This window comes from Manis pentadactyla, chromosome 14 (genome assembly GCF_030020395.1).
Source record: "Manis pentadactyla isolate mManPen7 chromosome 14, mManPen7.hap1, whole genome shotgun sequence".
NCBI lineage: Eukaryota > Metazoa > Chordata > Mammalia > Pholidota > Manidae > Manis > Manis pentadactyla.
Window position 1 is genome coordinate 32,767,847 of NC_080032.1, and position 121,474 is coordinate 32,889,320.

General features: G+C 46.8%; 1 protein-coding gene across 4 annotated transcripts; it reads left to right on the forward strand.

Annotated features, from left to right (window-relative positions):
- Positions 1-1,475: 1,475 nt before the first annotated feature.
- TRANK1 (tetratricopeptide repeat and ankyrin repeat containing 1) lies at positions 1,476-96,281 on the forward strand. Of its 4 annotated transcripts, XM_036921568.2 has the most exons (24): positions 1,476-2,342; positions 22,602-22,733; positions 26,539-26,665; positions 29,645-29,795; positions 31,916-32,034; positions 34,138-34,221; positions 35,172-35,310; positions 37,456-37,590; positions 42,082-42,252; positions 49,801-49,962; positions 52,802-53,056; positions 54,507-54,683; positions 55,310-58,177; positions 61,011-61,210; positions 61,510-61,647; positions 71,467-71,613; positions 73,059-73,215; positions 75,775-75,863; positions 79,337-79,440; positions 79,538-79,670; positions 86,913-87,058; positions 89,780-92,829; positions 93,659-93,757; positions 94,798-96,281. In XM_036921568.2, the coding sequence occupies exons 1-24, from the start codon at positions 2,320-2,322 to the stop codon at positions 94,896-94,898; spliced, it is 8,907 nt and encodes a 2,968-aa protein (XP_036777463.2). In that variant the 5' UTR covers positions 1,476-2,319; the 3' UTR covers positions 94,899-96,281. The 4 variants fall into 4 exon arrangements, with proteins under 4 accessions (XP_036777463.2, XP_036777462.2, XP_036777465.2 ...); XM_036921567.2 differs by lacking the exon at positions 1,476-2,342 and having other exon boundaries at positions 22,462-22,733; XM_036921570.2 differs by lacking the exons at positions 1,476-2,342; positions 26,539-26,665 and having other exon boundaries at positions 22,606-22,733.
- The last annotated feature ends 25,193 nt before the right edge of the window (positions 96,282-121,474 follow it).

Consider the following 121,474-nt stretch of genomic DNA (forward strand, 5'->3'; position numbering starts at 1 on the left):
CAAAAAGAAAGAATAGGGAAACTGGAGAAGGAATAATCAACAAAATTATCCCAAATTATTTCTCAGAACTGAAGAGCTGAGTTTTAAGACTGCAAGAAACCATCTAGTATATAGTGGAATGGATGAATGGACCTGCATCAAACCATATAATTGTGTAATTTGAAAATACTGAGGAGAAAAAGATTTTCAGGCTTTCAGAAATTAAAAAAAAAAAGAGGCCACATGAGGTAGGTAATTGTATGTTTTCGGAAGTCTGCCAGCAATACTGGAAGCTACTGGTCACTGGAGTAATAGCTTCAAAAATCCTGAAGAAAAATGATCTCCAACCTAGAATTTTATACCCAACCAAACTATATGCAGGGTGCTAGTTTCCAGATAAGCACAATCTAAAAAGAAAAAAAAAAGAAAGAAAATAATTACCTGATGCTCCATAAAACTGGAAAAAGAAAACAACACACATCAACAGGGAGTAGCAGCATTATTTAGAGGCAGAAGCAAAGCCATCAAAATGATCAGCTAACAGAGGTAAAGTGGTTGCCCTGGGAATAAGGAGAGAGGACTGCTCTTTTAACTGAGAATGAACAATTTTGACAAAAATATAAAAATAGTAGAAAGAGAAGAAATAGTTTTAAAAAGAAAGACTTGACTGTTTTGAGGACTATGATGAAAAAGATACAGAGGAAGGAGACAAAAGGATTCTGAAATGCTTATGAAAACTGGTCAAAGGATGGTCAAACTTTAGAGGCAACATTTTAGTCTGCACCCTCACCAATCTCTTGACTTGCTTGCCTAAATATAAGAACCTGGCTGGACCTTCTGGAAGCAGAGACTACTTGCAGTTGGCTCAAAAGAAGAGGCATGCTAGAAAAGGTGACATGGACCATTCCTAAATACAGAACAGGGAAATGTTGGGAAAACATTGGAAAAGGGATGTGTAAAGTTTTCTGAAAGTGAAAGGACCAATGATGTCTGGGAAATGTATCTCCAACTATCTGGAGCCTAGTGGTGTTTCCCAAACTTTGCTTCATGTTATAGTCTGCTATAAAAATCCTGATGCCCATATCAGCCCCGATACCAGTTAAATCAGGCTATCTCGGAGTAGGAGCCAGACATCAGTGTTTTTTAAAAAGTCCAATGTGCAGCCCCTGAGGTATAATGTTTGTGTGAGGAGGCTAAGACTGGAAGGGTAGGGTAAAACTGTGGAGTCTACAATGCCCAGGAGTCCAGTGTGCTGCCTTGTAGGTGATGGGGGGGTGCCACTGGAAATGACAAATGTGATCTTGGGGGAAGATTAGTGGGCAGAAGCAAAGGAGGTAAGACCGCAGACGCAAGGATCACTAGTCAGGCTGAAGGCTAGTCCTTGACTCAGAGTAAACAGCACAGAGAAGCCCACAGGCTGTGCATTGGGTGTGCCCCATGTCACCAAGGCCTTCCTGTCTCCTGAAACAGCGCTGTTCTCGCTGGGGCTCTGCAGCATCCTTCCCTCTGTGGGACGCCTGGTGTGGCAGTCCCGGAGGGGCGCGGGGGACACCAGGAGGTGGTGCAGGCTTCAGCCTTGCATCAGGAGGGTGGCACTGCTCCTGATTGGGCCTCGTCCCTGGCGTGTCATTAAGAAGCCCCCGTAGCAAGAAGTTGCAAACCAGACCCAGGCGAAGGGGCATGCAGCCAGAGAGGTGGAGATGGCAGAGTCACTACGAGGTCGGGGGCCGCGGCCGCCTTGAGCCCGAGTGCCCCGCGTCCGGAGATGAGACGTCCGGAAACAGAATAGTACCCGTCCCCGGAGTGCCCCGCGGCCCGCGCGGCCGGCAGCGCTCATTGACGGCCGCCCCCGGTTCCTGTAGGAGGGGACAGGAGAGGGGAGGGAGGCCAGTAGGCCGGCGGCCCACCATCTCCCGGGCCCACGACGCGCGCGCCGGCTCGCCCAGGCGGGATGCAGCGGTGACCGGACCGATTGGAGGCTGCGCGCTGGGTTCCTCGTGGAGAAGCGCTGGCTTTCAGAGGCGGCGGAGAGCCAGACCACTGGAGCGCCGCGCGACGGGTGGGAGACACGGAGACGCCTCTTTTGAGCACGGTGACAAACACCACCTCCCCCGGCGGCGATGCGCACGTGACAGTTTTCGGGCTCCCGCAACTACACGGCAACTTGGCCTGGGTCTGCGGCTGCACACCGAGCGCCGGGTCTCCACGGCTCCGCGCCTGCCGCCCGGGTTCGAGAGCTGAGCCCCGGGAGCTGGGGGTCCCGCGCGGCCGCCCCCGCCCTGCCCAGGGCCGCGGCTTCCTCCCCGGCCCGCGAGGCGGCCCCGCGGCGGCGGCCCGGCCATGTGGGACCCGCGGGCAGCGAGGTGCGTAGCGGCGCGGAGACGCGGGGCGGCCTGGCCTTCCGGGCCGGGGTAGGGGGGCGAGGGCACGCGCAGCGGCCGGGCTGCGGCGGCGGCCTGCCCCGCGCCCACCCGCCCCGAACCTGGGCCCGGGCCCACCTCCCGCCGCCTCCGCGCTCGGGCCGCCGGCAGGTTGCGGAGAAGAGCCGCGGCCGCGCCCCCAGCCGCGCGCTCGCGGGGGAGTGGGGCGGGAGCTACGGGGAGCCGGCGAGCGCGGGCCGCCTACCCGCAGGCGGAGGCTCGGGATCCGGGCCGATGGGCCTCGTCCCCAGCCCACGCGAGCGCGGGCGGGCTTCCCGAGAGGGGCCGAACGAGGCGCGGGCGGGCAGCAGCCGCGTCCTGGAGCCCAGGCCTCTGGCCCGCCTGGCCCGGGGGCGCCTCCCGGAGCCCCGCGCCCCGGGCGTCCCTCAGAGTCCCCAGAGCGCCGCGTCGCCCGGAGCCCTGCGCCCCTCGCCGCTCCGTGTCCCCGACCCTGCGATCTCTGACGCCCCGCAGCAGGAGCGCGGCCTTTTCTCGCGTGTGGGCGGCTCTGCCCCAGCCAGGCGTTTCGGGAGGCCACAAGCGTTGTCGCTTCCTGCGAAATATTGTAGGGCGATGTGCAACTTGAAAAATAAAGGCACATTTGGAAAATAGGGGAGAGGAGGGCTCTGAGGCCTCTGGTCCCCGCGCAGTCGCTGGGGGCCCTGCTAGACGTCCCGCGGGAGGAGGCGCGGGGTCCAGTGCCTGCGCCCCAGCCCTGCCCGGTGCCCTCGTGCTGGGGCTCACGGCCCCTTTTCCAGGCAAGGCTTTTACCCATGGCCTGGCCTCTTGTTGGGCATTCTGTTCTGTGTCCCGTGGAGAGGACGGCCTTGTAGAGAGTAGCGTTAGTTTCTCCTGTGTTCTGTTCAGTTACATAGGATCGCGGGCTGGGTACTTGGGTTCCAAGTGGGCCTCCCTGGTTCTGGCTTCCTCTACAGGGGATGGAGGTAGGATTGGGCGCGGGGCTTCATCCCCAGGGTGACTCCGCTGCTCCAGGGTATGGGCTTCTCAGTCTTTTTTTTTTTTTAATTTATTTTTATTTTATTTATTTATTTTTTGTAGATAATTATTTTTTATTGAAGGGTAGTTGACACACAGTATTACATTACATTAGTTTCAGGTGTACAACATAGTGATTCAACATTTATATACATGACAATTCTAGGTACCAGCTATCACCATACCAACCTGTTACAATATCTTGACTATATTCATTACATCCCGGTTACTTATTATTTTACCATTGGAAGTGTGTACTTTTTTTTTTTTTTTTTTGTGAGGGCATCTCTCATATTTATTGATCAAATGGTTGTTAACAACAATAAAATTCTGTATAGGGGAGTCAATGCTCAATGCACAATCATTAATCCACCCCAAGCCTAATTTTCGTCAGTCTCCAATCTTCTGAGGCATAACAAACAAGTTCTTACATGGAGAACAAATTCTTACATAGTGAATAAGTTCTTACATGGTGAACAGTACAAGGGCAGCCATCACAGAAACCTTCGGTTTTGCTCATGCATTATGAACTATAAACAGTCAGTTCAAATATGAATACTCATTTGATTTTTATACTTGATTTATATGTGGATACCACATTTCTCTCTTTATTATTATTATTTTTAATAAAATGCTGAAGTGGTAGGTAGATACAAGATAAAGGTAGAAAACATAGTTTAGTGTTGTAAGAGAGCAAATGTAGATGATCAGGTGTGTGCCTGTAGACTATGTGTTAATCCAAGCTAGACAAGGGCAATAAAACATCCACGTATACAGAAGATTTCTCTCAGAACAGGGGGGGTGAGGTTCTAAGCCTCACCTCTGTTGATCCCCAATTTCTCACCTGATGACCCCCCTGTGACTGTGCCTGTCTTAGGTTGTTCCTCCCTTGAGGAATCTTACCCGTCTCTGGCTAACCAGTCATCTTCCGGGGCCATACAGGGAAATGTTAAGTTGGTAAGTGAGAGAGAAGCCTTATTGTTTGAAAAGGTTAGCTTTTTACTTCTTTGCATATTTATGCCCTGTGGCTTCTATGCCCAGCATTTGTCTTGAGGTGTCTTTACCACTAGGAAGAATTATGATACTCGGTAAATTCGACATGTGGCACGAATTCTATTTAAGGGTTGTAATTAGGTAGGAAGAAGAAAAGCTATAGAAGTAGCAGGCGGAAGAAAACCTGGGAAGATTGATTATTTCTTTGACATATCTTCTTGTAGAATAACTTCAGCATGGATAGGTTTTAAACTACTAATTTAATTGTGTGCACACATTAACATAATAGGAGTACAGTTACGTAACCAAAGCATATCTGTAATTACCAGCCATCTGCAGTGAAACCAAGAAAACCAGTTAGGCACCTTAGGCATTTGTGAAAACTTATCTATGATATGGTGGATATTGTCCAACTGAACTTGAACAGTCTGAGAGAAATCAGACGAATTAAAACAACCCATTCCTGGGGAATGTTCACATCCCTTATGTTCTTTTAACAGTAAATAGTCTGTAGTTGTAAGATTTTGGAGCGCTACAATTTGCACTTCTCCTAATTCTTGGTTGAGTTCCAACAGTATAGATCCAGTCAAATTTGTTGTTTTACTGTATGCACAGGCCAGCTTAGATATCTCCTTCCTCATTCCCATGGCAAGTCCAGGAACTGGTGGGATGAGTGCATCTACAGCTGTAGCAGTGCGTGGATCTTTGTTGGGGTTTTTTGATGATCATCTTCTGGCATGAGTCTTCCAGAGAGTGCTGATGTTGGAAGTTCTTTTTCATGTCGTATCTTAGTTCATTTTCGGGGTAGCCCAGTTAGGCTTTGATCCTCTGTATAAACACAAACAGACCCTTTGCCTACACTTTTATATGCCCTTTATACTCTTGTGTAGAACTCATTGGAGGTTACCACACAGGAACTGCCCTTTTTTTTTTTTGGTATCACTAATCTACACTTACATGACGAATATTATGTTTACTAGGCTCTCCCCTATACCAGGTCACCCCTATAAACCCCTTTACAGTCACTGTCCATCAGCATAGCAAAATGTAGAATCACTACTTGCCTTCTCTGTGTTGTACAGCCCTCCCTTTTCTCCTACCCCCCCATGCATGCTAATCTTAATACCCCCTACTTCTCCCCCCCTTATCCCTCCCTACCCACCCATCCTCCCCAGTCCCTTTCCCTTTGGTACCTGTTAGTCCATTCTTGAGTTCTGTGATTCTGGTGCTGTTTTGTTCCTTCAGTTTTTCCTTTGTTCTTATATTCCACAGATGAGTGAAATCATTTGGTATTTCTCTTTCTCCACTTGGCTTGTTTCACTGAGCATAATACCCTCCAGCTCCATCCATGTTGCTGCAAATGGTTGGATTTGCCCTTTTCTTATGGCTGAGTAGTATTCCATTGTGTATATGTACCACTTCTTCTTTATCCATTCATCTATCGATGGACATTTAGGTTGCTTCCAATTCTTGGCTATTGTAAATAGTGCTGCGATAAACATAGGGGTGCACTGATCTTTCTCATACTTGATTGCTGCATTCTTAGGGTAAATTTCTAGGAGTGCAATTCCTGGATCAAATGGTAGGTCTGTTTTGAGCATTTTGATGTACCTCCATACTGCTTTCCACAATGGTTGAACTAACTTACATTCCCACCAGCAGTGTAGGAGGGTTCCCCTTTCTCCACAGCCTCGCCAACATTTGTTGTTGTTTGTCTTTTGGATGGCAGCCATCCTTACTGGTGTGAGGTGATATCTCATTGTAGTTTTAATTTGCATTTCTCTGATAATTAGCGATGTGGAGCATCTTTTCATGTGTCTGTTGGCCATCTGTATTTCTTTTTTGGAGAACTGTTCAGTTCCTCTGCCCATTTTTTAATGGGGTTTATTTGTTTTTTGTTTGTTGAGGCGTGTGAGCTCTTTATACATTCTGGACGCCAAGCCTTTATCGGATGTGTCATTTTCAAATATATTCTCCCATACTGTAGGGTTCCTTTTTGTTCTATTGATGGTGTCTTTTGCTGTACAGAAGCTTTTCAGCTTAATATAGTCCCACTTGTTCATTTTTGCTGTTGTTTTCCTTGCCCGGGGAGATATGTTCAAGAAGAGGTCACTCATGTTTATGTCTAAGAGGTTTTTGCCTATGTTTTCTTCCAAGAGTTTAATGGTTTCATGACTTACATTCAGGTCTTTGATCCATTTTGAGTTTACTTTTGTATATGGGGTTAGACAATGGTCCAGTTTCATTCTCCTACATGTAGCTGTCCAGTTTTGCCAGCACCATCTGTTGAAGAGACTGTCATTTCGCCATTGTATGTCCACGGCACCTTTATCAAATATTAATTGACCATATATGTCTGGGTTAATGTCTGGATTCTCTAGTCTGTTCCATTGGTCTGTGGCTCTGCTCTTGTGCCAGTACCAAATTGTCTTGATTACTATGGCTTTATAGTAGAGCTTGAAGTTGGGGAGTGAGATCCCCCCTACTTTATTCTTCTTTCTCAGGATTGCTTTGGCTATTCGGGGTCTTTGGTGTTTCCATATGAATTTTTGAATTATTTGTTCCAGTTCATTGAGGAATGTTGCTGGTAGTTTCATAGGGATTGCATCAAATCTGTATATTGCTTTGGGCACGATGGCCATTTTGACGATATTAATTCTTCCTAGCCACGAGCATGGGATGAGTTTCTATCTGTTAGTGTCCCCTTTAATTTTTCTTAAGAATGACTTGTAGTTTTCAGAGTATAAGTCTTTCACTTCCTTGGTTAGGTTTATTCCTAGGCATTTTATTTTTTTTGATGCAATTGTGAATGGAGTTGTTTTCCTGATCTCTCTTTCTGTTGGTTCATTGTTAGTGTATAGGAAAGCCACAGATTTCTGTGTGTTGATTTTGTATCCTGCAACTTTGCTGTATTCCAATATCAGTTCTAGTAGTTTTGGGGTGGAGTCTTTAGGGTTTTTTATGTACAGTATCATGTCATCTGCAAATAGTGACAGTTTAACTTCTTCTTTACCAATCTGGATTCCTTGTATTTCTTTGTTTTGTCTGATTGCTGTGGCTAGGACCTCCAGTACTATGTTAAATAACAGTGGGGAGAGTGGGCATCCCTGTCTAGTTCCCGATCTCAGAGGAAATGCTTGCAGCTTCTCGCTGTTCAATATAATGTTGGCTGTGGGTTTATCATAGATGGCCTTTATTATGTTGAGGTACTTGCCCTCTATTTCCATTTTGCTGAGAGTTTTTATCGTGAATGGATGTTGAACTTTGTCAAATGCTTTTTCAGCATCTATGGAGATGATCATGTGGTTTTTGTCTTTCTTTTTGTTGATGTGGTGGATGATGTTGATGGACTTTCGAATGTTGTACCATCCTTGCATCCCTGGGATGAATCCCACTTGGTCATGGTGTATGATCCTTTTGATGTATTTTTGAATTCGGTTTGCTAATATTTTGTTGAGTATTTTTGCATCTATGTTCATCAGGGATATTGGTCTGTAGTTTTCTTTTTTGGTGGGGTCTTTGCCTGGTTTTGGTATTAGGGTGATGTTAGCTTCATAGAATGAGTTTGGGAGTATCCCCTCCTCCTCTATTTTTTGGAAAACTCTAAGGAGAATGGGTATTATGTCTTCCCTGTATGTCTGGTAAAATTCCGAGGTAAATCCATCTGGCCCGGGGGTTTTGTTCTTTGGTAGTTTTTTGATTACCGCTTCAATTTCGTGGCTGGTCATTGGTCTGTTTAGATTTTCTGTTTCTTTCTGGGTCAGTCTTGGAAGGTTGTATTTTTCTAGGAAGTTGTCCATTTCTCCTAGGTTTCCCAGCTTGTTAGCATATAGGTTTTCATAGTATTCTCTAATAATTCTTTGTATTTCTGTGGGGTCCGTCGTGATTTTTCCTTTCTCGTTTCTGATACTGTTGATTTGTGTTGACTCTCTTTTCTTCTTAATAAGTCTGGCTAGAGGCTTATCTATTTTGTTTATTTTCTCGAAGAACCAGCTCTTGGTTTCATTGATTTTTGCTATTATTTTATTCTTCTCAATTTTATTTATTTCTTCTCTGATCTTTATTATGTCCCTCCTTCTGCTGACCTTAGGCGTCATCTGTTCTTCTTTTTCCAATTTCGATAATTGTGACATTAGACCATTCATTTGGGATTGTTCTTCCTTTTTTAAATATGCTTGGATTGCTATATACTTTCCTCTTAAGACTGCTTTTGCTGTGTCCCACAGAAGTTGGGGCTTAGTGTTGTTGTTGTCATTTGTTTCCATATATTGCTGGATCTCCATTTTGATTTGGTCATTGATCCATTGATTATTTAGGAGCGTGTTGTTAAGCCTCCGTGTGTTTGTGAGCCTCTTTGCTTTCTTTGTACAGTTTATTTCTAGTTTTATGCCTTTGTGGTCTGAAAAGTTGGTTGGTAGGATTTCAATCTTTTGGAATTTTCTGAGGCTCTTTTTGTGGCCTTGTATGTGGTCTATTCTGGAGAATGTTCCATGTGCACTTGAGAAGAATGTGTATCCTGTTGCTTTTGGATGTAGAGTTCTATAGATGTCTATTAGGTCCATCTGTTCTAGTGTGTTGTTCAGTGCTTCCATGTCCATACTTATTTTCTGCCCGGTGGATCTATCCTTTGAGGTGAGTGGTGTGTTGAAGTCTCCTAGAATGAATGCATTGCAGTCTATTTCCCCCTTTAGTTCTGTTAGTATTTGTTTCACATATGCTGGTGCTCCTGTGTTGGGTGCATATATATTTAGAATGGTTACATCCTCTTGTTGGACTGAGCCCTTTATCATTATGTAGTGTCCTTCTTTATCTCTTGTTACTTTCTTTGTTTTGAAGTCTATTTTGTCTGATATTAGTACTGCAACCCCTGCTTTCTTCTCGCTGTTGTTTGCTTGAAATATGTTTTTCCATCCCTTGACTTTTAGTCTGTACATGTCTTTGGGTTTGAGGTGAGTTTCTTGTAAGCAGCATATAGATGGGTCTTGCTTTTTTATCCATTCTATTACTCTATGTCTTTTGATTGCTGCATTCAGCCCATTAACATTTAGGGTGACTATTGAAAGATATGTACTTATTGCCATCGCAGGCTTTAAATTCATGGTTACCAAAGGTTCAAGGTTAGCCTCTTTAGTATCTTACTGCCTAACTTAGCTCGCTTATTGAGCTGTTATATACACTGTCTGGAGATTCTTTTGTTCTCTCCCTTCTTATTCCTCCTCCTCGATTCTTCATATGTTGGGTGTTTTGTGCTGTGCTCTTTCTTGGAGTGATCCCATCTAGAGCAGTCCCGGTAAGATGTTCTGTAGAGGTGGTTTGTGGGAAGCAAATTCCCTCAGCTTTTGTTTGTCTGGGAATTGTTTAATCCCACCATCATATTTGAATGATAGTCGTGCTGGATACAGTATCCTTGGTTCAAGGCCCTTCTGTTTCATTGTATTAAATATATCATGCCATTCTCTTCTGGCCTGTAGGGTTTCTGTTGAGAAATCTGACGTTAGCCTGATGGGTTTCCCTTTATAGGTGACCTTTTTCTCTCTAGCTACCTTTAAAACTCTTTCTTTGTCCTTGGTCTTTGCCATTTTAATTATTATGTGTCTTGGTGTTGTCCTCCTTGGATCCTTTCTGTTGGGGGTTCTGTGTATTTCTGTGGTCTGTTCGATTATTTCCTCCCCCAGTTTGGGGAAGTTTTCAGCAATTATTTCTTCTAAGATACTTTCCATCTCTTTTCCTCTCTCTTCTTCTTCTGGAACCCCTATAATACGGATATTGTTCCTTTTGGATTGGTCACGCAGTTCTCTTAACATTGTTTCATTCCTGGCAATCCTTTTATCTCTCTCTATGTCAGCTTCTATGCGTTCCTTGTTCTCTGGTTTCAATTCCATCAATGGCCTCTTGCATCCTATCCATTCTGCTTATAAACCCTTCCAGAGTTTGTTTCATTTCTGCGATCTCCTTTCTGGCATCTGTGATCTCCCTCCGGACTTCATCCCATTTCTCTTGCGTATTTCTCTGCATCTCTGTCAGCATGTTTATGATTTTTATTTTGAATTCTTTGTCAGGGAGACTGGTTAGGTCTGTCTCCTTCTCTGGTGTTGTCTCTGTGATCTTTGTCTGCCTGTAGCTTTGCCTTTTCATGGTGATAGGAATAGTTTGCAGAGCTGGGACGAGTGACGGCTGGAAGGACTTCCTTTCTTGTTGGTTTGTGGCCCTCCTCTCCTGGGAGAACAGCGACCTCTAGTGGCTTGTGCTGGGCAGCTGTGTGCAGACAGGGTTTCTGCTTCCTGCCCGGCTGCTATGGAGTTTTTCTCCACTGTTGCTGTGGGTGTGGCCTGGTTCGGGCCCCTGCTCTGAAGTGGTGGAGTGGCATTGGAGGGGGAGCGGCCTGGAGGCTATTTATCTCTGTAAGGGGCCTCCCTGCTCCCTGCAGCCCAGGGGTTAGGGTGCCCAGAGATCGCCATATTCCCTACCTCTGGATTAGGTGTCCCGCCCTGCCCCTTTAAGACTTGCAAAAAGCACCCGCCAAAACAAAACAACGACCACACACACACACAAAAAAAATTGGTCGCTCGCTTTTCTCATGTCCTCTGGCGCCCGGCCTCCGGTGCCCACTCACTGTTCTTGCTGCCCTGTTTTCCTAGTATCCAGGGCCCTGCTCTCTTGCCCTGATGGCTGGGGCTGGGTGTTTGGCAGTCCTGTGCTCCGTCTCCCTCCCGCTCTGCCTATTCTTCTCCCGCCGGGAGCTGGGGGGAGGGGCGCTCGGCTCCCTCGGGGCCGGGGCTTGTATCTTACCCCCTTCGTGAGGCGCTGGGCTCTCTCAGGTGCGGACGTGGTCTGGATATTGTCCTGTGTCCTCTGGTCTTTATTCTAGGAAGGGTTGTCTTTGTTATATTTTCATAGATATATGTTGTTTTGGGAGGAGATTTCCGCTGCTCTACTCACGCCGCCATCTTCCGCCCCTCCTGCCCTCAGTCTTTTTTAAACCAAAACCCAACAGTGGAGACCCCCTCCCCTCACATGCATATTTACGTATAAACCTGCAAGGAGAGCCTCGCAGTATATTGATTCTCTCTATAGAGTGAGGCACGATGGTATTTTCTATTCTATTCTATTATCTGTTTCTTTAGAAAGCATAACCCATTAACGTGATTTTATGACCAGCTAACCGGCTTTAGGTGGCACCTGCAAGCTGCCTTGGGGCTTGCAGAGATGGTGAGGGGACCATTGGTACTTCACTGGGGCACTAACGTGTGAAGTGGGGAGCTGATGGAGGGGAGATGAGGGAGGCTGGCGTTCACACTTTAGTGGGAATTTAGGTAAAGAGCGATCCGCAGGATGTGTGAGCATCACATCAGTGGCATCTGCCAAGGCAGCCCAGGGGATGCTGGCAGTTACTCCAGTTCTGTACATATGGAGCTGGCCACCCACCATGGAGCCCAGTGCCCATGCCTGAGTGCAGGGAGGAAGAAGAAAGGCAGGTGCTGCAAGGTTGGCACCCACTCTGGATACATAAATTCAGAAGGGGCCTCTCACTCGGCACTCAGAACATCATAGCTCCAGTGCCCGACATGGGGCCATGGACAACTCTTACATGAAGAAACTGAGGCCCGTCATCTATTAGTCATTAAGCTAATTAGTGGTAGTTCTGGGATTAGACACTGTTGACTTCCTAGTCCATGGCTCTCAGGGACCAAATGGAGACTTTGTCCTTGTGGAATTTGTACACTTCTCTTTGCTGATGATGTTCTTTTTTCCTGGGCTGCCACCAAAGGCCCCTTTCTATGATGCACACCCAGTTATTGTTACAGCTTTGCTGCTCTGGATGAAGATGCCATTTGTGTGTGTGCTTGTGTCCCACCTGCATGTGCTAGGCTCAGGAAGTGCTCTCTGGCAGTAAATTATGACAGTGGAAAGGTTCCCTCATTTACATCCCACCTTACAGGATCATTGTCCTTTCTTTTTGTCTGTAGCTGCTGACTTTCACTTTTTACTTTAGATGCATTGAGGGTCTGGTCCCATTTCTCACTCTTAAAGCTTCAGCTGTCACTGGGAAAAATGCCACGAAGACATGTTCCGTACTGTATTACCATTTTTACATTTACACTGACCAGATACCCAACATAAATGCTGTAGAAATCAGCTTATGTGTATGTTTACTCAAAATGTCTACTATGTGGTCAATATAGTGAATGTCTACTATATTCTACTTGTTATTTTAAAGGCTAACTTATGTTTGGGTATTTATCATATACCAAACACATAACCCACTTGTTATCAATTGAGGTTTAAAATGGTGTTCAAAATGGAGGCTGTGTCTTGGACATCTTTGAATCCTTCTCTGTTCATAGGGTAGTTAACAGCATTGTGGTTGTTTCGGGTTTGTACTTTGTGTGGTTGGCTTTTAGGAAACTTGTGTCCTCCTCCAAGGGAATGGCTGACACTCCTTGGCTTTCCAGGAGATGGTCAGGAATCCAAAACCACCAGTGAAATCATCTAGTTAATTAAGCCGCCAAACCTTTCTTCCTTTCCCATTTCTCTAGCCTCATTATCTCTCTCTGGTAAGTACTGAAATAGCCAGAAAATCATTTATTCATGCAACAATGCCAAGCCCTCGGTTGCAGAAGTAGTAAGACTTAGTAAGACATCGTTCCTGCCCTCAGAGTTCAGTCTACTGGGGAAAGCAGAAAAACAGAGTGTGTAGCATGGAGTATTTGAGACTTAGCACCAGGCCTGAAACATAGAGGCTGTTCGGGAAATATATGTCAAAGGACCGAGGAGATCATAACTCAGGATGTTAAGTGGCACAGGAAGTACGCACAGCCTCAAAGAGGCATTCAGAGCAGCAGTGTGACTGCAGCCCCCACCCTGCCGGGTGGACAGGACAGGTAACACCCAGGTTGGGGGCAGTGAGGTTTGCTGGAGCTTAGATTGTAGGGAGGGAGAAGGGCCCAGAGAATCTGAAAGTTCTGGGGGAACTTGCATGGAAATCATGCTTCAAAGGAGCTGGGGTAGGAGCCCTCAGGGATCCTGGAGACCTTTTTGACCTGGGCACAGCACACGATCTGATCTGAGCATTTGGGGACCATCTCGCGATGGCGGTGAGAAGGCTGAGAGTGGGTGAGGCCAGGGCATGGAGCAATGCCGATTGATGTTTTGGCAATCCAGGCTGATGAGGAAGATGTCTGGAGCCCAGCTCAGGGACAGCGTGCTGGGAGACATAGCTGAGGGTGAGGCTGGGAACCGCTGACTTGTCTTCAGCCTCTTGTTTCCCAGGTATAGCAGATGGGTGTTCCTGCTAAAGTGAAAAAAATCCAACATTTTGAGTTCAAGTCTTTGTTACACAAACTGGGAATGGCATATGGGATTCATTTAAGGCCCGACTGTGGCCACCTACAAAGAATGTTGTGGAAAAGACTGGAGGCCTTATCAGGCCCTGCAGGAAGGGATACAGTGACCAGGGGTGTCCAGGGTGGGGAGGGGGCAGGACACCCCTATTTAGACTCTGGTTTAATGTGAAGTTGTGGAGAGGGTGGGCAAGACATTCTCCTTTCCTTCCTTTCTAATGAATGAAAGAAAAAAACAACTGAACTACTTAGGCAAAAGGAATCTTTGGTAACTAGGGAGAAAGTAGGGGGCAGCTGGGCCTCTGAAGCAGTGGAATGTGGAACTGTGGGCCCCAGGAGCCCCTTTTATGCCTGTCTTGCCAATGGGTTTCAGCCCCTGGCAAGTTCACTATGGATTCAGTATGACCAAAGGAATGACAGTAAAACGTTCTTGGGGTGAAAGGGTTATACCCAACTTTATTTCCATGGTGGTAGGTCAGTCACTAAAGTCCCGTTCACTCATAGTAAGTCTGCATGCAGCAAGCTGGTCTCTGCCTCTTGGCTTCTCTGCCTACACAGCCGTCCTCTGGGCCTGTCCTTCGTGCTGCCACACTCCAGCCTCTACTCTGCTCTCCTGCAGCCTTGCAGCCGTGGCATCGTGTCACCCTGTCATCCAGAGCACTGGGTGGAGCTCTTATTTATAGAGTCAATAGCAACATATTGCCCACATGTGTGTAGTGAGCAAGCCGACTAGGGCCAGGTGAGAATCCTGGCCACAGGAACTTTCATTTCATCCACACTGCCTCTCCCCTCTCTGGTTTTAGGTATTGTATTCTCTCAGCCCAGAGTGGCTTCTTCTCAGGGTGGGGGTAAGTCACCCCCTTTTGCAGCCACAAGTCCAGCTGTCATTTCCAGAGGAAGTCTTCCCAAAGTTCCATACAAACACTGCCACGAGGGGTCCTGATGTGACTTTGGCCTGTGGGTCTGGCATGTGGAGCTCATGTGAGGCCCTGGGGCCCCCACTGTGCACCTGGGCTCTCCTGTGAGAAGACCTCAGTGGTGAGCTGAGCAGCCGTCCCAGAGCATGCTGGCCATGATGACTGTCCTCCAGCTGAAGCGTTTATTAGCACCTGTGAGCAGGTGCTGGTCCCTTCTTTTCAAAGGAACAATCATTGCAGAGAAAGATTTGGGGCCATTTTCAGATGTTACAGCACTGACCCCTCTCAATCCTCATTCTTAGCCTGAAGCTTACAGTCTTTTCTCAGCTGTAGCTATTTAACTGTTAATTTCAGAGAAGCCTGATGAAAACAAGCAGATCCTAGAGCTCTGTTTTTTACCAAATATTTTCTCTTTGCTGAGTAAACACAGCAAAGGTTCTGTAAGTGTTGCAGGATTACCCTGAAATAACATGTAGAAGTCGCCATGGCCCATCCCATTAACCTGAAACATCGTGGACCAGGGCAAACCTGGGTGTTGGCCCTGGCTTCGCTGCCCATCCACAGGTGGTGTGGACCAGGGCACTGGGGTGGTGGCCAGGAGGGAAGCCTGGGGTTCAGCCCTGGGGCTCACTACTGTGTGACCATTGGCCCCTGAATCTTTGAGCCTTGTGTTTCTTACTGCAGAGATCTTTGTCCAAATATCTCACTTTACTAAACCTTTTCTATGTGTGTGATTCAGAGTGCTGTTGGATTCGTTCCATCGGGCTGCTATAGCAAAATGACCACAGAGTGAAATGTATTCCCTCACATTCAGGAATGTTCTCCCCATTCCCAGATCTCTCCGAAGATCACCACTCCTCTTAGTTTCTTAGGTGTCCTTCCAGAAATCCTCTCAATAGATCAAGTGTCCACACATACACAAACATATCCTTAGCTCTCCCAAGTTGCTTACAGATGGCTGTCCAACTTGCTTTATCAGCCTTAATTACATATTTGGACATTTCTTCCTCTTTGGATCTGCCTCAGTTCTTCAAACCTGTATAGTGTTGTGGGGTAAGCTCTATTGTTATTTATACAAACCTGTCTACTTGTTGGAGAGCACTTGACATAGAAATTGAGCAAAATGTGTCTATAGAATGATTCCCAGCAGCTAAATAGCTGTGGGAAAAATCTGTGTCTGTAACATTTCTGTAGAAAGATGTGCCACTTTCTCTTGCTTGTTAGTAGTGTGTCTGAGCAACTCTCTGCCCAGAACCAGGCTGACTTTAGGGTGTTATTGAAATGTTTTGGGGGCTTTTAATATACAAACATCTTTAATTTTTTTTATGAATTCATGTCTGTCACTATATGTTTTCTGCTCTTGGTATCATTAGAATGGCCTTCTCAAATGTGAAGATTACATACAGTTTTCTTTGTTGCATCAAAACTTTTTTGAGTTTATGTAATTTAAGAATCAAAATTATAAAAAGGTAATGAAAAGGAGGAAGGAGATGTCCCTCCTCTGCCCCTACCCACCCCTCCAATAAGAGTAAATACTTTTATTCCTGATGCATCCTTCCAGAATTTCTCTATGCACATATAAGCACATGTAAATATATATTCTTGTTTAGCTCTGCACTCTGTTTTTTTTTTTAATTTTGCACAAAAGGAAGAATAACATATACACTGTTCTGCATTTGCTTTTTTCAAATATATTTTGGAGATTATTCCAGTTTGGTACATACAAAGCATCTTCATCCATCTTTCCCTTTCTTTTCAAACACCTGTGTAATGCTTCATTGTGGAGGGCTCACTCTAATTCCTTACACCAGTCCTCTGTTGATGGGCATTAAGGCTGGTCCCAGTCTTCTGTTACTACAATTTGACAATGAATAATCTTGTGTGCCTGCCATTTCCTGTGTCTGTTAGATGGATTTCCAGAAGTGGAATACCTGGGTCAAAGGCCATAAGTATGTGTCAGTTGGTTAGATAGTCCCAAGTTTCCTCCTAGAGTGGTTGAAAATGATCCAAAATTTGTACTAGTATTTTTTTCTTAGTGCTTTAATGGTTACTCATTCTCAAGGCTTTTTTTTTTTAAAGGAGATATTTGTATCTAATAAAGGCACAGATTTAAGTATACTGTTCAATGAGCTTTAATAAATGTATACACCTGTGTGGTCACACCCCAGTCAAAATGCACAATGTGCCTGTCCCCAAAGCCCACTCCCTCCCCTTTGCAGGCAGTAACCTTCCTGTGCTAGCTGATACTCTTCTGATTTCTTAGACTTACCAGTTCCAGCACTTCCACCGGCTAGAGTCACACAGTACATACTCTCTGAGTCTGGCCTCTTTTGCTCCATTTCTGGATATTCTGTTTTGTTCCATGGATCAGCTTGCTCTCATGTTAGTATCACACTTTAAAAATTAGATCAAAGTTTTATAAATACATTAAAAATTGTTAGAGGTTATTTTCTCTTGATACTTCTCTTTTTTCCTGAAGAATGTATTTCTACTTGGTACATCCTTGACAGTCACAAGGGATCCATTCTCTGGCTTTTATGTATTTCCCAGAATTGTGTGCTTCAGAGAGCATATATTTTACCCCATTTGGTCAGCAGCAACAGAATGGTTATTCTCAGGGGCTATACTGTGTGTATGTATGTGTGTGTGTGTGTGTGTGTGTGTGTGCATGTGTAAAATAAAATTCAATATTATGTGCATTGATATTTGAAACCAAAACTCCTATTTCTGTAGTACATTAAAGTTTGACTAAAAGCTTTGGAATTATTTTTCCTGCCCTTTGTTCCCATGAAGTCCATTAGCAACTCTTCCTGGTTCTGCCTCCTGAATTTGTTTTCCATTGGCCCATTTCTCTGCACCTTGTCTGCAGCCAGTAGGATCCCCAGCTTAAAATCTGCTGATGCTGTACTGTCCAATGTGGTAGCCACTAGTCACTTGCAGCCATGTCAATTAAAGTTAGTTAAATAAAATTAAAAATACAGCTCTTCAGTTGTATGAGACATATTTCAAATGTATAATGACCATGTGTGGCTAGGTGCTGCCATGTTGGGTGGTAAAGAACAGAACATTCCCATCACCCCAGAGAGTTGTTATGGACAGGGCTGCTTTCCCACTGCATTTAAGATAAGTTCCAAGACCCTCTGATGGACTTCACAGCCCAGGTCATCCATCTCTTGCAGCCATTACCTGCTCCTCCAGGCTCCCCACTGTCCCTTCCCCACCTGGCAGTTCTGGAACTATGAAGCTCAGAGCCTGTGAATACACTGTGGCCCTGACCCAGTCTTCATTGGGTTAATTGATCATGTTTTGGATCTTGGTGTAAATGTCACTTCCAAGAGAGACTTGACTTGCTCCCTATAATCTAAGTTATATTCTCCTTTTATATGCTTTCTTATGCCCTCTCCTTTTTCTTCTTTAGAAGAAAAATATGTTACCTCTAATATTCTCTTGATTATTTAATGTCCATCTCCTTAACAACAAGAACTTCTTTTTCCTTTATTAAAGTTAGTTGATAATGCAATATTATATTGGTTTTCAAGGGTACAACGTAGTGACTCAATGGTTATATACATTATTAAATGCTCACCCCAACTAGTGTAGCTACTGTCAACATAGAAAGATGTCATGGAACTCTTGACTATATTCTCCATGCTACTAAAAATAAAAATAAAATCCCCCTGACTGATTTCCATTATGATTAAGATTTTGTGTCTCTTTATCCCCTTTGCCCATTTCAGTAAACTTGAAGGTGGGAATAGAGGTAGTCCCTTTCACCATCAAAGCCCCGATGCCTAGTATAGGGTAAATGCTGTGTAAATATTGAAATTGGAGCATCTGAAAGTTATAGTTCCTCTTGAGAGGCACATATGTGTTGGTTGTGTGAAAATATCACCAAAAGAGGCATAGATTTAAAAGCAGTTCAGAGACCCCCTGCCTATTAGGGAGATAGTTATTTATAGCATTTACTTTTTGCTGGAAGTGTGACTTAGCCTGTAGATTTTACAAGGGTGATTCAGAGCTGGACTAGTCAACTGGTTTTAGAGTCACCAGCTTGACTTCAGTGTACATGTGGTTGGGGGTAAATTAGCCTTAAATTAGGGTAGAATAATTTAAAGTTGATGGCTGAAGGGAATCGGCTACCCTGGGATAGCCCTAGGCTTACAGCAGGCCACTGAGTCAAGGGTTGGGGCCAGCTGATGAGATAGCAGAGGTGAGGGGACAAGTCTGGTCATTCACGTTCTGTTCAAACACCCAGGTAGGAAAGGCTTGGGCCCAGAATTTCATGTTTTCTTAGAAGCCTTCTGAAAATTTTTGAGTGAGTTTCTTGAGAAAATCCCTATTCTTCGGCTCCCACATTTGTGTCCCTTCCCCCAAGACAAAAGAAAAAAGCTCAGAAACAGTTGGCATCCCCAGAATGAGTTCTAACTGGGTCCTGATCCCGGACAGTCTAAGGCCGCCTCCCCATGCGAGTAGGAAGGAGTCAGTCCTAAGAATGTTCTCTCTGGCCTCAGTTTGGAATTTTCTCTCCACACAGACTTCTAGAGGTGACCTGGCATCATTGACTGCTTTGGAGGTCTTTTGGAGGGATTTAATTTTTAATAAAAACACCAAAAAACAAGAAAAGTAAATGAAATTGTCAAGGTTTCAGGTAGGACTCAGATAACGGCTGAAGGTAGAGCCTCCCCCTGCTGGTTTCAGCTGCCCCCAAGCTCACCCATTGGCAAATTTTGCTGTATTCCTGTAAGTCAGCTGTAGAGTTTCATGTGTGTATACACAGCAAGTAATAAAAACTACAACCACCTGGGTCAGCCTTGTTTCAAACTCGCTTGTTTCAAAGCCTACTTGGTGCTCTTTGCCTTTTCTTGCTTCTGCTTCCTTGGCTATAGCCAGCGGCTCGTGACAGCTCCTGACAACCAGGCCTTGACTTCGGGTGGGACACGGTGAAACTGATTGAAAGCCGGCACTGCAGCTGGGAAACTTTCTCGGCTTATCTTTTAGTTTGCACACCACTAATGAAACTGAAAGTGCAGGGCAGTGAGTGCTTGGTGCCAGATAAATAGCACAGACTGTAGGACGGCCTGGGTGCGGCCCTTAGCCTCTGGTGTGGCCCTTTGGCGCGTAGTGGGGCCCCAGCAGTCAGGCCGCCTACGTCTGGATTCCAGTGCTACCACCCTCCCTATGACTCTGGGCTCAGTTTCCTGTATGTCTGGTGGGGACACAATCACGCCCACCTTAGGAGGCTTCCTGTAAGAATGAAATGACATGACTGACATAGAGCACATAGTAGGTACTCATACATATTAACTGTCAAGGGTATTATCATTATGGTACACTATTACCACTTGTATGTAACAATTTCATACCCAAAATAGACTGCCCAGTTGTTAAAAAAAGACTCAACAGTGGAGCCCTCTAGGTTCTAAGGCAGAGATCAAAGCATCATTCTCCCCTATGATGAGAGTGTAATTGTCAGTAAATCCATTAAGAAGCAAAAAGCCTTCTGTGTGGTTGGCAGTCCCCTTTCCCCTGGTGATATACCAAGAAAAGGCAAAGCAGAAGCAGATGAATCCATTTGATGTTCGCTCTCATTAAGAGTGGACTCTCGGTTTCTAGAGGAGTATGGAAAAAAGCAAAACTTCTGATGTAGATAGTTTTTGTCATATCTGTAAATACAGGGGGAAATGTCTTGTGTTTGAATTCTTCAATTGAGCCCTTAAAAAGCCTTGTTTTAATAACATCTATGGTTTGATTATTAGGGTAGTGCAGTGTAGAGCAGCTGGAAATACAGAAGAGCACAAGGAGGAAAATTAAAACTTTGCCCAGCCCCAACTGTGTGGTTAGTTAACATTCTGACATATTTTCAATACATCATATGTGTTTAAAATTCAATTTGGGATTCTACGCCTTCATATGTAAACTGTATTTTTTATTTGCTAACTTAGCCTGTCATTAAATGTTCTTTTACAGCATCATTTTAAAAATAACTGTGGTGTTCTACCATATGGATATTCCATAACTGATTCGTATCCATTACACGTTATGGAATGTTTAGGGTTATTTCCAGCTTTTCATTTTGACAAACATCCATAAGGCTAAATCTACCCATGATGTAGCATTTTTCCCCAGGGAACAGTATATGACAGCCCCCACCAGTTGGGGTCATTCTTTTAAGTATTTTTCCAGTAAACATTGTTGTTTTAATTCTTAATTTCTTTGCTCACTAGTGAGGGTGGTCCTGTTTTATCTGCTCTCCATATATTTAGCAATTACTTGCATACCTTTGTGAATTGTCTATTTAGGACCATACACATTTGGTCAGGGTGTTGGTCTTTTCTTGCAGTGGAAAAGTATTTATAAAAGGGAGTATTAACCCTTTATCAGTTGTTAGAGTGATTTCCCTTTTCTAATTGTCTGATAATGGCTAATTTAGGGAACATTTATTGGACATATGGCTGACTATTCGGAAACGAGACATGTTTTTCTTCTGTAGTCAATCAATTCTTGAAAGTTTTTTTCATGTTCTCCTCAGTCATCTCTACAGATCTGAGCCACAGACCTGAGCTAGTGCTGAACGAGACACACTGGTGGAGTTTGTCCTGGACTCCCTTAAGAATCATGTGTCTCATTCTGATGGCTCTGCCTGAGGAATGCAGTGCCTCTGAAATCCCCATCAGTAAGCTCATGTGGATTTAAACAGGCACCGCTTGTATCTGTGTGGTCTGCTTTGCCTTTCCCAAAACCCTTCCCAAGATTTGAAATGATAGAAATAATAAAAACTATTGTCTCTCTAAGAATTGCCTTAGACAAGAAGACCCCCAATGGCATGGATAACTCCACAGGTACCTGAATGTGCAAACACCTAGATTCCCCCCACCACCTTGCCTTTTCCACTGCCACTGGGGAGGAGGAAACCCTAAGGGGCATCTCTTCTGATCCCCACCTTTCCTGGCCTTCTTGGCAGTTATCTCCAAGCTGTGCTCCTGTCCACCATCTTTGCTTGGCAAATACTTCCTGAGACCTCAGGTGGGTGGGGTGCAGCCACTTCTCTGCCATTCCCCAGGCCACAACAGAGGGAATCGTCGTCAAGAGAAGGCCTTTCCTCTCTGCATTCAGATCCTTTACACCACAGATATTTAAGTACCATTATGTGCTAGGCTGCAGGGCCACAGGAATGAGTAAAACAGAAGTTATGACCTGCAAGAAGCAAGTGCTTCCTGGGGGGGCACAGACAAGTAAGCAGGTGATGGCAAATTCAGGGACGAATCTCAGGTACAAACATTCCAGGCTTATTTTATAGTGTTTTGGGAAGGCAGAGGCTGGAGAGCCAGCATTTTGTGGTGCTGTGTCCTGGCCCCTTGTACACTGAGGCCTTTAGAACTACACCTCCCCTTCTCCTGCCCACCTTTGAAGAGAGTAGAAGGCTATCACCTGAGATTTGCTTGGACCAGTGGGCAGTGTGGACAGTGGTCAAGAGCAGACACTTGCTTCTGGGGTCTGAATCAGAGAATGCCATTAGCAAATCCTCAGGCAAGTGACTTGACCTTCTTTGAGCCTCAGTTTCCCCAGCGGAACAGTAGGTCCATGCCTCCTTGTGGGCTGTGGTGGTGGGTAAATGGGAGAGAAATAATAGTACCAGTTATGGGACTAGCCATGAGTCCTTGAGCACACACCACTTGCTGGGTTTATGTTTCTCATGTGTGGAAGCAGCCTCCTTGCTCAGAGCCTCACTGATATTACACACAACAGAAGGAATCGTTCTGGCTTCCTCTCCCTGCCTCTGATGGTCTCAGGCACCCTGTCGGTCCCCTGGTGGTGAGGGGTGTTGTCAGGATCTGCCCTGTGCAGGTGGGTGGGGCCAGCATGAGCAAACTGCCTCTCCAGACTCGGAGCAGAGCAGGAGTGAAGGGGACGCGCCTGTGCTGGCGGGGGAGCCAGCCTCTGCTGTCTCCTCGCAGGATGGACCCGATAGCTTACAGTGAGCTGCTGAGACGGTCCGGCGACCAGGTCCTTCAGAACGGAAACTTCTCCTTGGCCGTCAGAAAGTACGACGAAGCCATCCAGGTTCTCCTGCAGTTGTACCAGTGGGGGTAAGTGTTTGGATTTTCTCCCTGTCTGTTTTGCTTTCTTTTAAGTAAATGGGGACTCACTCTGCTGTTTATGTTTTCTTCTCCTGTCTTACAACACCACCAGTTTCTGTTTTCTTTCTCCCCCAATTCCTATTTGTCTTCTCTGCATTATCAGCTCAGACACTGTACAGAGTAATGCAGGAAATAGAAAGTGAAACACAGGGGGCTGCTGACAAACTTTACCCAACCCCACCCCCCTTTTGTCTGGCTGTGAGATCAGAGCTCCTGGGAGGACTGAAATCCCCAAACCTCTATTGTCAGTCATTTCATTTTCTTTCTGATCCATGCCATCTGCCCACTGGCTGCAGTGCACACCCCTTGGGAATGGAGCCTCACCTCTTCACCTGTCCCTGCAGCTTCTGCCATACTTGTTCCCAAATATTTCAGTTTCATGACATGCTTAAAAATTATTAGGGACCCCAAGAGCTTTCGTTCATGTGGGCTGTAGCTGTCAGTGTACTCTGCATTAGAACTTACATCTGGGAAAAGTTAAAAATATGTATTCATTCACCTATTTAAAAATATCAATAACATACCCATGATGTGTTAACATAACACATCTTTATGAAAAATAACTTAGGTTTTCCCAAACCAAAAATTTAGTGTGAAGAGTGACACATTTTACATTTTTGCAAATCTCTTTAATGTCTGTCTCAGTAGAAGACATCTGGCTTCTCATGTCTGCTTCTGCATTTGGTGCACTGTGATTGCACACATGGTGGGGCCTCTGGAAAGTTCTGCAGACACGTGATAGGATGAGCGGGAAGAAGCCACATAGTGTCTTAGTATGGTTGTTGTGTTAGCATCCTGCTGCTATAACAGAATACCACAAGCTTTGTGGCTTAAAACGATACAAATTTATTATCTTGCAGTTCCAGAGGCCAGAGTCTGAAATGGGTCTTATAAGGCTAAAATCAAGGTGTCAGCAGGGCTGTGCCTTGTGAAGGAGAATCTGCTTCCCTGTTCTCTCAGCTCTGAGCGGCTGTCTTGTGGCCCCTTTGTCCATCCTCAGAGCGCACCGTTCCGGTCTGCCTGTCATCACAGAGCCTGCTCCTCTGCTGTAGCAATGTCTCCCTCTTATAAGGCACCCTTGGGATTGTATCATTATCCAGGGTAATATCTTCTCAATATCCATAAATTAGTCACATCTACAAAGTCCCTTTTTTCATAAAAGATAACATTATTTGGGGGCAATTACTCAGCTAACTATAACTGTGGAAACATTTCAACCTCGGGGACTATGGGGAGTTGTCTTGGGGACTCCCCAGAGGATCCCAGATCATACCTTGGGAGCAGCTGTAGTACAGGAAGCAGAGGCTGGCATGTGTGGGGTGCGTGCAGTCTAAACCCGTACCGAGAAGTGCACCGACTTTACATCACTGAAACATGGTCCTGCCTCCCACCTCCTGTCACCTCGGTGTCTGCATTACAGCTGGACTTGGGTGGCACTGCCTTGGGCCTGCCATTCCTCCTGGCTCAGATCAGAGCTGTGTCAGAGAGGTGCCTAGAGCTCCTCATTCAGGGCAAAATACCTGACTTTCTTAAAGAGGGGGCGTGTTGGTGGTTATGGCTGTAGACCGACCCCACACTGTGAGTGTTCAAATCTCAGCTCCAACACTTACTAACTAACTGTGTGCCGCCTCAGGGGCCTTCTGCCTAGACCCTTCTGTCTTTTATGAACCTTCCTGACACTGTTCCTCCTGCACATCACCTGCTGCCTGCCTTCTGCCTCCTCCAGCTGACGTGGGAATTTAGGTGGTTGTGGTGTACTGAGCAGGTGCTTACAGCAGAAGGGGCTGAGGGCAGCAGGAGTGGGCAGGGAAGGACTCCAAGCAGGGGTGGTGTGCAGCTGGAGTCTGCTTTGGCCTGACCCCCTAGGGAGCTTTGGAGCAGGGATTGTGCTGCTGCAGAGTTGGTCCCACTTAGCGGCAAGGGGCTGGCCTTTTGATTTCCATGTCAGCTAACCATTGGTGGAAGGCCCTCGGCCCCTGGGGGTTGTCCTAGGGAGTGGGGCTGTGTTAGTCAGCTCCGGGTGCCTTAACGAAACAGCCTAACCTGGGTGTTTAACAACAAACAGCATAACAACAGGAATTTACTGATCACAGTTCTGGAGGCTGGGATGTCCTAGATCAAGGTGCTGGCCTGTTCAGTTCTTGGTGAGGCCCACTTCCTGGTTTGCAGACGGCCTCCGTCTCACTGTGTCCTCACCTGGTGGAAAGAGAGAAAGGAAGCTCTTTGGTATCTCTTTGTTTAAGGACATGAATCCCATCCTGCTGGCCCTGCCCTTCTGACCTCATCTGAACCTAGTCACCTGTCCAAACACCCCATCTCCAAATACCATCACACTGGGGCCCAGGGCATCAACATCTGAATTTGGCAGGGGGTGGCGTGCGAGGGCACGGTTCAGCCCACAGCAGGGTCAGAACTTTGGGGGAGAAGGCAGCTCCCATCCTGCTGAGGAAGGACCTCTGGGGAGCAGGGCCCCAGGAGCCCCAGTGGCAGCCAGCACTCACTGCAGCTGGGATGCTCCACGCCAGGGTCTAGGGGGTGACATTCGCAGACACCTTGCCCATCCCCTGACTGCCCCACTGCCTCTTCTGCGCTCCTGGGGCCTCAAGCGGTCCCAGGGGCACCCTCCTCACAGGCAGGAGGTGGGAGGGCCAGAGGCCTTACCCTCCCAGAGCCCTTACTTCCCCTTTGGTTCACACCGTGGATACTGGGGCCTGGAATGCCTGCCTGTGGACCCTGCTCCCGGGGCCAGCACGGTAGCCGATTTTCTGAGGGCTGACCAAAGCTCAGGTGGACAGAGCTTGGAACTGTGTCTCTGCAGTGCCGGCTGAAGGCCGAGGTGGAAAATAGAGGCCCTGGGCAGGGGCACAGTCCTGGCTCACCTGCTCTGACACTACAGTTCTAAATTTGAGGCTTGCCTTCCAGTTTATTATAAAGGAGGAGAATAGAATATATTTTATTGACACTCTGTAAGCTTCAAATACTTACACTAACACTGTCCAATAGGACTTTCTGTGATGACGACAATGATAATGTTCTAAAATATGGAATGTGGCTATTGAGTACTTGAAACGTGGCTAGTACAGTGAAGGGGCTGGATTTTAAATTTTATTTAATTTATATTTGAAGAGTTACATGTGGCTAGTGGCTGCTGTACTGGATGGTGCAGATAACCTACGTCATGTGTGGGCCTCCATTTGTACTCTAGCCCTGGGTCCTGCAAATGTTGGGGTGGCCCTGCGTATCTCCTGGAGGAGTGCTCATCCTGCACTGGTCACAGTAGGTCCTAGGGGATGGTGTGGTCGCATGTCCTGTGATGAGCTCTGCACCCATCCAGCATGCACAAGCGTGTGGAGTGGCTCACACCATGTCTGGACTCTGCTGAGGCTCATTTGGTGGGGACTCCCATCCTCTCTGTTCTTAGCACCAGCCACCATTTTCGCAGCATCTTTCACCAATGGTGTCAGAAAATAAACAGATCTGTGGAGACCAGTCGGAGGTGGAACCAGGGTGTGAACATTCGTCATTAAGATGTGGGAGCAGAGGATTTGGGAGTCAGGAAGGACAGGTTTGTACTTTGCAGATACCCCTGGCTTTCTCGGGGGCTGGAGGTCAGATGTGATAGCAATGATTGGGACATTTCTCGCAGAAATCCCCTTCGTGATGACAGCAGCCGGCAGCAGATTGGTGACCTTCAACGGTGGTTTTCTGTTTTTGCAGAGATGGCTTTACCAACCCAGTTTGCTCTGTCTTACAGGGTCCCCCCCCGAGATTTGGCTGTGCTGCTGTGCAACAAATCAAATGCATTTTGCGGCCTCGGGAAATGGGATGAGGCCTTCGTGGCTGCCAAGGAATGTCTCCGGTGGGACCCAACCTACGTGAAGGTGTGGTGACAGCTGGAGGCTGCTGCCTCCTTCCAGCCCTTATTTTTAAAATGGATATGCCAGGGGTACCTCTCTTTTACCTCTTGGCGATTTAGGCCGATGCCCATAGGGCATGGGAGTGGGAGAAGAGTAAGAACAGTGATGGCCAAGAGTTGGCTGTGCAAAGAGCCCCCGTAGGGGAGAGCAGAGCCAGGCCTCCTGGGGGAGGGAGTGCTGGGGGGGTCACATCAGGTCAGGTCCCCATTGGGATCTCTGTGGAGCTCATTTTCTTCTGATGTAGTTACACCAGAACTCAGTCTGTTTATGTTATTTTCTGTTTGCAAGTTTCATTCTAGCAAAGCCTTATTTCGAATGCAAGCTGTCTGGACAGCATGACACTGATTCTTCAGAAAGAATTTCTAAGTGTAGAAACCAGCCCCTTTGGAGGGGTCAGGGAAGCATGAGAGACCCGTGAAGACCCTTTAAGGGCCTCCCAAAGGTCAATAAATGATCGTTTGATTGTTTTTTTCAGCAAAAATGCTTTGAGTGCTCACTCTGCACACACTCCTGAGGATTTCCCATCATGGAGCTGGAATGCGGTTGGGGTCCTTGGGCTTTGCCCACACCCCTGAGGTGGCAGCTGTGGCTGTGGCCAGAGGGGCTGTGGGGATCTTGCATGATGCTCGGGCTCTTTTCTGAGTGGCCTAACCTGCAGCCGCCCTAGACAGCGCAGCACCCCGAACCACACTCCCATCCCTACCCAAGCACCTGGGGGTCTCTCTCCTTCACCCACACCCCCATCCCTACCCAAGCACCTGGGCGTCTCTCTCCTTCGCCCACACCCCCATCCCTACCCAAGCACCTGGGGGTCTCTCTCCTTCGCCCACACCCCCATCCCTACCCAAGCACCTGGGCGTCTCTCTCCTTCGCCCACACCCCCATCCCTACCCAAGCACCTGGGGGTCTCTCTCCTTCGCCCACACCCCCATCCCTACCCAAGCACCTGGGGGTCTCTCTCCTTCGCCCACACCCCCATCCCTACCCAAGCACCTGGGGGTCTCTCTCCTTCGCCCACACCCCCATCCCTACCCAAGCACCTGGGGGTCTCTCTCCTTCGCCCACACCCCCATCCCTACCCAAGCACCTGGGCGTCTCTCTCCTTCGCCCACACCCCCATCCCTACCCAAGCACTTGGGGGTCTCTCTCCTTCGCCCACACCCCCATCCCTACCCAAGCACCTGGGGGTCTCTCTCCTTCGCCCACACCCCCATCCCTACCCAAGCACCTGGGCGTCTCTCTCCTTCGCCCACACTCCCATCCCTACCCAAGCACCTGGGGGTCTCTCTCCTTCGCCCACACCCCCAACCCTACCCAAGCACCTGGGGGTCTCTCTCCTTCACCCACACCCCCATCCCTGTCCAAGCACCTGGGGGTTTCTCTCCTTCGCCCACACCCCATCCCTATCCAAGCACCTGGGGATCTCTCTCCTTCGCCCACACCCCCATCCCTATCCAAGCACCTGGGGGTCTCTCTCCTTTGCCATTCTTCCCTCTGCCCATCCCTCCCCCAAATGTCCCCCGTAGGGGAGGAAGAGAACCCTTTTTATCCACCTTTTCTAGGATCAGTGGCTGGGGCCCTGCAAATTAGAAAGCATACAAATGTTACTTGATGTGAATTTTTATGTGTCACAGGGGCCTTCCTAAAAAAATGAAGACCCTAAAGAAGCAGGTAGGCCTGAGAGCTTATATTCCATTTTAAACAAAGAGTGATTCATTTCAGAGACGTGACAAGACAAAGAAAGGGGGCCTTAGGTTTCTAGGGGCTGCGAACTGCAGGCTGGTGAAGTGGGGAAACCGAGGGATGGTAGGACTATCTGAGCAAGAGCCGGTTGTGCGGGTCTGTCCCAGGCCGCCTGTCTGTCTGCTGCATGGCTGGGGACATCCCCAGGAGAGGGATTTACGGCAGTCCTCAAGGGTGTTTGCTTTCAGTCAGGTAGGGGGAGGTCCATCTGTTGAATCTCAGTCACCTTCAGCTCAAAATAATCCCTATACCAAAGCGTCACATTTTCGGTTGGCACGTTCTGCCCCCCTCATCCCCTCCAAAATGCAAGATGGCAGAAACTGAATTCCGAGGAAGGCAAAGGTATGGGGAATTGTCTGTCAGCTTGCCTGGTTGGGAAAGAAATCACACTTCCCTGTCACCTTTTCTGATCACCTAAGGCTTTAGACTTTCAAATAAAGGTTAATACAAATCAATAAATAATCAGAGGTTTGGTGTTAAGTGGACTTTCAAATGAACCCAGTTGGTGAACACCTTTTATTGTCTCAGAATATTGCTTTTGGTAGATCTTGATGCCGATGCATTTGGGTGATCAAAGTGGGGGAGGCACTTAAGTATCATTTTGTCCCTACTCAGTGTTATACAGTTTGCATACAGGCAAAACTAAACCATTTTCCTCCATTAATCATTGTAATCTTCTTCTTTCTACAGAAATACATTTATTTTTGCCCCTGGTGTATATTGCCCATAATGTGGAGCTCGATAACTATCAGTGCTTGTTATCACAATTTCCCCCTACATGCCCAGTGGAAATTGTGTTTGTTTTGATGAAAGGAGTGGAGAACCCTCTTCATGTTTACGTGAGGACCTCATTCTGTCCAGAACACTGAGGTGGCAGGATTTTTCATTCCTCTCTTCTGCCCAGGCTGCAACTCGAGGCATCTGTAAATAAACCGCACATGTGGTGGGAACCAGGTCCGACACCTCTGTGTGTCATGTTAGATGCTGTTGGCTTGAAATGGATTATTTTCTTGGCAGTTAAAAATGAGAGGAAAATGTGGCACAGACTATAATGTGGAAATGCTGCTCCAGTGCTTGTCAGTAATCTGTGTTGACATGGAAGTGAGGTGCCTGGAGACCATTTCCCGTATGGTCAGTCTGGCTTTTAGCAGCAGGTGAAAAGAGACGGGGGTGCTACAGTCTTGCCTTTTCCCTTTCCAGGGGTACTATCGAGCTGGCTATTCCTTGCTGCGGTTGCTCCAGCCTTATGAGGCCGCTCACATGTTTTTTGAAGGTCTTCAACTTCTGCAGGACAGCCAGGACCAGACCCAGGTCGCTGATTTCCTTGTGGGAATCTTCACCACTGTGGGCAGTAAGTCGGAACTGGGGGATGTGTGCCTTCTTTCTTCCTTATTATTATTTTTCAAGTCCTTGTTATTTTATTTACATGACTCCTGGAGACTCAGGCTTCTGGGGAGATAATTCCAGAGTGTTTCTTTGTGGCTAATTTTTGTAGTTTGAATGATGCTGGTTTTCACATTAGAAAGCAAATTTGGAAGCTTTGGGGCTTGTGCCTATGTAAAACCAGCCAAGTCCTTTTGCACACATCGCTGAAGTGCTCCCAATCTTGTTTCAGACTTCTGTGTTTCCTGTGTTTCCTGTGTTGCTATTCATAGAGCTTTCCCTACTTACACTACTTGTTTCATGTGATTTTTGCTCTTTTCTTGATTTTTGCATGGATTTCTCCAGCATATTGAGGAAATATTCTTACTTGCTATAAGAATAACCTGAAAGGGTCGATGGAGGGACCTGTGAAGGGGGACAGTGGGAGCTCAGTGTTGCAGCCACGGCACTCACTACACCAGGGGCCTGCACACTCAGCCTAGGGGTGGGGCCCGTGGGCTTTTGGCATCACTGTGTTAGAGTATTACTTTTTTAAGGACCTGGCCTGTGATGTGGCTTTGTCAGTGGTCTGGCATAGGCAAAAGCAGAACCCCAGGACGCCGGTGTATTAGCCTTGCCAGTGACAAACGTGCTCTCTCTCTCTGGTTGTCTAAGCACAGCCTGAGGTTCCACCGGTCACCAGGCCACTGTGTTCAAATACTGCTTCATCAAATATAAGATGGCACTGACTTAAGATGTGCTGTTGATTTATTCTCTATCATTGAGAGACAACATCCCAATACTGGAGATGTTAGAATATGAAAAATGGCATGTGTTAGAATTGCTGAAAAATGGTCTTTGGCTTTGCCCAGTGGGGAAATCACCGCCGACAGTAGATTCAGCTATTGTAGATCCTGTTCCCACTGCTGGGATGGGGAAGCAACCGCTGTGGTCTGTGAGTGGAATCTGACAGGTTTTGGCACTGGGAGCAGTCCCAGGCAGTGAGTGGGGAGGGGCTGGAGGTGGGCACAGCTGTGTCCCCTTGACAGAGAGTGAAGTCTCTGGACAGCTGCTGCTGGACGCAACTGCCCAGCCAGCCTTTTGCTGACAGTGCAGCCCACTTCCGTTTCCTCTGAACCCGTGGCTGGGCCCAAACCTGCTCTTCCTCACTGTCTGCTCCTAAGAAGTCACCGTCCCACCAGAAGCCGGGCCCGAGCTCTGGGAATTCCAAACGGCTGCTTCCTGGTGCCTGCCCCTTTGAGAAATCGGGATGGTTTCCATTCTGCCCCATCCTGGGAGCAGGCAGTTGACTGGACTTCTTAGGCAATCCATCCCATACTTTTCAACCGAAGTACTATTTGGAAGGTGCATGTATGCCCATGACCCAATTGCTGCATTTTGAAAAATTTATGGAATTTTAAAAATCTTTTCACACAATATATATTCATTTTGATATTTACTTATTTTTGGAAATTGATGACCCAGGCGAGGTGCCTTGTCATTCTGGCCCCTGAGCTGTCCCCTGGGATGTTCTCATCCATGAGTTTGAGACATGTGGTTTGGTGGATCTTGAGAGGCCACTGGTGGGAGGGCCACCAGGTTAGAAGAGTGTGTCTTGACTGGAAGAGATGGACTGTGGTTGGGCCTCATCTTGGTTATTGTCATGAACTAGCCACACAACATGCCAGGAAGCCTGACCTCATTTATCACGGTTCTTTATCTGCTGGGTGAAAACATATGTCACACCTTTTTTAAAGGAAGTGAATTTTGTAACTTCCCTTCCCTCCCTGTAAGTGGAGATAAGAGGCACTGCCATATTGGTGTGGTTGAGGGATTAGGTGTGTGCAACATGGGGCTTGGCAAATAGGGAAGCTGAGTGAGCGCCGGCTCACATGACACTGCCTAACTCTTCAGGACTGATTTTATGGGGGAGCTTCAAATGATTGCTGCTTAGTCAGTGGTATAGAACTTTGTGCCTCGAAAATGCCTTTCTTTCTGATACCTTCAATTTACCATTTGTCTATGTGTGATCTAAAATGGAGGACCTTTCCCCAAATGTTCCAGACATTCCCCAAATTAAACTTTCTAAACCGTGGAACTTTCTTTCAGATGACCCCATTGTTTTGCAAAGTTTCTTGCCCTGTTTCGATCATATTTTCACTACTGGATTCTCAACGGAAGTGTGGCAATCTGTAATAGAAAAGTTGGGAAAGAAAGGATTATGGCATGTAAGTATAAGGAGATGGCTCTCCTGTAGGGCAAGTACATTCCTAGATGAAATGGTTTCTTTCTGTTGGCCCTGGGTAATTGTATTTTATTATTTGTTTATCTTGATGCTTAAATAACCTTTAACTAAAACATTATTAAAGATGGAACGTCACTGAGATATGTTGATTAGCCAGTCTCCACCTTTTTGCAAGAGGATGCATACTCAGTTTGTGGCACCTTCACTCCTGCTCTGTATCTCCATTGTTATCAAAGAAATGGGAAGCCCAGTGTGAATGGTAATGTGTGATGAGGAAGATAAGCACCTCACGTTCACCTTCATAACCCTTTTCTGTACCGATTTGCTGGTGTGGGCCAGATGACCTGCCTGGGCTGCTCAGAGGGCTTCTGGGTAGCATTCGGGGACATGGCCTGCAGGCAGCAGTGGAGCTGTGGGGGCCAGACGCAGGGTCAGGAGTCCACAGAGCAGAGAGGCACGGTGGACCGTGCAGCCTGGGTGTGTCACATAGATCCTCCTTGAATCCTAATCTCCCGGTTTCTGTTTTGGGCTAATCACTTCCCCTCTTTACCTCATTTCCTCATTTATGAGTGGCAGGATGTAAACTTACTCCCTCAGGTTTTGGTGAGGATTAGAAATAATGGGCTGGGAGCACCTAATGTTTGCTGAGGGCTTACAGCAGGCCAGGCAGGAGCTAAAGGAGGTTTATAATACCTGGCATATGCTGGGGCCCAATGAAAAGCGGTTGTCATTGATGGTGGCCTCTGTGTGCTCATGTGAACAGGCTGGCCAAGGCTGGGCGTTTGTGAGAAAGGGCCTGCCGGGCTTTCTACTGGGACAACCTGTGAAGACTCTAGAGTCAGGCAGGCCAAAGGACTTTAGAACAAGGAATTCTCCAGTGTTTGGAAAGGTTGTGGATTCCATTGGAAGTGTAATGAAGTCGATGAGATTCTCTTCACACACACAGTTATGGGGATAGTGTCACAGGGTTCACAGAAATCCCCTGCAGTCCAGCCATGAATCCCCTGAAGCTTACTCCCATGTTGACACGTCTGAAGAAGGCAGGCAGCCAAGGGAAGGCCCAGGAATCGGGCCGGGTGGCAGGCCTGACGTACTGCCAGCAGCCAGGCCAGGGTATTCTCTGATAGTGGAGACAGAAGCATCTTGTTGAAAAAAAGCCAGGCCAGACAGCAGGACTGTCAGAACTTGTCATCTGGGATTGAGCATGGGCAGTGGGGTCTGTTTAGGGTGAGCTGTGAAGGGTGGGCATCAGCCTGAAAGAAACTGGAAACAAGATGTGGCCATGGGCTCCACTCCTGCGTCACAGCCACTGGTGAGAGCAGACCTGCAGGAAGTTACACTGAGCCCAGGCCTCCGGCCATGTTAGTCCTGAAATCTGTGGATGGTCTCCACAGGGGCCTCTGGGGATAAGCTGTGTGAGCTAGGGAAAGTTGCTTGACTTCTCTGTGTTTGAGTTTGTTCAGTGACTTTAGATAGGGTCAGTAGTCTCACAGCTGGTCTTCTAAGTACAAAGTCCTGATGTGTAGTGTTTGCCAACCTCTGTACTGCTAGTGCTCTCACTTTGGCCTAGTTCAGGTTCCTATGTGACCCCCAGGCTTGGGGTTGGGAAGAGATGGGCACATCAACTCTCACAGCAAGAGGAGCCGGCTCCCCCCTCCACTTTAATGGGCCCTAAATGGTTGGGGCTTATGAAACATGAATGTGCTAAAGAATTAATTGGCATGGGATCTTTTTAAAGAGTTTATTCTTCTGCTTGCTAAGCTTGAAGAACTTTGCAGGGGGTTATTTTTTACCCCACACCCCACAGCTACCATCACCTCTGCAGCATTGGTTGGCTGGGGCCGTGCCCGTCCTCTGCGGGTGCAGGCATGCAGAGCCAGCTGAGCCTCAGCAGAAACCGGAAGCTGGCTCAACAGAGGGGTTCTTGTTATCAGGGTCCAGGATGAAAAGCCTGGCAGGTGACTAAAAAAAGACAGTGTTTTGTTTTGTCTTTTTTTTTGTTTGCTCTGAACTTAAGATAGCTTTGGCTCTCAGAACCTATGTGTTGAGCATTGTTATTTCAATTGGTTCTTTCTCCCCTCATCAGTCATTTCTACTTCTGTCAATGAAGAAAGACCGACTACCAGAAAATATCCATGTCCCAGACTTGTCACTGAAAAGTCTCTTTGAGGTAAGGTGGCTTCTTGAAACGTATGGTTTTAAGTCAGGCCTCTTCAGGCTTGTATTGGGACCTCAGCTTGTATGAGGGGGCTTAAGGTGCTTCACCACAAACTTGTTTCTTTTTTTTCCATTTTGAGTTTATTTTTATGTATGGTGTGAGAAAATGATCCAGTTTCATTCTTTTGCAAAAATCTGTCTAGATTTCCCAACACTACTGAAAAGACTGTCTTTTTCTCATTGTATATTCTTGCCTCCTTTGTTGTAGAGTAATTGGCCATGTAAGTGTGGTTTTATTTCTGATCTCTCTTCTGTTCCCTTGATCTATGTGCTATTTTTTTTGGTGCTGGTACTATACTGCTTTGATTATTATAGCTTTGTAGTAGAGTTTGAAGTTGGGGAGCATAATCCCCCTGCTTTATTTTTCCTTCTCAGGATTGCTTTGGTTACTTGGGGTCTTTCGTGATTCCATACAAATTTTGGGATTCTTTGTTCTATGTCTATAAAAAATGCTGTTGGCATTTGATAGGGATTGTATTGAATCTGTAGGTTGCTCTGGGTAGTATAAATATTTTAACAGTATTCATTCTTGCAGACCATGAACACAGCATCTTTTTTCACTTATTTATGTCATCTTCAATTTCTTTTATCAGTCTTTCTCTTCCTTGGTTAAATTTTTTAGGTATTTTATTCTTTTTGGTGTAATTGTAAATGGGATTGTTTTCTTAATTTTTCTTTCTGATAGTTCATTTTTATATAGAGATGCATATATAGAAATGCATATGTAGTATACAGAAATGCTACAGATTCCTGCAAACTTGTTTCTTTATGAGAATTGTAGCTTGGGCCACAGATAATACAGGTTTTACTGATTCCAAACTTTATGGGTAAAGGTGATCGAAGTTTCATATTAATGTAGTGACTTCCATGATTCCTCCTGTGTGTGTGTTTTTTTCTTTTCAGAAATATGCCTTCATTGGACTTTATGAGGAAATGGAGCAGATGCCTATGTTAGTCCAGTGGCTCATCTCTCTGGGTGCGAGTGTTGAGACCATAGGACGGTACCCTCTTCACACCCTCATGCGGCTCTGCATCCAGGCAGGTGAGTATCCCTCAGTTATGCCCCCAAACAGCTGCCCTTCCTGCTCCAAGCTCGGGTGCTCAGTTGAGCTCAAGAGAAACCAGAATTTAGCCACATGCAGTTAGAATACTCAAGTGACTGGATATTCAAGTGAATGAAGGTAGCGGGGAAACAGCATTTTTATTTTTCCTGGGATCGCGTAGCTCGAGGAGGCCCACATTGAAAGGGTTCTGTTTTCCTAGACAAATCCTGGCAGCAGAGTGGACGTGAGACCTGAAGAAGGGACTTGGGACAGAGAGCCTTAGCTGGGCGGAGCCCCCATGAGGCCATAGAGTTTCCTCCCACTGGCAGAGGCACAGTGGTCTCCCCCCAGTTTACATTCATTTTTCTCTCTAGCCCCGTGGTGGTTGTGGTGGGGATTCCCAGGACAACACTGGCTATTGCTGTTCCAGTTAGCTGTGGTTCTTTTACAGGACTCCTGTTTTCGTAAAATTCTTTTTTTTTAATTGTCTTCACCACTGGCTTTGAGATTCAAATTTTAAAATATTAAAATTTTGTCATTAAAACACACACACGCACTTTAGGCAGAAGTTTGTTTTTCTTTTCCTAGTAGAGGAGATCACTATTAGACATTTGCCCACACCATTTTAGAGCAGGAAAAGGTCTGGAGAACTTGTCCAGACACTCTTCATTTTTTAGACTGTGTCATCACCCTGAGAATGAAGGAGGGGGCATGGCCAGGGACTCGGAGACCTGGGGCACCATCTCTGCTTTAGCTGGATTTGCCCTGCCATCCATTTCACATACTGGGGAATCCATAGGAGATTTTGTTCTTTACACAAAGAATGTTGGATGAAACATTCAGAAGTCAAGTCTGATTAAAAGCAATCTCATTGTCTTGCCAATGGGTTTCAGCCCTGGGCAAGTGAGACCAAAAAATGACAATGGAACATTCTTGGGGTGAAAGGGTCCACACCCAACTCTATTCCCACGGTGGCAGGCCGAGCACCAGAATCCCATCCGCTCAGAGCGAGTCTGCACGCATGCACGCAGCAAGCCGATGTCTGCCCCTGGGCCTCTCCGTCCCCGCAGCCGTCTCAGTCTCTATCCTCAGCGCTGCCACCACTCAAGTCTGTGCTCTCCTGCAGCCTTGCAGCTGTGCCACCATGTCGGCCAGAGCACTGGGCAGAGCTCTTTATATAGAGTCAATAGCAATGTATTGCCCACACATATGTAGTGAGCTAGCTGACCAGGGCCAGGTGAGAATCCTGGCCACAGGAACCTTCACTTTATCCACACTCATCCATCCTTCCAGGTTCAATAGCAGTCTAGAACCCAGAGAAGTGTGCCTCTGGTTAGGAAAGCCGTGATTGCCCATGGTAACTGCTCTCTAAGTTAGCGCCTGTGGTTAAAGGAAGGAGTTGATAAGGTCGGGTCTTCAAGTTTATCCCTGATTCGTTTCTCAGAAGAAAGCTCTGACACAGTGACAAACGGCATTCACAGAGCTGGCAGAAGTATGTGGCTCCCTCCCTTGCAGGAGCCGGGGAAGAGTCTGGGAAAGGAATTTAAGATACATGTTGTAGTGGTGGTGGTAATGTGGTAGGGTCATCTAATCAGATGTACTGGCTTGATTGCTGATGGGCGCTGCGGTTCCCCACCCAGGTCCTTTTTAACCTGTGCCAGGCCCTTCCTGTGGAACCTCCTTGCCCACAGGCACCACTTCCCAGGGAGCTCCTCCCTCAAGCTCACCTCCCTCTCTGGGGCATTCCATAGCTCTTGACTGACACATTAGGGTGCAGGAGCTCAGCCAGAGCTCCCTGTGGGATCGGGTTAAAGCAGACTCAGCTGAGAGCACATCTCCATTCGCCTCCTTCCTCTGCCCTGTCCTGCTGCCCTTTTCCCCTCTTTCTTCTGAGCTCCCTCTCAGAAGTACAGGTACAAGAATCCTTGTCTCAGCCTCTGCTTCTAGGGGGTTCGACTTAACGCTGTTATGAATAACTCCCTATGACTCATTCTTTCAATGTACAAACCACGTCTCCCACCCTGTGGTGCACGGCATCCCGCGCTGGAGTCCCCATTTGGCCTCCGCAGTGTGGTACACAATTTGCTTTATTGATTTTCTGTACGTAGAATCCCGTGTCAGTGACTTGTTTTAATTCCCTTCAGGGGAAAACCATCTTTTCAGATGGCTGATGGACCACAAGCCGGAGTGGAAAGGCCGCATCAACCAGAAGGACGGGGATGGCTGCACCGTCCTGCACGTCGTCGCGGCCACCCAGTACCCAGAATGCCTCATGCAGCGTGAGCAGCGGCACCAGGCGGGAGGGTGTGCTGCGGGCTGGGTGGCTTCTCAGAACCCATTCCGTCCTGTGACAGGCTCAGAGCACTAGTCTCTGCCTTGAATGGAACACATGGTTGGGAGGGAAGACTGCTTGCGGGAGGAGGGCAGTGCTGGGCTCTGTGTGCCTTTGGCTGAAGTGGCCTCAGTGGGGTTGCGTGTCCAAGGAGGGGGGCTTCTATCTGCACATGTCCCTCCCCTCAGCAGGCTAAGTGCTTTATTTCATGCTGACTCTGCTCACCACCAGACATAAATTGTGAACCAAACAGACATGGTCTGTTTTGAAGAGTGTTGGTCAGTTTTTATGTGGACTGTCTATCAGGTTGAGTTTATTTGATGTTTTCTCATGATTGGAATGAAGTTATGCATTTTTGCTAAGAATACTTGAGAACGATTTTGTGCTCTTCTCTGGCACCATATCGAGGAGTTCATAATGTCAGTATGTCCTATGATGTTGGCCTTATTTGGTTAAGATGTAATCTGTGGGTTTTCTACACTCTAAAGTTACTACCTTTCCCTCTGGAGTTGATAAATGTCTTGGAGGAGAGACTCTGACATAATGGTAAAGGGACGGGGAAGATAGACCATTGCAGGTATACCCTGTTTCTCCTCAAACTTTTGCCTACCAGTTTTGGCGTCCATTGGTGGATCTTGTCAGCAAGTTATTAGTGTGGTCTTTGATTAAGGTGGATTTTTAAATTTTGTTTTCTTCATTTATTACTTGAAATTCTTTTGTCGTGAAGAGCTCTCCCTTCTCCCCATGTATGTATGTACTTCAGAATGGGCTCATGGATATTTATTCTATGGGATAAAATTCAGTACTATTGCCAGTTATTTTCTTGCTCAACTTGTCCCAGTTTTGGCCATTAAGGCTCCTTCAGGTGGGCTCCTGTGCTCCTTCCATAAGCCCCCATCCTTTTTTTTGGACACCTCTTTAATTTCAGGCAGCACAAGATACTCCAGGCTTAGGCTGAGTTTTTTGTGTCCTAGCCCTGGAATTAACCTTTTCTCCAAGGGCCCCTGATTCCTTTCGTTGGAGAAAGATCTGGTATTAGGTGTGATCATTGCTTCTAGAATATCATTGCATGTGTGCGAGCCTGTGGATACACACATCTATCACTGTAAGTGTGTGCATAGGTCTGTATTAAAACCATGAGTTTAGACTGACTTCTCTGATTCCAGTCCAACACCATGGTCATTTGTCCTTTCTAATCTGTAACATCTCTCATCTACCATACAATATGTTTACTTACTTGTTCAGTACTATGAGCTCCACACTTGTTAGCCCATTCCCTGTGTGAGAAGTGTATTTACTCACTAGGTTTATGTTTATTATGTTCATTTGTGTTCAGTTCTTGGTGTTTTCAGCTTTATAGAATCCTTGACTATAGAATATAGTCAAGACATTAAATGCTTTTCTTCCTCATACCATTATGTTACTTATTTGTAGTACATTTAGGTACATTTTTTTAGTGTTTGCCTTCCATCTAGGTTTCTCCCCATATCTGGACTGGTTTATTTACATATTGGCATGCAGAGTACCAATGGTGCTCAGAGTCTGAACGTTATGAAAAGATATACTCAGAGAAATGTCACTTCCTCTTCATCCCAGCTCCCCCTCCCCCTCCAGTTACCATTTTCCCTTCCTTCTGCCCCTTTCCCATCCACTCCCTGTAGGGGATCAATTTTTTTCATTTCAGGCTTATTCTTCCTGGATTTCTTTTGCAGCAACATTAGATACATGTGTAGTTTCTTCTTTATATGGAGAGTAACAGTATCTATATATAGTGTTTGGTTCTTGGCCTTTTTCGTTAACAGTATGTCCTCAAGTCACTCTGTATCAGTTCTTATGCACAAATGCTTATGCAGTTTTGTTAGATATTGTCAGATTTTCATCCAGAAGGATTTTCCCAGTTTGCACAGCCACCAAAAATATGTGAGAGGGCCTCTCTCCATCACCTTACCAGCAGAATCTATTGTCATGTATTAAAATTTCTTCTGGCCTGAGAGGTGAGAATTGGTATCTCAGGATTGTTTTAATTTGCATTTCTCTAATTATGTGTGAGTTGGAACTATTAACAATACATTTGAAGACCATTTTTATATATCTTTTTTATTTTATATGTTCATGTCTCCTTCCCATTTTTCCATGGAGTTTTTGGTGCTTTGTTCCCAGTTTTTAAGAATTCTTTTCTCATTAGCTTTTGTTTGTGGTATTTGTTATAAATATTTTCTCCTAGCTTGTCAGTTGTTCTCTGATTTTGGTCTTTCTTGTCATGCAAATGTTTGTTTTTATGTAATCAGACTTATCAACCTGTTGTTTTATTGCTCCTATATTTGGAGTCAGAGTTAGAAAACTTTTCCCTTTAGCAATGTTAAAGAGGAATTCACCCATATTTCTTCTAAGGCCTGTATGGTTTCCCTTTTGGACATTTAGATCCCTGATCCACTGGAGTTTAATGTAAGAATCTAATTTTATCTTTTTCCTAATGGCTATCTATTTGTCTCAGAATCATTTATTTAAAAGTTTACTGTGACCTCAGGGATTTGAGGTGCCACTAATTCTGACCTTTCTGTTCTGTTCTGCTGGTCTCTTGCTATTCATATAGGCTTCTTTGAATCACCTTTTAAATACCTACTTTAAAAGTTGAAAGTGCATGTCACACCATGATGAACAAAATTAAAAGATACTAACAAATATTGACAAGCAAGTGGAAAAATTGGAACCCTAATACACTGCTAATGGGGTGAAAAATGGTGCATCTGCTTTGGAAAAACATCTGGCAGTTACTCAAAAAGTTAAACAGAGTTACTGTATGGCCCAGCAATATTACTCCTCAGTGTAGAAATGAAAACATGTACAGGTATTTCTGTAAGTAATTATTAAAGATAAAAAATATAATTTGGAGGGAGATAAGAGAAGGGTGGATGGAGTACCTTTTTAAAGGGGCTTGGCACTTTTAAGTCAGGCACCTAATTTTCCTTAGGTTATGCTCTGGAGATCAGGAGTTTTTACCTCCTCTGGGCCAATACACTAATTGCATTAGTTCTCTGTGCCATGTAACGAATCACCATGAACTTAGAGGCTTGAAACAACACCCACTCACTACCTCCCAGTTCTGTGGGTTAATAATCTAGTGTGATATCACTGGGTTTTCTGCTCAGTGTCTCCCCAGCTCAAAATCAAGGTATTGGCTGGGGCTGCATTCTCTTCTGGAGTTCTGGGCCTTCTTTCTAGCTCACATGGTTGTGGCGGAATCCAGTTCCTTGAGATTGTAGGGCTGAATCCCCGTTTCCTTGCTGGCTGCCAGCCAGAGGCTGCTGTCAGCTTCTGTAGGTCACACACCTTCCTTGTCATGTGGCCTCTCTTATCAATGCCAGCAAAGGAGAATTTCTTGTGTATCAAATTCCTCTCATACTTTGAATCTCTGTCCTTTACCATGTCTGACCTCTGACCCTTGACCTTTAGGGTTCATGTGATTCGGTCAGAATAATCTCCCTATCTTAAGATCAACTACTTTGGGACCTTGATTACATTTGCAAAATATCATCACAGCAGCATTTAGATTGGTATTTGATTGAATTACTGGGAGGTGTGTGTCAGGGGTTGGGAATCTGGGGGCTATTCTAGAATTCCGCCCACAACAGTGAGATACAATGGGTAAGAAGTATGACCTGTTTACTTTGTCTTATTTTTGTAAAGTGGGTGAAGATGGTTGTGACTGGGAGCTGGGAGGGAGGATAGCATGAGCCTCAGTACCTTGTCAAGGTGGTGCATTTCAGGAGGGCATGGCTATGGATGCTGGGCTCAGGCTCTGATTCATTTACCACTCCATGCCCACAGAAGTCCCTGTACCCCCGGGGTACACCTGTTCCATTCTGAAAGCTGTTGCATCTGTGATCACAGAGACACTCTGATGCTTGGGAAATAGATACGTCAAAGCAGAAAATGGAGCTGGCGGCCAGAGGGTTGGAATTGGAAGGGTGGAAACAGTGACAACAGAAAGACCCTGATGTGAAAGCAATTGCCACTTTCTTCCGCTGTCCCCAGACAGGCTTATTTTCCTACAAGAATATTCCATTTCCTCTCTAGGGAATAAAGAAACCTGAAGTCACAGCTTGCTGTCATCCTTACAGCTGTACAGTTGCCTGGTAACCAGATTCCCCTCTCCTTGCTTGTTGCCAAGGAGAGGGGAAAAGGTAGAGAGGGGCACACTTCTGAACCTCTTAGAGCTATTGTCCTTCCCACTCCACACAGGGCACACAGGACTTCTTGTTTCCGGGAGTTGGGTGGATTGACCAAGGTCGGCAGGTGAGGTTCTGCAAGCAGAGGGACCCTGGTCCTCTTGCCCTGAGCGGCTTGGGCAGGGAACTAGGAGGAAGAGCACTCATGGGGACATCTCCTTATGGGAGGAGCCACGACAACACCCCCTCCTCATTTTGGCCTGCCCTAGGACAAACGGAGGATGTGCAGATGCTCCTGAGCTTTGGGGCAGACCCCACCCTGCTGGATCGACAGTCCCGCTCGGCCACGGACGTCCTGAAGAGGAATAAGAACTTCAAAGCCATTGAGAAAATCAGCAGTCACTTGAAAACGCTGGCTGAGTGCTCTAAGGACCTGTCAGGTATAGCTTCCAGCGAGCTAACTTTTTGGGGGATGGCGTTGGGAAACTGGTTCTGTGGTATTAGGTCTAAATCAGTTTCTCTTTTCTTGGTAAATGCAGATGGAAGTGAGACCCCCAGTCTTTGGAAAACCTGTTCACTTTATTTGAAAGGTAGAATAAAACAACTTTTATTTGGTGTGTCTAAGACATTTTGGGAACTTCACCAGGTCCGTCTTTGGGCAGTGTGGGTGATTGGCTTTTTTCCATGCATGCGTGCAGTGGAAAAGAACAAAATTCAGACAGAACAGGAGATGAAGAGCAAGCCTACTCTTCAGAAGGAAGCAGAGCCAACAATTTAAAATACATGTATATCTCTACTTGTTGCTCTGTCGGTTTGGGACAACAGCAATCGACTGACTGCTGTGTAAGATGGAGTGGAGCAAGTCAGCCTTGTTGTTGAATTTTGTCTAGGAATGTTATTTGTGTCGTTTACATTCTGCTCCTTTCCTCTAAGTTTCCTGTGCTGCATCTATAGATTTGATTCTAAAAACTGAAAACTAGTAAATGGCATTTACATGGTAGTATGATTATGTAAATGTGAAACTTTTCCCAACTAGTAGTGTAGCTGGACCTATAGAAAAGAATCACCAAATGTCCCCAAAACTTGGCTCTTTGAATGGGATATTCTTTATGCACTCCAGTTTAATGAGACGTGTACATGCACATGAATGTATACCTGTGTATGTATGTGTGCATGTACTTTTAGACTTTATTTAGACTTTAGCCCCAGCACATATGTGCTCTTTCTGTTCTTGCATCTGCATATGGCCTGAGTGGCTCACACTCTCTGTGGGTCTCTCTTGTTGGTTGATAATTTGTCTGAATATAGGCATTGTTCTTTAATTCTAAGTTGCACTTTCCCCCCACATTTTAACATCTTTGAAATTGGAATGTGTTTCACAATCACTGGCATGTCACAGTTAGAGGCAGCCTTTTCCAGTGTGTCTGACAAGCCATGGTATCTTAGGTTTATGAAATATGCTACAAAATCTTGCTCCTCACAACTGTAAGCAATTATTTCATTGTGCTCAAGCCCCCATTTGCTGCTGATTTGATGTCTCATGTCCGTTTATTTTCATGTCTTATTTATTTTCCCTCCTAGTATTTTCTCTGTCCTTGGAGTTCTGACAGTTCCCTGGGACGTTCCTAAGTATGGGTGTGTCTTTATCCACTCGTCTGGCCTGGCACTTGTTGGCTCCTTTCAATCTAAGTTTTTTGGCTTGGGGAAATCATCTTCTATCATTTGTTCCCTTCTGGTCTCTTTGCCACTATATTAAATGGATAAGCTTCCTGAATTTATAACATGTCTTTCTACTTTTCCCTAATGTTCTGTTTTTTTTTTCTTCCCAGTTCTTTAACTGGTTGCTAGCTTTTCTTTTTATAATTCACATAGCTCATTGCATTTTTGAATTTGGAAACTCAAGTTTTATTATTTAAAGACTCTTTCTTGTTCTCTGTTTTTTATCTGTAACTTGTAGTTGTTTTATCTGACACTTCCTGAACCATACTTACAAATACTGAGATTTTATTTTTTAAAGAATAACCCCTTCTCTGAATTATTTATGTTTCTTTTGGAGTTAGTTGATTCATTTTCTTGCTTTTCTTTTCCTTAATTATTTCCTGATCCTTGGATGGTTTATGAATGAAGGACTAGACTGATTAGTACTTAGTAGATGGTTAGTGTGCATTTACTGAAATTTTTGGGTGTGTTTCCCTGGAAACCCTCCCTCCCTGGAAGGATCAGGAGGTGGCAAATTGAAGGCAGCCTGCAGGGTGTGTGTGCTGGGTGGGTGGGGAGGCATCCTGACAGGCGGGTTTCATCGCAGTTGCAGGTCAGGAAAGCTTTCTGTGGGGTAGAGGGCTGACTGGAGCTGCTTGTCATCTAACATCCTCCTTCATGCCCCCAACTATGTTTTCATTTTCATTTACTTATTTAAGATCTCTTCTGTTGTTTTCACGAAGCCATAGGAATGAGGAGAGAGAAATGTATTTGCAGAGTCCTTTGTTTTTCACAGATGTTCTTTTAAAGCTGTGCCATATCATGTTTAGTTTTTAAGTGACCTCTGTTCTAGGGAATTGTGGTTTCTTCTGTGAAGTAGTTTAGTTACTAAATCATTGTGCAATGCTTTCTGAGAATTTATGCCTCTAATCTCAGTTTCTGGGTGGAGGAGAAACTGAAACTAACCAGATTTCTTTGCTAGTGAATTTTTGGGTTTCAAAATAACAACAAAAAAGGAACACCAGTTAATGGTAGAAAATGGCTGATTTATTTGCATTTATCATTGGTTAATTCTAATCTGAATTCTTAGAATACCAAATATGTGTATGTTATATTTAGTGTCGTGGACTTTAGCATAAATCATTTTTGTTTAGTTTTTAAAGTTTGATTTTTCAGTGTCCTTGTATAATAGAATCTTTGAATATCTGCTAATTCTAAAAACATCTCAATATCTCCCTTCCTCTCTGTCCTGCTTTGCCAACGAGACCTGTGACCAGGTTTGGGACCAAGAGGAGAGACCCAGTAGAATCACAGCCAGTCCCCTTTATATTTACTAGAACTCAGTTGTGCTTGCTTGGCAGCAAAGCACAGGGAAGAGGAGTGTGTCCCTCTCCAGGACTGCCATCTGTCTCTCTGGGTGGTTTGTGAAGGCCCAGATGTCATCAAGCCTAAAGTCCCCGATGCTCATTGGTCCGTTTACTGGATGCTTGTTACTAAAAAATTTCCAGACCATTGACCATGAAGAACAAGGGTCAACATTAGAGGAATATTAAGACTACAGGGAAATACTGAGTCCAACAAGCAAAAGAGACCATAAAAATCAGAAAAGAGGAGCACAGCAGTTATTGAGAAGGGCTAGCAAATTGGAGTCTTCCAATACAGGACATCCCAAAGACTCTTAGCTGTGGAACCCCTGTGGAATTCAATATCATAATGTGCTCTCTGTACTGAGTATGGTGGCATCTTTTTATAAATCCATACAGCTGTACGGAGTTGTATGCATACATTTGTTTCTAAGATTTTGCCAGTTGCACAAACTTTGAAACCTGAGGTGGGACTGGGGGACCGTTTTAGACCAGTACCATGCAATATAATTTTCTGTAATCATGAACATGTGCGATATCTGCTCTTTTGGATGTGATAGCCACCAGTCATGTATGGCTGTTGACCAACTGAAATGTGTGCAGCTCATGCAACTGAAGAACTGAAATTTTAATTGTAGTTAAGCGACTTTCATTTTGTATAATTAAGTTAGTGACCAATGTATGGGCCATGTAGTTTAGACTTTAGCTCCAGAATAGTCTTTCTAACCAGAGTAGTTGTGAGAAGATAGTGGGAGGGAGAGGCAAAGGGAAGGTTGGGCCATGGGTATAAAGGTAGTGCTCCAGTCATAAAAATGAAGATTTTATGGACTTTAAGCCCTCCCCCTCCTCACATGGTAGTAGGCTGGATGGAAGCATTATCTCTGGGAAGAGCTGTTGCAGGGGGTTGGTACCCTTGTCCCCGACCTGAGCATGACTTGATGGATTTGGTTGCTCCCCTCTGTTGTCCTGAGCAAAGCCCCGTCAGGACACGAGCTCTTTGTGCGCAGATAAGCTCACATTCCAGCTTGGAGACTAGGATGCAAGGTCTGCTCGCTCCCTGTCTTCCTGGAGGTCACTGTGCCTCAGGCTGGTGGTAGTGGTGGCCATCTGGTCTTTGGATAGGGTGGTTTTTGCATGAAGGTGGAAAAGAAATGAAGGGTCTTGCTGGAGATTCTGCTCTTCTCTGAACCAGGAAATCCTGAAGCTAATCATTGGGGGCCTGTTAAAGTGCAGATTTTGATTCAGCAGGTTCAGGACATGACCTGAAATTTTGCCTTTGCCCCGAGCAGCCGGGAAAGCCAGAGCCCACTCACAGGAGCAAGGCTTCACCCGCCAGGCATCAGGGTCACACACAGCAGTGCCTCTTCCCTGTGGGGGCTACGTTCCAAGACCCCCAGTGGATGCCTGAGACCGCAGATGGTACCAGATCCTATACACACTATGCTTTTTCCTTCACACATACGTATGATAAAGTTTAATTTATAAATAAGGCACAATAAGGGATGAACAGAAACTAATAATAAAATAGAACAATTGTAACAATACACTGTAATAAAACTAATGTGCTCTCTCTCTCAAAATACCTTATTGTACTGAACTCCCCCTTCCTGTGATGTGAGATGATAAAATGCCTGCTTGATGAGGAGACCTGGGGTGAAGGATGTAGACATGTGACATGGCGTTAGGCTGCTATGGACCGTCTGACGCTACAGCAGAGGGAGGGTCACGTGCTTCCAGACGCGACTGACCACCGGGTGGCTGAAGCCCCAGAAAGGGAACCGCAGATTGCGGGGCTGCTGAATTTACCTGCCTCTCAGGCTACCACCAGATGGCAGCACGCCCACCTTCTTGGGCGGCTGTTGCTCATCCCAGGAAAGATTCAGGATGGAGAACAGCATCAGAGCCTTTGTTTGTGGTCTTCCCAGAATGACGCTTGCGTGGCCCTTCGGCGTGAGAGCAAGCCAGGCCTCTGAAGCTTTTCTCTCTAGTCCTCAGTGAGGAGCCAGCCGCCCTCTGTGCTTACGGAGGCCCCTCCAGCGCGGCACTCAGAGGAGATCTGAGTAGGCGCAGCCTGAGGGTCAGGCTGTGGTCTGTTGTCAGCGCCTCCCTCAGCACAAGATGGTGCCCTGTTTTCACTAAATGCAGATGAGTGGTATTGACTGGAAGGATGTCCATGATGCTTTTCCTTATTACAAAAGCAATATATTCTTCCTTTTAAAGGAGAATTTACAAAATACCGGAGAAGAAAACAAGAAAATAGTTATTCTTCATAAACCTGCCGGCCTCCTCCACGCCGCCCCCAAATTACTATATTTGTGATTTGGTGGCTCAGTCTTACTGCATGCATTTATAATTGTTCGTTTTATAAAAATGAGGTGGGTACGTAAATTTAAATCGATAAAACGTGTATGATACAGTTTTGCCTCTGTTAGCCTGAAAGAAAGATTTCAGGTGAAAACAGAAATCTCTTTTTGTAGTGATTCATTTCTATTTTCTAACCCTCTGACCACTGTTGCAACTTTAGGTCTCTCTTAATTTTAATTCTTAATTTCAAATCTGCTTAGATATCTACTAAATATAATTATTGCAGGAAATGTGTTAAAATATAGTTTTATATAAAAACAAAAATTTATTGTACTAACACTTTAGCATATTTTATCCAGCCTCTGTTTTTGTTGTTGTTCAGTAGTTAACATAGTCTTTTAAAAAAAAAATCTGTGATTATAATGAATAAGCAGTTTTATATCTTGATGTCTCTTGCGTTTCATTAAGCTTATAGAATATTTGAGAAAAGAACAGGCAAGTTCAGAGTCATAAACAAATCGCCCATCCTACCCACAGCATTGTCAGCATTTCAGCACCTTCCCTTTTATGCATTTTTATGTTGCTGGTGGCATTCTTTCATTCTTTCCTGGTGTCTGGGGCTTTCTCTGATCTCTAAATGCCTGCTTAACTGTTCTGAACCACACCACTGTGTGTTCATTGTACAACTGCATGTAATTGTCTCTGCTGTCAAGCTTGGTGTATTTCTGTTGTTTCAAGTGATTTTATACTCATTAATAGCCCTGGTGAAAAAATGATGTTCCTGAAAAACTTCTAAGGGCATGAGGCAGGCTAGGCAGCAGTTTCCATCTGCTTGTTAGCAAAAGTGTCGCTCTGGCACCGAGGGCCCTGTTCTCCTGTACTGTGAGTTTTCACTGTTCTCTGGGACTTTGTAGGTAGTTTAGGATGAAGGTCCGGGGGACTTGTCAGGCTTTGTTACATGACACACAGGCTTTTGGTCTCAGGGTGGGCTTCCACCTGAGGCAATGTGGGCTTCCTTGTCAAATGGCGTCCGTCTCCTCTTCTGTGGAGGGTAGTGGTAGCGCTGGGTCTTGCTTCTGTCTGGCACCTAAAGGTCACTTGATTGGAGGGCAATGGGCATTTACCCCAGAAGTGTGTGTATGTTTCTGCTCTTCTGGCTTGACTGGTTGAAAGGTGACCCAGGTGTGTATCAGAAGGCACAGCAGATAATGTCAGGGCTCTGCTGGGATTCCCTGGACGCCTCTTCCCTTGTTATGTGCTCCCTGATGCAGGAGGTATACCTTCCACTTTGAAAAGCCAGCAACTAAGGTTGTTCTCAAGAACAGACTTCAGGCTTATGGTGCCTGCTTTGCTCATGTTCCTTCAAACCAGAAGGCCCTGGGAATTTACATCCTCCCAAGGCAGCCTATAGGCAGCGGCAGATGTGAAAATTGATGGCCCATTTCCCTTGCCTCGGAGGGGGACAGCTTGGAGGTGTGTGACTCCAGAACCCCCAGTGGGGTCAGGGGAGGCCTGAGCTCACACTGTGGCCTGGCTTCCTCCCTGACAGTGCTTCCCCTACCCCCTCAGTGGTCTCCTCCTGATGAAGGCCTTGCCCACAAATCCTTGACTGATTGAAGATAGGATACTTTTTATTTTCCCTCATCTCCAAATCGTCCATCTCTTGCAAAGTGCCCCTCCTCTGTTAGAACGTGACGTTGGACATGACAGCGCTTGTGCTGTGGGCCAGACCCTTTTCACTGGGTGTGAAAACAGACATCTGGTTTGCTCCCCTGTGTGTTCAGTATGATTCCATTTTAGCCAAGAGTGTTTTTTGAGTGTTTAAGCTGGTACCAAATAAAACAGTTGCTCTTTTTCAACATTCATCAGTGGTGTTTTCTAATCACTATTACTTTTTGAAATAAATTAAACCAAGAGGACATGGTATCCTCTTCGTTGGTCAGAGAGCTGGCTCTGTGCTTGGCTTTCCCAGCCTCTAGTGAGACGTGGGGGGGCTGGCATGTGGTTGGACATTGCTCTTGCGCTAAGCCACCCTCCTGTTGTCTCTTCTTTGAGCTGTCATATCAGTCAGCTATTGCCACATAACAAGCTGATCCAAAACTTAGTGGCTGAAAAGACCAAGCATTTATTTAGCTCATGATCCTGCAGGTCAGCAGTACAGGCCGGGCTGTTCTCATAGCTTTATCTGGGCTCCTTCAAGTATCTGTGGTCTTGCTGATTTTGGCCGGGCTCTTTCCCATCCTGGAGCCTCTGTTTGGACAACTGGGTTGATTCCTCTTTGTCCTGTGCTGTCTCTTATCCCCCAGAACACTAGCCTGGACCTTCAAGTGTCAGAGGCCAGGGTCCCAAGTGAATAAGTAGAACTGAACAAGGTCTCCTGAGGCCCAGGCTCAGAACTGGCACAAAAGTCACATTTACTGCCTCCTGTTAGTTCACAGCAAGTCATGGGGCTGGGCTAGAATTGGAAGGGGAAGGGATTAGCTTCACCTCTCCACAGAAGGGCTGCAGAATCACACGCAAAGCATGTGGACAAAGGGAAGGGTGGACACTGTGGTAATCTCTGGTCTGCTGCAGCTTTGAACCCTGAATCCAGGAGCATCACCACCTAGTGTTGTTTTGCAGGATTGAACAATGGTGACGGACCCACTAGCAAGAGTGATATTTTCCGGAAAGCCTCTGAACAGCTGGTGCAGTACATGAACTCAGGAAATGGGTTATTGCATAAAAACTTTCTGAAGCAAGACGTCGTTCAGAGGTTCTTGCATCTCCTTTCTTCTCTGCAAGGTAGGTTTTCCCACAACATGCAGTTGCATTACAGTTGATTCATGCACATTAAAACTCTTTCCTAATATATTTTTAAAAATTAATTAAAAAAATAATTGTAATGTCTACACATAAAACGTTGAAATAGCACAGAACATTCTTCAGGGAAGAGCCTGTCATTCACCCTGAGCTTCATCACCTGTTTTCATCACCCCTAAACTTCAATCCCTGAATCCCATCCTCAGAGGCAACCTCTGTCACTAGTTTTCATGTATTCTTCTGGAATTACTCTTTGCATATACTATTCTATTTTAAATAACAAAGATGTTTCTCTTGTCTATGGATATTGGCTAATGTTGGTGTATAAAGTTATTGTGAAATTGAATTTTAATTTTTTTCATTATGAGGAAATCAGGAAAGTTACAGAAAAGAACTTTAGATGACAAACTTTAGCTAATAAAGGAAGATTCAAGAGACTCTAAGTAGGTGAAATTTAGTATTTTTAAAGTTAGCAGTCAGTATGGCTGTAAAGCATGCATATAGCTGAGGCTTCTCAAGTCTACAGAGAATGCAGGAAGGCCTGGCCAGAGGACCCACAAATGCTATTCAGGTGTGCTGTGAATCACAGGGTGTAAGGCTTGGAGTTTTGCATCTGAATCTTAACTCTACCCCTTACCAAGCCGTGACCTTGGGCCAGTTACTTAACCTCTTTAAGCTTCAATTTCTTCATCCCTGTCTCACCTAGGGAGCCATCCTCATGAGCTGGTGATGTGGGACACTTAGTCCAGCGCTCTGTACATCAAATGCTAATACCCATTACTGTTAGTTGGGCTGTGGGGAGGCCCAGTGGCCAGACTGAACTTTCCTGGACAAATGGGCCACAGATGGATGACACACCCAGGACTCTGGCATCAGGCCCTTTGTGTGGGATGTGGTAGACATTGGCCATTCTGTGCTCCCCACCACTTCTTGGGAACTGGGCTCTTGGACTTGATGCCATGGGACCTGTGACCCATGAAGACTGTCCTTGTTCATCCTCGGGGCTGTGAGTGTAAATCACACTGCATCAGTGTCTGGTGCAAGTCCCCTAAGCGGCCCCACGATGGGTGCTTCTTCATGGCTGTCTTTTGTGTCCTGTGGCCCATGCCCTGTGTTCTCTGGTCCTCTGAGGGGATTGGGTGTGGCTCTTCTTTCTCTCCCTCTGGCGAGGTTGCTTTCTGAGTTCCTTTATGTCCTTTCCTCCCTATCTTTCCTTAGTTCTTCCCCCAGCTATCTTTGGGTACCTCTAATCCATCCAACTCTTTTGAATTTTTTTCTTTCTTTTTCTCCCCCTTTCTCTCTGTCTCCTTAATTGGCTACTGGGTAGGGTATTTAGAACTGTTGCTGTTGAAAATAACAGACTCAAATCAGCTTAAGCCAGCAAAACAGTGAGCTCGCGTACCCGGGAGGCCGTGCTGCCTTCAGGAACAGCAGGCTGCAGAGCTCTAAGCAACGTCACCAGGACCCCGTGCCTCCCTTCTTTCAGCCCAGCTTCCATCTCAGGTTCTGTGGAGATAAGGTCCAGGCTCTAAGCACTGGCTTTGTCCTGTCTTTCTGGCCTGTGGACCAACCCATCTCTCAGTGGTTTGGACCAAAGTCCTTCGCCTGGGGTCATGGTGTGCACCTCTGAGCCAATACCTGTGGTCAGGGCCATGGGGAGCCCTGGCAGCTCAGGCCTGAATCATCCGCTGCCCCCCTCCCAGCCCTGTGGGATGGGGAGAACTGGCAGGTAGGAGGCGCTGCTGCCAGAGGGTACGCGATCCTGGGGCACAAACATTGCAAACGTCTATTACAAAAGTTTGTGGCTTGTACTTTCATTGTGCTGACTTCTGTTAAGATGATAGGGTAGCCTATAGTGAGAGTTTTTTCTTGTTTTCAAATGAACATTTGAAATAGTAAAATGAATATCATTTTAGAAAACTTAGAAAAAGAGGGGAAGCAAAAACTAGCAAATGTGAATCAAATTGCTCTTATACAGGTAACTCTAGACTTCTTCCCTTCTTCTCTTCCTCCCTGCTTTCTTACTGGCAGGGTTGCCAGACAAAATGCACAATGCTGGTTGATTATGATTTCAGATAATGCCTATATTTTTAGTGTACATCCCAAATATTGCATTAGATATACTAAAAATGTATTCATTGTCTATCTGAAATTCAAATTTAACTAGAGTCTTGTATTTTTATTTGCCAAATTTGGCAGTTTACTTACTGAAGATTTCTTTTAAAAGTTTTCTATCCTTAACATATACCAGCATATACCACCCTTAAGGTGTATGAACTGGGATAACCATGATCCTGTCCCCAGATATCAGAGATCCGGAGGAAATATGAGTCATGATACAAAACTAAGATTTGGGGTTTAAGCCATCCTCTCACTGTTATCCTACAGGTGTTGATTTTTTAATTACTCTGTAGTGTCTCCCTGTGTTTCAGTGTTCTTTACGCAGGGCACACGCGTAACAGTACGCAAAATGTAAGCTGGGCTCTTGCCCTGCTGCTCTCAGTAGACTGTCCCACCCAAGTACTCTGCCTTAAGACACAGTGCTCATCCGCCCTCCCCCTGGTCCAGTCTCTCTACTCTCCTCCAGGTGTTTCTAACCTTCCCTGGAAGCTCACAGCTCCGATGGCCAGTGCTCATGCTATTGCTGAAGAGTGGTTACTAGTATGTCACAAGTAGTTAATTCTTTGTTTACAGTTTCCCTGGACTTAAAAACACTGATCTTCAATTTGTGTTAATTACATATACACATGTTGGGCTGCAGCTGGGGATGGAAATCCTATGAACCTTCTTGTGGAGTGTGGTGTTTTCTTATTTTTAAAAGAAATTCCTCCTGACCTGGTTTGTGACATTAATCGCAACTGTGCCAGCACCTTCATCAAGTTTTTGCTGGAAAAACAGAAATTCCCTGAAGTGCTCCTGCTGCTGACCCGCAAAGTCAGTGGGGAGCTGCCGCGGGGAGCCGGCCTCCTCAGGGACTGTGACTTCTCCAGCCTGGACCTCTGCTCCATCATCCCCCCGCTCAGCACCTGGGACCAGCGCAAGACACAGCTCCTGGGCTGTCTGATAGACAGTGGAGGTGAGGATGCCCAGCATAGTTCCCGGACATGGGCCCCGGGGCCTTGTGCTGCCCGCTGCAGGGTCTTTCCCTTTGGAGACCTCTTTGATTCTGCCGCATCCTCCACCTCTCTTTTGGAGCAGTGGTAGGGTCAGTGGGTGTCACCCTGCAGGAACTGTGTTCTTTGTGAATTCAGCTCTCTCTGTTGTCTCTGTCTTGGGGGAAGCCTCAGGTAGCGGAGGGGTCCCTGGCCCTGGTTTTGCTCATGGTGGTTGTTTCCTCCTGCCGCCAGCTGGACTTTCCCTGCACTCAGTGTGCTGCGAGGGTCCTTGTCAGCTCTGTGGCATTCGTTTCTGTCCAGCAGATTGGGATTTGAGATGTTTGCTTTTAAAGAAACAGCCAAAACAATTGGTGGGTGGAAACATCTGCCACCCTCATGAGCGCAACCACACTTGGCTGCATGTATGTCTATGGTGTGCAGATGTCTTGCCAGATCGGGTTTAATTTTGAAACTAATTTGAAAACACGAGCCTCCTCCTGCTCTCACCTGCACCCCCACTAATGCCATTGCTGACTGGGTGGCCTTGGTGTGCTGTTTATGCCTTCATCTCCTCAGTTATAACACAGGAATGGTGATAGTCCTCTTTGTTAGGGCTGTTTTGAGTATTAATGAGTTCATGTGTGCAGGCTCTTGGAACTGCCCTGGCAGTTGCTTTACCTCTAAGGGAAATGTCCGTCAGGAGCGAGAGCACACGGCTCCTCAGCACTCAGCTGCCATTCAAAGCTTGCAGGCATTAGCTCTATCCAGGGGCTTCTGGGGGCAGATAGAATGCCTCCTGCTGGTCATTGCTCTGAACCCATGCCTTGTGTTTGGCCAGAAACTTTGGCTGTTATGGAATTGCTCTTTTATTCTGATTCAGCAAGCACTTACCAGACACTCCCCAGGATCAGGTGCTGGGGACAAGGACAAAGAATGAGTGCAGGGCCGCTGGAGTGTGTGCCCAAGCAAGGAGGGCCGGGAGCCTTCAGGGTAGAGGAGGGGTGGGCTGGGGGCTTCCAGGGACCAGGGCAGCTGAGGGTGGCTGGGCATTCCCTGGGAGCAGCTTTGTAGAAGCGAGGGACAGCAGCAGCGCTCACGCCCTAGTCACTGACTGCTGCTGCCCCGTGTTGGCATTTCAGGTGTCTGTGGAGGCCCTGCTCTGGCAGTGCTGATGGGGGGACCTGCTGTCCTGTAGCTGCACAAAAAGGGGAGCTGGGGGCATGAGAGGGGCAGGGCCTGCAGACGGGCACCTGGAGGAGGGGGCTTCCGCTCTGAGGGCTGGGAAGCTGCTGCCTCCCAGGAGGGTGGGAAGGACGATGGGGGTCAGTGTCACTCCTGCCTTGGAGTTGGGGCAGAAGCAGCCACCCTCGTCGGGTGAGCAGGCTGTGCCCTCCCAGGTGGGCAGCTCACGGCCTTGTGCTCTGCCCCCAGCCTTGCCCGAGGGCCTCCAGGACAGCCAGGAGAGGCCGCTGGTCCTGTGCCTGCAGCGCGGCGACTTCGAGCTGGCCTTCCTTCTCTTGACGGAGGGTGCAGACCCCCGTGGGATCTCTCTCATGGAGGGCGACACCCCTTTGCACGCAGCTCTGCACATCTTCTTAGACATCGAAGGTAGGCTTTTATTTCTAAGCAGCCTTTCCCTTGGGAAGGAAGCTGGATGTTAGACCTGATGCTGCTTTCTGGTCTTTCCTCCTGGGAAAACCAGTGAGCTGACGAAGCCCCTTTTCACGGCCAGGCCTGCCGTATGTCCCGGCTCCTCGCCGATAGCGTGCCGGAAAGGTGGATGGCCAGGATGGGTTGGAGGAGGATTCTTAAGTTTCAAACTTGTCTCCCTGTAGCTGACAGCTGCTTTCTTTTATTTGCACCATTTTTGAGGGTCCAACCTGAAGGATCTTACTGGCGTTCTTTGAGGCTGTTTCAGGCTTTCTCAGCCTTGGCACTGCTGACATTTGGATCATTCTCTGTGGTGGGCTGCCCTGTAGGATGTTTAGCAGCATCCCTCTCCTTGGCCCACTACATGCCAGTAGCACCTCTCAAACTGTGACCCTTAAAAATGTGTCCAGGCATTGCCAAATGTCCCTTGGAGACCAAGCCGCCCCTGGTGAGAACCACTGGCGATCAGATGTTTGGGGAAGTTCAGGGTCGGAGAGGCCCCAGCTGGCATCTCTCCCAAGTGCAGGGTACCTGTCCCCTGAGCAGGGAGCTGAGCACTCACAGGGCCTTGCTTGGTTTTTCAGCTGACATCGGATTTAACTTCCTCAGCCACCTGTTGGACCTGTTTTGGTGCAACCCCACTGAATTTTACTACCTCAACCCCAACATCCAGGACAGCAACGGGAACACGCTGATGCACATCCTCTTCCAGAAGAGCATGTTGAAGCACATGAAGAGGCTGGTGGGCCTGCTGGCGAAGTTTGACATCAACTTCAACCTAAAGAACAAGGAAGGCAAAGATGTGCGGCACCGGGTCAAGAAGAATGATGCTCTGCTCTTGGCCTGGAACAAGGCTCTGATGGTGAGCAGGCGGAAGGGCCGGCAGGACCCGGGGAGGCTCCCAAGGTCTGCTGCCCCCGGCCACACGGCGCAGCTCAGGTCCAAGGATTCATCCAAGTCACTGCCATGCAGCATCACCGCCAGAACCAAGCCTGGAGAAGCTGTGGTCCCTGACAGCTGGGAGGCCCTCTCGGATGCCCAGGTGGTGAGTCAGGAGCCTGGTGCTGACAGGCCCTGCTCTCTGAGAGACCGCCTGGTGCAGGACCTCACTGTGTTGATCCAGCAGGTTGAGGTGGATACGTCCCTCCCAGAGGATGGTCCTCAGGCCCCTGAGCCTCTGGAGACAGGTGCTAACACAGAAGCCAAGGAAGAGGAGCACCAGCGAGCTCTGTGGGTGGAGGGCTCTGGCTGTAGTGGGAACAACCCTGCTGTCCTTGAGGCGGGGGAAGGACATCCTCAGCTCATTCCTGCTGGTCACAGAGGGAGGGAGGGCAGCAACAATCTGGACAACTGCAGTGTGCATGAGATCGAGGCCTGCCTCCAGGACTTCGAGAGTATGACGTGGGAGATCGAGTGTACTTCGGAGGTGCTGAAAAAGCTGTCCAGTAAGGTAATGACGAAGGTGATGAAGAAGAAAATCATCCTTGCCATCCAGCAGCTGGGCAATGGCGAGTGGACGCAGGGCCTGCAGAAACGGCTGAAGCACCTGGAAGGACACATCCAGCTCTTCGAGGCCAAGCTAGACAAAGGAGCCCGGATGCTTTGGGAGCTTGCCATCGACTTCTCTCCTCGATGCAGCGAGAGCCCAGAGAAGATCATGGCCACAGAGTGGAACTCGCACTCCACAGAGAAGTCGGGGCAGGTCTACACAGAAATCATCCGGATCTGGGACATCGTCTTAGATCACTGCAAGCTGTCGGACTCCATCCGGGCCATCTGCAATGCCTACAACCGGGGCCAGTCCTGCGTGCTGCGGAAGAAGCTGAGGGGTATCAACAGAGGCCAGGTGTCAGCCAGCACCAAAGTCCAAAAGCGGATACCCCACTGCTATGTGGAGGACACAGGGGCCGAGAGGAACAGGGGACACTTGGACCCCGAGTACTTCCCCCGGGCCAGCGCAGTGGAGACCGAGTACAACATCATGAAGTTCCACAGCTTCAGCACCAACATGGCCTTTAATATCCTCAGCAACATGACGGCCACCGTGGAGTACCCGTTCCGAGTGGGCGAGCTCGAGTGCGCTGTGATCAACCTGCACCCCAGGCCGCTGGAGCCCATCATCCTCATCGGGCGCAGCGGCACTGGGAAGACAACCTGCTGCCTGTACCGGCTGTGGAAGAAATTCCACATTTACTGGGAGAAGGCCGAGCAGGCAGGGAGCCCACTGCTGGCCAAACAGATGTGGCTGAAGAGCAGGCTGGAGGTGGAACCCCAAAAGGAGAGTCCCGCTGGGGAGGAAGAGGCAGAGGAGGAAGGTGGGGAGGGCAGTTCCATTGGGATGGAGACCATGGACAGCACAGATGAGGAGCCAGAGGGTGCAGCCTGCACAGGGGCAGCCAGCGGGGAGCCAGGGAGGCCCAGTCCAGAGGCAGAAGTATGCACCCCCGAGTGTCCCCACCAGCTGGAGCATTTACATCAGATCTTTGTGACCAAGAACCATGTTCTGTGCCAGGAGGTGCAGAGGAATTTCATTGAGCTCTCCAAGTCTACCAAGGCCACCAGCCAGTACAGACCCCTGGAGCCTGACGTGCACAAGCTCCAGGACTTGCGGGACGAGAACTTCCCTCTGTTTGTCACCTCCAGGCAGCTGCTCCTCTTGCTGGATGCTTCTCTGCCCAAACCATTTTTTCTGAGAAATGAAGATGGCAGCTTGAAAAGATCCATCCTGGGATGGTCCACGCAGGAAGAGCTCAGCATCCCCAAATGGCAGGAGGATGAGGAGGAGGCCGAGGTGGACTGGGACTCCGGCCAGGAGGACAAAGCTGTGGAAACACAGACGTATGACAGTGACCCCCGGGTGTATGTGACATTTGAGGTGTTCACCAGTGAAATATGGCCCAAAATGGCCAAGGGGAAAACCTCCCACAACCCTGCGCTGATTTGGAAAGAAATAAAATCTTTCCTGAAGGGGTCTATTGAGGCTCTTAGCTGTCCTCAGGGGAGACTCACGGAAGATGCATATAAGAAGCTGGGGAGGAAGCGGTCCCCCAATTTCAAGGAGGACCGGAGTGAGATCTACAGCCTCTTCTGCCTGTACGAGCAGATCAGGTCTCAGAAAGGTTATTTTGATGAAGAGGATGTTCTGTACAACCTGTCCCAGAGGCTCCTGAAGCTCAAGGTGCTCCCATGGTCCATCCATGAGCTCTACGGTGATGAGGTTCAGGACTTCACACAAGCTGAGCTGGCCCTGCTGATGAAATGCATCAATGACCCCAACGCCATGTTCCTCACTGGGGACACGGCCCAGAGCATCATGAAGGGTGTGGCCTTCCGCTTCAGCGACCTGCGCTCCCTGTTCCACTACGCCAGCAGGAACGCCGCAGACAAGCAGTGTGCTGTCCGCAAGCCCAAGAAGATCCACCAGCTGTACCAGAATTACAGGTCCCATTCGGGTACGTCCAGCCTGGGGCTCGCCCATGGGGAGGACCTGGGTGCCGATCCCATGCTGCTGCTGCCGCTGTGGCCTAGCTCTTGTTAGGCTTTTGTAGCTGAAGTAAGGACAGATAAGGAAATACACTCATGAACAAGAGGTCTTAGGATTTCTACCCCTCCTCATTCTTAGGTTTGTAATTTAGGCCGTGGTTGAGCAGAATGGACCGTTAAGAAATTACATCCTAGGGAGTTTGCCAGGACATGAAAACAGTTCAGGGGAACATTTAAACTGCTCAGGAACTTTTGTTAACTCACTGTAAATCATTAACCCTTTTCTCCCCAGGAAAAGCCAGAAAAGTGGGGTGGGAGGTGATGGGAGGTAACACACAAGCAGGTGCTTTTAATTTGCACCTCAGTTGTGCCTGTTCTCTGTGCCAGGCACGGTGCCAAGCAGTTTGCATATAGTACCTGTGTGTATTTCTCATCCTACAAGCTAGGCATTGCTCCCATTTTACAGAGGAGGAAACCCGAGGCACAGACGGTTTATGTAACGCGACACTGAGGCCAGAATGCATCCTGTCTGGTTTATAGTATGCTCACGAGCTCACCTCCTGTGTCCATGAACAGTAGAGTATTATTTACATGTTTAGTTTACATGGGATCATGCCAGACATATCTTTCTGCAACTTCATACTTTTGCTTAATATCATATTTTGGCGTTTCTGCATATTGCTAATGAGGAGTTCTAGTCCATCCGTTCCTACTAGTGTTAGTGTTCCATTTTAGGACTAGTCACCATTTGTTACCACTTTCCAGTGATGGGCATTAGACTCCTGCCAGTTTTCTGCTGTGACACAGTCCTGGGTGACCCCCCCTGAGGAGATCTCTTGGGATCTGTGTTATATCCCCTTACTCTGCTTTCCTGGTGGGTGTGAAATGACATCTTTTGTGGTTTGAATTTCTGTATTCCTGAGATGTGGCATGTTTCCATGTGTTTCTTGGCCTTTCGGTATTCTGTGAGTCGTCTGTTTTTCGTTGCATCCTTTTTAAATGAGTTGTTTTTCTTACTAATTTGTTAAGAATTCTCTATGAATTTTGCCTTCACATTCTTTGTTGTTTATGTGTATTGCAGGTTCTCCAAATTGTGTGGCTTGTCTTTTTAACTTCACTAACGTTAAAAAAAGTGCATAACTAATGTGTTCTTTAGGAGACAAATACCTTAAATTTTAACTTAGGAATCTTTTAAGATTTGCTCTTTTTTGTCTTAAGAAATTCTGCTCTGGAGTTAATATGGTCTCCCACTTAGTCTTCTAATGGTTTAAAATTTTGTGTCTATATTTAGGCAGGTATTTAAAATTGGGTAGGTTTAATTAAGTGCACTTTATCTAAAATGCATATGTGGCATGATGTGTCTTTATTGAAATAACCTTTTTGTGACCTCATTTTGCAATAATCAGTCGTGCTAAGGCCATTTACTTTATCATCTGTCCTGTCCTCTGGGTTGTGATTCTGCTTTTCTCATGTGTCTGTGAATCTGTTTCTGGACTCACTATTTTATTTGATTTGTCTTACTGGCCTGTACTTGTGTTATTATCACACTGTCATTGTTAATGATAGGTATCAAAGTTCCCCTACAACTCTTTGTAATTTGATTGGAATTTCATTGAATTGATTGCTTTTTGGGAGAATTCACATTTTATATTACTGGGACTTCTGAACCATGACCTTGGCACATTTCTCTATTCAGGTCTTCTTTTATGGCTTCCATAGTATTTTACAATTCCCCCCAACATTTACACAGCTGTTAGATTTGTGCCTGGTACCTTATACTTTATGTTACTATCATGGTGCCTTTTTCTCTTTTGTCACGCTTTCTGATGAGTTACTGCTGGTATAGAAGAATGCTGTTGGGTCTTGTGTGTTGATTTGGTATCTAAAAATCTTGCCGAACAGTCTGCCTTTTCGATTTTTGTGTCTTTCTGCACTAAAGAGCAGTTTTTATCTTCTTTTTCCATTTCATGGTCTTCTACCAAGAACATACTATCTGGTGTTAGGGGCAGGGCACATGGCCCCTGGGTGGGGAGACCTAGGATGATCTATGTTTGATCCAGCTTCAAATCCTATCACTTGACATGTTTACTACCTTGTCCCCTCGGAGTCCCTGTTTGTAAAAGTGGGATTGTCTGGTCTGTCTCACTGGGCTGTTGGGAAGATTAAGCAGGATTATTTTTATGCCTGTTGTAGAATTCCAGAAGCATCACTGTCAAAACTCCTTCAGAGCCTAAACAAGAAATGGGTCCAGGGAGAGAGCTCTTGGGCGACTCCTTTCCCCAGCTCTCTTTGGTGTGGCCCTCTCCCAGCTGGGTACGGCTGGGTAGAAAAGGGTGATGGGCGAGGGGGGCCTGGGTTGCACCCCTAACTAACAACCAGCATGCTGTTAACATGCAATGCTATCTCCAGTGCTCTAAGCACCAGTGAGAGGGGACAGGGTACTTCCCATTTCCTCATCTGTGTCGGCTTCTATATGAGCATTCTGTAGTCCTGCTTAGATTACATTTCTGCCTTGTCTTTTCTTTGTGAGGTGATTTCCTCTAATATGCATATAGGTCTGGAATGAGAGCCCACAAACCTTAGCAGAGCGACCGCCTCTCTCCATCCTACCCAGAGTAATACGACTCGGAGCCGAAGTGATTATCTAGTGGGAACTGGAAATTGGCAATTTACCTACCTTCAGGGCCAAAACTATTCTTCAGGGAAAGGGCAAAACCCAAATAAAAACAGAATCACAAAAACACAAAAACCCAGCCATGTTGTCATGTTTTTAACAGACATGTGTTTTCTGTTTTATCCCAGGAATCCTCAACCTGGCATCTGGAGTGGTGGACTTACTTCAGTTCTATTTCCCAGAATCTTTTGATCGTCTTCCAAGGGATTCTGGCCTCTTTGATGGTCCAAAACCAATTGTCCTGGAGTCTTGTAGTGTAAGCGACTTGGCAATTTTGCTACGAGGGAACAAGAGGAAAACCCAGCCCATTGAATTTGGAGCTCACCAGGTGAGTTTCCTGGGATCGAATGTTTGGAAATAAAAGGCAGTTTGCAAATGAAGAAAGGTTTGAGAGGCTGAATTACTCCACAGGATAGAATTCAATAGCCCCTTTTCCAGGATGGATAAGTTTCAGAGATGGGTCGGTGACTAATTGCTTGAATAATTCCAATAGCCTCGCTGAGCAAGTCTATGCAGACCACTTCTCTTTAAAGAGGTTACCTGTCTCCCATAGAAATAGACCGAGCTTAACCAGATTTCTCTTTGTAGAATCTGATATTTTTTCTTTTCCACCTCTTTTTCCCCTAGGTAATCCTTGTAGCTAATGAAATGGCAAAGGAGAAAATTCCTGAAGAGCTGGGGTTAGCGCTTGTGTTAACAATTTATGAAGCAAAAGGCTTAGAGTTTGATGATGTCCTCCTTTACAACTTTTTTACTGACTCAGAGGTATGTCATACGAATGCTCTTCACACAGCACTTCCAATCTGGGAAAGAACTTGGAGCCAAGTAGCAGTGGGCTCGTCCAGGTGCCTGTTTCTGTTTGAAGTGTTGTCCAGTTGCATGAGGCTTTGTGTGTCTGGGTGTGGGTGTGACACTGGCTGTGGGCTGTCTCACAGTATGTCCTGGGCTGGCTCTCCCCACGCCCACCACTCCCGCTCTCTTGCATTCACCTTCTTCTGAATGCCTGGTACCCAACTGCCAGCTTCCGGTTTTCACTGGCTGCTGTTATCCTTGACTCCTGAGGATGCTGGGGTTGGAGTGCACTCTAAGGAGAGCCTTACGAATGAGGCAGGGCTAGCAGAGGGTCCACCCTATGAGGACAGAGCTGGGCACACTCAGTCCATGGAAGGTGTTAGCTTTGATACCTTAGAATCTGCCCCAGAACTGACCCTTTAAATGGAGTCCTTAAGTTTTATTTCTGGTCTTTTGAAAAATATGTTTTTCTTGATAATTCCTTGATAATAGCTAATACTGCTTTGGGTGCCTGAGGGGTTTCTAAGTACATTTGAATGCTTTGTCTCACTTCGCCTTTCACCAAACCTCTGAGGATGTATATATTTTTATGGCCCTTGTTCTATAGCTAAAGCTGAAGGTCATGGAAATTAAGTAAATTGCCCATAGTTACAATGTAGGTGACAGAACCTGCAGACAAACTCAGATGCTTTGAGTTCTAAATCTCATAATCTTTACACTGTATCCCTTTGAAAGCCCCGCATGCAAGTCAGCTTCCAGAACCTTCCATGATGGGCATATCATTACCATACCTGAAGTGCATTCCCTTTTATTGACTTTTGCTAATAAAATTCGATGCACTCTCATTTACCCTGGGACCATTTTTAATTGCTGACGACTAGCTTTTTTTCTCATACTACATCCATTGGTCATGGTTGAACTGAGGCTCTCCTAAAAGAGGAAAGGGTAAGACTTTGTTACTCCTGCCCTTTATTAACTGCCAGTTGTATACTTGTGCAGGTAAGAAGCTGAAGGAACTCTGGACTTAAGGATCTGTAACTTGTGGTTGATTCTACTTTCAAAAGAAAAATCCAGTTGTTCCGCCTCACCTTGATCCTGGAAATGGCAAAGGCCTAGATATTTGACCCTATCCTGAGACTGAGGCTCCGTTAGTTACATGAAATTAAAACAATCACAAAATGAATCTTTTGGTAACATGCACTTCATCCTGGATACACACTGAGACTTCTAAAGGGGATGCTAACATGGTGCTTCCCAATACCAGGAAGTGTAATTGTGCATTCTCAGCCACAGAGTACATCCTGAGCTTATCATTTACAACCTCAAGACCAAAAAAGGCTCATTTGCAAATGAGAGGAAATGCTTTAATCAAAGCAGGGAAAAGACAGGGGTCTCATAAATCCCCAGTCACCCGGAGTCTGGCTGCTCATGTGGACTTTTTTGGGGGGTAAGTGGCTAAGGCTGCTTTTAGTGGTGGTGGTGGGGGGTGGTTACTTGGGTCCTGGTTTGTGATGCTTCTCTTTGGAGGATTTACTGTTACTTTTCAACCACAAGGTCCCAGGGCCATCTTCCGGGAGAGGAAAGGGCCCAGTGAATGGTCACACTAAGTTCTTCTAGGATTTTGCCTCATTTGCGGGAGGGCAATAATTCTTCTAGGCACTCCTGTTAAAAAGAAAACCACAGGCCCAAAATGGAGTGATTTAAAGTTAATGCTCCACATCAGTAAACCAAGATTTAATACCCAGTCTAACTGCAGTTTTAACCCACTCAGGAATGTAAGCTTTAGCCAGCCAAACTGGCATTTCCTGGTCAGCACTAGGATCCTGTCCCTTGAGAGGTCCTCCTCTCCCCCTGCCCCAGGAGGGCAGTCTTGCCTAAACAGTGTATTCCTTTTTTTAAATGTCCTCTTTCTACCTTTAAAAACCTCTCCTCTTTGCAGCTTAGTGGAGCTCCCCTCTACTTGCTAGATGGGAGCTGCCTGATTCATGAATTGTTTAATAAAGCCAGTTAGATCTTCAACTTCACTCCATTGAATTTTGTGTTTTTTTTTTAACACTCTCTAACTCTCCTCCTATGGGGATGTGGCGGGTTCTCACCCTTCATACTCTGCCCCAGTGGGAGGCCTTTTCTGCACATTCCCACGTGAATAGACAGTAGGGACTTTGGAAACCACAACTTTTATGGGTTGCTTAACTAACTTAAAAAATAGGTCCAGAAGGGTAGCCTTACTATTAGAAGCTAAGCCTTTCTCCTTCACAATTATTCATCCTAATAGAAGAAGCTAGAAGACTTGTAAATGCTTCTTCCTTTATTGCCAGAAGTACTGTAGGCCCATATTCTTGCCACAAATATGTATACTCACTCTTAAAAGGTTCTGTCTTAGAAGTAAAATGTGTTTTATTTGTGGAGTCAGGTTGGTCATGCAGGCATCACTTCTCATTCAGCAGTTGAAAAATACATTGTGCTTCATGATCCCTTCCAAGACCAGCCGGTCTGCACCTCAAGCCGTCTGCCAGGAGAGCCTCTTAGGTGTCAAGCACCTGTGTCTTTTGCCTACTTTCCTTCACAAAACATTGGGTTGTATAAACAGCTTTACAAAAAGGATAGTCATAAATACATCCTGAAGTAGTTTTTAACTTCCAACTACTTAAATGATTTGATGATTCACCTCTCTTTTCAGAGCCTGAGGATGAATTCCCTAATGGGTTAGTAATATAACTGTTCTTATTTAATGGGGTTTAAAGCATTTAGTCCAATATTTATGGTAATTAAAGGAGGTCATGAACTGCACCCACTGGTTTTCATCATCTTTGAAGAGATACATAGGTTGTTAAGCAGCACCATTTTATACATAAAGAAGCAAAGGCTAGGGGAGCTAACTAGCTACTCTCACAAGACATGGAAGGTGTGAAATGCGAGATTTCACAGGAATTCTGCATTCTAAATACTGCATGTAATCTGGGCACTTTGGCTTCACTGAGGTCTGCAAACCATAACCCCAGCACTGGGCATCCAGCTCAATGCTGATTTTTGTGTGGCCTGTGGGCTAAGAATAGTTTTTACATTTTTTTTTTTTTTTGCTAATCATTATACCCCCTTTCTTCCTCCCTGCCCTTATCTCTCCCTACCCTCCCATTCTCCCCAGTCTTTCCCTTTGGTAACTCTTAGTCCATTCTTGGGTTCTGTGATTCTGCTGCTGTTTTGTTCATTCAGTTTTTCTTTTGTTCTTATACTCCACAGATGAGTGAGATCATTTGGTATTTGTCTTTCTCCGCTTGGCTTATTTCACTGAGCATAATACCCTCTAGCTCCATCCATGTTGTTGCAAATGGTAGGATTTGTTTTCTTCTTATGGCTGAATAATATTCCACTGTGTATATGTACCACATCTTCTTTATCCATTCATCTACTGATGGACACTTAGGTTGCTTCCATTTCTTGGCTATTGTAAATAGTGCTGCGATAAACATAGGGGTGCATCTGTCTTTTTCAAACTGGAGTGCTGCATCCTTAGGGTAAATTCCTAGAAGTGGAATTCCTGGGTCAAATGGTAAGTCTATTTTGAGCATTTTGAGGAACCTCCATATTGCTTTCCACAATGGTTGAACTAATTTACATTCCCACCAGCAGTGTAGGAGGGTTCCCCTTTCTCCGCAACCTCACCAACATTTGTTGTTGTTTGTCTTTTGGATGGTAGCCATCCTTACTGGTGTGAGGTGATATCTCATTGTGGTTTTAATTTGCATTTCTCTGATAACTAGCAATGTGGAGCATCTTTTCATGTATCTGTTGGCCATCTGAATTTCTTCTTTGGAAAATTGTTCAGCTCCTCTGCCCATTTTTTAATTGGATTATTTGCTTTTTCTTTGTTGAGGTGTGTGAGCTCTTTATATATTTTGGATGTCAAGCCTTTATCGAATCTGTCATTTACAAAAATACTCTCCCATACTGTAGGGTACCTTTTTGTTCTATTGATGGTGTCTTTTGCTGTACAGAAGCTTTTCATCTTGATATAGTCCCACTTGTTCATTTTTGCTTTTGTTTTCCTTGCCTGGGGAGATATATTCATGAAGCAGTTGCTAATGTTCATATCCAAGAGATTTTTGCCTATGTTTTTTCTAAGAGTTTTATGGTTTCATGACTTACATTCAGGTCTTTGATCCATTTCGAATTTACTTTTGTGTATGGGGTTAGACAGTGATCCAGTTTCATTCTCTTACATGTAGCTGTCCTGTTTTGCCAGCACCATCTGTTGAAGAGACTGTCATTTCCCCATTGTGTGTCCATGGCTCCTTTATCGAATATTAATTGACCATATATGTTTGGGTTAATGTCTGGAGTCTCTAATCTGTTCCACTCGTCTGTGGCTCTGTTCTTGTGCCAGTACCAAATCGTCTTGATTACTATGGCTTTGTAGTAGAGCTTGAAGTTGGGGAGTGAGATCCCCGCCACTTTATTAGTCTTTCTCAGGATTGCTTTGGCTATTTGGGGTCTTTGGTGTTTCCATGTGAATTTTTGAACTATTTGTTCCAGTTCGTTGAAGAATGTTGTTGGTAATTTGATAGGGATTGCATCAAATCTGTATATTGCTTTGGGCAGTATGGCCATTTTGACGATATTAATTCTTCCTAGCCCAGAGCATGGGATGAGTTTCCATTTGTTAGTGTCCTCTTTAATTTCTCTTAAGAGTGTCTTATAGTTTTCAGGGTATAGGTCTTTCACTTCTTTGGTTAGTTTTATTCCTAGGTATTTTATTCTTTTTGATGCAATTGTGAATGGAATTGTTTTCCTGATTTCTCTTTCTATTGGCTCATTGTTAGTGTATAGGAAAGCCACAGATTTCTGTGTGTTAATTTTGTATCCTGCAACTTTGCTGTATTCTGATATCAGTTCTAGTAGTTTTGGAGTGGAGTCTTTAGGGTTTTTTATGTACAATATCATGTCATCTGCAAATAGTGACAGTTTAACTTCTTCTTTACCAGTCTGGATTCCTTGTATTTCTTTGTTTTGTCTAATTGCTGTGGCTAGGACCTCCAGTACTATGTTGAAAAACAGTGGGGAGAGTGGGCATCCCTGTCTTGTTTCCCATCTCAGAGGAAAAGCTTTCAGCTTCTCACTGTTCAGTATGATGTTGGCTTTGGGTTTATCGTATATGGCCTTTATTATGTTGAGGTACTTGCCCTCTATTCCCATTTTGCTGAGAGTTTTTATCATGAATGGATGTTGAATTTTGTTGAATGCTTTTTCAGCATCTATGGAGATGATCATGTGGTTTTTGTCTTTCTTTTTGTTGATGTGGTGGATGATGTTGATGGATTTTCGAATGTTGTACCATCCTTGCATCCCTGGGATGAATCCCACTTGGTCGTGGTGTATGATCCTTTTGATATATTTTTGAATTCGGTTTGCTAATATTTTGTTGAGTATTTTTGCATCTACGTTCATCAGGGATATTGGTCTGTAATTTTCTTTTTTGGTGGGGTCTTTGCCTGGTTTTGGTATTAGGGTGATGTTGGCTTCATAGAATGAGTTTGGGAGTATTCCCTTCTCTTCTATTTTTTGGAAAACTTTAAGGAGAATGGGTATTATATCTTCTCTGTATGTCTGATAAAATTCCGAGGTAAATACATCTGGCCCAGGGGTTTTTTTCTTGGGTAGTTTTTTGATTACCGCTTCAATTTCTTTGCTGGTAATTGGTTTGTTTAGATTTTGTGTTTCTTCCTTGGTCAGTCTTGGAAGGTTGTATTTTTCTAGGAAGTTGTCCATTTCTTCTAGGTTTTCCAGCTTGTTGGCATATAGGTTTTCATAGTGGTCTCTAATAATTCTTTGTATTTCTGTTGGGTCCGTCGTGATGTTTCCTTTCTCATTTCTGATTCTGTTGATGTGTGTTGATTCTCTTTTTCTCTTAATAAGTCTGGCTAGAGGCTTATCTATTTTGTTTATTTTCTCAAAGAACCAGCTCTTGGATTCATTGATTTTTGCTATTGTTTTATTCTTCTCAATTTTGTTTATTTCTTCTCTGATCTTTATTATGTCCCTCCTTCTGCTGACTTTAGGCCTCATTTGTTCTTCTGTTTCCAATTTTGATAATTGTGACATTAGACTATTCATTTGGGATTGTTCTTCCTTCTTTAAATATGCCTGGATTGCTATATACTTTCCTCTTAAGACTGCTTTTGCTGCATCCCACAGAAGTTGGGGCTTTGTGTTATTGTTGTCATTTGTTTCCATATATTGCTGGATATCCATTTTAATTTAGTCATTGATCCATTGACTATTTAGAAGTGTGTTGTTAAGCCTCCATGTGTTTGTGAGCCTTTTTGCCTTCTTGGTACAATTTATTTCTAGTTTTACACCTTTGTGGTCTGAAAAGTTGGTTGGTAGGATTTCAGTCTTTTTGAATTTACTGAGGCTCTTTCTGTGGCCTAGTATGTGGTCTATTCTGGAAAATGTTCCATGTGCACTTGAGAAGAATGTGTATGTTGTTGCTTTTGGGTGTAGAGTTCTGTAGATGTCTATTAGGTCCATCTGTTCTAGTGTGTTGTTCAGTGCCTCTGTGTCCTTACTTATTTTCTATCTGGTGGATCTGTCCTTTGTAGTGAATGGTATGTTGAAGTCTCCTAAAATGAATGCATTGCAGTCTATTTCCTCCTTTAGTTCTGTTAGTATTTGTTCCACATATGCTGGTGCTCCTGTGTTGGGTGCATATATATTTATAATTGTTATATCCTCTTGTTGGACTGAGCCCTTTATCATTATATAATGTCCTTCTTTATCTCTTGTTACTTTCTTTGTTTTGAAGTCCATTTTGTCTGATACTAGTACTGCGACACCTGCTTTTTTCTCCCTATTGTTTGCATGAAATATCTTTTTCCATCCCTTGACTTTTAGTCTGTGCATATCTTTGGATTTGAGGTGAGTCTCTTGTAAGCAGCATATAGATGGGTCTTGTTTTTTTTCTCCGTTCAGTGACTCTATGTCTTTTGATTGGTTCATTCAGTCCATTTATACTTAGGGTGATTATTGATAGGTATGTACTTATTGCCATTTCAGGCTTTAGATTCGTGGTTACCAAAGGTTCCAGTTTACTTTCCTTACTATCTAAGAGTCTAACTTAACTTACGTAGTATGCTGTTACAAACACAATCTAAAAGTTCTTTTCTATTTCTCCTCCTTTTTCTTCCTCCTTCATTCTTTATATATTAGGTATCAAATTCTATACTTTTTCTCTATCCCTTGATTGACTTTGGGGTTAGTCAATTTAATTTTGCATTTGCCTCACAATCAGCTGCTCCACCCTCCCTACCGTGATTTTACTACCTCTGGTGACAGCTATCCAACCCTAGGAACAGTTCCATCTATAGCAGTCCCTCCAAAATAGACTGCAGAGATGGTTTGTGGGAGGTAAACTCTCTCAGCTTTTGCTTATCTGGAAATTGTTTAATCCCTCCTTCAAATTTAAATGATAATCTTGCTGGATAAAGTAATCTTGGTTCCAGGCCCTTCTTCTTCATGGCATTTAATACATCATGCTGCTCCTTTCTGCCCTGTAAGGTTTCTGCTGAGAAGTCTGTTGTTAGTCTGATGGGCTTTCCTTTGTATGTGATCTTATTTCTGCCTCTGGCTGCTTTTAACAGTCTGTCCTTATTCTTGATCTTTCCCATTTTAATTACTATGTGTCTTGCTGTTGTCTTCCTTGGGTCCCTTGTGTAGGGGGATCTGTGGATCTCCATGGCCTGAGAGACTATCTCCTTCCCAAGATTGGGGAAGTTTTCAGCAACTACCTCCTCAAAGACACCTTCTATCCCTTTCTCTTTTCTTTTTCTGGATATTGTTCTGCTTGGATTGGTCACACAGTTCTCTCAATATTCTTTCATTTTTAGAGATCCTTTTTTCTCTCTGTGCCTCAGCTTCTTTGTATTCCTCTTCTCTAGTTTCTATTTCATTTATTGTCTCCTCCACCATATCCAACCTGCTTTATTACCCTCCATTGTGTTCTTTAATTATTGGATCTCTGACCTGAATTCATTCCTGAGTTCTTGGATGTATTTCCATACCTCCATTAGGATGTTGATGATTTTTATTTTGAACTCCCTTTCAGGAAGAGTCATGAGGTCCATATCATTTAAATCTTTCTCGGGAGTTGTACTAACAGTTTTACTCTGGACAAGGTTCCTTTGGCGTTTCATGTTTGTATATGGCGCCCTCTAGTGTCCAGAAGGTCTATTCTGGAGCTGCTCAGCCCTGAAGCGATGTCGGGGTTCGCAGGGGAGCGGTACTGGTGCCTGGGGGGAGGAAAGCGCTGTTCCCTGCCTCCCGGCTGCTGTGCCTGTCTCCACTGCCTGAGCCAGTGGGCCGGTCACACAGGTATAAGTTTTTGTCCCAGAGCAGCCAGATATGGATCCCTGCTTTCCACAAGCAGCTGGAATCCCAGTCTCCCCAGGAACTCTGCCTGTATTAACTTTCCAACCCAGTAGTCGTGTGAGTCTCATGAAAGCACCATGAAATGTAGGTTTGTGCTCCCAGAGCAGATCTCCGGAGCCAGGTATTCAGCAGTCCCAGGCCTCCCACTCCCTCCCTGCTCCGTTTCTCTTCCTCCCGCTGTGAGCTGGGGTGGGGGAGGGGCTCGGGTCCCGCGGAGCCACAGCTCTGATACGTTACCCCGTTCACTGAGGTCTGCTCTTTTCTCCAGGTGTGTGCAGTCTGACGCCGTCCTCTTTCCTGTTGCTCTCAGGATTAGTTGCGCCAATTAAATTTTCTAATTGTATCGTTTTAGGAGGAAGCCTCTGTCTCTCCTCTCACGCTGCCATCTTTAATCCGAATCCCCCTAGTTTTTACATTTTTAAGTGATTTTAAAAATTCAAAAGGAAAATAATCCGTGGCACATGAATATTATATTGAATTCAATTTTAGTGCTGAAAAATTAGGTTTTATTGGAACCAGGCCATTTACATATTAACTATGACTGCTCTCATACTACAGTAACAGAGTTGAGTAGATGTGAGAGAGGCCGGTTCACCCACAAAGCCCGAAATATTTATTACCCAGTCCTTTAGAGAAATATGGTTTCCACCCCTGGTCTACACAGTCACTGTGTTTTTGTGGTTTGAGTTTAGGTAAAGGGAAAAAATAGCTAAAATATCAACTGTTTATCAAGCATTGTATTAGACACGATGTTGATCATTTTTTATTTTCCCAGCAAACCTGGGTAGTTCTATCATTCCCATTTTACAGAGCAGGTAAGTGAGACCTAGAAGAGACAAAACAAGCTGTCCAAGGTCACAGCCACTAAGTGAAAGCCCTGAGGTGTATGTTTGTTTGTTCTGTCTGACCTGAGTCTACCTTGAACAGTGTACCCCACAGCGCCTGAATTTATTCCATCCTTGGCTGAATAATTTACTTAGAAGCTTTGTCCCATGTGTCTTAATGGCTGACCCGAAGTGGCATCTCTTAAACAGGCTGTGGAAAGGGGTGGGGAAGCTGGGTTCCTCTCTCCCCACTGCTTGCTGAGATTCTTCAACAAGAACTTCCTGGGCCCTTCGCGTTCCTCCTGGAGGTGGGCACAGGTGCCTGACTTCTCAGCTGGCTTGGCCGAGAGCTGGGGGAGTTTTCACAGTTGCTGTGCTGATCCCTGCCTCACAGCCTGAGTCTCCTCCTCACAGCTGGGGTTGACAGCCTGGCCCCTATGCCAGGAAAGGAGGGCTAGGGCTCAGTTCTCCATGAGGCCCGGGAAGGCAGTGTGCATAGTCCAGAAGCATACCCCTATGTCTCTAATTTGTCATTGTCATTCAGGCTTACAAGGAATGGAAGATCATCTCCTCGTTTACACCTTCACTACCTGACTCCAGAGAGGAAAACCGGCCACTGATTGAAGTGCCTCTGGAGAAACCCAGCTCCTCCCATGGTTGGCCTCTCACGGTGAATCCAGAAATGTACAAGGTGATTTCTGTCATTTGTCCATTTGATAGGGAGCCAGTAAACAAGGCTTGGGCGAGAAGGTGGGTTAAAGGAGCTTTGGACCTGGCTGGCTTCTGAACATAAATGCTGGGGAGTAGAGGGTGGGAAAGGGAGTGGCTGAGATCTCAGTGTTGGCACCCCCCACCTTTTCTGGAAGACATCTAGGCATGACAGGGGCAGGGGGCACTGTCTGAAAGTAGAAGGGGAAGGTGTACCTTCTCTTCACCCCCTGGAACCCAGTTCTGTCTACGTTGCAGACAGGGAGCTCAGAAGGGATGTCCAGGACTATAGTTAGTGGAGATTGTGGTGTACCAGCCTTGGCTATGTTGGAGAGGAAGGATTTTCCTCTGCCCTTCAAGGTTCTTTTGGCTGGTTTAAGAATTACATTGATGTGAAGCAGATTAACAGGAGAAAATAACAGTTATGTATGTTGAAGGAATCCATGTAAGCATGAGAGATCCAAACACAGGCAGAGTGAGGTGTAAATGTATCCAGAACCTAGGAGAAGGGGATGGGGCTCTGGGACTTCCAAGGGAAGGAAAGTAACTCACAAGACAATGAGGAAGAGCATAAGCACACCCTGGAAATACGGGTTTGGCTGTAGCCCACCACAATAAAGCAAATAGCGCAACAGAGCAAGTCAATTGAATTTTGGCTTCCAGTGCACATAGAAGTTATATTTACACTGTGCTATAGGCTATTACATGTGCAATAGCACCATGTCTAAGAAAACCAAAGTACATGCCTTAATTAAAAAATACTGCTAGAAAGGGCTAACCATCATCTGAGCTTTCAGCCAGCTGTAATCACTGCTTACAGACTACAAATACAACAAATGCACTAATAATGAAAAAGTTTGAAATATTGTGAGAATTCCCAATATGTCACACAGAGACATGAAATGAGAAGATGCTGTTGGAACAATGGTGCCAACAGACTTGCTGGATGCAGGACCTCCACAAACCTCCAATTTGTTAAAACACAGTATCTGTGAGGCACAGTAAAGCAGAGGGCAAAGGATGAGGTGTGCCTGTCAATGTTAGGTAAACGGACATTTGTGGGGCACACGGAAGCAAGGGAGCAGGGAGAGGGAGTTTAACAGGCTTTGCAGAGCTCCTGCCTGTCCACCACCCCTGGAGCATCTTACACTGTGTTATATGTGGTGATGGCTCCCTTCCTGGAGTGGGTCCTGTATTTAAATTCTCTTAGGCAGTTGGGGGAAAGTTAAAGGTTCTGGCAAGGATACTTGCTTGTTAGATCTTCGCCTACTTGTGCCCTGGCTGCAGTGAGTTCCTCGAGTCCTGCTCACATCTGTGCTGTCCTTCTCTAAAACTTACTTTCTTTATTCCTCCAAAATCGGGGGAGGCCACTGAAACTTGTCACATCGTAGCTCTAGTTAGAAGCCTCTGTGCTTAATCCCATCTTAGCTCCTCAACGGAGAGCTGAAGCAGCTGTATACGGCCATCACCCGGGCTCGGGTTAACCTCTGGATCTTTGATGAGAACCCGGAGAGGCGGGCTCCTGCTTTCAAATATTTCATCAGAAGAAGTCTTGTCCAGGTTGTGAAGACAGATGAAAATAAAGGTAGGATCTCATTAACGTAGCCTGGCTGTTGTATAGAAAAGCAACTGTTCTTATGGTGTAAAGGGGATAGTTTTTTGCAAGCATTTTCTTTTCACAATCTTCTGAAGAATGAGAGTTTGCATTTATTGCCAAAGTGTGTGGGCGAGTATGGTTATAATGGGATTGAGCAGGTTGACTCCTTCTGGGAAGATGTCTTATTCGTCCTTTCAAAGTGGGGTCATGGGCAAGAATTAGAGGAAATAGGCTCTGTTGGGAGAATACAAATTACTATGGGCTTTGCACAGCTGATTGGCAATGTCTGTCCGCATAAAGAATGCATATATCTTTGACCCAGTAATTCCACTTCTAGGAATTCATCCTAGAGATATTTTTGCATAAAATCTCAAAGGTCCATGTACAAAAGGGCTCGACACAGGCCTCTTGGTAATTATAAGAGACTAAAAACACCTCCTTAGATGCTCCACCAATGTAAAACTGTTTGTAGTGGCTCTTCTGGTTCCAGTGGCTTCTCTGGTGGGGTGGGGTGTGTTAAGTAGATACGACAACTTTTGCTGTTTACTTTTATACTTTTCTGTGATGTTTGAAATGTTTAAAAAACTCCAGACCATTATCATGTATTGTTTTCATAGTTTACAAGGGCTAGCTAATTTTAAAAAATGGAGCAGAGATCTCCTGGTAGGATAACTAGGAGAGAAATAGCCCTTCAGAAAGAAGAAAATTGCTGTCTCTCTTGTAGGTTGGCTGCTCTACTGGCTCCCCAGGCCACGGTTAATTTCTCTAAGGAGAGGCGATGGGGCTGGGCTCGGCTACTGCACAGAGGGCTGCTGGATTCCTGAGCACTTTGCAGCCAACTTTATGGAGGCCATTTCTGGTCACAGCCAGTGGCTCTGCTGGGGACTGGGACTAGGTGTTCTGTTCCTGGGTCTTGAATGTTGTGGTGTAATGAGAGTCAGTCATGGCGTTAAGAACTGGCTTCTCATTAAGGACTCTCCACCTGTGTGGCCATGACCTTGGCAGGTCACCTTCTCTCCCTGGGCCTGCACCTCCTCAATGAAAAGGGAAGCGAGTGGCTTGGCCTGCCCCCCACGGTTGTTCCTGATCTGCTTTGCAGCTCACAGTCCTTTTATTCTCCAAATATATTCTGGGACCCATTATAAGGGATCATTAAGACAAGTCATTTTCTTTAATTTAAAATTCAAGGGGAAAAAAGATGTCAAGTTTATTTTATATCTTGGTAGCATTCAGAAAACAATGAAAAGTACAGTCTTAATAGTGTAAGTTGCACATGGGAAGTCTGTAGGAACATTTGGACCTACTGTACAAGGGAGCTCGAGATGGGCATGGTGGCCATTCAATTCGGGGTTCTTCCACATGGAGTGGGCAAAGTGCATGGCCCTATGCAGACAGTCCATGGGGCTTTGCTGTGGGAATAAAATGTCACAGAGCACAAACAGTGCACATGGAGTCCAAGCAAGATGACACAGAGTCCCCTTTGCTTCGCACACAGCGTTGCAGGGCATGGCAGATGTCTGGCAAGGCAGGGTTAGCCTGCAAGGCTTAATGTATGTTTTGTGCCCTGTCAACACAGCTGGCCTGCCTGCCTTGCTGCCCCAGTTGCTATCCACTGGCCTGGGTGTCTCTGATCCCTGCAGCAGAGATTGGGTGGCAGCGCCATCCCGATATTCACTGTCTTTCCTGTGCTTTGTGGAGCTGTGGCTGAGAACCGCCGAAGTGTTGCCCACTGCTGGTGGTGCTCAGGGGGCCATAGCAGGGGGTGGCAGCCCCCAGCAGGCTAGGTGGGTAACAGAAGGGACCAACAGCAGGACTGCAGGACTGTGTCCGCCGATGGCAGCGTGCCGACAGCTGACTGCGAGGAGGGCATAGTCTGTACTTTGGGAAGTACTGTAAAATTTTGTAAAACCCTACTGCCTTCCTTGCTAAAGCCCCTGGACGAGAGTTTGCTGAGAGCTACATGGCTTTGGATTTTCAAGGAGGAATTACTTGCTCTCTGTCTTCTAATTCACGGTCATAGGAAGGAAAGTGGACCGAAGTCTAAGGCTCTCCTTCTTCCAAAGCCCACCACAGCCTGGCTAACATCTGTCTGAAATGAATATGGAAAGACAACACAGGTGTAGCCATATGCTAGGGCTTCCATAATAAAACACAGACTGAGTGGTTCACACAACAGAAATACTCCCCCTAGTTCCGGAGGCAAGGAGTCCAAGGTCATGGTGTCAGCAGAGTTGTTTCTCCTGAGGCCTCTCTCCTTTTTGTGGATGCCTGTCCTCTGTGCCAGCCACTGATGTCTCTATGTGTGTGTCCATCTCTTCTTATTAGGACACCAGTCAGCTTGGATTAGGCACTAACAGCCTCATTTTAACTTAATCTCCTCTTCAAAGGCCCCATCCCCGAGGATGTCACCTTCTAAAGCACTGGAGTGAGGGCTTCAACACATGCATTTTCATGGAGGAGGGGGTGCGAAATGCAGCCCATGGCCGCAGGTTTAAGCGAATGAATGCCCAGAGAGGCAGGCAAGCCCACTTCTTTTTCTCATTTTAGAGTTTGACGACAGCATGTTTGTGAAGACCTCAACCCCTGAGGAGTGGATTGCTCAAGGGGAATACTACGCCAAGCACCAGTGCTGGAAGGTGAGGTCTGGACCCGGAGCGGGGCTGAGGCCCTTGGAGGCCATGGCCTCCTCCCACCTGCCGGGCAGGTCTCCCACCACGGCACTTGTCATAGGGTTAGGGTGAGAGTTGTAGTGTTTGTGCCACTGCTTCAGAAACTTCAGGTCACCCTTGATGGGGACAGCTCCCCTCCTGTCCCTTGCCCAGTGCAAGCGGGACAGCCCCTCATTTTGGCCGACAGCCCACATGTACCTGTTGGTAGGAACACGGAGGGCCCAGCCTCTGCCCCACCAAGGCATCCTCCTGTTTCTTTTCTTCCCCTGCTGTGCTCAAAGCTTAAAAGCTTTTGCTGTCCTCATACTGCATTTTAAAGTAGTAACAAATTGGTCCCCTTGTTTGTTTTCCAAGTTGATCAGACATGGACTTGCCTGCCCGTCTGACTCTGATGAGCAGGGTTAAGCTTTTCCTCCAAACCATGCAGACTGACTGATGTCCAGCCACAAGCCCTCTGGAGCCTGAGGAGTCTCCTTCTGGGAGTGATAATTGTCAGTCCTCTCAAAATAGTGAAGTCACCTGAAGAGCTCCATGCCTCCCCCAGTGGGCATCCCCCCACATCTGGAGGCCTCGGGTGAGGCAGTGTGGCATGTGGGTTTCCCATGATGCAGGGGTAATGTCTTCACCTGAAGGTCACAAATGCCTTTAGCTCACCAAAGTCGGCACAGGCATCTCATCCTGTCTCTGCTGTGCCATCTGCAGCTAGTGGGAGGTGTCCCCTCATGACTGCATAACGGCTGCAGCAGCGCCAGGCCCCCATTCCCTCAGCAGCAGCCCCCCCAGGCATGAATGAAGTACAGGCACTTTCTTCTCATGGGCCTTTATTTATCATGACATCCCCAGTGGACTTCCTGCACCTCACTGGTCAGTGCTAGGTCGCATGCCCATGCCTGGCTGCAGGGAGTCAGACAGAGCAGTCCCGCCTGGCAGTTTCAGCCCCTCCTGGGAGGCCAGTTCTGCCATTAGGCCAGAAAGGGAGAAGGAGAGTTCAGTGTAGTGCTTCTTCTGGTCTGAACTCAGCTGCCGAGTCTACTTTTAGGTTGCCTCCTGGCTGCCTCTTGGCTTGGATGATGGGGTACAAGCGTTTCTTGTATGAATCACATGTCCTTCATCCTCCAGCAGGTGGCCTGGGCCTGTTTGCAGGATGCCTGAGCAGGATCAAAGAGTGGCACAAGCACCCGAGGCCTCAAGCTGGCCTAGAGTTAATTCTGTTGCATTCTGTTGGCCTAAGCAAGTCATAGCCCAGATCTGAAGGAGGGGAGACAGGCAGCACTGTCAGTAGGAGAAGCCACAGAATATACTATAAAGGGGAGTGGACAGATACAGGCAGGGGTAAAGGACTGTGGCCACCCTTGCCCTCCATTGTAAGGGGTGAGAAAACAGAATTTGCACGGCTTTGTGTTGGGGTGTGTCTGGAAATCGGGTCTGTAACTTTGGAGCATTTAGCTGACAGAGTCTCACAACTTTATTCCCTGCCTGTCCTTGCTACAATTGGAAAGAAATACTGAACACTTGGCTGTTGTAAAACCAAGGGTTCTGTGTTTGGAGAGGGGTGAGGAGGGAAGGAGGGAATAAATGGGCAGCAGGCGTGGATATGAAACTGGGAAACTGTATAAGGTCTCCACCTTTTCCATCAGAACACTGTTGGTGTTACCCATACATGTTGCCCTTGGCTTTCCTAAGCTTCTTCCCTTTAAAAGTGCCCTTGGAATATGCTCGAGTCTAAAATCTCAGGGGAGCTGGCGCAGGTGAGAGTGTTATTAAAAGCCCCTCTGCCTGACTTGCTCTGACTCTGTGGGAGGGCTCCCGGACTCCGGTGGTCACTGAGCTCTGGCTGCCTATCTGTGCATGGTTTAGAACCACCGTACAAATGGAAACTGCTTGAGACTCAATCATTCAGCAAATTCCTGTTGAGTTATGGGCCAAGCATTGTGTTTGGGTCTTGGGGAGATGATGGTGAATGACAGCCTAAATAAGTGTGTGGTTCCAGCTGCGGACAATGTCACAGACCAGCTGCCCCCAGAACTGCCAGGCCTGGCCTGGGAGGCTGCTTTGAGTGGGAGCCTTGAGCTGAGATCTATAGGATGAATGAAATTAACCAGGCAGAGAAGGGCTGGAAGAGCATTTCAGTCAGAGGGAACAGTGTGTACGAAGGCTTTGTGGTGGGAAGCAGTGTGGCACAGGTCATGGGAATGAAAGGAGGCCAATGGGACTTGGGGAGGCTGGAGCAAAGAGCCTGAGGGGGAGATGCTGTCCTGTCCACTTTTCAGCAATTGCCGCTGAGTCCTTCCCTTGCCCACAAGCTGGAGTGCATGTGAACTTTTGCCCGGTAGCCTGTGCTTTGAAGCACGGTGTTAGCATTCCGGCTTTAGAAAAGCAGACCTCCGCTGGCAGGCATGAGGGTGCAGGCAGCTCCCCCGGGATACTTGTCTGCCCTCTTGTTATTTGGCTGACACAGATCTGCATGGCCACGGGTCTGGTCAGTCATCTTTAGAATGTGTTGGTACCATCTCTACCCCATTTCTACCCTCAGTAGGTGCTCCAGCAACATGGCCAGTTAGTGGTTTAGTCACTAACTAAAGAAAAGTCCCCAGGTGACTTCGGCCAATTGCTGCAGGTCTTGGCCTAAGGTTGCTGCTGTGTACAGCGAGAGAGAGGAAAGCTCTCACACGTGGCTGTTGAAAGATGAAAAGAGGTCATTACTATGGTGACCTGTAAAAATATGTAAGGTTCCCCTGCTATCTGAAAGCAATATTCTACAAAACCTTCTGTAAGCCAAAATGGTGTAAAGTGAAGAAGCAATTACCCTTAATTTATGTGGAAAAAAGTTTTGAGCATTCCCAGAGCCCCAAAATAACCTTCCTTCGCCATTTGGATATCTTAGGACACATCTTGCTATCAGATGCACAAAATAAGTCGAGATAAAGCCCAGAGGCTCATAGATACAGTTGGAGCATCTTGATGCTGAGCTGCTGAGTGTGGTTCCCAGGAGGGCATGGGGGGGCCCCTTGAGGCTCGGGGTGGCCGCTGCTTCTGTAAGGGCTGCTGCAGAGCAGACGCTGAGCTCTATTCTCACTTCTCTCCTTCCTTCATGAAAGGGAAAATCCTCTCTGGATTTCTTTTAGTTAGGGAAACAGGGACTAACGTAGGTCTTGCCTAAAAGCTGAGTGACATCACACAAACTTTCAAGCAGGGGTGAGCTGTATTTGCCTTTTCTGTTGCTTCTGGGTGCTTCTGAAAGGAACCTTGGAGTGTGAAGTGTTAGCTGGCAATCCTGTTGGGCATTATCCTCTGGGGCCATTTCCTCCTGCTTACCAGCACCTTCCTGTTCCCCCTTCTCCAACTGGGCTGGCCTTGGACTCCACCCTTTGTCAGTGCAGACACAGAATGCACATCACCTCCATTACCTTGCTGGGATCGAAACCTTTTGTCTATTCCAGGTTGCAGCCAAGTGTTACCAAAAAGGAGGTGCATTTGAGAAGGAGAAACTGGCGTTGGCCCACAACACTGCCCTGAACATGAAATCGAAGAAAGTCAGCCCCAAGTAAGAGTCCCTGGCATCATCCAATGAGATCGACAGCTTATGTGCATTGGTGTGTGGCCAACAATCCACGGAAGTCTGTTTTCTTCCCTCCTCCCAGGGAAAAGCAGGTGCAGTACTTGGAACTGGCTAAGACCTATTTGGAGTGCAATGAGCCACAACTGTCCCTTAAGTGTCTGAGCTACGCCAAGGAGTTCCATCTCTCTGCCCAGCTGTGCGAGAGGCTGGGGCAGGTAGGGCCTCTGCCTGGGGCTGCTCATGGGAGAACAGGGCTTCCCTTGAGCAGCTGGGGTGGGGGTGGTGGTGGCCCACCTCCACCTGCGTCAGGAAGGGGCTTGGCTCCAGCAGGGGAGCCCTGGTTTGTCTTCCTCGCCAGTGGTTAGGCCGCTCCAAAGACAAGTGTGTGTCCACATCTGTGTGAGTGGTTGAGCCTCGACACCGGCCAGTGGAAGGCCTGATGTTTGAGTCAAAGGGAAGATGGGCTTGGGAATATTCCTGCCTGCCTTCTCCCTGTGTTCAGTCTGGATTCTGCCTGTGCAGAGGGCCTGGCACGTACATGGTGGTTTTTCTGTGTTCTCACTCAGTAATTGCTCTACATCTGCACAACCAATTTGGCAGCCACAAGCCGCTTGTGGCTATTTTATTTAAAATTTAAGTTAATTAAAATGTAATACAATTAAAAATTCAGCTCCTAGTCTCACTGGCACATTTCAAGTGCTCGTGGTTACAGACATTTCTGTCACTGCAGAGAGCTCCCTGGGACAGAGCTGCTAGACTAGAGCACAGCTACTCAGAGTGGACAGCATGCTGACGGGCCATGACTGGTGTTTGCAGCAAGGTTAGCTTGGAAGATGCGAGTCAGCAGTCAGAGATGTATATAGCCATTTGGCATTCTGTGATATCCAAGTGGTGACGATCTTCTTAGAGGTTCTTTTTAACTGAGCTATAATTGACATACAACAAGATGATTTGGTATATTTATATATTGCAAGATGATTCCCACAGGAAGTTTAGTTAACACCCATCACCACACAGAACTACACAATTTTTTCCTCTGGTTATGAGAACTTAAGATCTACTTCAAATATTCGATACAGTGTTGTTAACAGTAGTCACCATGCTGTCCATTATGTGGTTCATTTTCAGTGTATCAGTTGAGATGGACTGGGCCATCTGGTGGTGTAAACCCAGCTGGCCCCTCATGGCAGGCAGTTTGAGAAGCTGTGCCCTGGAGCGCCCACTGTGGCGGCTGCACCCCCCGGTACAGGGCTTTATGACCCTCCGGTGTGGGGAGGTGGGTTTCTGTGTCTCTGCATGAAGTGTAGTAGCCCCTTGATCCTCAGAGCATCCTGGGCCTTGGCTGGTGTGGGGGTACCTCCTGGGGAGTCTCAAGTGTGGCCCCAAGTCATTGTCAAAGAAGATAAGGCTTTCTCAAAGCTGCCTGTCCTGCCCCAAGTTTATTATGGGATGTGATTTGTTAGGATGTGGGAGATGGGGATGGAATAGGGATTTCAGCATGGGTAGAAATTTGGGTCCTAAGATTCCTGAACTTTCCATGTTCCTTAGCTTCCCCCCCACCAATCCCCAATGTCACCGCAGCTTGGACCCTAAGCAGTGACAACTCCAGGGAACAGGCCCAGGCCTATTGCTTTCCTCTGTGGGCCTGCCAGTGCCTGCTGTGACCTCCTCCCAGTTTACTCCCCTTGTCCACCCCGCAGGCTGCCAAGCTTGCCTCTGAAAGTGGGTGGCGCAGGGAACCAGGGGGCCCTAAGTACAGTGCATGTCCCTTCTCCAGGACTTCAGTTCCTTCAGTGTGGAGGCCACCTGCCCCTGGGGGCACAGCCTTCCCTCCTTCCTTCTGCTTGGCTGCAGGTGGCAGCTTTCTCTGCCTTCTCTCACCCAGTACATTCTAGCATCTGCAGGCCCCACCCTGGCTAGGGTCTGGTCCCTTTCTTTGTTGAGGCTTCTCCCGGGAAGGGTGTTCAGCCCCCAGCCAGCATCAGACCTCTTGTGGCCATCCCACCAAACAATCGGCATGATTCAAATCAACCAGCTTGGCAGCAGCCTTTGTCAAAACCCTTAGGCCAAATCGCCTGTCTGTTCCCAGCTCCCACATGTGTGCTACCCGTGGGAACACACGGTTTGAGGGGGCCACGGGAGTGTAAGACTTCCCTTCAGGGCTGCCTCTGCCTCATCAGCTCCCTGCATCTCCCCAGACAGCTGCACTGGTTTCCCTGGAAACCTCTCGAGGCTCTCGCTCTGGGTGGTAGTTGGAGGCCTCTTCAGGGAGCCGAGTGGGCCTGAGCGGGAGCTGCTGAGTAGAGTCAGCCCCATCTTCTTTCTCCAGTTGGGCTCACACTTGGTGCCTTCCATGGCCTCACTCACACTCAGGGATTTTTCTTCTGAGTAAACAGCATAGTTGAAAAGAGGAAAAGAAGAAGGGTATTAGATGTCCTGGTTATGGGGTTACTGCTGTGGCCGAGATGGCTCTGGGAGCTCCCTGGTCTGTGAGGTCTCTGGGCATACGAGAACCTTACACCTGAATCTTGTTTATACTTCGGCACCTTGTGTAGCTTGTCTATTTAATAAAACCTAGCTAAGATTTATTAGCATGCCTGGCATATGTATTCTGTCATGTTTCATTTTGATTTTGTTTTCTCTTTAGGCCTCAGGTGAAGCATGGAGAATCATGAAATTAAACAGTCAACAGAGAAATGTGTGCCCACTGTGTGCCAGGCATGCTGGGTGCTCAGCAGCCACAGAGCAGGGCCTCTGCCTTGCAGAGCTTTCCTCCAGTGTGGGAGAGAGATGGTAGATAAGCGCGTCTAGAGAGATGGTAGATAAGTACACAAGATGTCGGCAGTGAAGGGGCCAGGTGAGGGGAGAGAGGGCGTTGTGTGTTGCTGTTTGAGGTAGCAGGCAGTCAGATTGCTGACTGCTAAGCAGAGACTGTGGGAACACCTGGTGGAGGGCATCTCAGGCCAAGGATTCTTGCAGGGAAAAGCCCCACGGGTGGGAGTGTGCAGGCGAGTTGGAAGAACTGCAAGGAAGCCGGTTTGGCCAGAGCACAGCAAGTGGGGTAGAAACGGTAAAATGAGCAAGAGGAGGTGGCAGGAACAAATTGTGCAGAACCTGGCAGTCTGTGACATTAGTTACCCCAAAGCATTTAACATGTGTCCCCACAGACATGCATAATTGAGAATAAAGAACAGTATTTTCCATATGTTTCTATTTCAAGCTTATCTAAATGACATCTGTTCTGGTTTTCCTTTTCTCACCACCTGCTCTAGTGTTAAGGTCTGGCCAGGTGTCTGATCATGGATAGTATTCCAGAATGGGCACCCACTGCCTTTGACTTCCCATTTTCCCAGTGGTGAGCAGACACATAGTTCCATAAGCACAGTGCGTCTGCTCCCAGGCCTGAGGAATGCTGGGAGTGGGCTCTCATAGTCTCAATTTCACTTTGTGCCAGAGGCTCCCTTGTGCCCCACATTCTTGATGATGTTCAGTGGGTTCTGATTTTCTAATTTTTGAAAACCTCATGGGGTGCATTTCACTCTGGTTTTACCGGCATTTCTCTTGTTGAGCGTCTGCATTTACTTCTTAGTGGTTCAGTTTTCCCCCACTGCACCCTGCCTGGTTGTGACCCATGCCAGATTTCTGTTGTGTTTTCAGAAAAGTCTTTTTCATGTGGTTGTAGGAAACTGTTCTATGTTCTAGACCTGTCCAGTCTAGTATGGCAGCCACTAGCCGCATGTGGCAATTTAAGCTGAAATTAATGAAAATGAAATGAAATGAAAAATTGAGTTCCTCGGTTGCCACTGTTCACATTCATGTGCTCACTGTTCACTCGTGGCTAGTGGCTACCATAGTGGCCAGCAAGTGGCCAGCAAAGAGAGGGGGTATCTGTCTTCACAGACAGGTCTATTTGATGGTTCTGGTCTAGGTGTCAATGGTCGTTTTCTCTCCATCAATGCTATCTCACATGCTCTTCATTGAACAGTTTGTTTATTGTTTTATTTTTTTACTTTTTAATTTTGTTGTCATTAATCTACAATTACATGAAGAACATTATGTTTACTAGAGTTCCCCCTTCACCAAGTCCCCCCCACAAACCCCATTACAGTACTGCCCATCAGTGTAGTAAGATGCTGTAGAGTCACTACTTGTCTTCTCTGTGTTGTACAGCCCTCCCCATGCCCCCCCCACATTATACATGCTAATCGTAATACCCCCTTTCTTTTTCCCCTTCCTTATCCCTCCCTTCCCTCCCATTCTCCCCAGTCCCTTTCCCTTTGGTATCTGTTAGTCCATTCTTAGGTTCTGTGATTCTGCCGCTGTTTTGTTCCTTCAGTCCTTCTTTGTTCCTATACTCCACATATGAGTGAAATCATTTGGTGTTTGTCTTTCTCTGCCTGGCTTATTTATACCCTCCAGCTCCATCCATGTTGTTGCAAATGGTAGGATTTGTTTTCTTCTTATGGCTGAATAATATTCCATTGTGTTTATGTACCACATCTTTTTTATCCATTCATCTACTGATGGACACTTAGGTTGCTTCCATTTCTTGGCTATTGTAAATAGTGGCTTTTGGATGTAGAGTTCTATAGATGTCTATTAGGTCCATCTGTTCAAGTGTGTTGTTCAGTGCCTCTGTGTCCTTATGTATTTTCTGTCTGGTGGATCTATCCTTTGGAGTGAGTGGTGTGTTGAACTCTCCTAAAATGAATGCATTGCATTCTCTTTCCTCCTTTAGTTCTGTTAGTATTTGTTTCACATATGTTGGTGCTCCTATGTTGGGTGCATATATATTTATAATGGTTATATCCTCTTGTTGGACTGAGCCCTTTATCAGTATGTAATGTCCCTCTTTATCTTTTGTTACTTTCTTTGTTTTGAAGTCTATTTTGTCTTATACTAGTACTGCAACACCTGCTTTTTTTCTCCCTGTTGTTTGCATGAAATATCTTTTTCCATCCCTTGGCTTTTAGTCTGTGCATGTCTTTGGGTTTGAGGTGAGTCTCTTGTAAGCAGCATAGAGATGGGTCTTGCTTTTTTATCCATTCTATTACTCTGTATCTTTTGATTGGTACATTCAGTCCATTTATATTTAGGGTGATTATTGAAAGATATGCACTTATTGCCATTGCTGGCTTTAGATTCGTGGTTACCAAAGGTTCAAGGTTATCTTCCTTAGTATCTTACTGTCTAACTTAACTCGCTTATTGAGCTATTGTAAACACTGTCTGGTGATTCTTTATTTTTCTCCCTTCTTATTCCTCCTCCTCCTCCATTCTTTATATGTTGGTTGTTATATTCTGTGCTCTTTTGTGTTTCCTTTAACTGCTTTTGTGGGTAGTTGGTTTTATTTTTTGCCTTTAGTTAGTATTTGGTTGGTCTGCTTTCTTTGTTGTGATTTTATTTTCTCTGGTGACATCTATTTAGTCTTAGGAGTGCTCCCATCTAGAGCAGTCCCTCTAAAATACCCTGTAGTTGTGGTTTGTGGGAGGCAAATTCCCTCAACTTTTGCTTGTCTGGGAATTGTTTAATCCCTCCTTCAAATTTAAATTTTAATCGTGCTGGATACAGTATTCTTGGTTCAAGGCCCTTCTCTTTCATTGCATTAAATATATCATGCCATTCTCTTCTGGCCTGTAATGTTTCTGTTGAGAAGTCTGATGATAGCCTGATGGGTTTTCCTTTGTAGGTGACCTTTTTCCTCTCTCTCTAGCTGCCTTTAAAACTCTGTCCTTGTCCTTGATCTTTGTCATTTTAATTATTATGTGTCTTGGTGTTGTCCTCCTTGGGTCCTTCCTGTTGGGGGTTGTGTGCACTTCTGTGGTCTGATCGATTATTTCCTTCCCCAGTTTGAGGAAGTTTTCAGCTATTATTTCTTCAAACACACTTTCTATCCCTTTTTCTCTCTCTTCTTCTTCTGGTACCCCTATAATGCAGATATTGTTCCTTTTGGATTGGTCACACAGTTCTCTTAATATTATTTCATTCCTGGAGATCCTTTTATCTCTCTCTGTGTCAGCTTTTATGGGTTCCTGTTCTCTGGTTTCTATTCCATTAATGGCCTCTTGCATCTTATCCATTCTGCTTATAAATCCTTCCAGAGATTGTTTCACTTCTGTAATCTCCTTCCGGACATCATCCCTTAGCTCTTGCATATTTCTCTGCAGCTCCATCAGCATGGTTATGAGCTTTATTTTTAATTCTTTTTCATGGAGATTGGTTAGGTTTATCTCCTTCTCAGGGTTTGCCTCTGTGATCTTGGTCTGTATCAAATTCTTCTGTCTTTTCATGGCAATAGAGGTATTTGTGGGGAGCTGGTGCATGTGTTGGCTAAGAGAAAGTCCCTTCCTGCTGGTTTGTGGCCTTCCTCTCCTGGGAGAACAGCGACCCCTAGCGGCTTGTGCTGGGTAGCTGTATGCAGACGGGGTTTCTAATTCTTGCTCGGCTGCTGTGGAGCTCAGGGGTTGCTGTGGGCGTGGCCAACCTCAGGCTGCTTCTCCAATATGGCAGAGCTGCTTTGGAGGGGAAACGGCCAGGAGGCTGTTTATCGCCGTGAGGGGCCTCCGAGTTGTGCTGCTGTGCAGAGGGTTAGGACACCTGGAGTTCCCTGGGATTCCCAGCTGCTGGGCTAAGTGTCCTGAAACACTTCTGTCCAGTGGTGGGGTCCCTGTCCCTTTAAGACTTTCAAAAAGCACTCGCTTTTCTTTGTCCCTGGGGTGCTGGCTGCGGGGACCCACTCACAGGTCTTACTGCCCTGTTTCCCTAGTATCCAGCACCCCACGCATGCACTGTCTGTGCTCCAGTGCGGATGGCTGGGGCTGGGTATTTAGCAGTCCTGGGCTCCGTCTCCCTCCCGCTCTGCCTGCTCTTCTCCCACCGGGAGCTGGGGGGAGGGGCGCTCGGCTCCCGCGGGGCCGGGGCTTGTATCTTACCCCCTTTGCCAGGCGCTGGGTTCTCGCAGGTGTGGATGTGGTCTGGATGTTGTCCTGTGTCTTCTGGTGTCTCTTGTAGGAATAGTTGTATTTGTTGTATTTTCAAAAATATATATGGTTTTGGGAGGGGATTTCTGCTGCTCTACTCATGCCGCCATCTTGGTTCTCTCTCTCATTGAACAGTTTTGATGTCATCAAATCCACTGGGTTCACCCCTGAAGTTTGTATGCTTTATGTGTTGTTGAAAACTTTCTTTACCTCAGGGTGGTGAAGATACTTTCATGTGTTTTCCTCCAATAGCTTTAACCCACCTGGAGCTGAAATTTGTGTATGGTGTGAAATTGGGATTTAGTTCTATTTTTCTTTCTATGAAGAATTTAGTTTTCTTAATATTACCTATGTTTTAGTGTTTTAAACTGGGTTCTAAAAAATAGCAGACATATTATTATTCATGCTGTTGGTTTATTTTTTAAGATAAAAAGTTATGTTATGAATAATCTAAGAGCAAAATTTACTCTGTCCTAGATAAGAGATGCTGCCTATTTCTATAAGCGAAGCCAGTGCTACAAAGATGCTTTCCGATGCTTTGAGCAGATTCAGGAATTTGATTTAGCCCTTAAAATGTACTGCCAAGAGGAGCTTTTTGAAGAAGCTGCTATTGCAGTGGAAAAGTAGGTGGTTTTATTCTCTCCCTCTCCCTTCCCTCTGTGCTCCTCCCCTCCCTCCTGCCTGCTGCACCCTGGAGGCAGCCTGCCATGGGTGCCATTACCCTGCTCTTCTGAAGCGGCCTGGCCACATTGCCCTCCTTCCACTTGAGTGGTGGCCTCAGTGCTGGGTCAAGAGGTCCTTGAGAACAGGATTTTGCATTTTTCACTCTCTTCACAAGCTTTGAACAGTGTTGTGAGGGGAAGGGGCAGAAGAGGATGAAGGGTGTATTTCGCATGTTATACAACATGCATGGTGATTTTGTGCCTAATGATGATTCTGATCAGTTTTCCCTGCTGATGTGGGGAGGGACAAAGGTGAGAGCACTGGTGGGCAAGTCAGGGTTTGCTTTATCATCTCGGCCATGCACTCACACATACGTGAATGATATATATGTGCACATGCCCTCAGTTGTAGGACACACATGTTTCATACATGACCCAGGAGTGCCTCCTGGAGCCATTAGTCCAGTTCATATTCCAAGTGTGAAGTGGAGATAGTGGTTGATAGGGTGTTTAGAAACAGCATATGGCTGAGGCCCCTGGAGAGCCTCCTGATGGCCTGAGACAGCTGGGATTAGAGTCCTCTCTCCCTCATGGCTGCTCAGCAGGGTCTGAGTCCACACTCAGCTCCTGGAAAAGTAGGCTACGGACTGCTTCTAGATTTTTCTTTGCTTTCTACCAAATTATACATGTGATCAAATCAAAATAATTTACCCAGATATTCAAATTTAAATTTTTATGTTTAAGTTAGCTTTTATTAAAATAAAACATATATTCAAGAAATATGCACATAATAGTCACAAAGTAAATACCCTTCTGTAACCAGCATCTAGATAAATAAATTGAGGGATTTTTTGGTGGGGGCATGGGGGAATGGGAAAGCAGGTATTCAGTGCCATGGATGGTAATCAAGGATCTTCCTTTATTGAGGCCTTTGGTGCCCTTGTGCATGTGATGTACACAATAGGTGTGCATCAGCCAGCTAGGGTTGCAATAGCAAAATGCCATAGACTGGGTGGCTTAAACATAGCAGTTTATTTCCTCACGGTCTCAGAGGCTGAGAGGGCAGGGTCAGGGCTCCAGCCAGTTAGGAGCTGGCGAGGGCCCTCCTCTGGGCTCGCAGATGGCTGCCTTCCCACTGTGTCCTCATGCGGCCTTTCCTTGGTGCTTCCACTTGGAAAGAGAGAATTGGGAGAGTCAGCGGCCAGGGGTGGGTGCGGGATGCCCGAGTCTCTAGGGTCTCTTCTTATAAGGATACTGATCCTATTGGATCAGAGCTCCACCCCTACGACCTTATTTAACCATAATTACTTCCCTAGAGGTCCTGTCTTCAAATATAACCACCTGGGGGCTGGGGTCTCAACATATGAGTTTTAGGGGACACGAACTATCAGTCCATAACAGAGTGTCAGCCGTGCCCTTTACTGGCTGCCCAGCTATCAGGATGCTGTGCAGTGGCATGTGAGTCACCCAGGCCAGTTCCCTTGTGGGGAACTGGTATTCTTAGCCTGCTGATATGACAAAACAGGCTAAGAGTTGGTTTTTATAATGCTTTCCATTATTTATTTAACCTTCTCACTTTTCCAGAAAAGCATTGAGTAATCATAGATCATCTCCAGAAACATTATTTTTGGTCTCTAATTACTTATTTTTTTCAGCTTTACTGAGGTATATAATGAGAGTTTTTAATGCTGTGTTTAGTTGAGATCCAAGTATAGTCTGAGTATTAATCTGAGTATTAATTAAATTAGCCTCCCACTAATTTATCGGAGTGTTGTTTGAACGCCATGCATCCTAGATGTAGAATTCAGTCACTAACTGGCCTGACTCAAACTGCATTGAGGGCATTTGAGATTAAAAAAAAATACCTGGATAGTTCCTTCAACTTGCTCAAAATACTCCCTGCTCCATCAGCCAGTGCTCACATGAGAAGTATATTCCCATCACCCTTATTTCCACCCTTTCATGCTGTACTGGGAAGTCAAGTCTGATGTTCGTAGGATAACCCTAGGGCATCATAAGGTCCCTGGGCACTTCTCTGGTTATGAGGAAATGTATGTTGTTCTGTGAAGGTTCAAAAGTAAACATGTTTTATTGGGCTATTCCAGTGCCTTCAAAATTGGTAGTGTGGGAGGTACAGACTTAGATGAGCAGAATGAAAGGGAGCCCTGCAGAGCTTATTAGTCTCACACTAACTAAGTCTCATGCATATCTGACAAAAGAGAGAAGTCACAGGTTGGGTCACAAGAGGAAGGCCAGTGTTATTGCTGGTGTTTGGGCCATTTCCATCAGCAACCTTCCTTGTTAATCACACTGCAGACTGAACAGGGCTGTATATCTAAACCATCATCAAGCTTTTACAAACGTTTGAGGAATTTTTTTTTTTGTCAAGGATATGCAGACTTTTTGCCCTTCAGATTGACTTTTGAACTGAACTGTCACTTGCTCAGGTTGCAACTCCACCATATTTCATTAGTGAAGCCAACTAATTCTTGGTTCCCTTAGAAAATAAAGAATGCTACCAGTGGCAGATGAAGCGTTTACAAATAAATATGCGGAATAAGTTTAGATCCTCTTTTGCAATTTACTTTTGCAAATGTACTTGTGGGAATTTTATATTGTATTCTGGAGGAAACTTTCTATGGGGTGGTAATAAGGTGACATCTGTGCTGTCTCTTATTGCAGGTACGAAGAAATGCTAAGGACCAAAACCCTTCCCATATCCAAGCTCTCCTATTCTGCCAGTCAGTTTTACTTGGAAGCTGCAGCGAAGTACCTTAGTGCAAATAAGATCAAGGAGATGATGGCTGTCCTCTCAAAGCTGGACACGGAAGACCAGCTGGTGTTCCTCAAGTCTCGGAAGCGGCTAGCAGAAGCTGCAGACCTGCTGAACAGGGAAGGTCGGAGGGAAGAGGCTGCCTTGCTGATGAAGCAACACGGCTGCCTCTTGGAGGCTGCCAGGCTCACTGCCGACAAGGACTTCCAGGCCTCGTGTCTGTTGGGGGCTGCCCGCCTCAATGTGGCCAGGGGCTCTGATGCAGAGCGTACCAAGGCCATTCTGAGAGAAGCCCTTGATCTCTGCTGTCAAACCAACCAGCTTTCTGGCATTGCCGAGGCCCACTTCCTGCAGGGGGTACTCCTGAGAGACTTTCAGAAGCTCAAGGAGGCCTTCCTCAAGTTTGAATCCCTCAACCACGCGGCTGGAGTGGTGGAAGCACTCTACGCAGCCACCGGCCACTGTGAGACCGGGCCGGAGAGGGTGCTGGCCCTGGCCCCGGCAGGCTTGGAGCTGCTCCTCGATCTGGTCAGGGCCCTCAAGAAAGTGACCAACAATGCGGAGAAGGAGATGGTCAAGTCTTGCTTTGAGGTTTTTGGGATTTCTCAGATGGATGCCAAGTATTGCCAGATTGCTCAGAATGACCCTGGGCCCATATTAAGAATAATCATTGATCTGAATCTGAACTTGAGAGAGAAGAAAACAAAAGAGAACTTCTTGATAACGACTGACCATGTGAAACTAGCCCTGAACAAGCACCTTTTGAACAGGCTGTGTCAGATCACACAGAGCCTGCTTGGGAAGACCTACCCGGGCGTCTGCGCCAGGGTCATCGTAGGCTTAAAATGTGAGGATGGAAACTGTGAAGCTTTCCACAGGCCCCTGCGGCGTTGTGAGGCCAAGTGTTTGGTTCAGTCCAAACTGCACCTGGTGGCGATCAATGGGTTGCTTTTGGAAGCCAAAAAAGTCTTCCCTAAAATCTTAGCTAAAGAACTTGAAGAAATTGATTATATTTTGTCTACAGACACATATAGCCTCTGCAAATCCTTCCTGAATGTCCTCTTCCCTAAACATTTTCATCAGAGGGTGTTGTCGGAAAACGCCATGGCATGCAAAGAAATCCTCAAACCAGGTGGCAGAGCCTTCCGGTCTTACAGGTTTGCTCTGAAAGAGTACATCCATTTTCTGTTCCAAAAAGAAAGCGCACGAAACCGCCGGGAGTCTACAGACCTGTGGCTGAGGGCCATGCAGGCTTTCCTTCTCTCTTCCAACTACCCAGCGGAGTTTGAGAAGCTGCTGCACAAGGAGGAGGACAGCTACAACAGGGAACGCAAAGCTCTCCAGTCGGAAAGAGAGGAAAGGGGGCCGGGGAGAGGCAGCAGGAAGAAAGGAGTGGAAGGGAAATTTGGCATGCTGGTGCCCAACAAGGATGAGCAGAGTGCCGACAAGACCCACCTGTGCTTCATCCGGCTGCTGGAGAACTGCATGGACCAGTTCTATGTGTACAGGAACCCAGAAAACTGCAAGAGGCTCTTTTTCCGGTTCATGAATGTCCTTGTCAGGCGGTGCCAAGAGCCGCTCATCCCTGGCATTGGAAACACGGTGGCCCTGCTGGAGTTCCAGTTCATCCACTGCGGGGCGGTCCTGGCCCGCCTCTCCAAGAACACCGTCCTGTGCCTCCCCAAGAGCTACCTCGCGCTCTTGCACTACTGGGAGTTCCTGTTCAGCAGGAAGGACAGGGAGCCCCGGGATGTGTTCTCCATCATTCAGGAATACAAGCCCAGGGATGTGACAAGAGCCATTCAGGACTTCCGGTTCCACCTCTCCTACCTGGTCAAGGTGCTCTGCGGCTACGAGAACGCGCACTTCAATGTCCTGCTGGACGCCTTTGCTGAGATAGACTGCGTGGTCTCCGGGGAGGCGGAACGGGCACTGGTGCTGTGCTTGGTGATGCTGGTGAATGCCCAGGCGGTCCTGCGGCCACACTGCCGGCCTCTCCTGTCCTGCCACTTCCAGGAGATGGAGGCCAGGCTCCAGCTGATGAGCACGGACTTCCCAGGCCAGGTGCCTGAGAGGCTCCTGAGAGCAGTGAGGCACGTGCTGGTGGCAGTCAATGCCAAGTCCGTGGCTGAGGTGCTGCAGGACCTGCTCTTTGAGCGGGACGGGGAGTACCTGATGGACTGCTCCTGGCAGTGGGACAGTGGGCATACCTCGGGGACTGTGATCCACGGCCTCTACCACGAGGAGGTCAGACTAAACCGCCTGCTCTGTGTGGACCCCATGAAGGACCTTGCTGAACCAGAGTGTGAGTGTGGCCAGGACGAGGCAGATGAGCTGGCATTAGAAGAGCGAGACTACCTCCTCACCACCATTCTCTCCCAGAAGCAGTGGAAGGCGTCCATCCAGCGCAAGCTGAGGAGAGCATGCCTGGTGGTGTCCCTCTGCATCAGCTGGAGGAGAAGGGTGGGCGCCCCGACGGAGTGCTGCAGGGAGGAGAACAGGGAGCCTGCAGCCGGGAGTTTCAAAAGGGCTGATGTGGACAGGACCCAGTGCGACCTGTGTGGCGTGAAGTTCACCCGCGCTCCCGAAAGCTATTTTGGCCCCTCTGAAGCATTTGAGGGGTCAGCTTCCAAGGTGGTGGCACTGTCTGGGGCTGGGCAGGAAGACAGGAGAGGTCCAGATTGGAGCAGCATGTCCTACGAGCATCACGTCCTTCTGGAGGGCCACCAGAGGCAGCAGATGGCCTACCAGAAATACTCTGAGTTTTTCCGGGAGACAGTGGACCCGGCCATTGATGAAGGCAAGCTGGTGGTGCAGGACCTGGAGCAGAGCATGTGGGTCTGCAGCCACCTGGGCTCCAAAGAGCACAGCCACATGCTGCAGAGGAAGGTCCAGGAGAACATCAAGAAGGTTTTGGATATGGTGGAGGACCTCTACCGGCGGAAGGCCTGGGCTGGTGGTAAGGGGCCCTCAGAAGTGGGGGTAGGGCCTGGTCTCTGTGAATGCATGTCAGAGTTAAGTCCACTGTGGCCATGTCTGACTGGGGTTGGTGGAACTTGGCATTAGCAGAAACATGAATGAGGCATGTGTGCCCTCAAATTAGAGCAATACCCTGTGGTTTGGACCCCAGTTAGGACTTTGTGATTATCTTGGGCCAGGATGGTCTCCCCTGGCACTACAGACAAGACAAGAGCTTGCTAACTAATTCTGTGGTGAAGAGCTAGGGACAGTGCTTAAAGTCCTGAGGAAATGCTTAGCTTTTGTTCATTGTTCCACCATCATTCCTTGAGCATACTCTGTGCAGACCCTCGACTGAGACCTAGAGGCACACAGCTGTTTCCTTCCTTTTAGGAGGATCCTTCCACCGTACCCAGTGTGAGCCCTTCATCACGAGAATTCCTCTCTGGTCTTTGAATTCAATTTCCTCTGCCTTCCTTATTAGCCACTTCTTAGCAACACTGCATGGAAGTTATATTACATATAAAATCAGTCCCATGGCATATTTAAAAATCATTCTATAATTCAGATACACCAGCTTAAGGAACAACGACATTTTGAACAAAGGCTTCCTTGAAAGATTTGCTGTGGGCAGTCTCTACAGTCACACAGCGGTGGCGCCAGGCTAGCATCTCACTGCAGCTGGTCCTCCTGGTGGCAGATGGTGGCTGTGGGTCCTTCCCCTGTGGGGAAATGTGGACATGCTCTTGGCAGGTGGGGGCTTTGGCTCCAGGGCTGTGGTCTGTCCCGCAGCCCCTGCACTCAAAGCCCTTGCTCCTTGGTTCCCACAGCTGAGGAGGTGATGGCTCGGCTGGTCAGCGTTCTGATCCCGTCTGTCAGGACTGCACGGGAGTGGCTGATGCAAATGGAACTCCGCTTGAAGGAGGAAGGTAAGGAGTCCTTTATCCAGGGCAATGCCCTGGGTCTCGTCGGGATTCTGGGTTCGGCTGACCTGCAGGCCAGTCTGTCATGGGCACTCACTCTGAGCATCAGATGATAGGCAGCAAAGCAGCTGAGCTCCCCCTCTGACCTCGAGGACGTTATTCTGGGCTCACCTCAGTTGCTTTTTCAAAAACCTCTTGCCACTCGTGAGCCATTAGATGTTCAGTCACCACTCATGCTCTACACGATGACACCTGAGGAGAGACAAGGTGTTGTGTAGCCGTCTCTTGCTAAGTATATTTGCCGGTGTCAGCCATTCACATGAGTCAGTGAATATTTATTGACTCTCTAGTGTGTATCAGCACTGTTTGGGATGTGGGGATATGAAACAGCAAATTTGTGAATAAGACAGACACAAACATGGGGGTGCGCATGCCCCCTACAGGGGGTCACGGGCTTCAGCAGAATGAGTCCGGTCCTCTGTCAGAGTTGTCTCACCCGGTTCCATGCGGTGTGCGAGGCCTCCCTCTTGCCCACCCCACCTGCCACCCACCGTGGCTGGACCTCTTCTAGCTCTGAGCATCGCACCTGACCCAAATTGTCCTTTCTGGGTCCCTCTTATCCAGATGCTACTAGAAAATCCAGACCCCAGAGCAGGGAGAACTTAAAGGGACTTGGCACAAGTGTCTGTGCCAAGAAGAAATCTTCAGAATACAGTCCCTGCTGGGCTGTGAATTTTGTGGTTGCTTCAGAGGAGGATAGCTGGTATACCAAGTCACGCCTGCAGCCAAGTTAGGTTTGGTTTGATTCTTCCGTTTAAAGGGCTTCTGACGCAAGGCCAGAGGGAGCAGCCTGTCAAAGAGCCTCGTTCCCGATAAGGGTGTTTGCTTTGGCTTTGACACAGGCTTTTTCCCTTTAATTTAAAGCAATGATCACGAGACACTAGGCTTGGATGTTGCATTTTACAGTGGAGTGAGAAAAATCACCATTCTCCACCTTGTCCACCTTGTTTCTGTTTTTTTTTTTTTTTCTTTTTCTTTTCAAACAGGAGTCGTCCAGGAAGATGATTACCAACACGAAGCTGAAGACTTTGGGGAGCTCCGTCCCATCAGGCGCTGGCGGAAAGGTGGAAAGCAGAGGAGATGCTAAGGTCCACACAGCTGCCGCCTCCTGCGCCTGCAGCACCTTCTGTCCTGGCTTAGAGTTCTGAGTGCTGGGGCAGAAGGGAAAAGGGTGCAGGTGAGCCTGAGGACCAGGGGGTCTAGCGGCCCCTTGCTTCTCTTCCTGCCCTGGGGCCTTGGGGTCCGGTGCTCCCTCACCTGCAGGGGCCTCCTGTGCTGCCCACGCTGAAGGGGGGAGCACTAGTTCTCCCTGGGACTTGCTCAGATGAGAGCCCTCTCAGCTGAAGGCAGCCGTGGACTCCTCGCCCGGAAGCCTGCTGTGCTGCGGCTCATGACATCCCGATGAGTCAATAGCAGCGGACAGGCCTCACCTCAAGAGTTGCCGCTGTTCTGGTGGGAAATCCCTCTACAGATTCCTTGACCCCCTTTCACGTGGCTGCAACACCAAAAGAACATGAGCTGTGTGTGCCCAGGGTCCACGAGGCCATGCCACTGCCCTCTGACCCCAGGCCACACCGTGGTCACCTCTGAGCCTACTTGTAGCAACTTTCCTCCTGTTACATATCAGCCATTTCTCTCTGTGACATCTCTTCCCAACTCCCCATATTTTGTGGCCTTTCTGTTCTACCTATGTGGTCACGGTTAGACACCTAGCATATAAGAGTTCCGCAGGAAAGGAGGGCCGGGGGGTGTTGCGGGGGTCCCGGCCCACCGCTCTGAGGTCGTCCTAACGCTGCCTTGGCTGTGATGCACACATTCCAAAGAGGGTTTGCAAGTAGCCCTACAGGCCTTGTTTTCCTGTTCTCCCTGGCATGTTTGCCATCCCTGCTTAGGCTGACATTCTGAGAAGTTTCTCCACTGAGCACACCACAGTGGGAGAGTGACCTGCAGGTCAGGGACAGAGAGTGGAGGAGGAAGGCAGCCTTACAGTGCCAGTCCATGGGACTTGGCTGTGAATCACTGCCCTAGGCCTGGTTGGCCCTTTAAGAGGAGGGGATGTGGGCCTGTTTGCAGGAGTCCACTGCTTACCCCCAGCCCCACTGAGCCAGTAGCCACCAGGAAGGCCCATCCAGGAAGGCCTCACTGCCCACCCCTTGCCCGCTGCTCAGCTCGGCCTGGTGCAGAGGTCCGGCTCCCGGCGTCGGTCCTTTGCCCGTTTGGTCATCTTGGCAGAACTCCCCGCGCTGCTCCCTCCTGATGCTGCTCTCTGCTGCGTGCTGTTTTCTCTTTGTTGTCTTTCCAAATGACTCTTTTTCCTTGAAATGTTTATGTTTCTACTTTTTATTAGGTTATGTTTCTAATTTTTATTCCAGATGTTTTTTTATAAATTTCACTCCCCAAAAGAAAATAAGAGAAAAAAAAACAATCAAATCTTGTATTATGTTTCTATAAAGTTAACTCATTTCTCTTACATGGAGCTGTCCATTTGTTTTATTTCCAACCTCCACTCAGAGAACGAAGGGTGGGTCTCGGAGCTGGTTCTTTCTGGTCAGCTGGTTGATGCTGATCAGGGCAGAAGCTTCTGCACCTTCTCAAGTCACGACATCCGGGAGCAGAGAAATAGGGGCAAAAAGCCTGGGGCTTGCCCTGGTGGCAGGGTCCCTTGAGGGCCTGCCTGTGCAGACTCTTTCCCTCTGATGCTCCTGCATGCAGGGTGTGACTTTGAGGAGTTGTCAGTGCCATTTAACGGCACTGCCCCCTGATAAGAACATAGCCTGGGAGGCAGGACACCTGGGGTCAGTCCTTATCCTGCCCTCATGAGCGTGTAGCCGGCTGAGTCAGGTCCGCTCAACACTGGGTGTCTAAATGCTACATGTGGCACCCATGGGGACTCATGATCTGTGGGAGAGGGATGTAGACTGGGAACAGCGGTGACAGAACTGTGTCCACAGCGGGAGGCGGCAGCATGTGCTAGCCCAGCCAGGCTGCGCCACCCCTCCTGAGGAATTATGTGTTCTCAAGGTCCTTTCTAGCCCGACACAGACTTGTTCTGAAGTGGTTGCCATGGGTTTGAACAGCCTCAGTCTTGTCTCTGTGACCTCAGTGCTTGTGTCGGGCGAACAGAACTCCTAAGTTTTACAGAACCAAGTGTCCTCCGACCCTATGTGCCAAGCTCAGGAGGCTCCTAACTGGGACAGAAGATCCTGATACCTTCCGGGTCAGCACTGATACAACTGCCTGGAGAGAACCGCCTGAAACTCCCTCTCCCTGGCTCACAGGGGCCTTTGGAGTGTGGGAGTGGAGTGGGGAGGAGGGTGACCTCAGCGGTACCCAGGGATGACTGGGTCCTGAGCCCAGGCTTGTAGCAGGGCCTTGCCTGGGAGTCCAGGATGCGTATGTATGCCAGGGGTCCCCAAGACCACCCTCAGGGCTCACAGGATGCAGATACAGTTGTAACTTGGCTCTGATTGATTACAGCAAAAGTGTGCCAAGCACCATCTCAGAGGGAAGAGGTCATGGGCACAGTCTGGGGAATACCAGCTGCTGGCTTCCAAGGGTCCTCCTGGTCAGTCACACGGTACCTGTTTCATTCCCCAGCAACAAGTGTGACTGCGCATGGGAAATGTTGCCAGTGAGAAAACTTAGTGGAGAGACAGCCTCAAGGGTGATACTGGGGGCTGGTCATGTGTGTGTCTGCTGCCAGCACATACCAAAGTCCCACGGTTTCAGAAGGAAAGCAGGTGTTGAGTATAAACCACATTGTTTGCACAGTTTGGACACTGCAAATGGCAGGAACCCTCCTGCAACTCAAGTTCCCAGACACACCAGCCTGGGGCCAGCCTGGGGCCAGCCTGGTACGCAGGTAAGATGGCAGCCGGCAGACTGCAGCATTCACCTGCCCCTCCCCAGGCGCTCTGTGTGGTCACAGCCCCAGCTCGCCTTCTGCAGCCCGGTGTATCCAGCTTTTGGATAAGCACATACATACCTTCTGTCTATCTCCCCAGTCAGGAAGATGACTTTTCAGGGCCAGTTCACCTAAAAACCCATCATGTAGAGTCCACTGTCTTCCTAACCACCTCCGACATTGATTCCCCACTCTCTGCAGCCAGCGTTAACCATTCTGAATGCTGTCTGAATCCCTGGAGGCCTGCTGGGGCGGGGTGGGCAGCTCAAGGCTGTGCCCTCCTCTCCTTCCACTAACACACATGTGCTTCTGTCTGTGCAGTACATGCGTCTCAGCTGTACAAGAAATGTACAGCTTTAATTCAAATTTAGTTTAATTCATATCCTACTCCAAGCCCTGTTTGGTGGGAAATTCAGCCCACGTCCTTACTGGGGGACCGTCTGCTTCCCTGGAGTCTCTGAAGTCTTAGGAGGCCTGAGTGGTGTTGGTAGAACGAGGAAGGCCCCCTTCCCCTCAGTTCATTGTAGCCACTACTGACACACTCCCTGTCCAGGCTGGTGGGCTGTCCAAGTCGCTGGGCCACTTCCCTTCTGCTGAGCTGAGCTTGGCAAGCTAGGAGCCCTGGGGCATCTGGTCCAGGCCCTGCAGTTTCCCCACCTCCCATGCATTTCAATGAGGGTGAGTGCAGGTCCCCACCGGTCCTGACATCTCCTGACCCTGCCTCAGCCCAGAACCAAGGGATCCTAAAGGAAAAGGTGGGGAGAGAGAGCCTGCGGAGAGAAGGCCACACATTCACAGCTGAAGAAGGAGCTGAGCGCCATGGTCGGTCACCTTCAGAGATGGCCACTCTCTAGTCCTCCCCATCCCTGCGTGTGTGTCCCCACCCTCAGGACTACACAGATTGCAGCAGAAGTGACATGCCCATCCTGGTCTGGCCTTTAAGAGGTCTGGCAGCTTCTGCTTTTCCTTGGGTTCTACTGCCCTGAGACCACCGTGCTGTGAAGAAGCCCGAGCTGGCCAGGTGGAGAAGCCTTGGGGAGGAGCCACCATTCAAGTGGGTGATGCCTGCTTTGGTGTTTCGGCCCAGGCTTCTGCTCACAGAGGCTGAGTCAGTGACTCAGGATGATGCCAGTGAGGCAGCACCACCCTCTGAGATCTGCCCAAATCAGCTGAGGAGTAGAAGGCATCATCACTCACAGCCGCTGGCTGTTGGGGTGGTTCGCCTACTGCACGGCCGTCAGGCACTGTTGGGCATGTGCATCTCCGACCTCTGATTCCTACAGCGACAAATCACTGAGTCCCGAGTGTAAAGCGAGGGGTTTGCCTGAGGTGAGCAGAAAGGGTTTCTTCCTCCTGTTTCCCTGGTCTGGTGGGGATCCCAGTGCCCTCCCCCTAGGACCCTGAGGAATCCTAGAACACAGTCCTGGAAGCCTGCCTTTGTCACTTGGCCACCTCCCCTCCAGACCCTGACCTCTGGCTGGCCCTGTGAGGCCTCCCCAGCAGCAGAGGGCAACCTGCTGGTGTTCCTCTGACCAGTGCTCTGGGGTCTTTCCCTCAGCGCCTGGAATCCTGGTTCTGCTGGGACAAGGGCTGCCAAGACTGCTGCTGTCACCTCAGAGCAGGGCTGCCCCTCGCAGTAGTGGAGTCTGGGTAAGAGTATAAGAGACACCCCTTCCCCCAGGCCTCTCCTCCCACTCACTGCCTCATCCTGCACCACAAAGGGACCCCCTGCAGGTCGTTGGATGTTTGAGCCATACATCCAAGCTCATTACAGGTCCATCCTCCCTTCTCCCCAAACAGCTACCCTTGGCTACCCCTTGGACCCAGTGCATCAGGAAAAAAGAGGCTCAGGGGCTTGAACAAGGGGCTTCCAAGTCCTGGAATGTGATCTGGAGGCGCTGTGGCTACACACTGCAGGTTGGGGGCATAGTACAGCAATTTGCTTAGCTATTTCTCCTAATGCATCTGTCTCGCTCAGGATCCTGGCAAGACAGGAGTCAGCCCCCTAGATTCTCCAGCCAGGATAACCTCAGTGCCTAACATCTCAATCTCTGTGCGTCTGTCTCCGCCTCTGCCACCCATGCATGCACACGCACACGCACAAACACAGATCCCTCTCCTAGCCCTGCTTCAGCAGGATGATCCTGGTCTGGGATGCCTCAAATGTTCCTGATCAATCCCATGTAACTGCCAGGGTCCTGGGGTGTTCAGCTTACCATCCTGAGGATGGATACATCAGTCAGCAGGTAACCGCTCTCCTGACACAGATCTTTCCTAAGCAACTGAGCCTGGCTTTGCCTGATCTTGTAGCTCCAGGTATGCTTCGGAGATTCTGACTGTAGAGCTCAAGGTCAGGTGGGCAGCATGAGGAGCTGCCTCCCACCAGTAGGCACAGGGGATAGGGGCTCTGAGAAGTCCCCTGACTGAACCTGCTGGGCTTTCATTTCTCACCACAGCAGAGAAACCAGGCTTCAACAGCAGGCAGCTGATCCTCACTCCCACCCACCACCAGGAAAACTTGTCTCCCCACTTGCTAAGTGGGGAAGAAGCCATCAGCAAGGTCCCAAGCATTCTCTAGGTAGGCCGTTGTTTTGAAACCTGTCCCTGGTGCTGCAGGATTCTAACCTGTTCAGAATTCTACATTCCCTGCTTATGACAGCTCAGGCCACCCTCCTTAGCAGTGACGCCACCTGAATACCCCGTAGGACTTTTTGAGGGGTGGGTTGCCCTGGGGTATCGGGCCACCACAGCGCCTTTGAAGTGAGACAGAAGATTGGATCTTAGCCTCTTACCCTGGCAGTAGGAGTTCAGGCCCATTATTTGATGCTGCTGAGCATTGGGGTCTTTGTGAAATGGCAAAAATGACACCAGCTTGTAGCTTGGTTGCAATTGCCCGGTGGCCCTCCGTCCAATGGGCGGACCAAGAAGGTGGGAAGTTTGTTCTGGGATTGTTTTCAGGGCAGGGAGGGGCAGTCACGAGCAACAGTGAGCTCCGGGGACAAAGCTGGGCCAGCTTTTGGGCGCCCTTTGTGGAGGTGGGGACATCTTAGCTGGAATAGATTTGTTCTACGTGATTTTCATTCTCTTCTGGGGACCAGTGGGCTACCCTGGATAGGTCCTTCTGGTGGAGAGAGCAGAGCACAGAGAGGAAGCCAAAACCCAGAGTCCTTTGAAGCCTAGGCTTGGAACTGACACCCTGTTATTTCTGCCCCATTGTATTGGCCAAAGCAAGTCACATGGGTGTCAGGGTCTGAGAGTTATGTCCCACTCACAGTGAGAGAGCCCTGAACAGATTACCTGACGAAGGCAAAAGGCCCAGACACAAGAAGTGAATTGGGTCGTTAATGCAAACTTCCCATTTGCCCCAGTGCTGCTTCTGAAGAGTTTCGATGGCCCTCATCTAACCACCTTTTATCATATGCCCTTGAACTTAAAATAGCTATTTTGGATAGTATATTTTGAAATGAGCTATTTTTGGCTGGGTTTTTAACCTATAAGCACACCAATTAGGCACATAACGTAAAACACTAAAACAACGCAAGAGTATACAATGAATATTAAATCTTCTTTCCTCCCTGATTGCTGGCTTCCTAGTTTTCCTCCCAATACTATTGTCCTTTCTTTTTTTTTTTTGCTGAATAACATGTCTTATATGTATATATCAGTGCATAATAATCTGTCTCATTGTTTTTCAACTACAGTATACAGACATCTTAGCAAGTCTCTTGTTGATGGATACTTAGATTGTTTCCCCCCTTTCCCCATCACAAGCAATGATGTAGTTGTCCATTCACCTCTGCATATACATGAAAGCATGTTTATAGTTAAATTTTTAGAAGTGAAATTGGTGGGTTGAAGTCTATGTGCATTTGAGATTTTGATTTTGTCAGAGGGCCAGCCACTGAAGGTTAATTTATGCTTCCTTTTATAACATATGAGAAACACATTTTCCTTTATCCTTGCCAATGTATAATCACACTTTTTGTTTACCTTTGTCAAAGGGATAGTTCTTTTTACTAATTTGGGTGTTAATTATTAATTTCTAATATTGTTAGTGAGTTTATGAGAAGATTTCTAAACATTTAAAAGCTATTTGTATTTACTTTTCAGTGAAGAGTCTATTCATAATCTTCGACAATTTTTCTACTGGATTGTTGGTCGTATTTATCTGCAGGCACTCTTCATGTGAAAGGAAATTAGCCTCTTACTTATCATGTTGTACGTATTTCTTCAGAATTTGCAGTTTGACTTTGTTTAGTTTTTAATCTTGCGTGGCAGAGTTCTCTTTATTTTTTGCCAATTCCTAGTTCTGTCTTCCATATTCTGCATTATCTTTTTTACTGCTTCCTAGTTGACTTATGTTTCTGTGATAGGTTTATTTTTTATTTCCTGAGTTTTGATATCATTTCTCATCTCCTGTGTTATCCTCTGATGTTGGCTTTGAGCTCTTGTTTCAAAGGGATGACTTTTCATTCATTTCTCAGGTCATGGTTGAATATTAGGCCATAATTTCCATTTGCTCTGTGGCAACATGCTTCTGGCATATGTTCATTTTCCTCCAATTGTTTTTTTTCCTCTCCTGTTCCTCATTTTTCTTACACTTTCTGGCAGCGATTATCAGAAGAATAGAATGAGAGAGGAGTCAGGGTTGTGTTCCCACTTAGTAGGTTCACAGTGAACTGGCTGCTGATATGGCAGTGTGTGTGTGTGTACATTGAGTTGGTTAAGCTGATAGATTGGTGCTGCCGAGATGCTCATAGTTCAGGCTCTGTCATATATCCAGCTTCATCCACAGAGTTCTTCCTGCAAGATTATGTGTCTCTGTGGGTCCTGTCTTCATATGCAGCCTATTTCCCCTGCCAATTTGTGGTGGTCCATGGGACCCAGGGGGTCTCCTAGAGCTGGCCTGCCGGACCGCACAGTCCCAGGTACAGTGTTGATTCCACCCTAAGAGGTGTGCTGCCCGCTTCAGAGCTTTAAGTTTTGCAGGGTTTGTTTGGGAAAACAGTAGAAGGTGTTCCAGCTCAGTGTCTTCCCAGGGTTAAGGAAAATAGAACTTGCTTTATTTTCTATACTGTAACTGAATTGCCAGTATAAACCCTGATCCTACAGGCTAGCAAGAAAGTCAGCTTCACCTTTTCCCATTTTTTCACACTTTCCCAAGATTCCCAGCACTTATTAGAAAGGGCCCTGGGAGTAGGTTGGGAGAAGGGGTTTAGGGCAGGTGAAAATGATGCTTCTTCGGAGGCCATCTGAACCTGTGTTTTTACATCCTGGTACCTCAGAGACTACAAGTTGTTCCTCAGTAACCATTCTTTGCTCTTATTGAAACAGAATCCCTCGGGTTCAGCTGGTTAGTTACACAGACACCAGGAATTAAGAGTGCATTTTATGCCTCCTTTAGCTAAGGGTTCTGGTCAGAACTAGATGGAAACAGCATTAGCGTGTTCGACTTCTGGGAAGCCCCCTAGAGAGAGATTATGGCATTTTCCTTCTTTTCTTCCTACTGCTTGGGATATGGACAGATCTAGAGGCAGGGGGCCATATCAGATCATAAAATAGCATCAGAAATGTGGGCCACACTCGGCTGAGTTCTAGACATCTTCTCTGAGGATGTCGTACCAGGTCTGGACTGCCCACTTCTCAACTTGCACTTAAGAGAGAAATAAACTTCCATCTGGTTAATTTAAATATCCTTGTGGGTTATATGTCATTTACAGCTGAACTTGAGAAATCATAGAAAGAAAATGGTTAGAAATTTTGGAGTTGAAAAGTACAACTGAAAAGGCAAAACCGCACTCAGACACGTCATACTCAAACTGTCAAAAGCCAAAAGCCACAGAGAGAATCTTGAAAACAGCAAGAGATGAGGAACTCATCACGTGCAAGGGCTCATTAAAAGGAAGGGCTAATTTCTTGTCAGAAATCTTGGATGGATTGTCAGTGGGAAGAGGTTCTCTGTGTCGTACCACCAGCACGTTCTTCTATGGAGGCTAAAGAAATACACGCAAGATGCCCATCACTGGGGGCGCCAGAACTGGGAAGGGGACAGGGAAGGCATCATTCCAGGTGCCTGCCCCTCAGAGCCGTGTGGCCATCGGGGAGCACCCTGTCTCTAGGCGCCTCTTCCACTGAGTGTCAGTTTGCCAGGTGTGTGGCGGGCCGGGGAACCAGGGGCGGGAGGCACAGGGCCCGTCAGCTGAAAGGGAAGGTGTGAACAGACAGACATGGGCCCAACTTTAGGGCCAAGATTTGCTCCGTTGAGGCTAAGCCTGTTGCTCTGGACATTGTTGATTTTCAAACATTGAAGAAGATGTTTCAGCCTTGTCTTCTCGCACAGACCAGGAGTTAGGATCGCTGACTCTGCTCCCTGACATGTGCTTCTTTTGCGCTTTCTCTTAAAAGGGTGAAGGTCACCCTGGACCCGAGAGGCTCTGGGTGGGAGCTTTCTTGCTTAGCAGAAACTGGATTTGCTCACCTGGCTTCTAAGCTCTCTGCCGGGCTTGCCTGTGGAATGGCTGGGTTGCCTGGCAACGGGCTCAGATGTCGAGGCGGCGGGAGTGCCGAGGGATTCGCCCCCACGCGGGGGCCTCTCCTCTTCCCCTGGAGGGTGAGGGCAGCAGTCTCAGCTGCCAAGACCGTGCTAGGCCAGCAGCAGTGGACAGGCTCCCCTTTCAGGCCCCACAACTACTTTCTGCTGCAGCTTCCTGCTTTATTCACGTTAACGGGATTTACTACAATTAGAAGCTGTCTCTTTTGTTTCCTTTTACCTTGTTTGTCTGGAGTTGGAATTTTGTCTTTTATCCGCCTCTGCATCTTCAGCACCTTCCAGCAGTACCTGTCCATAGGCTCCCAGTACCTACTTATTGAATGAATGAATGAACAAGTGATACAGGAATGACACTCCTGTGCTCTAGATTGGAGGTGAGAGATGGGTGGTGGGCCCCCTGGAGCCTGCCTGGATGCCGCTCCCTCCTTCCCCAAGTGTGCAGAGAGGCTGCCTGTCAAGGCTTCAAGGTGAGGGGCCCTTTGACTGAAGTCTACCTTTTGACAAAGACTACCTTCTGGAGGTAGGCCAGGCATGCATTCCAGGTCAGGCAGGGGTCTGGATTGGCAAGGATGTGATAACCACTTAGGCACAGGGTCACTACTGTGGCAGTGACCTTCATGGCGAGTAGTTCTATGCTGGCTGCTCACAGAGCTCACTTCTCTAAAATTCCATTACACTCAGCCCCCTCGTGCGTCCGCTGGAATGGATTGAGCCCAGACCCCAGGAACATACATGCATCACTACATTTTTCCTGAACAAAGTCCCATAGAGGATGTGATCCTATCATTGGCATGCCGACCCTCCAAGCCCACTGGTCTGGAACCCTGCAGACAGTCTGAAGATTATTCAGGCTGGAGCTCTGTCACAGCTCATCCGGGTGCAGTTCTACAGTTTAGTGTAAGATTTCTCATAATTCCAACTGAATACTAGCCAGTGCTGCAGTTGTACCGCATGTGAAGTGTCTGCAAGGCTCTTCTTCCACGGAGCCTTGCAGCAGGCATTCCCCTCGCCTTCCTCACGCTCGGGAGAGAGGGGAGGACCATCCTTCCTGGAACCTACGTGGACTCAGGTTTCTTTTGCAGACTGCTTCTCCAGGGCTGTGGTGATACTGCCTGACCAGTCCCACCAGTGTAAATCGCTTTTAGGCTGGGCCTGCTGGTCTTGCCCAACGCTGCTCCTAATGAGAAAACCCAGAAGGGTTTTAGACAAAAATGATTCAGTCTTATCTTCTTCCATGGACCAAAGTTGGGACTCTGCCCCCTCATGCAAAATGAGGCCAATTACCTGTAGCGTGGGCTGTAGGACAGCACTAGGCATGCGCCAAGCAGAGTGTGGCCATTTCAAAAATAGGCAGGACACCTCAAAATCTTGAGTTCATGCTGAATCTGCACAATTACCCCTGGGGCTGAGGGGGAGGTCATTAATCTTTGACTTGTTACCTTCATAGAAAAGCTTATAACTTCATATGTAGGCTCTTTCCCAGGTGCCCCCGGGTGCCCTTTCTCAGGTTCCTTTCCCAGTTCTTTCTCATTCTACACACCCAAGTCTCCATTCAGGCCATCTCAGCACAGAAGCCCCCAGATGGCCCCTGAAGCACAGCCTCCGTGGGACCGTGAGCTTGGAGCAAGGGGTTGGTAAATGCTGACAGGCACACGTTTGGTACCTGCCGTGTTTTGTTGTCATAGCAACCATTTATAAGACATTGCAGATACATCTCCAGAGCTCCTGGGGTGCACTGCTTTGCCACCGTGGGAAGATGGCTTTTGGCCTAACACCATGCCCCCCTCCACGAGATGGGGAAAGGAGAGTGCGTCGGCCTCATGGAGAGTGGCTCAATGCCTGCGAGAGATCTGTCTGCCACAGTGGTGATTTTACAGGGCTCTCATCCTCCTTTCCAATAATCTGGGGGACCATTTAGGATTTCCTGCTGCTGCTCCTACATTACTGTAATGATCATAGATTTCCTGCTGCTCACTGAGCATTTACTGGGTGCCAGGCATGGTTTTCATGGCTTTATGCACCTGCGATAGAATGAGTTATAAGAAATAGGTGCTTGGTCATTCAGAAGACTAACAGTGTATTTCTCGGTACACTTGGATTTCAGCCACAGTTCCTGAAAACACTTCAGAGCCTTAAGGTGGAACGGGTCTCCTGTCATGTTAATGAGAGACTTTTGGACCCCACCCAAGGGCGGGGGGCTGGAGGCTGAATCAGCCAATGGCTAATGACTTAGTCAATCAGGACTACGCAAAGAAGCTCTCACAAAACCCCCAAGAAAAGAATATCTCTCTCCGCTCTGCTTCTCTGTTGGAGAGCGGTTCTGTGCTAGGCGAACCAGAACCAGAATGCTTCCGTGTGCCACCGACCCAGGCCCCAGGCTCCACAAGGATAGAAGCTCCTTTATTTGGAGCCTTGCGCTATGCATCTCTTCATCTTGTATTGTTGACTTGTATCTTTTATGGTGTCCTTTATTAAACTGGTAAAGGATAGTGTTTTCTTGAGTTCTGTGAGCTGCTCTAGCAAAATAACCAAATGTAAGGGAGAGGCCGTGGGAACCTCCAATCTGTAGCCGGTTGGTAGAAGCACAAGGAACAGCCTGGGGCTTGAGACTGGCATGAAGTGCAGGGTGGAGGGCAGCCTTGTAGGACAGAGTCCTTAACCTGGGGAATCTGATGTCATCTCCAGGCAGATAGTGCCAGAATTGAGTTGAGCATCTCACACCCTCTGCTGGTATCTTAACAATTGTTTTGTGTTGACCCCCTTCCCATGCACCCCGTCAACCAGTTCACACTTTGGAATCAGGTCCAGGAACCCAAAAGGAGTTGGTGTGGAACACAGTACCTAATCTTATTCAATTCTTGCAGCTGAGCATTAGTTGCTAAAGAAAAAAATATTCATGAAAATATTCTTGCTGAAATTGGATAAGGCAGAGACAAATATGGAAGTCCCAAAGTCGGCCTAGTAGAAAAAGAATTCAGCAAAGTCTGAATAGGGTTTGGTCAACTGGAGAACCTTTGTCAGAGCCTCATTGGATTGATGAGGAAATGACCTCTGAGAGGTTAAGTAATTTGCCACCACTGGTAAGTGGCCCAGCTGAGGTTTTAACACAGGTAGATTGCTCTACATGCCTTATTTACACAGTGATGTTCAAATTTTGTCATTCCTAAGATTCAGTCTGAGAACTTGGTAGAAAATGAAATTTAGATTCAGCAGGTGGAGTTTTACCCAGTACCCTCCTGCCCCTTCCAGGGACTTGGATGCAGACTGTCAGTCCCATCAGAGCCACACTCAGAAAACCACACCTTAGAGGTGACTGCCTCCCTGTGAAAAGGTGTCTTGCTGGTCCTGCTTGCTCACCTTCAGGGTTGGCACTCGGCTAGGCCCTCACATAACGGGCAGCCTGCCCTGGTGCCCACAGACTCCTCTCCCATCTCACACCCAACCTGGCCCTTGTCCCTGGTGAACCAGTTCTTGCAAAGAGAGACTGTCAGCTTTGGCTTATTTTAGGGAGTCCTTCTGAAATGCCCCTTTTATGCCACTGAACCTATTCTTATAAAACAAACAAATGCTTAAAAAATCCTGGTGCTCAGAAGACAGGCTCAGTGGCATTCCAAACTAAAGTTGTCCCAGTCAAGTCCAGAACATAGCACTCTACAGCTCTATGTCGCTAATCGGTTCCTTTAACTCTCATAATTCCCCATCTAAAGAGAACTCCACAGATTGAAATGCTGGCTCAGTCGGATCTAGCAGCCCCACAGCTGAAACAACTCCTGAGAACCGCGGATGGACACTCTGTCTTTGCCAGTTTTCACTTGGGTAATTCTTGGCTTGACAATAACCACCAGCACCCACACAGCAGGCTCCCCAAACCATCTCAGCTCTCAGCAATGAGCCCCTGTTCCCCACTGGGCTCTCCACCTGGGTAGCTTCCAGCCACTTCAGACTTAATTCCTCCAAATTCATGCTTAGTTCCTGGCCCCATGCAGCCTTTCTGCCTCTTCCTGACCTGGATTTGCCTTCTGGGATCACTCCTGCCAAGCTGAATGCTCAGGACTTCCCAAGATCCTGCCTTTGAGGACAGACCACCTGCTCACTCCAGGAAGTTCTCGCCTGGGAATTAAGGCTGAGAACCAGTAAATGACTTCTTGCTTGCTTCAGTGAATTCCTGCAGCCCGGTTTGTTTAGCCCTCTCATTTGGGCAAATAATTCCCTTCTCAGGACAATATTTTTTCCACCTGTGCAAACATTCAGTTATTAAGCAACTGTTTACTTATCAATATTTACTGTAAGACTCTAAAATTATGCCATGTCCACTGAGGAGGAGCAAAATGTGCCACCCCCAAATATGCTGCTTTGGCATACAGGTAATTTTGAACTGAAGGCAATTGAGCAGAAGCAGATACAAGGAAAGCTCTCTGCCTTCCTCCTCTTTGCCTAAAAGCAGGCCATACAATTGTAAAGGTGTCACCCCTTCCTTCTTTACCAGCAATGACAGAAGTTAATCACTGGAGACAACTCTAGATCCCTACAGCCCAGAGAGGACGCCGTAGGAATCTACAGAACAAACCTTCCCAGCTAGGATTTGCCTACCTTTTATGTCCCCATATATTTGCCTTCTCACAATTTGCCACTCCAGAAGCTTAAAGTTCTTTTCCTTTATATTGTCACTTCTCTAAAAATGTATTGTTCTTTTTTAAGATACTATAGAAGCCCAAGTTCTCACCATGCCTTTGAGGTGCTCATCCCCCAGTGCTCCCATGTGTGTGCATGAAGCCCATGTTAATCAACTTGTTTATATTTCTCTTGTTAATTTGTCCTTTGTCAGTCTAATTTATAGGGCCCCCTGGGGGGAACCTACATGGACAGAGGAGAAGACAAAATAATTTGTCTTTTCTCCCCCACACCACCAATCCTAAACTATAATGTGTTGGGGAAGTAGATTAAAGCAAAACCTTTTTCTGGCCCAGAGATGCTCTCCACAAAGGCAGTAGAGAAAGGAAACACTTGTAATACTGTACATGCAGAATGTGATTGAATAAACCAGAATGTGTGCATCGCTAGCAAGCTGCAAAGCAATTGCAAAGATGGAAAGATCTTACTCTTTGCTATAGGCAAGCAGATATGACACCTTACATAGATGTTTTTAAGATAAATGATGAACTAGTCCTCAAGTAAGAGGATTGGGAGTGCCTTTTGTCTCACACAGGGTCACACCCCGTTGTCCTAAGATGCACAGTCACTGGGGAGAATCCTTGTGTTGGCTTTATACAAGGAGAAACAAACTTCTCCTATCTTTGTGACAGGAGATTGTTTTGCAAATTGCAAAGAGGAGGAAGGCAAACTGGGATTTACGCCCCTGCACTCACTTGGGTTGGGGGCAGGGTGCTGCCTCCCTTGATGTTTGCATTTAAAAGGTGGCTCCCAGGCCCTTGAGGAAGCGTTCCTGAGTTGTGAGACTGGCAAGACTGGCTTACTGAACTTGGAAGGACAGAGGAAGAAAGTCTCAAAGAAAAAGGAGGGGGAGAAGTCTGTCCTTTATTTTCAACAGCAAGAATTACGCCTCTTAAAAAATCCATATGCCCAAAATCACAGACTTTGCTCGGTCCTAATTAGTTTCCCACTGTGAAGATCTGTCTCCCACCACTTGGTCCCAGACCCAGACCCCATAGGTACCCGCCCTGATCTCCTGCTGAGACACGGCTAAGGGAGCGTGGGAACTGGACGGCAGCCTCCCTTGCAGGACGTTTAGCTCCAGCGGGTTTGCTTGCTCATCAGGTTATTTGGTGTCTTTTTGGAAAGTCGGCTTTGCCACTTGCGTTCTTGCAGTCACTAAGTCTTTTGGGTCACGAGGTCCTTTTAAGTCATCAGAGCCCTTTTCAAAGTGTCCCTATTGTGTCTCTTCGGGGGGCCCACCCCTTAGCTGTAACCTCTTTCTTCCAGTACGATCTCTCCTTTACGTGAGAACATTTCACCAAAGGAATGTTTCTGAAATAAAGCCCAGCTCTGTTTCTTAGGCTTCTGGTTCTCAGCACAGCCCCAAACACCTATAACAGGTTTTCTAGGTCTTGTCCCATCTTCTCTGCCTCCCACCCACACTGTTCCTCCTGTTCATCCGTATGTGCTGGTCCTTCATTCTTAGAGGCCTTCACCGTTTGCTCCGGTTGAAACGTGGCCCTAAAGATTATTGTTAAGGAAACAGTTATCCTGACATTTGTTAAAATGGTAAGGAAGACTTTATTCAGGCCAGAGGGGAGAGAGGTCAGGCTCAACTTGGCATATAACAAGGACAAGGGGGGTCTGTGGCCGTGAGCAGAGTGAGGGGGTCAGCGGGTGGAAAACCACCAAGAGGAGAGGTGAAGGGGAGATTCCTCTGAAGCTGACCTAACAGGGTCCACGCTGAGGCAGGCCCAGTACTTAGACACCAGAGGGGGAGTGAGGATCCTGGTCACATTTCAAGGTAGGGGAACTATTACCAAACCGACTTTGCAGGATTCTTCCTGAGACTGGGCTAAGCAGGCCAATGACAGGGTGAGGGTCAATGTTGAGCCCTACCTGAAAAGGGGGCCCTGGGATCCTAAGTTTGGTTAAGGAGTGTATTCGTCATTAGGTGACATAAGGGCAAAAACAGAAACAGGACGCCACTGCTGCAGACGCTGCTAATTAACTGCAGCACTTCCCCTCCTGAGTCCAGACATGGCTTCTGAATCTGCTCAGTGGCATTACATATTAATCAGTGTTTCAAATATGCTCCAACCTATTTGCAAACAGCAAGAACCCTGAGGTCAGACTGCTTGAGCTCAAATTCAGACCTTACCACTAGGTAGCTGTGTGAGTTTAGGCGAGTTACCTAGCCTCTCTGTGCTTCTGATCCCTCTTTTGTGAAACAGGGGTGGTGCTAGTACCTACTCACCTAGGGTTCTGGTGAAGATTAGGGGAGTTACTATATACAAAGTATGGAGAATAATGCCTGGTACATAGCGAATGCTGGGGTGATGATGATGAAGATGGAATTGGAGGAGAAATGCAGAGCAGCCCACTGGCAGAGCCTGGCCGGGTTGAGCTGGGGCTCCTTCCCAGGCCTCCTCACCCCCCTTGCAGAGGCAGAGTCCAGGCAGTGTGGGAGAGGCGGTCCAATGCTGTGGGAGACCACAGTGGAGGACAGGCAGCATGGGCAGGCTGAGGCAGTGGTCTAAACATAGTGAGGCAAAATCATTGAACAATGTCAGGAAGAGGCATCAAGAGAGGACCCTGCTGTTTCCTTGGCCTCAACCTCTTTTCAGACTGAAGTCTCCTAATCCAAAGTAGTTATTATCATTTAATAATAAAAGTGCATCCCTGTTTTCTAGTCCTGGTCCTGTGGACTCTCCAGGCCCTTTATCTGTCCCTTGACAGGTATGCGTGCCTGCCCTGCTCTCAGCTGCTTGGCCAGCCTCTCTTGGTAAGTGAGCCTTAAGCTGACACAGGAAGGAGAAAATGCTGCCTAGATGAAGAGCATGGAAAAGGGGTTTTCAGAGGGGAAGGGCACACCATGGCAAAGTCCCTGGGGTTGGAAGAACTTGGCATGAAGGCCAGAGTTCAGAGCAGATCATAATGAGCGAGTGTGGGAGAAGAGGTCAGAGAGGTGCACAGTGGGCCGGACCATGCAGGGGCTGCTGGCTGCAAGGAGCTGTGCCTGTTATTCCAAGGGCAAGAGCAGCCAGTCGATCTGAAGCAGGGGAGAGCCACTGAAGAAAGGTCCAGGAATATACAAAATATGGACTTAGGCTACCCAAAGGACATGTTCTTGATGAATTCTGAGGTAAGTAGGTGTTAGACAGATGGGGGCAGAATACATGTGTGAGAATGTTCTAGACCAGGGGTTGACAAAGTTTCTCCATAAAAGGCCAGGGAGTAAATATTTCCAATTTTGTGGGCCACACAGTTTCTGTGGCTATTGTATGACCAAAGCAACTACAGACAATATGTAAATGAATGGGCCTGGCTGCATTCCAATAAAGCTTTATTTACACAAACAAGTGGCAGGCAGGGTTGGCCTGTGGGCCAGCCATAATTTGCCAATCACTATATTCTAGGCCAAGGGAACAGCAGGTGCAAAGCCTCTGAGATGGAGGGAATAAGTGACAATCAAGGAACAGATTCAGGGCCAGTGTGGCTGGAGTTAGTAAGCCAGGGGGTGAGTGAGCAAAAGAAGGAGGATGTGGGCAGGGGTGATGGTTTATGGGCTCATAGCCTATGTTCAGAATTTGGGATTTTCTTTTAATGGGAAGCCACTGAGTAATTTAATTTTTATTTAACTATACACACATATGGAAAAGTGCACATTAGTACACAGCTTGCTGAATTTTTCACAAGCTGATTATTGACATGATCAGCACCTATGTCAGAAAACAGAATGTGACCAGAAATCAGGCCCCTTGCACCTACTTCTGGTCCTTCCTTCCTCCTCTTTCCAGGAGTGAGTGTGGTCTGGACTTTCACAACTTATATTTGTTTGCTTGTTTTTGTACACATACAAATGATTCCACTTGTTACTGTTGTAGAATGTTCTTTCTTACTCCATGGATATCTCACAATGGGTTTATCCATTCTGACATGGATGAGTATTTGGGAAATTCCTAGCTTTGAGATGTGTTGAATTGTGCTGTGGGGAACATGTCTAGATAATGATGTATTTCTGTCCAATAGATACACTCGAATATACCTTCAGGGTCACAGGTCACATGGATGTTCAGCTTAGGTAGACACTGTAACACTGTTTTCCAAAGTGATGGCATCAGCTTACATTCTCATTGGCAAAGTATTAGAGTTCTGGTCTCCATATGTACTTACCTATGCTTGGCATTTTCCATCATTTTACATAGCAGTTCTGGTTGTTTTGCAGTGGTGTCTCGTGTTTTTAACTTGCATTTTTGTAATGAGTAAACAGGAGAGCATCTTTTCAAATGTTTATTGGTCACTGGAAACTTTTGTGCACGAGCATGACAAGAAACTCCAGCTTATGGTGTGGAGTTGGTGGGTGAAAAGCAAGAATCCAAGTAGGGGTATGACTTCGGAGGTTATGGGAGTGGGCTGGCAGGATGCGAAGACAGCTTGGACTAGGGTGGTGGCAGCTGAGATGCAGAAGGATTTGAGAGCCATTCTGGAGGTAAAATTGACAGAACTTGGTGATGGATTAGATGCAGGGGCTGAGAGAGAGAGAGAGAGAGAGAGAGAGAGAGAGAGAGAGAGAGAGGTATAAAAATTGTGGCTGTAATATTTCTGGTGAGCCTGCCATCCCTTTAGGTTCTGTATTTAAGCTGCTTTCATCACATATATATTCTCTGATATATTTTTGTAATTTCCCAAAGATTGAAGAAAATTTTAATTGGAACAAAGAAACATACCTAAGACAGTAATTGAATATGACCTTGTTATTATTCATTTATTATTTGACTCTTCTTTCTTATTCTCTAGGGTTCCGAAATTTTTAAGTTTCAGATGACTCAGAAATGAAACAATGCAAAGCTCTAGAAATAACATGTTGATGGTGAAAGGAGAGGCCTTCAGAGACCATTGGTCTGGCTGTTGGATAAAGCTTCCCAAGAGATTTTTTTTACGACCTGCTCTTTCTGTGGCTTATGTTCATGTGGATCATGGGAAGCCAGAGGTCACCAGGACCTTCAGTGCACTCACACCGAAAAAGCCCTATCCCGGCACTGGCAGGGTTTTTCCTGAAGCCTGGGGGGCAGTGATGGGAAGTGGGGCGAACCAGGGAGTGGAGGGCAGCAGCCTGATTCCTGGCAAAAGCTCAAATAGGTCATGGTGGTGAGCGACCATCACTTTCTTTCATATTTTTTATTCTTTTAGATAAGCTAAAAAATTACCATTTTCTTCCAAGGCATAAAGCCTGATCTTAACTAGGCAAGAGATCCTATCTCTGGCTTTTGACAAGGGAGGAGGGCCCCTAAGTGACCAAAGGCCTCCATCCCAAGACGAGCATGGTGGCCTCAGCCACCCCCCGCAGTGCCCTTGTCCACGGTGACTGCGGTGGCATGGAGGGTGTGGCTGGGCAGCCTCGTCTATGAACTACACCCCCTGGAGTCCTTTTCTCGGGGGGAGCATTTTCTTCCCCTGACGAGCACTCCAGGCTTGGGGCCACATGAGACTCGTGCAGGCTTGAGTGCTGCTGCTTGGAATGTCCCCAAGTCGTGCTGGATGTTCTGTGAGGTAGGTCTCACAGGACTTGCTGGTGGCTATTAACAGAGCAGCATTATTTTTATGTCAATGGAGCACATTTTTTCCCATTGAGCTGATTTCTTGTGGGCAATTCCCCGGATGCACTGACATCTGTCTCTGACATCCTGTAGGTTGGAATTTTCCATTAAGAATTGGGAATTTTGTAATGAGCTCCCTCACTTTGCACTCTTGGGATTCTCTCACAGTTTCCTGTTTGATCCAAATGTTTTCCTCTAACAATTTCCCAAATGTAAAGAAAGCAACATTTCATCTGATGACATTTATTTGGAATCATCAGTATCCTCTAGCTGAGGGCTTAAGTTGTGTCTCTTGGGTTGTTGTGACAAGTAAATGACAATTCCTGTAAAGGGAGCACCACAGAGATTAGCATAGTAGATGCTCTATGGCCAGGTTCTAAGAACCAAGGCGATACCTTCTGTAAAGTTCAAGGTGGGGGAGATACCATCTTTCTAGGAACCAAGTGTCCTGCCACTGATTGTGTCATTTGCTTTCTTTTTCAGAGAAGATATTCTTTAAATCATATTTTGACCGTTCTCCTGACCAGTAATTTCTGTTCGTGCTCTTCAACTTCTCTTTCCCTAAAGACTGCCATAATGGTGTTTGTTCCTGCAAGACATTTGCTGAAGGATAACCTCGTTCTGCAGCAGACGTCTCTAGAGATCTGAGGCACAAAGTTCCCTAGGCACGAAGAAATAAAATGAATTTTACCCAATCCTTTAGATAAAAGTCACGCTGCCAAGTGCTGTGGAATTATGTAATTATCAGTTTCGCTTTGTTAGATAATTGTGCTTTTTAAATGCTTTCCTGAAAATAGCTGTAAGATAATAATCTACATTTTCCACCTTCTCTGAAATGGAGGGATAACTTGAGGGGGTTTTATCCGATTTTTTTGTTGCTAAAATGCTACAAGAAATGACATTATTAAAAGTGAACCATGTCGGGGGGACTTGGTGATGGGGAGAGTCTAGTAAACATAATGTTCCTCATGTAATTGTAGATTAATGATACCAAAAAAAAAAAGTGAACCAGAAGAAAGTGAGGGTATTTTTTTTTCATCCTTATTCTCTTCTCTGACACAGAAGAGGTTGTTACATTTTCCTGGGTCTCAGGTTCTCCACCCACTCCCAGTATAAGTGGGACCTGCTAAAGATTCATGGAACATTTGCAAATTTCTTGACATTTCCAACCAGGAAGTTCTATGACAGTGGCATACACAAAGGCAAGGGTTCCATACAAAGGCTCTGGGACTCCAGACCCAGCCGACGAGTCTGCTTCCGGATTGTGGAGGTAGCTGTCTTGCGGTTGTTTTTAACAGACTTATTTGGGAATTTATTGTTTCTTTAATTTAGACCACTCAGAGGGGTATGGATCATGCAGTTTACCACCTTTAGGTTCAAAAAATCATCGCAATGTTCAGATGTTACAAAGCATGCCCTTAGGGAGTCAAGACTAATCGGACAGTTTCAGATCATCTAGGAGAAGGGTTTGCTTGTTTTCACTAGGGCATCGGTCTGCTAGTCGCAATAGCCCCTCAGGCACATATTCTCTCTAGCTGTTTTCTAACTGCTTGTTTCTACTAACTCACAGCTGCAGGAACTCAGACACCAGCAGGCGTCTGACAGCTCCGCTGAGTTGGTCTGGTTGCTGGAATTAGACCACCACCCCGACATCATGGAGCAATATCTTAGTGAGGGCCACACTCAGTCTGCTCGGTTGGCAGTTCACTGCCCACGGTGCCCAGGATGGGGAACGTCTGGGCTCAAGAGAGATCATGACCTGCTGGGCTGACTTGGCCCTGAAAAGAATTTCTTCATGGCCTGGTGCAGTGTTCGAATGTGGCTTTTCAACATGCTTGTCAATATGATGTTTTCTTTCTCTGATGAGTGAAGAAAAAAACAGTGTTGGGAAAAAATCCCAGTCGGTGACAGAGTCATCTGTGCGCCAGATCAGAGTCCCTGTGAGCCCCCTCATTTTTGATATTCACAATTGTGATAGAACAGCTCTGGGGTCACAAGCTCGGACTCTCTAAGATGCTGACATCACTAACACTTGCTGTTCAAAATAATAGGAGAGGTCTTTTTTTTATGTTTCAGTGGCAGGAAAGACCATTTCTATAATTCACCCTCATCTCCCTAATTTCATCTCCATAACAAATGACACATGCTTCTTCCTGAGTAGCCATCCTCGAGTGTGGGAAGAGCAGAATTGTTCCTGTTGCCCATTTCTTCTCCCTGCATGCTGAGAAGGCAGACACTGAGTCGCTGTGACCTGATCATGCTCCTGGTTTTCACTGGTCCCTTCCACATGGTACCATGACCTGGGGGCATGCTGGTGGTCACTGCCTGTCCTCTGTCAATAAAACTGTGCATGGACCGGATCTCAGGAGCAGGCCCTGAACTGCATGGGGATATTCTTTTTGCTTTACATGTGGCTGAGGCTCCATCAGCTGAGACCCTGTCACTTGTTTTCCAGTTTACAACACAGCTGCCAAAACAATTTCTTCTCCCGGAACATGGAAGTCATTGAGGGTTTCCCTCACGTATGTGCTGTGCATGTGTTGAATCTGCCGAAGTAACTTCCATCATGCATGCATGCATGATATAGATTACCCTTTCCTCTTGTATGCCACTGATATGATGTGACTTCCTGTATTGTCATTTGATAAGGGATTTTTGCCAGTAGCACTTTCTGCTTTCTCTCTAGGCATAATTTTGTCTTGTCTGCTGTGGCTGGTTTTTTAAAAAACTTCCTCCTGCTTTTGCTGTAAGGAGTGCAAGCCTGGGAGGGATGCCCCATAGCATTTTTTTCAGCATTTAATTAATAATTTATCAGGTTCACACTGGAACACATGACTTATTCTGGGGCAGTGGGGAGAAACTGGCTTACCTATAACAGTGGCTCTGTCACTGTGCTTAGTTTGAAAATTATGAAGCATATAGATGACTTCCTGCCATTTGTTAGACAGAGTTTCAAGACAGACAGCTGTTGAGAGTTAGGGGTCAGACCACTGATCTGGTGATAGTCCGATTTTGTGTCTTTACAGTTGAATCTCTTAGAAACCACATACAGTCCTAGCATCCCTCACTTCATTGGCCCAGGACAGACAGATTCATGTTTGAGACTTCTGTAGGAATGTTCACTATTGACACTTAAACTGTATTTAGAGTGGCAATGTTGAGCAGACTGTTTTCTTTACTACTTTTCGGCTTCTGTGAGAGACTTCATACATCTGTGAAGATTCAGTGGAAAGAAATAATATAATCCTTAAGTAGCCAGAGCTACTGTTGGAAATTTAAAATGCTCTAACAAGATTGTAGACAAAACTTCCAGTATTTTAAGTAGTAGACAGAAAAGATTGCCCAAGACAATATTGAAAAACTAGTGGCACCCAGCTTGGAGACTGGCATAATGACTATGCACGAATCATAGTAATTGGGTGGGTTCTACACCAGCAGGACACCACCGGAAGTGTTTCTGGTATGGTGGTTAACAGAAATTCAAAGGTAATCTAGGTAAATGAAAAACTGAATTGGTTTGAGAAATTGCTAGGCAACTTCTCTGACATCGTGTCAATAGTCTATATATTCAGGGTTGTCATCTAATTAATCAACACAACACTCTTTCAGGAAAATAAAATCATGGAACTTTACAATAAAGTTTCTCATAACACTACAGTTACTCTTAATTTTTTAAATTGCGATATTGTGGACTGAGGGGATTCTGAGGTGGGGGTCACATCAATCTTATTTGAAGTGTATCTTACCTTCGCGTCAGTCACTCTTCATTGTTCTTAATGATCTTTGTGTCTTTGGTGCCTGGCATAGTGACCTAGTGACTGAACACAGTAGATACCCTTAAAGTGCTTGATAAATGTTGGGTGAATAAGTGGATAAATCAATCAGGCAGCAAGATATGGTGGAAGAAGCATGGGTATTGGAGTCACACAGGCCTGTATTCCAATTTTGTCCCCCTGCTTCCTAGGCTGTCATGTGATTTTGGGTGAGTTTTCTAAGTTTTCCAATTCTCAGCTTCCTAAAGTATTTAGAAACAGGTGACAGCTTCAGAAAAATGGCAAAAATGACCCTATCATTGAGGTCATTTTTCACATAGAGAAACGTTTACAAGTGGTGTCCCTTTGCGGAAGCCCCTGATATAGTTCAGGAATGTTCATCTCTCCTCTTAGGTTGGGCTTCTCTGCTTGATAGAAATTTTGGGAATTTCAAAGACGAGGGTAAATCTGAGTAGGCTGGACCCTGAAAGGGTTAGATTAAACCAGAATGACTGTCTTGAACCTGAGAATGAGGAACTTTAGTTTTTTCCCCAGAAAAGTCCTCTCCACTATTAAACATATAAATAAGTAGATTTTGGTGGCATGTTCTCCATTTCATCCAAAGCTAGAACACAGAAATGTGCCGTCACTATAGCAGGGGTCTGCAAACTTTGTCGGTAAAGGGCCAGATAATAAGTATTTTTGGCTTTGAGGAATAGTCACAACTATTCCAAAGCAGCATAGACAATATATAAATGAATAAGTATGGCTGTATTCTGATAACCTTTATTTATACAAACTGGTGGTGGCCCAGATTTAGCTGTGAGGTCCATGTAGTTTGAAGACCCCTGCCCTAGAGCAGCAACCCTTCAGCTAAACATAAGAACCAGGGAAGATCTGTCTACTTTCTCTTGTTAATCTCTGAGGAGATCATAGATTTGAGGGGATCCAGATTCCATATCTGAGGAGATATATTTGACAGTATGATGAACAGGAAGACTTTATCTAAGGCCAACTGAATCCCTGATAAATTTATTTTAAATTTTTATGCAAGAGAATTTGAGCCCCCTAATTCAGGAATTTCCTGTAACAGTCTCAGTTTCACTGTGTCCCGTACACAGGCACGAACCATACATAAACATTTTGCAAATGTGTATGCACGTATGTACATTTTTAACTTTGTGTGCCTATGTCTTATTCAGGACTCTTAGGACTGGATTTAGCATTTATTTAATTGATTTTTCTTTTTTTGCGGGAGGTTTGTTAATTCGACAGAGATTACACATATTTTTGTACTGTAGTTTTTTCAGACTTAGACCCAATTTTTTTCAGCTTTTGGTCTAATTATAGGCAGTGTTTTGAGAAATGCTGATCAAGTTTTAAAAGTTACATGGTATCCTATGACACTTGAAATTTTGCTCTGAATCTGCTTTTGTACTATAAGGACTTGAGAATGTTCTGGACTTCCTTTTATTACTATTCCACATTTGAAAATTGATTAGTAGTTGTATACATGAGTTTGCTTTTATTGCTACAATACAGAGACAATTGCCTACATCTTGCTTTTACAGCACTGAGTCCATATTCTTGGGCATCAGGAAGGCCCAGAGGGCAATTTTAACAGACATTGGAAATTAGCTGATTTGTTTAAAAGCAGGAGCTTGTGTCTAGGAGTGGTGGTAACATATTTTAGATATATTCCTTAAATCATGTCTGCACACAGTTATTTAAGCTAGAGTAGAAGAGAGATTACATGCATCAAGGGCGTCCACAGGAAATCCTGTATTTTATCTTAGGCCATCATTTTGACATCTTCCTCCTTTTTGAAACCTTTTGCTAGTGTGGACTCAGGTCAAACATGAGGAATCTTTCAAACTAGACAGACGCATCTTGGCTAACTTCTGGGTGGATAAGAATCTCTGGCTGAACAGGCTGTTGACGGAGTCAGTGTCGGTGCTGTGGGGAGATCAGATTCTTTGCAACCACCCGACTTTCCTACCTTTCTGTTGGTAGGAAGGGAAAAACTTATTTGGGCTTGAATCATGGTGTGGCAGTTGACTCACTGTGAGGAGGTGGGCTTGAATAAGGGCTGCACAGGGCCAGGCGGACAGTGTACGGAGAGATGGCAGCCAACACAAAGCAAAGATCTGGCACCAGCCGTAACTGGAGCAGCTGTGGTGGAACAGCAGGAGATGAGGGTTCACAGGCAGACAGGGCCAGAGGTTGAAGGGCCTTGAAGATCATTCTAGGGGGTTTAGATTTTAACTTTTGGAAGACAGAGCCACTCGCAGATTTTCAATGGAGGAAGTATGTGGTCATATAGAGCAATATTGGGAAAGACTGCCTTGACTCCAGGAAGGCTGATGCTCTGGGAATAAGGATGGAAAGGACGCAGCAGTGTAAGGGAGCAGCTGCTTGGGATGGTGTTGATGGGCTATAATGAGAGCGAGGAGGCAACGGCCAGGGGGTGGGGAGGAGAAAGAGGACAGCACAGAGGATCTGGAGACTGGATGTGGAGTTGGCTTTAATTCCTGATTTATGGCTTGGATGGCCATTAAATAGGACCAAGAATCTGGTAGGAGGGACAGATCTTGGGGAAAAGAGGACAAGTTCTGTTTTGCATACTTTGTAAAGGGTGCCCAGAAGATGTCTGTGAGGAGTTGTCCGCGAGGCAGCGGAGCTGGGCCTGGGAGAGATGAGATATTACTGGTCTGAAGTCGTTAGGCAGAAAGACAGGTATGAGCGGGATGGAAAGAGGGTGGGGACCACCAAGAACTCAGGGAGTTAATCAGATAAGACCAGAGAGCCAGAAAGGACTCACAGAGTCAATGCCTTCTGCAATGTGAGTTCATTCCATATGCCCTGAATCTGGGCTACCCTTGAGACTTGCCCTAGCTAATACAGGTGAGATAGGGAAGAGACACGAGACAAGCCTTATGATTAACTTTCCTAAAAATGCTGAGATGTGAATAGCATAGTGGGAACAAGGGGACTTATCTTGAGGCTATGAGCAGAGAGTTGGGAGTTTAGATTCCTAACATATTCTTTGGTATAATCAGCCAATGACTTCTCCTAAAGCAGAGCAAGCAGTCTTAGTTGATGTGTTCTCAGTACTTGGGAGTGGGCACTTCCTTGAAGAAGAACAAAAAGTTTGTCCTACAGAATTACCTACAGGACTGGTTATAGAAAATGACATAAAATCCC

Excerpts from the sequence above, each read along its gene's own strand:
- TRANK1 (XM_036921567.2), top strand. The coding sequence starts at position 22,507 with ATGAGCAAACTGCCTCTCCAGACTCGGAGCAGAGCAGGAGTGAAGGGG. Across the intron at positions 54,684-55,309 it reads CATCTTCTTAGACATCGAAG|CTGACATCGGATTTAACTTC; the intron begins GTAGGCTTTTAT and ends TTGGTTTTTCAG. Across the intron at positions 73,216-75,774 it reads GAAGACAGATGAAAATAAAG|AGTTTGACGACAGCATGTTT; the intron begins GTAGGATCTCAT and ends TTCTCATTTTAG.